The sequence below is a fragment of the Camellia sinensis genome, chromosome 6 (assembly GCF_055761805.1).
Source record: "Camellia sinensis isolate YWXY chromosome 6, ASM5576180v1, whole genome shotgun sequence".
Classification (NCBI taxonomy): domain Eukaryota; kingdom Viridiplantae; phylum Streptophyta; class Magnoliopsida; order Ericales; family Theaceae; genus Camellia; species Camellia sinensis.
This window is the reverse complement of record NC_138966.1, coordinates 78,772,319-78,916,497: the sequence shown is the minus strand read 5'-3', so window position 1 is coordinate 78,916,497 and position 144,179 is coordinate 78,772,319. Positions and strand designations below refer to the sequence as shown.

Here is a 144,179-nt window from a genome sequence, read left to right as displayed (position 1 = left end):
ACGAGTAAGGACTACAGAGTGTGATCAGTTCTGACGGAGGAGCATGAGGGATGTTGGCAAAGCGTTGGCACTTATCACATTTAAGCACGAATTTAGTGGCATCTTGATTGAGAGCAGGCCAGAAGTAACAGGTGCGAAGTATTTTGTGGGCTAATGACCTGGCACCCGAATGATTACCACATATACCCTCATGGACCTCCCTCATCACGTAGATCGCTTGAGCAGGATTGAGGCATTGCAGGTATGGGCGTGAAAAGCCACGTTTGTACAAGAGGCCGCTGATGAGAATGTAGTTGGACGATCGGGCCCTGACTTTGGCGGCCAGCTGTTTGTCGTCTAGCAGTTCCTCCTTTGTCAAAAATAGAAAGATGTCGACCGCCCATGGAATGGGTTCGTTTTGGAGGAAGTGGACTTGCTGCTGGTTTAGGGAAATGGCAGGATGGGCCAAATACTCGAGGCGGACACCATGGTTGAGGTCGGACTGGTCTGCATAAGCCAATTGAGCCATCTCATCTGCCTTGGAGTTTTTCGCCCGAGGGATGTGCTTGATGTGAAAAGTATTACAGAGGCGGGTAAGGGGGAGTGCAATATCCCTGTAAGCCCGCATTGTGTCTTCCTTGGCCTCGAATTCCCCCGTAATTTGTCCGATAATAAGCTGGGAATCGCTGAACACCCAGATATGGCTGACACCAATGTCTCTAGCTAGGCGGATACCTACTATCAATGCCTCATATTCGGCCTCATTATTGCTTGCGTCGAACAAGAAGCGGAGAGCACACTTAAAATAACCACCCTTGAGGGCGGTGAGGATGAGACCAGCCCCACTGCCTTCTTTGCGGGAGGATCTATCGACGTTGAAGGTCCAAGAATAGGGGTCTTCTGCCTCAGTGTGGGGTTGCGGAGCTGGCGGGGCTGTGGTTGGAGTGGGATTAGTGAATTCCAAGATGAAATTGGCAACAGCCTAACCTTTGATCGTCGTTCGAGGTCGGTAGGAGATATCAAATTGGCTGAGTTCGACCGACCATTGCATGAGTCTGCCAGACAGCTCGAGCTGTTGCATTATCTTCTTCAAAGGTTGGTCAGTGAGGACCACTATGGAGTGGGCTTGGAAGTAAGGACGGAGTCGTCTTGAGGCGGTGACCAAGGCCAAGGACATTTTTTCTAGCAATGGGTAGTTTTGTTCGGCGCCTCTGAGAGCCCGGGTAATGTAATAAACCGGGCGTTGTACTGAACCGTCCTCCCTAATGAGGGCTGCACTGACTGCGGTGCTCAAGATGGCTAGATAAAGGAAAAGAGGCTCGCCCGTGAGTGCCTGGGAGAGTAAGGGGGGTTGGCCATGCACTGCTTCAACTGTTGAAAAGCCTCTTCGGATTCGGTCGTCCACTTAAAAGTCTACCGAAGAACTTTGAAGAAAGAGAGGTACTTGTCCGTTGCATAGGAAATGAAACGGTTGAGGGCGGCGACTCTGTCAGTAAGCCTCTAAACTTCCTTAACTGTTCTGGGTGACTGCATTTCTATCAAGGCCTTGATCTCTTCGGGGTTAGCTTCGATGCCTCGCTGACTAACCATGAAACCCAAGAACTTTCCAGATCCTACACCGAAGGCGCATTTCTCCGGATTGAGCTTCATTTGATAGTTTCGTAGGGTGCCGAAGGTCTCTCGCAGGTCAGCCAAATGATCAGTAGAGAGTTTACTCTTGACTAGCATGTCATCGACATATACTTCCATGTTCCTGCCAATCTAATGATGAAAGATGGCGTTGACCAATCGTTGGTAAGTGGCTCCGGCATTTTTCAACCCAAATGGCATGACACGATAATGGTAGGTTCCCCGGTCGGTAATGAAGGAGGTGTATTCCTGGTTAAACGGGTGTATCAGAATTTGGTTGTACCCAGAGAAGGCATCCATAAAGCTGAGCATTTGATGTCCAGCCGTGGCATCGACAAGTAGATCTATGCGAGAAAGGAGATAGCTATCTTTAGGGCAAGCTCGGTTGAGATCGGAGTAGTCGACACAAAGTTGCCACTTACCATTGTTTTTACGGACTAGGACCACATTTGACAGCTATCTGGGGTAGTCCACATTTTTTATGAACTGTGCCTCAAGGAGTTTATCTACTTCAGAAGCAATTAGGGTATTGCGTTCCGGGTGGAAGATGCACTGCTTTTGGCGAAAGGGTCGAAAATAGGGCTCAATGTTGAGATAATGAGTGATGAAGAAGGGATTAATGCCCGGCATGTCGAAGTGGGTCCAGGCAAACACATCTCTGTGTTCAGTCAGGAGGCTTGTAAGGTCAGCCTTGGCTTGTAGGGATAGTTGGCTGCCGATCTTATCTATTTTTGTCGGGTTGGTGGGATCGATGGGGACCTCGATAAGCTCTTCCACCGGTTCTCCTCTGACCAGCTCGTCTTCGTCTTTGACGTCGAGTCCTTCAATGATCATAGCCTCTTTTAGCTTGACCTCTTTAAGTGAAGCCACGTAACATTCTCTGGTCATGATCTGCTCCCCCCTCACTGTGCCGACCCCAAGGTTGGTGGGAAATTTGACGGAAAGATGAAAAGTGGATGTCACAGCTCGAAAGACATTCAGGGCGGTGCGGTCGAGGATAATGTTGTAAGCAGAAGGACAGTCGACGATGAGGAAGGTGAGCAACTTTGTGGTCTGCCGCGAGTATTCACCGATTGTGATGGGAAGATCGATGGAGCCGATGGAGGTCACCCGATCTCCAGTAAAGCCTACAAGTGGGGTTTGGAGAGGGGACAGGCTTTCTTCCCCAACCTTGAGCTGGCGAAAGGCGTTACTGCCGTTGTCGACGAGAACTCGTCTGACTTTGTAATTAGAGAGGAGAGCAGAGATAACGAGGGGGTTGTCATGGGGGTAACGGATGCCTGTGTAGTCGGCTTCCATAAAGGTAATGGGCTCCATCCATTGCTTGGGCTGTTTGAAAGGGCGGTCTAGTGTGGCAACTTCTTTATCTGAGCCCTGCCTTATTTTTCTAAGTTCTGCCCGCTGGGCCGAGCGACATGGTCCTCCACAAGCGAGCCCGCCAGCAATAACTCTAATCTCTCCAATAGGGGAGGCAGGATTGCCTTGTGCTCGAGGTTGCTGCGGAGGCCTATCATGACCTTGGTTTGGTTGGGCAGGTTGTCGAGGAGGGGTGCGCCGGCGATCGTTTCTGATAGGTTTAGTTCTTTGCCTTTGCTGAGGGCGGGCTGCCGTGAACCGACTGAGACGTCCCTAACGTATCAAACCCTCGACCTGGTCTTTGAGGTTAACACACTCCTCCATATTATGGCCGTGGTCTTGATGAAATAGCAGTATTTGGACTGGTCTCGCCGGTTGGAAGGAGACCGTCACGGTTGGGGCCATTTTAGAGGATAGTCTCGTTGGATCTGATTCAGGACTTGTTCCATGGGGGAATTGAGGGGTGTGTATCGTTCGAACCGGCCGGGCGGTTGGGCTGGCGCCGACCGGTTGGCTCGTGGTGGTCGGTTTGTATACTGAGGTGTTTGGTGAGTGTACTGGGTGTTTCTGGTTTCAGAGTCTTCATCTTCTCTCTGGGGGTCGGGTTTTTGGCTGTAGGACCTTGTCGGACAGCTAAGGAATCTTTGGCGTTCATGTATTTCTGGGCTTTGGAAAGTAAGGTTGCCATGGAGGTCGGGGCATTTTTAGAGAGAGAGAGAAAAAGAAGTCAGATGATCATAGACCAGCCATGAAAGCCGTGAGGATGACCTTGTCATCGTTTTCCGCTGCCTATAGGGCTTCGGTATTGAAGCGGGTGACGAAACTGCGCAGCGACTCCCCCTCGGTCTGACGGATACTGAGGAGTTGGGTTGCCGGACGTCGCTGGCGCTGGGCACCAATGAAATGGCTGAGAAATGAGTCATGTAGGTGCTGGAAAGTAGAGACAGAGTCTGCTGGCAGTTGACTAAACCAAAGTCGCGCTGACCCCTTAAGAGTTATGGAAAAGGCGCGACACATAATCTTGTCAGGGAATGCACGGAGGATCATGAGGGTCCTGTAAGTTTCCAAATGGTCGACCGGGTTTGTTGTGCCGTCGAAAGAGTCAAACGAAGGCATTTTGAATTTAGGAGGTAAGGGTTTGTCCCTGATGGAAGCAATGAACGGTGAGTTGGCTGTGGTAGATGGTTTATTCTGCATGTTCTACATGACTCCTTGGAGCTGGAGCTTCACGGCTCAGAGTTCTGCATCCCAGAGAGGAACGTTGTCACTACCAGAATGTAGCGGAAGCTGGACGCTACTGGCCTCTCCCTCGGAGGTGGGTGCCTGGACTGACAGATATGGGACCCGGGAAGGTGGGTTCATATCAAGGAGAGGGGGTTGCAAGCCTTCCAAGTTGGGTGGGTAGGGCTGTTGGATAGGATGACTCGGGGCTCGTTTTTGGTTAGGTGGTATATCTGGAGGTGGTGGAGGAGGCATAGGAAGGTTTCTTTAGAGTAGAGCATTAATCAAGGCTTGGTTTTGCTCCGCAAGGCGGTTAATGCTGTTGGTGAGCTCGATGAAATACTGCAGTGGGTTGTTTAGATTAGGAGGGTCGGCTTGGTGGTTGGCAACATTGTGGTGAGAAGCCATGGATCTAATCGTGACCATCCACCTTGGTGGGTGGCAGGAAGGGGTTATTGGGAAAAGGTCTCTGGCGGCAATGAGCAGAACTGGCACGCGGAACAAAAGGAGTTCCCACAGACGGCGTCAACTGATGATACAGCAGGTTCTAGATGGAACAGGTCAAACTAATCCACGCCTCTCAAACCGGTGCCCGATATACCAAGCCCACGAATAGACCTGCACAAGAGTCCAATGGGGAATGGGGAGTCCCCCAGCGAACCCTCTGACGAGCAAGTCAGAAAGAGTGATGGAATATAGAGATAGATTAGAGATAGAAAAGCTTAACCTTCTTCTTGTCTTTGACGTCTGTTTATATCCTCTGGTAATCATTTCGTTGTCTCTTCCAACCTGTTGCCATGGCCGAAAGTCTATGCTCTAGCTTGCCTTGTTCATGGTGAGGCCGTTCTGTCTCGACGGGGAGGGATTATCGCAATAAATGCTGTAATGGCCTTCATTAATGGCTGATGTGCAGTGCAATAACTTTGCAGGATCTTTGTCTGTTTATGTGGCTTGTCCTTCTCTTGCCACGTGTTTAAATGTTATTGGTTCTTAATGCCATGTTGAGCTCCAGCAACGTTGGGTTTTAATATTTAAATTATGTATTGGGCCCTAAACGGTGAGTTATATTCTTTATGGGTTTACCCGTGTCATGAACAAAAAATAAGAATGGTAATAAATAAGAATAAATAGAAGAATATAAGTAACTCTAAATAATATAGAAATATAACAAATAATACAGATAACAAATATAATAGATCAATATTTCATAAAACTCGATTTAGAAATTATTTTTAAAATTTTTTAATGTAAATAATTTGCGGGTACAAATCTTCACAATTTTGAGGGTGCAAACTACAAAAACATTTTAAAGGTGCAAAGTATTCTATTTTAAAATTATCTTACTAATTACCCTAGATCCATTCATGCATATAAATATCTTGTTAAAAAAAGAAAAGAAAAAAATAGAAGACAATAATTAGGTGACTCACTACTATTAAAAATGCACACCACATATACTGTAAATCGAACTTATTAAATAATTTCTCCCAACATAGAGTCAGAGCAAGGAATATATAATATGAAAAACGAGAAGCTAAAGTGAAAGTAAACATTGGGCTGTATTTTGGGAACATATGCCAACTATCGATTCAAATCTCAAATCTCAAATGTGTGTTTTTTTGTTTTTTTAAAAAAAAAATTTTAAAATTGAATACGTTCTCTTGAAAACAGGAAGATTGCTTGAAGAATAAAAATTGATTGTGTAAGTAAGAATGGATGCATGATTCTAACATGGAAGGAGCGAACATATATTTTAATAAAAATTTTAAAATTAAAATTAAAATTATAGCATCAATTTTTACGTACATAAAATGTAAAAAATATCATAAAATAGACAAAATTCATTTTTGTGGTTTGAGATTTGAGCACTTTGTCTTGTGTGCTTTAAATATGAATTTTGTTAACGTGTGCTCTTAGAACACATGTTACGATATTTTGTCTATTTACACATTATACATGGAAGTGACTTTAATAAAGAATATACAATACTTTTAAACTTTCCTTAACGTTAATAATACCCTTTAAATATAGACAGATTGATACCTTATGATTTTGGATTGATTTGCAGCTGTAAAGTTTTCCATCCAAATAGACCAGAAGTGTATCACACATGCCTGTTTGTGCAATTGTGACTCCATTTCATTAGTTTCCCTCCATAAATGATTGGACAAAAAGACATAAATGTGCCCATTAGCCATTCTGTTGGGTCTTTGTGACCCACCATGGAGCCTGTATCAATAATCCAAACTGTCAATTTATAGGGCTTGTCGAGTATTTTATCCTTATAAAAAATCACATTAATTTGATATTAATAACCGCTTGATAATATTACATTTGTATAAACAAATTATTTTAAAAGTCATACTTACCGTTGATACAAATGTTGTCGGATCAAGTAGATATCAATATCCGATCAACATAATTTTTTGCATGGATGAATAATGTGACGTGTCCTACACATTGGACGGTTCGAATTATCGGGCTCCGTGATAAGTCCACAGAGGCCCAACAAACCCCTCTAATCCAATTTGAACTGGGGGAGAAGCCTTGCACATCCTAAAAACAATCTATCTGACCCATTTATCGATTCCATCCTCTAGAACTAGAGCCTTATAGATCTGGATCTTTAGAGAGTTTGCTACGGAGCAACAATTAAATCTCTGAATCATTTAATTCCAGCATCCATTTCATCTTGCAAAAAATTGTGAGTAGTAAATTTCGGACTGTGCATATATATGGAGATCTATTGGATACATCATACATGTGTACACACAAATGTTCACCAACAAAGCAATTATCCATAGCAGCTCATTCTGAAAGTAAAGAACCAACCATTTGCCGTACAAATGGGTTTGGATTGTTGATTAATGGGTTATGAAATGTTGTTACTTTCTTGTCATTTATAATAATTTGAATTTCAAATTTTGGGGCAGTGTTAATTCAATGGCATTGGCCAACAAACTCCCTTTTTTTTCAACAAAAATATTCTATTTTTGTTTTTATTTTTGTTCTTACAAAACTACATTTCAATCTTCAAAGGAACCTCTGTGTTGTGCATGGAACTTACTATTATGCACAGGTTACCAATTTTTTTTTTTTTTTTTTTTTTCTTTTCTTGTGGAGGTGCTCTTTGAAACAAAATTATAGCAAGAGGTTGTTTGGGATGAACAATATAAGTGCACTTTTTGACATTTTTACCAAAAAAGTAAAGGAAAAAAATATGTATGTTTGAGATAATTTTTTGACTTTTTACGAAAAAATGTGTATTAAAATATTGTATCAATTAGCAAAATTACCGAAGTACCCTTTTGAGCACTGACATACACTGTGCTGTGTCTGTGCACTGTTCAGTGCTATTTTTATTTTATTTTTAAATTTCTGTGCATGTCAACAAGGGCTTTTTAGTCTTTTTTGTCCTTTGTATATGCTAACTTTTTGACTAAACAATTGATTAGTGAATATTGTTAATTTTTTTACTTTTTTAGTAACTTTTTAACTTTTTATCTATTTTAGATGATCCCAAACAAGCACTAAAAGGAAGCGAGGAGATGGAGTAATTGAAAGAGAAGGCGTCGCATACCCACGACAAGGATAAGTGACTCCATGCAAGGGGTAAAACATTGAGTTTAGTAGAGTCAGATTACAAATCAATTCAAAATTATAAGGAAGTAATCTGCCTATATTTGAACTACAAGGGAGTGAAGTGCTCCAGTCTCAAATCTCAAGAGGGTAAACTAAACCTTATCCTAAAAAATAAACATGTTCTCTTATACTCATATTGAGTCATGAAAGGTCAATTGTAACAATCTATCGATACTAATTGTGAGAAATCAAAATTTATTATTATATTTTGTTGAAATTGTTAAATTTTATATTTTAAATACCACCTTTCATGTATAAAAAGATGTAAATGGTGCAACCACTTCTTTTCAACCCTAGAGGGGGTGAATATGTATAATTTAAGATAGTGAATAATTAATACAAATATATAAAAGGTTTTTGAAATTGTAGGAGGGCAATCGCCCCCTCTTGTCTCTCTTATTGTCCCTTCTTATCTCCTTCTATGTATAATTTAAGATAATTAATAGTTAATACGTATATAAAAAAAAAAAAAAAATTGAAGTCGTAGGAAGGATGATCGCCCCCTCTAGGTCCATACAAGAGTCATGTTGTATTTAAAAAATTAAAATTGAGTAATTAATCATATAAACACATTATGTTTTAACTAATACTACTTTGACGCATAACACATGGCAGCTTAAGAATAATGGGACAGAGGATTGAGACACGGAGGTGGGACAGAACATCTCAACCTCAAGAATCCTACTAAAAAACATCTCTTTTGTCTTATATTCTTGTACAATTTTTTTCTTCACCTATAATAATTAACTCTCTAATATTTTTAATTTTTCCTAATTAAAAATTCATATCCATCCAAATGAACTTTAAAATTTATGATTAATATTATTTAAATTAAAATAATAATAATAATTATGGAACTAAAATAAAATTAGAGTGATCAAAACTGAAATTCACCTTTTTAAAGGTAATGCCCATAAAAACTGGGTCAATATTGTTGTGGGGATGCCCCATGGTTCCGTAAGTACTACTTTTCTTAGTTGCAATGTGCAAATGAATGATTACTCATATATAATTTATTTATTTATTTTTATTTTTTATTTAAGAGCTTTGAATAATTATGTGATTTTTTTGATTTAGAAATTCCCTGTAATAATGAGACCCTCTCATATGTTTAAATCCCCTCGTTATATATGTGTTTATATGTTTAATATGAAGTTTCATATATTAGTGTGTGAATTACATGTTTATCAATTTGTGTCAGTTATAAGAAAACCTGTTGAAATTGCGATCTTTAAACTGAAAATTGAAAGCCTTAGAGGCGCGATAACCAGAAATTGACTTTATAGTTATGATTAACATGATTTTTAGGACATAATATGAAATTTTGTAAAAATTTGATTCGTAGTGATTTAATTGGCTTTATTTGGCTAGTTGCTTAATTAAGCCCACTTTGGACTTAAGAAGCTTAAGTCTTAGTTATAAGAGGTATATGCACTTGAGGGATTGTTTGGGATGATCTAAATAAGTGCACTTTTTAACTTTTTATGAAATATGAGTTGGGTATGGATTGAGTTTGAAGTGATGTGGTAGAGAGGTGATGTGATTTAAATAGGATAATAACTTTTTAACTTTTTTAAGTTATGACAAACAAGGCAAGGCCTTAAGTAGGAGACTTTAGGCAAAACATAAAGTATTTCCTGGGAAGAGCTCTAGAGAAGGAAAAAAGAGAAAAGAGAGAGATGGAAAGAGAAGTCAACCTAGGATTTGGAGATTGAAGAATTGAAGAGGGGATTCAAGGAATTTAGCTTAAGGTACGTCTAACTCACCAAAAATACTCTATATCTTGCCTCAATTGATTAGAATCAAGGCTTAAAATGAAGCTTTGACACCTATGGAAGTTAGGGTTTATGAGATATGGTTTTGTTTGATCAAATATCATGAAATAAGCATAGATATTCTACATTTATTTGATTTAAGAGTTCATTCTTGTATGTTTAGTTTGATTTGAGTTAGGTTATGAAGAATTGTTCCTACTCTTGCCTCCATGCATGCTTTGAGCTCATGTATATATGTATATATATAAAAAGATAAAGAAAATGAAAGATTCATGGAAAATTTAAGTTTTATATGTTCAATTAAAGAAGTTTGATTTTGTTGAGCTTGCGCTTCACGCTTAATATATTCCTGCATCATGTTTTTGAAGAGAAATTGTTTGATTTGGAGCCTTGGAAATGTAATTGGAAAGCTTAATTTTGTTGCATTTTTGGACTGCACAAACAGGGCCTAGGACCGCACGTGTGGGGCTCATGGCCGTACGTGTGGGATGCACAGCCGCACGTGTAGGGCTCACAGCCACACGTGCGGAAAACAGAGGAGGCAGATGTTGGCATCCTGAAATAAAAATACGTGCGGGTTTCTGCATGTGCGGTAATGGACCTTCACACGTGCGAGAAGTGGGGAAAAATTATGTTGCTTTCTGATACCCTTTTCGACGTTCTGAATCTGTTAATATGTATATTTTATCCCTCCAACATACTTAAAAATGAATAGAAAGTGAATGAAACGAAAGAATGAGGAAAGACAAGAAACGCAGAAAATAATGCATTACTTATCAATTTCTGTGTGTGATGTGTAGGTCACTCGTCGGAAGAAATCATTGCACGACCGGATCACGGTGAGTAATAGTAGTGTAACAACATGTTGAATGTTATGATTTATATATTTTCCTTCACAAATGAGATGTTTTATACAACCTGTGCTTTGGTTAAAATGGTTGAGCATTTGACAGCAATAATATATGAAATGGGCCTGAGGCCATTCTATTATTATTGGGCCTAAGGCCATTCTGCTATTATTGGGCTTGAGGCCGTTTTGTTATTATTGGGCCCAAGGCCGTTCTATTTCTATTGGGCTCAATGTCACGACCCAAACCCGGCCCTATGGGTTTAGCACCGTAACCGGCCAGTAATCCGAGATTACCGAAGGCCTGCTGAACAGTAATACAGTGAAACAGAGTACAGGGCCTGGCGGAAGCCAATACAGTAAATAAATAGTGTCCATTGAGCTGTGACAGTCTGTATGCAAAAAGGCTTTTCATACATTATACATAACAGTACAGAACAGTATGCACGATATTTACAAGCATTCAGATTAGGGACTCGACCCTATATAACGGTACAGTAACATACAGTCTATACAGAACGGTAAAACAGTACAGAAGGGGGAATTCTTAAAACACCCCTAAGCCTTAACAGTAGGCTCGGAACCTCGCAGTGAGGCACAAAGGCTGGCTTGACAAAACTGGAGTAACCCTGACGCCTCTAGCTGCGGTCTGGTGCCTGCACACCTACATATATATATGAGCAGTGAGCTAAAGCCCAGTGAATAACATATAGCGTAAAGGGGTTTAGAATGAATGTCCTTACAGTAATGAAAACAGTTCATTTCAATCAGTAATTCAGTTGCTCAGTACAGTAAACAGTCATATGTGGTACATCCATTAGCATAACAGTAACAGTAGGTCTTAAAAGACCGAACAGTAATGATGGCCATCAGTCAGTAAACAGTAGCGGTTCCACAATGAAACCGACAGAGATCTCTGTGACAGTAACAGTAACAGTAAACCGTAGATACTAAGGATGCCACAGTACAGTTCAGAAATAAAGGACATACATTCATTCAGTAAATAATACCAGTTCAGTAAACAGTTCAGTTCAGTATTCAGAAGATAATCAGTTGAACATATCTTTACACAATTGTTACTCACAGAGTTCTGGGCTACAGTATGCTAGAGCGTGTCTCCCCAGTTGCCAACCCTACACAGTTCACAGGTTGAACACACTAAGCTACACAGTTGGGAAATCTCATAACTTAATCCCTAATTTGCCTTGGTGTGTTCTACAATGATATCCTCATCAAGGTGCCTTAAACTAGGCCTAAGAATGCCTAGGATGGGATGAGGATGCAAAAATACACTTAGAAAACATTTCGTAAAGTTTGCTGAAAATAGGAGCCTCGCTCGAGCGAGACTTTCTACGCTCGAGCGTAAGTCCAAAATCAAAGGCTTCGCTCGAGCGAGTAATCCTTCGCTCGAGCGGTCTGCAAAACAGTAAAAGTACTGGATGCTGAAATTTTACGCGCGATGGTCGCTCGATGGTCGCTCGAGCGGAGCCCTGGACAAAGGTGCTCGCTCGAGCGGGGAATCCTTCGCTCGAGCGAGAAAGCCAAATCTGGAATTTCCAGATCTGCCTCCCAAGCTCAAACCAAGCATTCAACCACTCCAAACTCGACCTCTTGGGCCCAAATTCTGGAAAACATCATTAAATTCAATGTATAACAAGTTTCAAAGCTCAATTTTTGAATTCAAGCCCCAAAGGTGAGTCAATTATAACCATATTCAAACTCATTTTCAAGAATATGAAGAACATGCAAACATGCAAGGATTTAAACCAAATCAAAGCTTCAAAGCTTGTTCAAATGAGCTCATTCTTTTCAAAACAAGATGAAAACATGGTCTACTCTTACAACATGGACATGCATGTAACCATTTATCATGAATTCAACTCAAAACTCAATAATTCAACCATGCATGCAAGAAATGAGCTTCAATTCACCATTAATGACCCAAATCATGACTTAGTTCTACAATGAAGCATGAACCATGCAAGAACTAGTTCAATAGCATCAATAAGAAGATAAGATCCTTACCTAGAGTTTGAATTAGAAGACTAGGAGCTCAAATATGCAATCTATACTTCAATTCCTTCAATTCTCCAAGCAAAACCCAAGGTAGAATTCAATTCCTCTCACTCTCTCTCCTCTCTTCCCTCTTGGTCGGCAATGAGAAGGAAAATGGCTGAGGAAATGTTGTTCTTGGCTCAAGTATGTGTGTGAGATAGTGGCCCACTCAATGGCAAAACGGTAATTAAGTCCAACTCTTCAATTGGCTTATTTTAATCTAATTTAATCATACCTAATCAATTTTCAGATACTTATACCATAAAATCACATTAAATATGAGGGTCACGTAACATCAATCGGTTTCAGATTCGGCCGCCGATAAGGCCTTCAAATAGCAGTTTAAACATATAAACATGAACAGATAATCAGACAATCAAACAGATAGAATGCAATTAACTAACATATACTCAGTCAATTCAGTTTCAACTTCAGTCAGTCGGTTCAGTATTTCATTCAGTTCGATTATCAGTTAGTTATCAGTCATTATCAGCTTCGTTTAACAGTAATTGGTGATTAACGGTAATCAATCGGTCATAAATCAGTAAATAGTACGAGGGTTGTTACAGTCTCCCCTCCTTATAAAGAGTTTAGTCCTCTAAACTCGAGTTACCTTCATTCTGGAAGAAAACAGGATTCAGTGGAAACAGTTCAGGATATCGTTTGGCCATGTCATCTTCCCTTTCCCAAGTGGCATTCACGCCACCGTGGTTTTGCCAGTCAACTTTCACTAACGGGATCTCTTTGTTCCTCAGTTTCTTGATCCGTCTGTTTACAATCTGTATAGGCCGTTCCTCGTATGTGTAGTCATCACTCAACACTACGTGGGTAGGCTCTATTACATGGAAGGGATCCCGAAGATAGTCTCTTAACATAGAAATGTGGAAAACATTATGCATGTGTTCCATTTCAGGAGGGAGCGCAACTTGATACGCCACCGGATTAATTTTCTCAATAATCTCATAAGGTCCGACGTATCTCGGTGCTAACTTGCCTTTGACTCCAAAACGAGTCTGGCCTTTCATTGGTGTCACTTTCACAAAAACGTGATCACCCACTTCATACTCTCTGTCCCGTCTTCTGACATCTGCATAACTTTTCTGTCTACTCTGTGCAGTTTTCAATCTTTGCTGTATCAGTTTCACTTTTTCAGTTGTTTCATATACAATCTCGGGCCCAAGCAAAGGCCCATCTCCAACTTCTGCCCAGCAAATTGGAGATCTACATTTTCTGCCATACAATGCCTCAAAAGGAGCCATACCAATACTCGAATGGTAGCTGTTGTTGTAGGCGAATTCAGCTAAGGGCAAATGGCTTTCCCAGTCCCCCTGAAAATCAAGGACACACATTCTCAGTAGATCCTCCAGAGTTTGGATGGTCCTTTCTGACTGTCCATCTGTCTGAGGATGATAGGCACTACTCAGCCTTAATTCAGTACCCAATGCAGTCTGTAGACTTTGCCAAAACCTCGATGTAAACTTCGAATCCCTGTCAGAAACAATAGACACAGGCACTCCATGCAGTCTTACAATCTCATCAATATAGATAACAGCCAATTTGTCCGCATTATAGATTGTCTTGACAGGTAAGAAGTGAGCAGATTTGGTTAGTCTATCAACAATAACCCAAATTGAATCCATACCTTTTCTGGAGCGAGGTAACCCAACGATAAAATCCATCGTGATGTGCTCCCATTTCCATTCCGGTATGGGTAAGGGTTGCAGTAATCCGACGGGTCGTTGATGTTCAGCTTTGACCTGTTGGCAATGAAGACATTTGGATACAAAATCAGCAATTTCTTTCTTCATTCCCGGCCACCAGAAATTCTGTTTCAGATCTTGGTACATTTTCGTATTCCCCGGATGGATAGACAATTTCGAATTGTGGCCTTCTTGCAGAACTCTTCTTTTCAGTTCAGTATCATTCGGTACACACAGTCTTTCTTGGAATTTCAGTACATTATTCTCAAATTTGAATCCCGGTCTCGGTTTAGATTCTCTTTCCTCGATGATCTTCTTCAAGAAGTCATCCAGTTGTTGTTTCTCTTTAATCTCTTCAATCAGTGCTGGTTGGGCAGAAATAGCAGCTAAGGTTCCACCTTGTTCTCCCAAAATAATTTCAATTTTAGACTTTTCAAGGTCACAAGGCAACTCTTTCTGTCCTGTAAGCAAACATGCTAAGTTTCCAATCGATTTCCGGCTCAATGCATCGGCAACGGTATTGGCTTTTCCTGGGTGGTACAAGATCTGTAGGTCGTAATCCTTTATCAGTTCTAGCCATCTCCGCTGTCTCATATTCAGTTCTTTCTGTGTGAAGAAATACTTCAAGCTCTTGTGGTCGGTATATACTTCACATGTTACCCCGTACAGGTAGTGACGCCAAATTTTCAGTGCAAATACTACTGCAGCAAGTTCCAGATCATGGGTCGGGTAATTCTTTTCATGTGGTCTCAGTTGTCGGGAAGCATAAGCTATAACCTTCCCATTCTGCATTAAAACACATCCCAAACCCTTATGAGAAGCATCACTAAACACAGTATAACCATCCGTACCTGAAGATAAGGTCAGAACAGGTGCAGTCACTAATCGAGTTTTCAACTCCTGGAAAGCAGATTCTCTTTAGTCAGTCCAGTCAAATGATGTCCCCTTCTGAGTTAACTGAGTCAATGGTAGAGCAATTTTGGAGAAATCTTTGACAAATCTTCTGTAATATCCAGCCAATCCCAAAAAGCTTCGGACTTCAGTCACATTTGTTGGTCTAGGCCAGTTCACTATAGCTTCAATTTTCTGCGGATCAACAGAAATTCCATTTTTGCTAACAACATGCCCCAAAAACATAACATGGTCAAGCCAAAATTCACATTTAGACAGTTTAGCATACAGTTTCTGTTCTCTTAAGGTTTGTAGGGCAAGTCTCAGATGATGTTCATGCTGTTCTATACTTTTGGAGTAAATCAATATGTCATCGATAAATACAACAATAAAGTCATCAAGGTATGGTTTAAAAATTCTGTTCATGAGGTCCATAAAAGCAGCTGGTGCATTCGTGACTCCAAAAGGCATAACCAAAAATTCATAATGTCCATACCTCGTTCTAAAAGCAGTTTTATCGATGTCTTCCGGTTTAACCTTCAGTTGATGATACCCCGATCTGAGATCAATCTTAGAAAACACTTGTGCACCCTGTAACTGATCAAATAAATCATCAATGCGTGGCAAAGGGTATTTGTTCTTTACAGTTACCTTATTCAGTTCACGGTAGTCAATGCACAGTCTCAGTGAGCCATCTTTCTTCTTGACAAACAAAACAGGAGCACCCCATGGCGAAGTGCTAGGTCTGATGAACTTTTTATCTAACAGTTCTTGCAATTGCACTTTCAGTTCCTTCAGTTCAGTTGGAGCCATTCTGTAAGGAGCTTTAGAAACTGGTTGTGTTCCGGGAATCACATCAACGGTAAATTCAATCTCCCTATCAGTCAAATCTCCTGGAAGATTATCTGGAAAAACATCTGGAAATTCCCTGACTATAGGAATACAATTCACATCAGTTTTAACACTATCATCAGTAGACACAGTCAGTACAGAACACAGATATCCTTTACACCCCTTTCTAATTAATTTAACAGCTTTCACTGACGAAATCAAATACGGAGGAGGTACTACTCCACTCCCATTAAACACAAATTCAGGCAAATCAGGTGGACGGAAAACAACTTGCTTGGTCACACAGTCAATAGTGGCATGATATTTTTGTAACCAATCCATCCCCAATATTACGTCAAAATGATCAATGTTCAATGGCAGTAAATCAATAAACAGATGCATATCCCCAACAATAATTTCACATGCGGGGTACATATAAGCACATGTCATGGATCCCCCTACGGGTGATGATACGGCTAGCAGATAGTTCATGGGTTCTAAGGGTCTGTCCAATTTCCGTGAAAAAGCATATGATACATAAGAATGCGTAGACCCCGAATCAATCAGTACATATGCATTTTGAGTACAGATAGAGAGAATACCTGACACAACGGTCTCGGTATTCTGCACATCTCCCGGTACTAGTGCGAACACTCGGCCTTGCCTCATAGGCTCTTTCCCGGTAGCTTTAGGGTTAGGCTTTGGTGGAGCATTTGACACTGCTGCGCTTGGTGCAGCTTTACCACTGGCTTGTGGAGCAGAGGGGCAGTCTTTAACCATGTGGCCCACCTTGCCACACCTGTAACAGGCTCCAGATATTCTGTAGCAAACCCCTTTGTGCTTCTTGCCACATTCAGAACAGGGTGGTATGAAACCACTCCCTTGGCTGGGGCTAGTTGTCAACCCCGTATTCTGTTTCTTGTTGGCTGGGTTGTGCTTGCCTTTCTTAAATTTGAAACTCTGCCTTTTTCCATGCCATTCAGTCGTTGGTGTTTCAGATTGTTTCACTGCTGCAATGTTCGACTCGGCCATCAATGCCCGGTCGAGAACACCCACAAAAGTCGGTAATTTCAAAACATTTATCCGGTCAAGTATTGCCACATTAAGGCCACCTTCAAATTTTCTGGCCTTCTTATATTCAGTATCCACCATGTGCGGTGCATAACGGGCAAGTTCAGTAAATTTGGTTTCATATTCTGCAACCGACGTGGTGCCCTGTTTCAGTTGCTCAAATTCAGTCACTTTCCTATCCCTGACACACTGTGGGAAGTACTTTTCAAAAAAGGACTCCTTGAACTGAGCCCAAGTCATAACAGCATTTGTATCACGAATCAACATCCACCACCTTCTAGCTTCTTCTTGAAGGGTGAAGGTAGCTAACAATACCTTGTTCGCTTCCGAGCACGGAAACACTTCAAATAATTTCTCTGTTTCCAGAACCCAAGCTTCAGCTTTTAACGGTTCAAGGCCTCCCTGAAAGGATGGCGGTTTCATTTTGCTGAACTTCTGGGTCAAAGCAATTATGTCCCCATCATTCACATTAACATTAGGTTCCGGCTGTACCGGAGGAGGAGGAGGTGGGGGCGGTTGGTTCTGTTGTTGTTCAAGTCTAGCAGTTATCAGTTCTATCATTCTTTCCATTCTTTCCATTCTTGCCTCGGTAGACGAGGATTCAGGTTCATTTGCATTATCCATTTCACTATAAGCAGTTATAACAGTTTTAAACATAAGCAGTCATTTGTTTCATAGTTTAAGACATTAACAGATATTCAGTCATAACATAGCCACACACTTTTCAAGTTCATGAGATGTCCTAATTACTTTTTCTAGGACCCCCTATAGCTCATTTGGACACGTGTGTGCGGTATAACTCGTGGTAAGTATCGCTCTGATACCACTCTGTCACGACCCAAACCCGGCCCTATGGGTTTAGCACCGTAACCGGCCAGTAATCCGAGATTACCGAAGGCCTGCTGAACAGTAATACAGTAAAACAGAGTACAGGGCCTGGCGGAAGCCAATACAGTAAATAAATAGTGTCCATTGAGCTGTGACAGTCTGTATGCAAAAAGGCTTTTCATACATTATACATAACAGTACAGAACAGTATGCACGATATTTACAAGCATTCAGATTAGGGACTCGACCCTATATAACGGTACAGTAACATACAGTCTATACAGAACGGTAAAACAGTACAGAAGGGGGAATTCTTAAAACACCCCTAAGCCTTAACAGTAGGCTCGGAACCTCGCAGTGAGGCACAAAGGCTGGCTTGACAAAACTGGAGTAACCCTGACGCCTCTAGCTGCGGTCTGGTGCCTGCACACCTACATATATATATGAGCAGTGAGCTAAAGCCCAGTGAATAACATATAGCGTAAAGGGGTTTAGAATGAATGTCCTTACAGTAATGAAAACAGTTCATTTCAATCAGTAATTCAGTTGCTCAGTACAGTAAACAGTCATATGTGGTACATCCATTAGCATAACAGTAACAGTAGGTCTTAAAAGACCGAACAGTAATGATGGCCATCAGTCAGTAAACAGTAGCGGTTCCACAATGAAACCGACAGAGATCTCTGTGACAGTAACAGTAACAGTAAACCGTAGATACTAAGGATGCCACAGTACAGTTCAGAAATAAAGGACATACATTCATTCAGTAAATAATACCAGTTCAGTAAACAGTTCAGTTCAGTATTCAGAAGATAATCAGTTGAACATATCTTTACACAATTGTTACTCACAGAGTTCTGGGCTACAGTATGCTAGAGCGTGTCTCCCCAGTTGCCAACCCTACACAGTTCACAGGTTGAACACACTAAGCTACACAGTTGGGAAATCTCATAACTTAATCCCTAATTTGCCTTGGTGTGTTCTACAATGATATCCTCATCAAGGTGCCTTAAACTAGGCCTAAGAATGCCTAGGATGGGATGAGGATGCAAAAATACACTTAGAAAACATTTCGTAAAGTTTGCTGAAAATAGGAGCCTCGCTCGAGCGAGACTTTCTACGCTCGAGCGTAAGTCCAAAATCAAAGGCTTCGCTCGAGCGAGTAATCCTTCGCTCGAGCGGTCTGCAAAACAGTAAAAGTACTGGATGCTGAAATTTTACGCGCGATGGTCGCTCGATGGTCGCTCGAGCGGAGCCCTGGACAAAGGTGCTCGCTCGAGCGGGGAATCCTTCGCTCGAGCGAGAAAGCCAAATCTGGAATTTCCAGATCTGCCTCCCAAGCTCAAACCAAGCATTCAACCACTCCAAACTCGACCTCTTGGGCCCAAATTCTGGAAAACATCATTAAATTCAATGTATAACAAGTTTCAAAGCTCAATTTTTGAATTCAAGCCCCAAAGGTGAGTCAATTATAACCATATTCAAACTCATTTTCAAGAATATGAAGAACATGCAAACATGCAAGGATTTAAACCAAATCAAAGCTTCAAAGCTTGTTCAAATGAGCTCATTCTTTTCAAAACAAGATGAAAACATGGTCTACTCTTACAACATGGACATGCATGTAACCATTTATCATGAATTCAACTCAAAACTCAATAATTCAACCATGCATGCAAGAAATGAGCTTCAATTCACCATTAATGACCCAAATCATGACTTAGTTCTACAATGAAGCATGAACCATGCAAGAACTAGTTCAATAGCATCAATAAGAAGATAAGATCCTTACCTAGAGTTTGAATTAGAAGACTAGGAGCTCAAATATGCAATCTATACTTCAATTCCTTCAATTCTCCAAGCAAAACCCAAGGTAGAATTCAATTCCTCTCACTCTCTCTCCTCTCTTCCCTCTTGGTCGGCAATGAGAAGGAAAATGGCTGAGGAAATGTTGTTCTTGGCTCAAGTATGTGTGTGAGATAGTGGCCCACTCAATGGCAAAACGGTAATTAAGTCCAACTCTTCAATTGGCTTATTTTAATCTAATTTAATCATACCTAATCAATTTTCAGATACTTATACCATAAAATCACATTAAATATGAGGGTCACGTAACATCAATCGGTTTCAGATTCGGCCGCCGATAAGGCCTTCAAATAGCAGTTTAAACATATAAACATGAACAGATAATCAGACAATCAAACAGATAGAATGCAATTAACTAACATATACTCAGTCAATTCAGTTTCAACTTCAGTCAGTCGGTTCAGTATTTCATTCAGTTCGATTATCAGTTAGTTATCAGTCATTATCAGCTTCGTTTAACAGTAATCGGTGATTAACGGTAATCAATCGGTCATAAATCAGTAAACAGTACGAGGGTTGTTACACTCAAGGTTGTTCTGGAATGTGTTGGTGAAAAGGACATGCATTTGCTATGTACATATTCTTCAAGACACATGCTCATTTATATGCCTCCATACATTATTATTATTCACTGTGTTTGGCTCATTCCGTATTCATGTATGTTTTGTAGGTGGTCAGCTCAGAGGCCAGCCCTACGTCAGCTTCAAGCATCTTGTTTGGTAAACAATCATCCAATTACATGATCATCATTCAAACACATATTAAAAATTAGTTTGGTAAAAAACTAAAAAACTAAAAATATAAAAAATTTATCATTCTTATATAATTTTATCTTTGGTAAGTAAGAATAATTTTTAAAAATTCAAAAATGATTTTTTAATATTTATTTTTATCAAATTAATGTATATTTTATTAAATTAACAATTTTACTCTTAAAATAAAACAACAATATTTTCAATTATTATTATTTAAAATGAGATTTAAAATTTATAAATGAATCAAAATCACACAAGTCCAAGCTGTAATTCAGCCTAAAATATATGTTGCGAAAAATATTTAATTCCACAAATAATGAGTTTAGATAGGGATAAGCAAGGAATAGGAATAAGGATAGGAATAGGTGAAGCAAGCAGGAGCAATTGGGGTGGTTTAGTGTGGATTATTATAAGTTAAAAGTTAATAATTAGAAAATTATAAATAGAAGCACCCGTTCTCTACTTTCTAAATAATCAACTTTTTTTTTCTAGTTATTTAACTTTATTTTTATCCAAAAAATTATAGACAAAAACTACATCAAATAATATAACACAAATTCCCAAATTAAAATAATTTCCAAATTAAAATAAGTTATAATCAACTTCTAATTGACACCAACCACCCATATTGTCCGATGCAAAAGTGGTAAGAAGAAAAAAATGCAGATGCGGATAACGATGGTAACGCTGAGCCAAGCTCCGACGACAAGCAAATGTTCTGTGACATCTCGTTCCCAATTGAGTCACCCAAATCACTCCTCTCTCTTCTCTCACCGCAGTCGCAGACCTAAATTCTTCTCCTCCAGTACAGACAACAATCCTCCTATCCCCAAGCGACTTCCCTATCCACTCACCGTCTCTAACTCCTACGATGGCGGCCCCGCCACCAAGTCCAGTCCTCCTCCGCCTCCTTCTCTCAGCTCCGACGGTGACTCCAAGAGCGTCCCTCTTGAGGGGGTTATTCAATTCGAAAAACCCAATTCTTCTTCGCTTTTCAACAAATGGGGGTACTCTCTACCCTACTCTACTCTACTATTCCCTAACAATTCACTTTCCTTATGCCCATGTTTGTTTGGAAAAATGCTTGGTGGGCCAAATTTGTGTGGCCCTGAATTTTCGGCTCACCAAGCATTTGGGTGGTAGGATTAATATTACTAGGACTGTTATCATTTGTGGCTAATTTTTTGCCCTTCAATAAAAAAGAACATTCACATTTTTTTGTACAAGTCAATCTTGCTTTTTTTGTCTTAGGCCTGTTATTTTTTCGAGTGTCCCTATAAGATCCACTCCTCTCACAAGCTAAGCTAAGTCTTGGCTTCCTACCTCGAATACCACCCCCATCTGATTTCTGCACGACAATAACGAATCCATTTCTTCTTCCAACTTGACGTGCCCATCGAATTAACTCATCTTGACTCTTGAATATCTGAAATAAATAAATTAAACTAACCAATTATTGCACATAAAAAATGTACATTATTTGTAAAACAATCAAAGGCTCACCTCATGAGTAACAAATTCATTACTATAATCCATTACAAGTTCTGAATCAACCTTACTGCCTGTAGTCGAAGCATCACCCTAAAAACAAGTGTGAATGTAATTCCAAAATTGAAAAAATGATGTTCATTTCAACAATCCCGAAACTAATGGTTTTGTTCAGTTTAGCAGTGATGAAAATAAAGATGATATTCGGTTCAACAGTACTGACTATCTGCATTAATGTTCGGAACCTATGTATTGAACGAAAGGATTATGTTCAATACTGTATTTCCGAACATAATTCTAATAGTCAGCAAACTAGTACCGAACAACTCGAACGAAACAAGAACGACCGAAAACGACCGAAAACGACCGAGAATGTTAATACAAGACAGATAAACTTACCAATGGAATATCGGTCTCACTAGAATTGTTGTCATCGTCTTCCATTGCTTTACACAGTGAAATAAGTGATGAAGTATACGTTATACTTGAAGCAAAACTTTCAAGTTCAATAGTGTTGATGATGGTGATAAAGATAACACATTCAGGATTTAAGATGATTATGAAAAATAATAGATTTAGGGTTTATGCTGGTTGGTTATGAAAAGTAATAGGTTTAGGGTTTACAAACATGGAATACGTATAGTTGGAGTTGGATGTGGGGGTGGGGGTGGGAGTGGGGGTGGGTGTCCAATAGTATAGAGTATTAGTTCTTATTGATAGGTGTGTATTCCATTTAATAATGTCTTTTAATGTAATTTTATTTTATGGTATAATTGTAATAAAAAAAATTATAAAATGGGAGATCTAAATAATTTTGGCAGGTGCTAATAGTAGCACTCTTATTTAACATTGTTGTAAAATATAGGGTGAATTACACTACCAGTTTATGTAGTTTAGGACTTGTGTGACTTTAATTCCTGACTTTTCAATTGTCATACATTTGATCATGAATTTCGAATCTTACTTCAAATAAGAACAATCAAAGATGTTTTCTTTACAAACGATCCATTTCAAGGGTAAAGTCGTTATACAACTAATTTTGCGTTGGTTAACTTGTAGTATGTTGTTTGAAATATAATAGTCTTTTTTTAAAGAATAATTTTGGAACTTTCTTAGTTATAAAGGTATGTTTGATTTGGTTTTCAAAATCTATTTCCAAAAAAAATTTCTAAGAAACTAAAAATTAAATTAGTGAAACAAAAAAGAGTAATCAAACTAAACAAATTTTGGGCTTGTTTGGTTTGTTTTTCAAAAAAAAAAAATTGGGAAAAATTCTCTACAAACAAATTTTCAAGAGTAATCAAACCAAACAAATTTTTTCAAAAAAAATCTCAAAATTTTGTTTGGTTACCTATTTTCCAAAATCACTCTATTTCTCTCATACATATCAAATCAATCACTTTTTTTAAAACTCTCTCCCTAAAATAATTTTTCAAAATCATTTCTAAAAAAAGGCAAACCAAACAAGTTTTCGTATTTTTTATCTCAAAAACTATTTTACAAATACAAACCAAACCCACCCATCATTTTTATATAATTTTATTTTTGGGGAGGGTAGAAATAATTTTTTTAATTAACTTTTTGATATTTATTTTCATAAAATTAGCTTCTATTTTTTCTAAAGTCAAACATGGTTATAACCTTGATATTATTATTAAATCAAAAACTTTAAAACTAAAAACATTTCATATATTAAATATATCAATTACACATTAAAATATGATAACCATCTAAAAATATCAACAAGAACAATGACCCCATTACATGATCATCATCCAAACACATTAAAAATTAATTCGGTAAAAAACTAAAAAACTAAAATATTTATTATTTTTATATAATTTTAACTTTGATAAGTAAGAATAATTTTAAAAAATTCAAAAATAATTTTTTAATATTTATTTTTACCCAATTAATGTATATTTTATTAAATTAACAATTTTACTTTTAAAATAAAACAACAATATTTTTAATTATTATTATTTAAAATGAGATTTAAAATTTATAAATAAATCAAAATCACACAAGTCACAAGCTGTAATTCATCTTAAAATATATGTCGTGAAAAATATTTAATTCCACAAATAATGAGTTTAGATGGGGATAAGCAAGGAATAGGTGAAGCCGAAGCAGTAGCAATTGTCCGATGCAAAAGTGGTAAGAAGAAAAAATGCAGATGCGGATGACGATGGTAACGCCGAGCCAAGCTCCGACGACGAGCAGATGTTCTGTGACATCTCGTCCCCAATTGAGTCACCCAAATCACTCCTCTCTCTTCTCTCACCGCAGTCGCAGACCTAAATTCTTCTCCTCCACTGCAGACAACAATCCTCCTATCCCCAAGCGACTTCCCTATCCACTCACCGTCTCTAACTCCTCCGATGGCGGCCCCGCCACCAAGTCCAGTCCTCCTCCGCCTCCTTCTCTCAGCTCCGGCGGCGACTCCAAGAGCGTCCCTCTTGAGGGGGTTATTCAATTTGAAAAACCCAATTCTTCGTCGCTTTTCAACAAATGGGGGTACTCTCTACTCTACTCTACTCTACTATTCCCTCACAATTCACTTTCCTTATGCCCATGTTTGTTTGAAAAAATGCTTGGTGGGCCGAATTTGTGTGGCCGATTCGAGTCATGAATTTTCGAGGCACCAAGCATTACTGCTTTGTTTGGGTAGTAGGATTAATATTACTAGGACTGTTAGTCTGGTATTATCAATCCATTGCATTGCATTGTGTATTCTATCTTGTGCAAATTTTTAATTTAATTAATTAGTTCGACCCTCTTCTTACTCCTCCATTCGTTTATGTATTCTCCAATCCAAATGCCATATTGGTCCATACAAACATGGCCCTATATGTGTATAATGCTAATTGGTTATTATTGTTGTGTTTCAGTCGCGTAGCTCTTCTTGCTGGTGGAGATGTGTTGGCTTTACTTCTCTTCTCTGCAATTGGAAGGTTCAGTCATGGGTTCTCTGTTTTCGACACCGAAACCCTTCGCACGGCTGATCCTTTTATTGCTGGTATTTTTTTTTTTCTTTATCCTTTTCTTGCTTGCATGAATGTGAGACAAAAATTCAGTAGAAACAGATCTGAATATGTGGGGATGTTTGAATCTTTGCAGGGTGGTTTTTGAGTGCTTACTTCCTTGGGGGTTATGGGGAGGATGGCCGAGGAATGAATGGCTGGTCAAAGGCTGTTATTGCTGCTGCCAAATCATGGTCTTTGGGTATCCCAGTAAGTTTGTATATATTTTACTTGGTATATGTTCATCAGTTTTGCATAATTTGCAGCATATAATTATGTAATTGCTACTTTGAATTTAGTTAGTCGAAGAAAATATAGATCCATGTCGCCAACCATAAGTAATTGGGATTGGGGAGTTGAGTTGATCAGCATTCAGTAATAGCATGATATGCTCAATTCCACTGTAATGCATTTTGTTGTTTAATTTTGAGTTAGTTAGTTGGATGATAGTTCTCACACAATTTAGTAGAGAACAACCTATTATGGTCTTGTTTGATTAACAAGATTAATAGTGAAAGGATTAATTATCCCATGAATTAGTATAACATTAGTTATCCAATTAGATTAGTGAGATAACCATTTGTTATGTATTTATTTTGTTTGTTTAAAAATTCGCCAATTTTGTCAAATTGAATGTCCGCTGTACATATAATCCGGTTAATAAAATTTGCAATAAAAAATGGGATTGTGAGTCAATGGACTAACCATCCAATCTTATGCTATAATCTTACTAATCAAACATGCCCTAAACTTAGTTAAATGGATTTTATATGCTCTTAGAGCTTGCATTTTGAGGGTTGTTCTTTCTTTTAATTGCACTATTGGTCAAAAATGCTAACCTTCTTTTTTACTGCAAAGTTGATGATATGTAATGATTCATTTTGTCAAGGTTAGTTATCATCATTGGTGGATACAAACAGGGCTTTTAAAGAGGAAGCAAAAGCTTTGAATGAAGTTTAGTATCACTCCTCACAGGACCTCTACATATATTTATGAAGTATCAGACTAGTCATCATATAGGTTTTGCCAATTTTGAAGTATCCAGAGTCGCTTTCCCATTTCATGTGCTGAATTTGATTTTATGAGTATCCAGAGTTGCTTTCCCATTTCATCTTTCTTTACGATGATATTCTTGTGTAACAATTGGCTCTGTGGCTGATCTCTTATACTATATAGTGATTGGATTTGCTTAGCATTGTTCCTTTATCAAGGAACCTCATTATTTGGTGCAGTTTCTGAACATTTATAATGCTCAAAAGGGAGAACACTACTTTATGTTCCATCTTTTTGAAGCTGTCCCAATTTTGTGGTATCTGGGAAAAACCAGCCCTCAAAGTAGATAGGTAGATAAGTTAGTACAGTGGTGATTTAACTACTGGAAACATTTAAATTTGAAGTGTCCTACTTTGTGTGGGATTCAAAAGAAAATATTTTAACCTGGGAGGGAGGAAAGAAATGGCTGACGGCGAGACAGAACAATTATGATAAAGTGAAACAGTGTATATCTTTGTTTTTTTGGTAATAAATTGCTTACTTATCCCAAAAATAAAAAATAAATAAAAAATAAGAAGGGACTATTAACAAATAAAAGTAGTGATAGGGTGAGGTAAGGATCAAGTGCGTCACATGAGATGTATGTCTACTGTTGATGAAATGTGATGGAGCTTATAACATGTACATCCTTCTGGTGGCACTGGGACCTCCACCTCAAATGATTTTTTCAATTTTTTTGATGATTCCATAAGAGATCTCATAAGGGGATTTGTGCACGTGCAGTTTAGTTATATAAATTAGGATTGAAACTCCCATTGAAAAGTTGCCTGCAATAGATGTGTGAACTGCATGGGGTTTAGCCAGATTGTTGTTTCAATAAGCTGGAAGTTACCCTGGGCAGTGTCTTCACAAATCTTGGAAGGTGGATTCTTGACATGATTACCTTTTTGTAAGTTCAACTCGTGGATAACAGAAAAATGAAATGAGAAGAGAATGGAAGGACATGAAATAGTGGATGATAGTGGGTGAGTACTAGATGTTGAGTGATTTACCCACACTTCCAACGAGGGTTTACGGTCATGGGATGGGTTCAAAGGAACCTGCCTACGACACGGTTCCTAGTTATAAAAAAAAAAAAAAAAGAATATAGTGAGGATGCTCCTAGTTTCTTTTCCTGTGTTTGATAGCCATGAGGGCACATCACCTTCTAAATGAGAGAGAGAGATCACAGTTTTGTTCATTTATGAATGCTGCTTTCTTATATTTCCTTCTCTTTTTTTTTTTTTTTTTGGCAGGTAGGATTGATAATAAGGGCAACAGCAGTAGGTCGTATTCCACAACCCAATTTTATTTTAGTAACCATGGGAAGTACTGCTGTATTACTTATAGGATGGAGAGCACTATTGTTCAGCATTTTCCTTAAAGATGACAAAAGCAAGAAAAGTGATATATATAGGCGTGGCAGCCCGTTTGAATTCTTTGAGGTATGAAAATTTTCTTGTTGATCCAGTGATTTGAAATTTGACATGGATGGATGGCTTTTTGTCTTAACCTTTTGTCTTAACCTTTACGAGTCATTCTCTGAGATCTAATTTTCCTGATATGACAAATAAACTTGAGAAACTATCCTTCAGTACTAGAGTTCATCTGGTGAGGATATTGTGCATGCCTAAAATGTTTTTATTAACCCTCTAGTTGTGTACCATGTGAGTAAGTCATTGCGATAAAAGGACACTGTTATGAAGATTTAACTTCATCTTCTGTTAATCACTGAGAAGGCAGAGTATGTGTAAGTCAACCTGTGGTGTAATGATCATTCCAATTGCTACTAGTTTGTCAATTTAAAATTCTATTTTTTTTCTCTTACCAACTTGCAAATAGTCTGACAGTCTTTTTCTCTATCACATACCACGCTTTTCTCTTCTTTTTTTTGTTTATGTTCAGTGCTTGCAAATGGTTTGTAAATCCATTTTCCTTTTAATCTTTTGTGGTGCAGTTGCTCACGTCATTAGTACGAAGGTGGTGATTATAATCTTTTCCTGTTCCTTGTACCATGATGTTATTCTGTCTCCCACATTTTTTTTTTGGCTCTCTATACCTGAATACTCCTTGTATTTATCAGCAAGAAATGTAACAGCACAACCGGTGAGGAGACCTTTTTTTAATTTTTTTTATAATGTATTTATTCTTTCCTTTCATGTACTAAATTTTGTTGTATTCAAATGTCAACAACCATCTTAGTTGCTTGAACTCCTCTGGAGATTCCTTTTTCCTTTGCCTTTGTATTCTTTTTTTCATCTAAAATCTTCTTTGATGAATTTGTTTTAGGTCTGACTTCCTAGCACCTAATTTCCTGAACTCATCTAGCAATTTGAGGCCTATGTGTGAGATTCTTTGTCGTGAAACAGTGGAGAAAAATAACCCTTTTTTTTGGTCATCTGTGTGGGGAAAACACGAACAACCCGGCTTGAGCACCTGAAAAGCACAAAAATGGGACACTTCGGCTGGGTTGGTCAGCCAAGGAGCTATCCAATGTCTATGTCAGTGAATGCCCAAGAATTCTCAATAGAATAGAGTAGTGTGTAAGTTGTTGATTGTGTACCTGGCTTATTGAGCTTGAGTATATTCATAATCATGCCATAACGACCGTTAGGGTTGGTTGAGAAATTCCTAGCACCTCCCCTTACTGCTCCACTATATGTGGGTTCGTGTCCCACGTTTGCAATGCTCCAGGAACAGATAAGCACATTTGCACCTGAGATGGGCTTTCTATTGACCTGGTCCACCCTGTGCTTGGACCTAGCCACCCGATCTATGATAGAGCTCGACTGTTGCACAGCATGGTAGATCGGAATTTACCTCCCACGGTATCAAATGCAGTTAGTTATCAAGTTAGCTTTAGGAAAGTTTGCTGTAATTGAGAACTGTAGCAGAGAAGTGTGTAATTTTGTTCTGAATTTGTAGTATGTAAAGTTACTTATCCAAATTTTGTGCAACAAAGTTTAGAAAAAAAAAAATATCAAACCAGCTTTATTGCTCAATTTTGGGAAGGCAGTTTCTGTCTTTATTGGGGTAGATAATGTTGATGAAAAGTGTCCTTCAGGCCCAGGAGTGAATCTCTTTATGGGCTTGGTTATGAAAGGGAAGTGTGTCAATATTAGGGAATGACTTGTCGATTGATTTCTTTCCTACCGTATGAGATCAACTTTTAGTATGTTATATTTTCTTATGCTATTTTTGGATCTTAAATTTGGGTAAGAATTTAAAGTAAGAAATGGGAAAGGTGGAGGCAATGCAAATTAAATATAAATTAATTTTTGTTTTCCATTTTCCTTTATGTTGTGTTTGGTTAGGGGATTTGGAGAGGGATTTAGAAAGGGAATGGGAAAAGATGTGTGAAATTAGGTGAAATATAGGTATATTTTATTCACATTTCACCTAACTTTTCCCTTTCTCTTTCCAAATCCCTCCTCAAATCCTCCAACCAAACACAGCGTTAGGAGAGTACAATCACGAAGTCCAAGTCGAACAATTGCTAGTTACATGTAACTCTTATAACGGGAGAAAAATAAACACCATCATAATGGATATTAAACTTCTCTCCATAAGAGTGTTGCCATTTCCACTGGAATTATCCCTTTATTTTCAACAAATGCCTGCCTTCTTTTTTGCTATAGGATCTTAATGGAACTTTGATGGTTCTTACTCTATTCACACGTGCTTTCTTTTGTTGGGCCTGGTTTTGTCCTTGTAGGAGGGTGTGAGGTGAATAAAGAGAGTGATTAGAGAGATAAAATTATGTTAATAGTCCAACAAAGTCGGAATGGTTGGAGAAATGAGTGAACAAAGATCTGGGAAAGTTGAAGAATGAGTAGTTGGGTAAGGGTGGAGCAAGTGTTTCAAGAAGAAAAGAATGGCAATGCACAAATAGGCGTACCAAGTGGCCAAATAAAGTGAGAACATACGTCCCTAAGAATCATATGGAATATTCTGTCTTGGACCACCAAGCTGAATGTGCCACATATCCCTCTGCATGTAATATATCTATTTGTTTGGCACAGATGTCTTAGCAAGTGAACTTACAACGGGAGTGTTTGCTCCTTAGCTTGGATCTCAGCAAGTACACTTGCGACGGTAATGTTTGTCGCTGCACTTGCCTTCTCAGTTCAGTTTAGTCAAGACATGCATTCTCAGGACTTTATAGCCTGCCATCAGCCATTTTTCGTGTTCACCTTAGCGAAGCCTCCACCCTTAGCCACCTAACTGCAAACTCCCAACTTTTTAAGGCGAAGGCCACAGCTAAACCTACTATCAACCATGTTGTGCCTTAGTACTAAGCCCAAGGGGGCTTCTTTGGTCATGCCTGTGCAACCAAGGCAGTTCTATGACTTGGGTAATAGAAATGGAGTTCTTTACTCTCGGACTACCCTGCTCCCATCTTCGCGGGGTCACCGTGGTATACTAGTATTTTTGATCGTGTTATCAACCAATAAGCTTTGGGGCTTGCTATCAGTATCAAGTTGGTGAGCATCAGGACTTGCTATTAGTGCCGAGCTAATGATGATTTTGGGGGTCTGCTATCAGCCTTAAGATAATAATGCATTGGGGCTTGCTATCAGTAGGGCTGAGTAAAGAATCCGTGAATTCCGTAATCCGATCCAATCCAGTCCAATCCGGTAGGTTTGGATTGATTTTTTGAATCCGTGGTTCGGTTCCGGATTGAAGAATTAAAAATTCATAGTCCACGGATTGGTTCTGGATTGAAACCCATGGTTTCGGATTAAAACTGATCCGGACTGTATACAAATAGTCTATATTTTTATTTTACATCCTCTCCCATAGTATCTTTTCTTATTCTATATAAAACCTAAACTCAAACTTAAACCCGCATAATATCTTCTTTTATCACTTTTGTTTGTTAGTTTTTAGTTTTAATTTGTAATGGTCTATATACTTATGGTGAAACCAGTTTTCTTATAGTTGTTTAAATTCTAGAACAGTATGTTGCTATTATAGAAAGATATGTTACTATTGTGGAACTAATATAGCGCTATATTTATGGTTTTATGAAATTAAAGTGTTATATATATATATATTTTTTTTTTGTTATTTAATTATGTGAATCCGTGGTTCTAAACCGATCCAATCCGTATTTAAATGAATTGGTTCGGATTGGTTCCATGATTTAAACGGATTGGATTGGTTCCAATTTTTCAGGAACCATAGATAATGGATTGGTCTTGGTTTTACCCCAATCCGATCCAATCCAGACTATGCTCACCCCTAGCTATCAGCGCCAAACATTAGTCTCTACTTGTGAAGGGGAAATTTCTCCCAAAGGTTGTTATCACCTAGGTGGGATCTTCCCTCCGCAAGTTAGTTGCGGCGGTTGTAGTTGCTGCAGCGGCTGTTTCCTGTGGCAAGTTTAGATGGCGTCGCTGACAATACTAGATATGGCGGCGTCGACAAAGTACCTCCACAACTTGGCTGTTGCAAGTGCTGCTTAGTTTCTCTGGTTTTCTCTTTCTCTCAGCAACTTCAAATGATGGCACCGACAATACTTGAGATGGCGGCGTCGACATAGCTGAAACGAAATACCTAAGCAACTTGACTGCTACAAGTGTTGCCTCCGCAACTTGACTTAGACATTTTTCTTCATGAAGTCTGTTCGGACCCTTAGCGAGTCAGACCTGCTTCGGCCTACTGTTGGCCTATGGCCTCCGCACTTAGGTCCATTCTTAATTTCGACCTTAATTTTTGACCCTCTATAGTTCTCTTGTTTTTTACCTTATTAGTTTACCAAAATTATCTTCTGTTTGTTTTATGCAATAAGATTGACACTCACAATTCAAGTATTATAATTTTAATCACAATAACATAACAGATTATGTGACATCCTTCAATTTGTCAAAAATTTGACCATGTTAGACTTAACACTTTTGTCATATCATTGAAACCGAATTATCCGACTTAAATTGTGAGCCTTTTAACATTCCTATTATTTTAGGAAAAATATTAAGTCAGTGTAGTTTTAGAAAAAATATTTACAAATTAATGAAAAACTTTATATATATTAATAATTAAAATTATAACTTTTTCATGATTGTGTAGTTTTTTTTTTTTTCTGTGACAGCATTGGGGTTTGATTATCCCATTATTTTATATCTGTTTGCTATAATGTACCATAATTGTTGGCTATTTTAATTTTTTTTTTAATTCTTTTTTTATGTAATATCACTGTTACATTTGAAGTTTCACTCAATAGAAAAGGGTAAATTATATTGACACCCCTTGACATTTGCTCCAATTACTACCCACTCTCAGACATTTTGGAAATTACATTCCCACCTCTGTAGTTAATAGTCTCATTTCACAAACTCTCTGCTTATATAAAATGTAATAATTCCTAGTAGAAAAATAGAAGAAATTACATTAAAAAAAAACAAAAAAAGGTAAAGGAAGGGAAAAAAAAAAAAAAAAAAAGAGAAAGTAAAGCAAAGCAAAAAAGAAGAGAGTATGAGTTTAATATCTTCATTCCATTTAAATAATTACAATGACGGGGGTTTAGTATAATTTTTCAAACGTTAAGGTCAAATATATTAAATTCAAACTTCAAAGGATGTAAGTGTAATTTACCCTATATATAATAAACACACTAAGTAATTCCCTTCTCCAGCTATGATCGAATTGATTAATAAAAGAGATAAGGTAAATGAAGAAAAGAAATAACCCACTCCTCACTTTTGTAGAGGATTGTCCAGATTCATAATCCAGTTGTCCACAAAGAGATTTATAAGACTACCATACCCTACCATTCACTTACTCCCAGCTTTGATAAGATCTCGACCCCATAAGATGCTTCTCCATCCCTAGCTGATTCAATGTTATAGGTAAGTTGACAAAAATACCCTCATTTATTCATTGTAGACGGAAATAAAAGTGGGAGCCATTTAGGGATAAAATCAATAGATTAAAATTAAATTCGCACATATAAAATATTAAGAATCAAAATGAGACATGATGTATATTTCAAGGAGCATTTTGTATTTGACCTTTCTTTTTTCTGTTTTACAAATTACTTTTGGAGATGTCAATGAACAGTGAACAATGGAGTAGGTGAAAATGCTTACCTCTTTTCTAAGACTGAGTAAGGAATTTGTGAAATTCGTTATTCGATTTGGTTCAGTCTAATTTAATAGGTTTGGATTGATTTTTTGAATTTGTAGTTCGGTTTCAGATTGAAAAACGAAAAATCCGTAGTCTACGGATTGGTTCTGAATTAGAACCGATTCGGACTGTATATAAATAACCTATATTTATATTATACAGCTTCCCGCATAGTACCTTCTCTTATTCCATATAAAACCTAAACTCAAACTTAAACCCGCATAGTATATTCTTTTATTCCTTTTGTTTATTGGTTTTAGTTTTAATTTGTAATGGTCTAAATACTTATGGTAGAACTAGTTTTCTTATGATTGTTTAAATTCTATAACTGTGTGTCGCTATTATAGAATGACATGTTACTATTATGAAATTAATATAATACTATATTTATATTTTTATGAAATTAATTTTTTTTTTTGTTATTTAATTATGTAATTCCGTGGTCTTAAACCGATCCAATCATGTTTAAATAGATCGGTTCGGATTGATTCTATAATTTAAATGGATTGAATTAGTTCCAATTTTTCAAGAACCGTAAATAACGAATTGGTTCTGATTTTATCCCAATCCGGACCATGCTCACCCCACTCTTCTCCTCTCTTCCTCCCCGTAAACCATAGATATATGCCATTTTCGTAACTACTGTTGCTCTTCTCTCTGTCTCTCTGTGTGCGGAGCAGTTCATTTCAAAGTCTATCCACAACTCTTCCATAGATATTTAGGTCATGTTTGATTCACAAGATTACTAGTGAAGTATTAATAATCCTATTAAATTAGTGTAGTATTCACTATTCAATTGGATTAATATCCATTGGATTAATAATCTCACCCCTACCCCATTACTAATAATCCTACAAATTTGTTGGATTAATAATCCTAAACCAAAATATTAAAACAAACATAGAATAATTAGGCTCACGGATTAATAATCTCAATCTCATACTCTAATCCACCCAATCAAACATGCCCTTAGAGTACTGGCTCTCGGCTCTTCGATAATCTAAACCCAACCCCCAAATATTCAAAGCTTCATCGGAGAAATTGAGGGGAAAATCATATATTATAATGATGAGTTATCTGTATTTATAAATTTTAAGTTGCAGTTTCCGAAAATGGGTTTGCAAGATTCTTATCTCTTCTTGGTGATGGTGATTTCGAAGACAAAGCTTCGGTGTCATGCTCGATTTGCTCAAACTGTGATTGATAATAGGGGTTGATTCTGGGCATCCCTTGCTTCTTTAACTCTAACTGTAATCAATCACCCATTGTAGCATTCAATTTTCAATTGAGATTACAGGATTTACAAATATATTATCAGAATGTTCTATAATTGTAGATTCTACATAGAGAATGATGACGAGGGAGACAAATAGTGGAAGCGAAAATCAGATAGAGGTGTATAAAATTTTGATAGGTCCCAAAAGTAACTGATGTGTTGCTCGATCATTGGCTGCCTGTTCACTTCTTTACGTGACATCCGCGGACAACTTAAGTGCCATATTAAATTATAAGATAATATAATAAATACTCATTTTAATATTAAAAATAGTTAAATTAGAAAAGAAATTAGTAATATAAAATTAAAAGTGATTTTAATTATTTTAATTATTTTATTTTTATATTTATTTAGAAAATAAAAATATGTAGAAATAAAATCATACAAAATTTATTTAAAAGATTAAATATAAATATGTTACGATTGGATTAAGAAGAAAATACATAAATTAATTAGGAAAATTGACCAATAAGTCTTATATTTTAGATTATAATTCATATAGTCTCATATTTTTTCTTGTAATCTATTTAGTCATTTTAGATATGTAATGACTCATTGCTTACCACTTAGAGTGTCACATTTGAAAAATGTACATTAAAGAGTTATTTAGTGTCACATCATACCCGCCACGTTAGAGTGTTACATTTGGGAAAAATAAACTAAAGAATTTTTAAATTTTTTAGAGTGTCATATCATACCCACCACATTAGAGTGTCACATGTCTATTTGGAAAAAAAATATTGTAGTGACCCTAATTTTCTTAGGTCATTATTTATTATTGTTATTATTACTTTATATTTTTTTAGCTTTACTAATTGTGTGGATATATGAGAATTTAATGTGGTATTTAATTATATATAATTAATTTGAATATTTATATGTATTTATATTTATATATATATAAGGTATTATATATATATATATATTTAATCTTATATTTATATTTATATATGGTGTATTTATAATAGTGATTAGGTTATAATATCAAGAGGTAAAAAAAAAAAAAAAGAGAAAAATAAAATAAAATAAAAAAATAATAATTTAGAACATTTTTAGTTAGATATATATATATATATATATATATATATATGAATACTACCATTTAAAGTAGCAGTAGCCACGGGAAGAGAAATAGTGAAGGGAAAAAAAAAACCCGAGAGAGAGATCTCAAAGGAGTTGAGAGAGAATAAAGAGACGGAAGAAAGAAGAGAGGAGGAACCAAAAAAAAAAAAAAATTAGGGTTTTATTTTGATTGTTTTATTGATTTTTTAAATATTTCTTAGATCTTTAAAAAATAATTGTGAGTGCAAAACTCACTTCTCTTTATTCATATTTAGTACGTTGCTTTTATTTATTTATTTATTTTATTTATTTGATATTAGTTTGATTTTGTATTTGCATGTTGACAATAGATTAATTTCAATTAATTTGGTTAGTTGTGTATGTAATGTTTAGAGTTTTTATATATATTTATTTTGTGGATGTAATCACACTCATGAATATATGAAATTAAAATAAATTAGAAACTCATAGATAAATTCTGAAAACTCTACCATGATTCCATAGATTGTTGTTCTATTTGAGTGTTAGTGAGAAAGAGTGTACAAAAAAAAAAAAGGTGAAGATTATGAGATTTATTTGAATATCTTAAGCTTAGTATTATTATGTTTATTTTCATGAGTAGATAAGAGGTTGTGTATATATATATATATATATATATATTGTTGTCTCGTTATGAAGGGTAGACGAGTGTTTTGATTTACGCACGTACGTATATGCTAATCATCCGGAGAGTGTGGATCAACTCGGGACGAAATTTCCGTGCAAGACTGGCTTTGGAGCGGTGTTAAGTATACAGGAGGCACATGGGATATATGTATAACCCGGAAGTGAAGGGCCGAAGTGTGTTGTTAAGGTACAAAGAATTAAATATGAGTTTATTATTATTGTGTGAATTGTATTAATTTGTGCATCTTAAAAAATAGTAAATGACCTCGATAAATTATGAAATTTAGGCAGAGGCATGTATACGTAATTCTAGACAATTTTTGTGTTTTAACTTTTTACTAAAAAGATCGATTAGAACTTGTAATCAGATGATCTTGGTTACAATAGTTTTATTCATTTTAGCAATATAGATTTTAGATACTATTTTAACCCACAAAACAAGTTCATTTTTATTGGTTTCTCGTAAATTGAAGTAAAACATTATTCTAAACACTTTTCGTGTTTTGAACTTTTTTGAAAAAAATCATCTTAGGGTAGTTTCTTTTCGTTTTTAGCTTCAGATTTTTCGATTGAATTTCGTGTAGGTTCTTCTATCAAGTTTTTTTTCTCAATCTATTTAGTTTTTACTAAATTTGTTCGCAATGCCTTTTATAAAATTTGATTTTGTACAACTTTTGTTCTTTGAGTTTTGGTCAATTAGAATTATTTAAGCATGAAACGGTGTGTTTTTTTTTATACTTCTTCAGCAATTCACTTATAATTAAATTATATTTACTTTATTTTTTTTCCAGAATTGTGAGTTTTACTAATTTTTTTATATAGGGTTGACTCACCATATTTTTATGTTTATTTTGTTTATTTTATATTCAATTTATATTTAGTTGTGTACGGGTAAGAAACTAAATATCACTGTATCTTGGGAAACTACTCATTTGTTTCGGTGTGGGTGGAACTACTTGTCATGTTCTGTAACAAGAATTAAATATACTTTTGTTTGTGTCTGATGGATACGTGGGTGTTAAATCTTGTACTCATACAAGTATACTTGTATACTGACCCATTTTGTCTCTTAGCAACTCAGGTGCGTTCTGTTTGAGTGCAGCCGAGCTTCCTTTGCAGGATTAGTTAGGACTACAGTGGTGACGAGAAATAACTATAGTTGTTGGATATGTCGGTTGGGCTTCTTTTGTTTTCTTGAACTTAGGGTTAATATGATGTTAGTATTTTGATAATTTGGCATGGTTTGTAACTTGACATTATTTAAGTTGTTTTGACTATTTATTATTACTTTAATGTCAGAGGTATTGGATAGTTATGAAATTATGGTGAATGATTTGGTTGGCGTTTTGTTAGTTTTTTTTTATCACTTGTATTTTTTTTTTAGCATTGAAATTTACTTAAACCTTATGGAGACGAGAACGTTTAAATTTTGTTTCACCTTTAGGATTTGGATGATGGAATATTGATTGGGGTTCAGTCCTAATTTAATATTTAATTGTCCAAATTTTGGGACGTGACAAATATACTAAAGAATTTTTATTTTTTTTAGAGTGTCACATCATACTTGCCACATTGTCACATTTGAAAAAGGTACATTAAGGAGTTTTTATTTTTTTTTAGAGAGTCATATCATACCTGACACGTTATCACATTTGAAAAAAAAAAAAAATACACTAATAAGTTTTTAGTTTTTTTTGAGTAAAAGTCTTGGAGTGTCACACCCTATCCGCCACTTTATCACATTTTGAAAAAGTACACTAAAGAGTTTTTAGTTTTTTGGAATGTCACATTAATACCTGCCATATTAGAGCATCACATCATACCTGTCACATTAATAGAACGATATAGTTGTCTACCAAAACACTACCAAAATAAAAAATAGGACTATATGAAAAGAAACTCTCCACTAATAGGACTTAATAGGTCAATAGAAAAAAATTTGAGACTAATTGTAATACTTGTTTGTGTGATAATATTTATTGGTAAATATCCCAATTAATTATGTAGAGTAATAATTTTTTTAATGTCCATTTTGAATTATACATATATATTATACATAGGTATATAAAATTTAAATTAAATATAAATATTTTGTAATAAATAATTTCATGTTAAATAAAAAATAAATATTAATTAATATTAAGACATCAATAAGACATAAAAAAATTAAAAAAAATAAAAGAAAACTAATTTGATCTATGCGATGCACATAATTAAGCACATTCTGTCTTATTAATTTATATCGAGATAAATTTTTTTTTTCAAATATCATAATAATTAAATTATAATTATATATATGGAAAGTAAGTATTACCAAATAGAATCCGTATAAAATTGGTTGTTATAATTGAAAATGAGTTTGTGGAGAACTTTATATGTAAAGGTATGTTGATGTGACTTTTTTTTTATAAAAAAAATAAGCTCTTAGAATGTGCCACATAAGGAAATGAAAAATACTACTTTTATATGTCTATATATATGATAGCTATGTAAGCTTCATGGTAAAGTTAAGTTTTATGCAATATAATTCAGTTTCTTCAAAATTTTCTCTTCCTTGTGGATTCAATGTTTTATTTTCTCATGGATTCAAGAGCCATTTTCGTCTACTAGAACAATATCTAGTCCCCCATATATTCTGCCGTGTATTCCACTGCGTCAAGTGGTATCAAAGTAAGGATTCATTGGCTCGATGGCATTCATCGATGTAGGAAGCACAAGCCCTATTGGCGATTAATAGGATGGAAGCCATATGTGATGCGATTGAGGAACATCGATCGGCTAGAGGTACAAAAAATTCCAATGAGATTTGTAATCTATTTGTCGAATTGGGACTAGTCATCAAACTGTGTCAACCAATAACTAACAGCGTTCTCACCGAAGGATTTTCCCATGGTCAACCTGTTTGCTTACGTGTTTTTGTAGAAATTGCATAATTCAACAATTTAAGTAAGTTTCAAAAAGAAGATTTTCTTGATTGGTTGCTTGATCTTAAAATTTTCTTTGAATACGTGAAGATTCCTCATGAAAAGAATTTTTGTTTGCATCCTACAAACTTGATAAAATTGTATTGAAGTGGTGGAATGGATAACAAGATTATCGAGTTTGCGAAGGTAAAGACAAAATTCATTCATGGTTAATAATGAAAAAAATTTAAGCAAGAAAATTTCACTTTCATGATCATTAAGATATATTGTCATATAGGAATCAAGATACTCCCATGGAGTTGATAAAAGTTTGCAATGAAATTGTAGTTGCAAGAGAGAATATTTGACATCCTAATATTGTTTGTGGTGAGAGTACTTGTAAAACTAATGAAGAAGATTTAAATACTTGAGAAGAAGTTCTACAAGGAGATCTTGATAAAATTGGAGAAGAAATTTCAACCGTATATCATGAAGAAAATCAAGACAAATCAGAGATTGTTAAAATGATTAAAACTTATGCCTCCAAATTGGAAATTACTTCAAAAGAGAAAACTACTCAAGTTGAAAATTTTGCCATAAAAAGTGAAGATTAATCAAAGGAGAAGATTTTAAAGATCAAATATCCAATAAAATTACACAATTCAGTTTATTCACTGATGGATGTTAAGGAATGAAGAATTGATTTTATTGGTGTCGAAAGTTTTGATGTGATTTTCAACCTACATGTGATTGATCTTGTTAATCAATTGAACATTAACTTTAAAGGAATTTTCGCACAATATAGACATCCAATTTTTTACTAGCCTTAAGACTTGGGCGCTTTCTTTTGACTTCCTAATGATGAAGATGAGATGTGTTAATCTTACAAAGGCCTTAGCAAGAAGCTTAAGAATCAAGCTTTAAACCCTCCAAATGCCTGTTTTGGACAAAATGTTCTTCGACCAAAAACCACTTTCAAAACGAGTTTTAGCAGTGCAATTCTAGACATTAGCACAATGTTTTGAGGCTCAGAGCATCTCCAATGGATGGCTAAATCAGTTGCCAAAGCCATAATATAGCAGCTTGGGAAATCTTGGCTTCTCCAATGGCATGCTATAACAGGTGCCAAATTTGGCAACTGCCAAATCAAGTGCCAAATTTGGCAGCTACTTGGCAGCTGCCAAATCTGCCAAGTCACCCAAAATTAAACTGTTTTCTTTCTTCCCTCCTTCCCTCCTTCCCTTTCAGTTGGGATTTTCCAAAATGCATGAAGTTTTATGTAAAAATATTGAACAAGAATTCATCAATATTCATTAATATTCCAGAATTCATCAATATTCAGTAAATTAATCAAATTCATACCAAATTTAGCAAATTCATCAGAATGAACAAGAATTTCAGCAAATTCATCAATATTCATACCGAATTCATCAAGAATTTTAGCAAATTCATACCAAATTCATTTTCAAAAATTTCAACAATATGAACAAGAATATCAACATATTTCAGAAATACCAACAGGAATATCAAATTAATTTCAGCAATATTAGCAAATCAACAGATTTCAGAAATAACAGATTTAAAAAATTTCATGAATACCAACATAAATAATCTCAAATTAATTTCTCAAATAATCCATTATGAGTTTTGGAAGAAAAATACCTGGATTTGATGGGGGCTACGGCTTCGATCTGAAGAGGGTTGAAGATGAGGGTTGAAGAGGGTTGGAAAAGAGGGTTGAAGAGAGAGAGAAAGAGAGAGAGAGAGAGAGAGCTTCAGATGAGAGAAGATGGGGGATGATCATTGATCCGAAGATGAAGTCGATGATCATTGATCCGAAGATGAAGTGGAAGAGGAGGAGATGCTGATCCGAAGCTGATCTGAAGAGGATGATCATTGATCATGAATTCGGCTCTCATCTTCACTGATCTGAAGCTGATCCGAAGTTCATCTGAACCTCTCTCCCTCTGATCTTCACTCATCTGAAGTTTATCTGAAGTGTGCTCTCTCTCTCTCTCTCTCTCTCTCTCTCTGAAGTTTCGAAGCTCTCAAATTGTTCAGAGTAGATCTGGAAACTTTCCTAACTTTATTGAACTTCGAAGACCAAATTTTTCCACATGATTGATCTCAGCCATTGATTAATAACAATCCAACGGCTGAGATCCAAGTGTGATACTTTATTCATTAAAAATAAATAAAAATTAAATAAAAACATATCTACAACGGCTCTTTTTTATGTTAAAACGGCTATAAAAAAACGGCTCTTTTTTTCTATAAATACAAACCTTCTCTCCTCTCTTTTTACTCAATTTTATTTCACAACAAACTTTCTAAATTACATTTTTATTTATATTTTTTTTACACAATCTGTATGGAAGGTTCATCAAAAATAAAGAGAGGAAAATCATTGACCATTCCTGAAGATATGGCACTTTGTAAAGCTTGGTGTCACATTTCTGAAGACCCAATTGTTGGCAATTCACAATCTTATACTCACTTTTGGGGGAGAATTTATGAAAAATATTGCTCCCTTCAGAATGATCAGTCAAGAACACAAGTTTCTATCCAATCTCGATGGGGTACAATCATGAAATGTTCTAACAAATTTCGTGAATGTTTAGCGCAAGTCGAAAATCTACACCCAAGTGGGATGTCTCAAGTTGATCTCGTAAGATTTCATCTTCATTTATTACGTTAGTTTTTTATTTTATTTTATTTCGTCTCATATAAAAATTAAATAATTATTTAATTTAATATTTTATTGATACAGATGCTTCAAGCAAAACTTTTATACCATCAAGATGAAAAGAAACATTTTGCTTTTGAACATTGTTGGTCAATCTTGCAAAACAATATCAGGTGGCAAGATGTAACTCTTACAAATACAATGAAGTCAAGGATACATACACCATTTTCCCCTGATTCAGCTCCGATTCCCCTATGGATAATTGCATTTCTCTTGAGATGACACAAGTCCAAGTGTTGGTAACAATCCAACTATTGGTGAGGGCAGTGTCTCTGCAAGGGGTAAAAAGCCGATGGGTAGGAAATCTGCAAAAGAATTATTTCGGAGAAATCAAGTCATTGAAACTGAAGTCCAAAAAATGAGTACACAATTAGACACATTTAACCAACACCTTGTTGAAAAAGAAAAGAAAAAAGAGGAAAGAGAAGAAAAAAGGATTTAAGCACTACAACAGATGATAGAACTTGAGATGAAAAAACATGAGTTTGAGATGAGAAAGGAAGAACACCAAATAATGACTACGGACATTTCTCATTTGGACCCTCAAATGAAAGCGTATTATACAATGCAAAAAAATGAGATTTTCGCCAAGTGGTCTTCAAATGTGAGCAGCCCAAATTTTTATTTCCCCATACCTCCTGATGAATAATTACGGGATAATGTATTTTTTAAATTTACAATATAATTTATTTTTTAATGTAATTGTTAGTCTTTATTTGCAATGTAATTTTTATTTTGTAATGAAATTTCATGTTGTTTTTTTTTTTTTTTGAGTATTTTGTACTTCACAATGTAATATTATTTTTTCAATGTATAATGTTCACTAATTTTTATTATAATTTAATATTTTCAATAAAGTATAATGCAAAAAAATAAATATATTTTTTCAAATGAAGGCAATAAAAAGATAAAATACATTAGCTGATATTAAATGAAGATAATTTTATTATAATAAAAAAATATTATAATATAAATATATAATTTTTTTCAATTTTTCCAATTTTTCATTTTTTTTTATATTTGTCTAATTGGGAATAATATAAATATATAATTTTTTTAACAAACAAGTAAAAAAATGTCACAAAAGACAAAAAAATAAACAAAAATAAAATAAAAAAAAAACCTATATCTAAACAACACCTACAAACTTGGAGGGAAAGTTGGTTGAGATTTGCCAAAAATAGCAAATGACCATTGGAGCACCATTGCTATAATTTGGCAAAATAACACTATTCATTGCCAAATTATAGCAACAGCAATATAGCAACCACCATTGGAGATGCTCTCATATTTTCGAAGTGAAAGAGTTGTATTCTTTCAAACAAACTGAGCAAAGAATATAGTAGGAATGAATAGAAGGGATGAAATCCTATGAAATACCTGTTTCTCCTCTCAATTCAAGCTAGCATTCTCTTGTTGATCTAACAGTGTGCATGTTGACTAGCTGGACATCACATACTGGTTGGCTAAATGTACTCTAGGCTGATCACCAAGAAGAACGGTCGGCTGAATGTTCCGGGTGTAAGCATTTTCAAGAATTTCAGCTTATCCAACACACCTTCCACAAATATTTCAGATATTGACACTCTAAGGGTTATAAATTTTGCCCAAAGCTCATAAGAGCCTATTGACCCTTCTCTCTCTTGAGCACATTTCTTACCTACTACCCTTTAGTTTTGGACATCCAAGCTCCATTAAAGCTTGATCCTAAGCACCTTGCTAAGACTCTTAGACATTAAACAATACATCTAAAGTGGCTTGAGGGAATTAAAATGGAGTTTGTGAATCCAAAGGACTTATCCTCTTAAGAGGTGATTTTCTTACACTTTTAATGATTTTTCTCTATTAATTCCTCTCTTCATTTCAAGCTTTGTTTTCACTATGTAACGGTTGTAGGGATGGAACAAGTCCTTATGGATGTGGAGGGAGTAGCTTTAGCCACCCATCTATTGAGTTGATAGCTTTTTTTTCTTTGCTTTCTTGTTTTCCTTGGCTTTAATTCTTAGTTCTTATGCACCTTGGGCCCCTATGGATGTGTTTGGGAGTAGCTATTAGCCATCCATTCACAAGTTCAACAAGTAGAGTACTTTTTCTAGCTGTTGCACTCCTCACCTTCACTTATCCTCTCTCTTAAGTGCATCAATCCATGTGTTTCAACTTCTTAGTCAATGTCAATGAGTGCTATGGGTTATTTCATAGGATTGCTTGGGTGATCCATGGGGTTTGATGTTGGAAAAGTTGTGTCCTACCCTTTTTCATTGAGCATTTCGGAAGTAAAACAAGAGATTTTGGGTCAAACGAAGTTGAAACCTCCTTTCTCAATCATTTATGAACATAGAAAAGGGTGTAACCATCCTTGTTCTATGACTAGACGAGGAGTTTTCAATAAATTTGATGAATCCCTTGTTTTAAAAAGCAAAACTTCTACCAAGAAATTATTTGCATTAATCTACACTCTCCACTTAATAGCATGGATTTGGGTATTGATTTACCCTTATTTACAAAGAGAAGATGTAGGTTCCTATCCATTTTTTGGGTTTGAATTTGTTCTTGTCTTTGATTCATTTAACTGTTGATTTATTGCAAAATATATGTTGTATATATATCTGTTTATATCATTGTTGAGGATTATAGCCCATCTATCTCTTCCCCAAATGGTCCATTTGAGCAGATAAGTTAGAAGGGATGAGTACCCCTCAAAAAATGTCTTTTGGCCTCTGTTCTGGAATTTCTACACTGACCTAAATCCCAGTCAGAAGAAGAATTCGGCCGGCCACTTCCTTGTTTGGCCGGCCCATTTTGTGATATGCAGGACACCTCCTCTCAAGAATAGAGCAAACAGTTTCTGGGGAGTGCTCTCCTGGATGGTTCTGGAGCTTCTGGATGGTTTATTTTCTTTACTTAGCATGATTTATTAGATTTAGCAGTAATTTGTCTTAATCAATTCTTTTTTGTAATAATTTCTCCATCCCCCATCTCTTTTTATTATTATTTGCTCAATATTGTAATAATATCTCTCTCTCCCCTCTTTTCTTATTCGAATTGTTGTACTAACTTCCAACCCCAAGTCTTTCTAACCCTTTTATTTACATGCTTTCAGTACTACATCATGTTTTATTTATCATAACTTGTATATTGCATCCATTTTTCAGGCATTCAGGTCTGACTCATCCACATTTGTGGAATTTATTATTTTCAAAGCTGAATACATGCGTTGTTCCATGTCTCGAGATAATATTCATGTGTATATTGTGTATGTATAACATTAGCCAATTGTATATAGGATCATACATATAGGTGTATATATCTAAACATTTCTTGGGACCTATCTTGAAGTACTATATGAAAATTTTTGGCTTTACCATGTTGGGTGTGCATGTTCCTTATCACATCTGTTGTAATATCATGAGGCTAAGTACTTAGGTAAGATATCTGTCTGAGTGCTAGTGGATGAAGGTTATGTTGTTTGTATTGGAATGTAGTTGATTCTTATGATTTTGAGTTTGCACAAAAAGACTTTTCAAAAAATACATGAAATCAAAGTGTAACCAAAATCAGTGACACTATCTATATTTAATTGCCTCAAATAGTAATGACAGCATTAATAAATAATCGTAATATGAATATATGTTGATTATAAAACCACATCATGATAGCATTAATAAATAATCATAATATGAATATATGTTGATTATAAAACCACATCATGACTTAGTAGAGGCCGATCTTTTGATTAGGTGAGAGGGGGTACTCAATTAATGACCTTCCCCTCTCATACCTAAGTTCTCGAGCCGAGACACTTTGGCTATGCCGGACGTGGCCTTTGCCACGAGTCACGGATTTCCTAATTTCTCCAAAAGATTAGGTGGCGACTCTGAAATCTGGTGATGTAGTCCATTTCTGGAAAATGTTTTGCAATAAAATGGATTTTCTATCAAAGTTGCCAGATCTTGACTCTCATTTTCTATTTCACATTGCAGTAGTGATATCAGATCATAAATCAGGAGTCTGAACTATTAGGCACACTTGGTAACCCAAAAGCATCCCACAGTTTTTAGCGACTCTACTGGAGAAATAAGAGAACCTGACTCAAACTTCATGAGGTGAATTTTTTATTGTCATATATATATATATATATATATATTCATTACATTTTGTGCAATGTGCACTTAAGCACTGTAATTACCATCTAACATCTCAGATGGCTTGCCGGATGTGGACTCTGTTATGGTGGGAATACAAGCCTCGGACCTAGATCACCAATGTATTTCTTGATCCTCCCTTCACTTATAGGTGTTGGGTAGGGTAGGTATATCGATGTCTTGCTAAGGTACCATTTTTGACCAGATTGACCTAGTTCATATATTGAGCTCTAGCAACTTCCATAATTAGGACATGATGCTTTCTCGTGTCTAAGATGTAGTGATGTCGCTTGATTGAATAGTGAAGCCTTAGTTTGTCCCCAAAACTAGGACAGGGTACGCCAAGCTCGCATAGGGGCGTTTTGTTCGCCTTACTTGCTATATTACTTACTTGCATGGAAATTGTTTGGTTTTGCCAAATCGTTCAAAATTGTATTAATCATGTTTGATTCAAGCTCTCAACCCAACTAGAAAACTTTTTTATGAATTTCGGAATGGTAAGCCATTGGACAGTTTCCTAAGTAACAAATGAACATGAGAGGTTGGGGGTTTAACTCTCTCAAAGTGTTAATTTAATAACTAACAATTCATTTTTATCTAATAAAAATAATACTACTAATTATACTCTATAAAATAAAATAAAAAAGCAACAACATGAATCGAGCAAGTTCCTGTAAACTTAGGTTTTAGGTCTTCGTGTTGGTGACTTTCCTTGTCTAGATTCCATCCTTTTCTCTTTTTTTCTTTTTTTTTTTTTTTTTTTTTGTTGTTGTTGTTGTTGTTGTTGAAGTTATTAGTTTTATACCAAAAAAGAGGGCTTTGAGACAAATGTTAACAACTGGTGTTGTGTAATTTCGAGTTAAACAAGACATGAGTAAGGTTTTAATTTAAATGATTTGGGGACGTTACACATTCACACAGCACCAAACTTAACCCTTACCTATCTTTACTCCCTTTTCATTTAATTAAACCCTTGATAACAAAATTAGGGCTCTTTACCACTATCATCATAACCGTGATTAACTACCTCCTAACCTACCAAAACAACTAAAAACATACAATTTCAACTCTCAAAACTCAAACCCTAAGCCCCCTTTCATGCTTTTGGAAAATCTTTTAACAAACATGCTTTTAATGCAGTAAAACTATCATATGTCTATCTAAAGGTATTGAGAAAGAGCAAAGAAATCCTTACCTCTCAAAACGAAGAGGAGACAACCCAAATATCACCGGCAACAAAAAGACGATACGTTCAGATTAAATGCAAGCTATCATTGAGCTCTACGTTTTGGTATAACTAGAGGTAGAAAATGGATTAAAATAGATAAAACCAAAGCTTAAAAGCTTAAAGGGGTTGAAAAATGGCATCCAGGAGAGAGAGAGAGAGAGAGAGAGAGAGAGAGGCAACGAAAAGACGATACACTTAGATTAAATGCAAGCTATCACTAAGCTCTACGTTTTGGTATAACTAGGGGTAGAAAATGGATTAAAATAGATGAAACCAAAGCTTAAAAGCTTAAAGGGGTCGAAAAATGACATCCAGGAGAGAGAGAGAGAGAGAGAGAGAGAGAAGATTGAATCAAAAGATAGATATTTTCAGCTTTTGGTGACTTATAAAGACGAAAGGACTGCGGGCGCGAAGAACACACCTCGGTTGCGACTAAGACGACAAACCTACTCGTGGGTGTGACCAAGGACACCGCGGGCATGACTATTATGAAGGTCACGAGCCCCCATCGCAGGCCACGCACCTCCTCCCCTAACCAACGACCAAGCAAAGATAGGAATTCTGGGTTGCTGTTCTAAAGCCAACTCAAGGCATTCTAAGGGTCCAAACCACCCAAACATGGTCAAAGTCACTCGAGACAATCACGTGTCCCAACCAAAATTAAAATGGGTTGGGTTTTCTGACTCGGACCACTACAAAAATTATTTTTTGTAAAATATTTTTTTTTATATTTTGTAGCATTTGGTATAACAAAAAACAAAAGTTAATAGAAAATATTTTTCATGATTAAAAGAAAACAAATTTATTTAGTCAGACAATGTTTTCCACTTTTGAAAGTAAAAAATGTTTCCAAACTAAAATCTTACTAACACCACCACACTAGCACTGCGCCGCCACCACTCCAACTAACCACCGCCACCTTTGCTACTGGCGAACTCCACCGCACCACCACCACCACCACCACCTCCTCCACCCCACAATCACGAATACAACTACTAATATTTTAGTTTCAATGACTCGATCAAATATTAGAAAATATTTTTTACGAAAAATTAAAATTAAAATTTTTCTTGAAAAATATTTTTCACCAAAACAAAAGCAAGTATACAACCTTCTACGATTTTAAAAGTCAAAACTATATTTTAAAAGTAATTATTCAGTAATCTCGGAATATGGACATGTGGTATTCCATAGTATTATGATTAGTGGAGAAGGTATTGTGTTGGGTGATTGGAAAATATGAGGGAACATATTGAATAATGATTGGTTAAAGAGTACAGACGCGTGGTACTCCAGGAATTATTGAATAATTTCCCATATTTCAAACATATCTCTGGGGCAAGTGATGCTTAGTTCAGATTCCAGAGGTCGTTGAAACCTGTGTTTGAGGTTTAAATGCCATGAAATACCTTATTTTTGTCAGATTACTTGTGTTTAAGCATTGCTTGGACAATAGCGTCTTTCACTCGAATGAAAATGATCGGTTGTCCTATGTGTATCTATCTAAGATATTCTTTTTCTTATTGGAAAGATCACAAACTTACAAAAAAACAAAAAGTTATTAGAAAACGAAATATAGGATATAAATTTAAATTTTATGTGATAAAGATACATTCAAATAAATCTGGTCAATACATTTTATTTTCTAAATACTTATCTAAACAGTTTTTCAAAGAGTACAACATTGTTGTTTTCTTAGTGGTGGTTAAAACATCAACATCTACCAATTCATCCTCTAGTTTTGCCTTCAACATACCCCACTAGAAACTTGCTACAATTCAATTCAACATTTTGTTGGTTCGGATTTGATTGTATCATAGCTCAATAATTTGGATTAGGTTTGTGTTAGTTGAACAGAATTTTTTATAGTGGCTCCAGAAGAAGAAGAAAAAATAAAATAAAATAGAGTCTAATATCATCGAGCTGCCTAAAATGATCGACTAATTCATCCAGTTGTTCCGAAGGATCAAAAAGGCCAGACATCAAAACAAAACAAAAAAAAACTTTATGCATGTTGAGTTTCATATGTTCAAGAATATATATGTATATATATACAGATAAAATTGTACAAGACCTCTGCAGTAAAAGTCCTATGTTGGATATTCCTTATGTGTTGCTCTAAGCAAAGAACTAAGTCCTAGTAGACTTTGATCTGGAAATCCAGTGAACATGCTGAGGTAAAAGAGAAGAAAAAACTGCTTGTCTAGTTCAGGAATACCCGAGTATAGAATGCAACTTCCCTAAAAAATAAAAAATAAAAAGAAATTTAAAAATAATAAATAAATAGAAACTTCAGGTGGTATCTCTGTCTCCATTCATGTCCAAGCAGAGAGATGCAGTGCCTGTGGCTGTGTATTGGAAGAGAGAGACAAAGGAATTAACTGAACCTTTTTTAAGTAGGTTGACATAAATGAGGTGCCACAAGTTCCATCATGTCTGCAACAATCTCCTTGCTGATATCATTTAAAATGGCATCTCCAATCTCCGCACCGATTTCCCTAATCCGCGGCTCAAAATCACTCCATTCTGCTACTGAAGCTGTAAAATCCAAATTCATCAGTTGGGTTGTGTTACTCCATGTCCTCACATCCGTGGACTCTGAGAGAAGCTGTTTTGGTTCCTGCAAAACCCTTTCGGCTTCAAAACTTGGCTCATTAAACCAGGTGATGAAATTACTGAAGGGAACTGCAATTATGGAGTATTTGTTGGCATTTCTTTGTCCTGTTTGATCCATAACAAACAAGTTGAGCAGAGTTAGAATCAGAAAAAGCTGGATCATATTGGTGTACTTTCATTAAGTTTTTAGCAAAAAAAAAAAATTCACCCTTGCTGTGAAGTAGTGAGCCTTCATTGTAATGTATTTCTTCTAGTACTGACACAGGACTGAGTTGCTTTTTGTCTTCTCCACATCCCCATTGAAGCTTTCCATCTGTAAAAACCTGTGAACTTTGTAAGTTGAATTATGCTACTACATAGAAAATTTCAGTGACCAAATAATAATAATAATAAATAATAAATAAATGAAAAAAAGAGAATTAAATAACAATAATTTTACCTCTTTTTCTTGCAAAACATCACCAAGTTTGAAGGATCGGCAAGTGTCTGCAGTGACTGATACACTATCTCTCGGTAAAGAATTCAACCCGTCTTCTATATTACTCTCGAAGAACGAATTAATGTTTAATTCTTGATCCGAGAGTGATATAGGAGATCGCCAAGTTTGAAGGCTTGCGGAGGAAAGCCCATCGGATTCTGGTTTTTCTTGTTCAGCACTAGATTCTCCATCTCCATCCACAGAATTCTTCATTGTCTGTTTGTTAATAATTGATACAAGCTTTTTTAATACAGCTCTTACAATTTTAGGACAAGTTGGAACAACTTTTCTTCTCATATTCGAACCCCGGGTAGTAAGCTTGTTCAAGAATCTGCTGTTTGAATTGCAAAAACCGCTCTGCAAATTCAACTTGTTTTTCATATACCCTTTCTCAAGGAGGTAGATTTCTAATATAAAAGGCTCTTGTTGCTCTTGGAGAAGCTCTCCAAGCTGTTTGGCTGAAGATTGTTTGGGTGTGGTTGAAGCCATTGAATGTGCAAGTGAAGAAGAAGAAATGGGGTTTTGAGTTAGTATAGGAAGGTGTTAGGAGAAGAGATGAAAAGCTTCTGACTCTGTTGCAGGTGTGTTAATTGGGATAAACGAAGTGTCTCTGCCATTTTGGGACAGAGCAGAGTAGAAGAATGTGGACTTAAAAGGCTGAGCAGTTGAAGAAAGGTAAGGACCAATGATTGTTGGCACATTTCCATAATATATTTATATATATTTAAGTATATAATATAGTTATATGAATGATTAAAGAGATGATTTTTGGGTTTAAATCAAAAAGTGTAACTATTGAGTTTAAACAACTTTTGGATTTAAACCAAGAGTGTAACTATTGGATTTAAACCAAAAGACATGAATCTTAGATTTAAGGGGTGTCATTTTTTAATTTAAAGGACACGACCTTTGGTCTAAGGGACACAAACCCATACCTATATAAAGGCAGAATAGGTCGGAAATTGGATAGAAATCACCCATATGAAATCCATAAAATTTCCTTCTAACATTCATATTATTATTTTCCTCTATACTTGGTGGATTAGAAAATTCAAAAGTATTCGAGATCTGATTTCGTTCGTGCATAATGTAGTCAGACATCAGTCTTTAGACTGGGTTTCATTGTATCCTGAAGGTGGATTCGCGGGTAACCCGGTGCACACCATATTCGACAGAATTGATGAGGGCAAATATCTTCTTAAGGAAAGCGACGTTATAACGTACCTTGATATAATACTAATTATTTTCTATTTTATCTCTTTTGATCTCATTAACTAAATTTGCACCAACAATGATGATTCAGAAAAGTTCTACACAGCAAAGTAGGGGTGACCGGGATTTGTTCGAGTAAATTAAGTACTGAACCAACCAATAATTATGTGGTTTCATTAAATTTGAAATTAGATTAAACTATGAAAATTTTGAAACCAACTTAGACACAACTAGTAAAATGCAGTTCAGTTCAATTTAGAATCACAATTTTTAAAAATCTTATCATTATTCACAATCAAAGACACCACCATTAGGGGGAGATGGGGTTTCCATTCATCCATCATCCTACCAAAAATCCTTGAAATTTTTTTTTTATGGTAAAAATTTTATTTGATAATTAATTGATCTCAATATTAAAAAGAAGCACTACAAGAAATCAAGGTTTTAAAGACAAAATTTTAGGAACAACATTTTTTTGTCTATAAAACCTATATTTTTAAGGACAAAATAAAGGACTTTAAAAAAAGAAATACTTAATCATATTATTTTATTTTTAAAACGAAGCTATTTGGTTGCAAAAGAGTTAATGACTTTTTGCAGACCTCTTTAGTTGGTTGCCAATAAACCTAACTCATACATTTTGTTATTATATTTTCACTCTTTGCACAATTATAATCGGGATTTCATTTCCTCTTCAGACCCCTCTCTCTCTCTCTCTCTCTCTCTCTCATCCCTAATTTCATTGTTGATTTCATCCCTGCTCTTAGAGACTCTGATCGGTGGTTTGTGGATTTCGTCCGCGACATTTTCGATCCCTAATCTGATCTCTCTCAACAGCTATTTCAGCTATTTCAATCACAGGTTTGATCGATTAATCGATTATTATTTTGAGCTAAAATTTATACAAAATTGATGATGTTTTTATGTCTTCGATTCATTCATTTTTAGACGAACAATCGTCGTTTTTTGATGCTTTTTCTGCTTCTCACAGTTCAGATTTCTTTTTGTTTGTTTCGGCATGAAATTGATTCAAGAGATTGTGTTTCTTCAGTTTGTTTGCTAGGAACTTGTATTGTTTGGTTTCAATTTATACTTGAATTTGGTTTTCCGAACATTAGGATCTATTATTGTAACATTGATCTGTGGTTTTTTTTTTCTAATTATTTTAGAGAACAAATTATTTTAGTTCTAAGTGACATGGTTCTATTTTTGGATCAACTTTTACTCAAATTTATCTGGCAATCAACTCTGACATAGTTCAGATTGTAGGAAGAGGTGAAGATTGGGTTCCATCTTTTGATCTTGAGCTGTTCCACTTACACAATTTTATTTATATAAAAAATGAAATATATATTGATAGGTTTCTATAGTTTGTTTCTCTTAACTTCTGTACTACTCTACATGTCAAACAAAACATGAACTGTTCCACACCATTATAATTTGAATGGATTATGTAAAGTTGTTTTGGGAATTGATTATTTTAATTAGCTTTTTAGCATTTTACAAAAAGACCTACAGAAAAGGAAAGAGAATAGGTGATTTTTTTGTAGTGACTTTTTGGTTATTTTGTATGTTGCAAAATTAAAGTATGAAGCCTACTACATAACAGGGGAACTCAAAGAAAATAGCAAACAAAAATTTAACATTAATAGGATAGAAAATTGATGTCATTAAAACTCAAACATACAATAAAATAGAAAGAAGAAACAGTTTTGAACTCACTAATATGAATTTTAAGCAGGTATGCTATTAAGCATTAAATAACAAACAAGACGAGACTGACAACCATCTTAACACAAGCAACCACACAAAGCTTGTTTGGGAGTTGGCTTTTATAGTGGTTTTTTAATCATTTTTTTTAGTGGTATTGTTTCTTTTGAGAGTAAGGATGTTTCTAAAATATTAAGATTGTCCATTATCCTCCTTAAAATTTGAAGATACTAATAGCATGTAGATGTTTTATACAGTTACACTTGACTTGAGAAAGTAACTATAAACTTTTTTTTTTTTTTTTAAATGAAAATATCACTTTGGATGGGTTGGAATTGAAACAAAGCAAAAACTCGACAAAGGCTTATTTCAACTACCTGTGTTAATATAGTAATATAGTAATATTACTATATTGCTTATTTCAACTACCTGTGTTAATTCCCCTTATGCACACAAAGGCTTTTAATTTGGCTCTTTTTATTGCGTTATGAAATTTTATGGTAGTCACAGCTTTGGTTAAAAGGAACCAGGAAATTGAGCTTGTAATTTATTCTTCTTTGTATTACTATTTATATGCTCTTTACATATTGTTGATTTATACATGTATCTTCTTGGATTTAGCTCTCATAAAACGATAGTAATCACTTTGCTTGGTTAGAGTTTTTCAAAAACAAGGGTTTGGGACTACCAATGATCTATCTACCTAAATATCTAAAATCAAGATTTATCCATTTAGAATTTTTTGAGGGGGTGATTGTGTGGTGATGAAGAATTCGTAGAATCCCTATATTAATGCTTAATTTGATGTTTCTTTTGCTTTGATGATATGGTCTGATCTAATCCTGATTTGTTTGATTTTATTATATTTGTGTTATTTGGAAATGTAGATGCCAATTCGATTGATTGCATTGTTAAATTTATTTTGATTCGCTTGTGTTATGAGAGTCGAAAATTGTAGCATTATGTTTCCTATTTTTTAAGCTTTTACCTTCTTCTTTTTCTTTTTCTTTTTTTTTTTTTTCTCTTTCTTCTTTAGTTCTTTTGCACCATGGATAGGAGTTGGATGCAACTTCGTAATAGAAGGTCACCTCAGTACATTGATGGGGTGAGGGAATTTATCTTGACTCGACAGTATTTGGGAAGATAGATGAACGTGGGAAGAAGCGAAAACGTTCTCCTCAATATTTAAATTGGACAAGGAGAAGCATCTTCTTTGAGTTGCCTTATTGGAAAACCCTCAAAGTTCGCCACAACCTCGATGTTATGCACATTGAAAAGAATGTATGCGATAGTGTGATGGGAACATTGATGAACGTTGATGGAAAAACCAAGGACTCATACAAGGCTCGTCTTGATCTAGTGGCTATGGGTATAAGGCCTGAATTACACCCAAGGCAAGTAGATGGAAAAACCTACCTACCCACTCCTTGCTTCATGCTCTCTCCAACTGAAAAAAGGAGTTTTTGTGAATTCTTGAGTACAATTAAGTTGCCAGATGGCTATGCATCAAACATATCACATTGTGTGAGCACTAGTGATTGTCGAATTACAGGGTTGAAAAGCCATGATTGCCATGTTATCTTGCAAAGATTGCTTCCTGTTGCCCTACGTGGATGTTTGAAAAAGGATGTGAGCAAGGCTTTAATTGAGCTTTGCTTGTTCTTTAAGGAGTTATCGGCAAAAACATTGAGAGTTGATGTCTTAGAACAACTTGAGAAAGATATTGTTTTAATTTTGTGCAAGCTTGAGAAGATATTTCCACCATCTTTTTTTGATATTATGATCCATTTATGCGTACACTTATCACGTGAAGCAATCCTTGCTGGACCGGTGCAATACCGGTGGATGTATGCATTTGAGAGGTACATGCATATTCTTAAGGGCTATGTGCGTAACAAAGCCCGTCCAGAAGGCTCTATTGCTGAAGGTTACATTGATAATGAGGCTCTTACATTTTGCTCTATGTACTTCAACGAAGGTGAGACAAAATTTAATAGACCAGAGCGGAATTATGATGGGCCTATTAAAGCTACACAAGATGGAAATATTTCTGTATTTAAGCAAAAAGTACGTGGAATAGGAGCTGCAGTTAATGATGTGTTGAATTTAAAAGATTTGAAGAAAGCTCGATGGTATGTGTTGAATAATTGTGATGAAGTTCAACCGTATGTGAGGTAAGAAACCACCATATGATTATATTCACTGCAAAAATTTTCATTGTGAATTCTACTACTTTCACAACTATTTGTGTCAAATAATGTTGTGTAATAATTTATAGGCAATACATGGATGAACTTGAGAGACATGGTTTGAGAAATGTTCAAGAGAGGCTGGAATCAGAGTTTCATACATGGTTTCTAAAATACGTAAGAGCTATAAATTTTTAACCTTATTTGTGCATTTAAATAATGTAGCTAAGTATATGCTAATACATTTCACATCATAAATGGAATTAGGTCACAAAGCAACAACTTGAAGGGACCATGGACGCTTCCAATCAACTTATGAACCTAGCCCGAGGTCCTGATAGTCGAGTGACACGATACAGTGGTTGCATTATCAATGGGACCAGATTTCACACTCAAGATCGTGACATGAACCGAAAAACTCAAAATAGTGGTGTGGTTGTTAAGGGTGACCATAAAGGAGAAGCTATTGATTTTTATGGAGTTGTTAGAGATATAGTCGAGTTGAAATATCTAGGGAGAAATCGGGTGTTCCTCTTTAAGTGTGATTGGTGGGATGTTGGCAATGAAAAAAATGGAATGAAATTTGATGATTATAAATATGTTAGTGTGAATGTTACAAGAACTTGGTACAAGGATGAACCGTTTGTGCTAGCATGCCAAGCTATTCAAGTGTTTTATATGAAAGACATGAAATTTGGCAACAATTATCGAGTTGTACAAAGAATAATACCTCGGGCAATATATGACATTCTAGTGAAAAGGGATGAAGAGGAAGAGAAAGAGGAAGAGGAAGAAAAGGACAATGATGAACCATACCAAGAATTTGAATCATTTGGTCTTGGAAATGCAGTGCACATGGATGATCAACCCATAGAATTATGCAAAGAAGACATGGAAATGATATGTGTTGATATTGATGGCGAATTCCATGAGGAGAATCTTGAAGATGATGAAGTTAATGATGATATGATTGATTATGATAGTGATGATAGTCAATGAAATTTGCTGCTATTTAATTTTCTAAGGCTTTTGAAATTCTGTATATAAACTTATTTGGCCTGTGGAAAACTGAATGGTTTTCTGAGTAGTGTAACAAGGCCAGAGAGATCGTAACAGGCATTCCTTTGGATCGAAAAACTTCAAATGGAGTTGTGATGGGTGTTTACTGGTTCCTGAGGAGTGAAGGATGCTTTAAAGTCTTACCTATCTGAAGGAACTTTTCATGGAATCTCAATCTGCTGTTTGATTTTGCATTGTGGAGCTTTCATATTAGCCTGTTGATTAATTTCTTTGTCACATAATGCTGTACTTGGTATAATTGTAACTGATTTCTGTTATCTATATTACATTCTTCTGATTAATTTAGATCTTGTGTGATTGTTTCTCTTCTGATTTCTTTATTGAACTGTTTTGGGCACATGTGTTCTATGAAGAGTTCTTGGTTTTGAGTTGGGTTCATTTGAGGACTTTGAATGCACTCCCTCTTGGACTCTTGAGTGGAATATTTGACTTACAAGAAAGGATCAAGTAAGATCTTATGAATTTTGACTGGAGCAATTTAGTGGTATTCTGAATTTTTTCTTAACCTTTGTGCACAGTTTGTTTGTTACTTTTGTTTCTCCATAAGATAGGAATTGGCAATTAAAATATTGGGATGCTTTGACATTGTGTATATATTATTCATTTTGACATGAGTTTCCACCCTTCAATATCTGTTTTTTTTCTCCCTTTAATTTTTTAGGGATCTCAGGTAGTGTCATGACTGATATATTGTTCTATTATTTTTTGTTGTAACAACATTCTTTGTGATCAATCTCTCATATAACAGATATAATTTTTGTTGCTGGAAGTACAAATAATTTTGTGCTAGAAAACATTTATGAGTAACTGACATAATAAAATATTTACAGTATTATGTGTCAGTGTCACTAATCTTGACTCCATTCTTGATGTGGATATCAATCTTGTTAGGCAAGGTCCTTTTGAGGAGTATTGTCTATCTTGTGCCTTTTTGCTTTTCATACAGTAGTGGTGTAAGTTTAACCTGTTCTGCTGATGCTTTTCAGGTTCAAGATCTGCACTTAATAACTCCTGACTACTTCTTGGAAGTAAGTGGTGCTGTGATACACCCCCTTTCGTATCAACAGGTTAGTTGGAACAATGATATCTTGTTAGGCAAGGTCCTTTTGAGGAGTATTACTGTTGTTCTTTTTCTATGTGTTGAAGAAATGTGCATCTGGTAACTTGCATTGTGCATAATCCACTATATGATTTGTCCATTTGATGACACTTCTGATTGGCAGTGAAACTTGGACCAGATCTGTTGGAATGTTATCAAATGTAATTATTTTTCTTTCTTAATGGCAGGACTATCTTGCAGCACTGGCAACAACTGACTTGGCTTATAGTGTCATCTTAGACCATACTTCTTAACAGGTATGTCCACAAGAGGCAGAGGACGAGCAGGGTATGTACCTAGACCCCATGCACCTACACCCCATGCATCCACTAAATCAGTTCGCTCATCCACTCAATCAACACCTGGACCCCATGCATCCATTAAATCAGTTCGATCATCTACACTGCACCCATTTACATCAGAATCGGTACATGAAGTTACGTCACAAGTTTCACACTCGGATACTTCTAGCACACATTGCAACACTGATGGTTTGTAAATATTTTAAGTTTATGTTTTGTTTTGGTTGGTGGTTCTCGTCTTTTCAATCTATATATTAACATGATACTTTTTCATTGTTTCTAGTAGGCACATCCAAGGGTAAGAGAGGACGTGGGAAGTCACGAAGCCTCAAATTGGCCAAGCTAAAAAATCAAGGGGTGCGATTGCCTATTCAGATTTGTAAGGTTAGTGGACGACCATATGGTGAAGCATCTGAAAAATTTACCAGTGAATTAGGGATTGTCACTAGGCAATTTGCCCCACAAAATGTGCCATCGTGGACTGATATTAGTGAAGAGGATAAAGAAACATTGGTTGCATACCTTCAGGTAAGTGGTACAATTGCTGAGATTTAGATTTCCTCTTTGCAAATTATTTTCTGGATAATTATTTTCCCAGTAAATTTCCTCTTCCCACATTATTTCATCAAGCATTTTGATAGCACTATTTGTACCATTTATTTGTTTCTGGCACAATAATTAACACGCACCATAAACAACTTTGAGGGAAGATTTTAATGTGTTTTAATTTTTTCTTGTTTGGTATGACAGGAAGGTTTTAAGTTTACCAATGAACCCTATGCTATCGAATCTATCCTCAATTTGATGCACGACCGGTATAAGAGCTATCGCCATGACCTACGACAACGCTTTAGAAGTTTCCCTACAATGGAATCTGCCCTTGCGGATCCACCCGAAAACATGGAAAAAGAGACGTGGAAGTTTTTGTGCGAAAAGTGGTCTGACAAGGACTATAAGGTAACGTTGTCAATCTTGTCTCATTTTCTGTCAAACATGATGGTTTAAATATGAAGTGCCCTAAGCTCCGTGTCATAATATGCTATGGTATGAACAGTAATTGTGTTCCTATTAGAAGTTAAATGCCGAGTTTGATGTAAAATACACATTAACTTGCAGAATGCTTGTGAATTTGTTGAATCTTTAAACAAGGAATTTTTGAAAGACTACTTTACGCATTAAAAAAAATATGCATATTTTATTTTTGTGACTATATGATTTATTATGATTGGCATGCAAAAGTTTGATTGTTGATTTTTAACTTGTGAGAGAGAGAATTAGATTTTTGTATTTTTTTTTATTCATTTTAACTTGAAATCAGGAGATAAGCATGATCATCTTAGACTTAAATGGGAATATAGCGTAATAGAGCACCGGAGAAAATTGATCCATAAAACAGACCCATTTCTACAATTTACTAACCCATTTCAACCTGCTATCTCCAATTCTATATTTCTTGTAGATGAGAAATGTTTAATAATAAAAGAAACACTTTGTACTCTGACTTATGCATTTAATAATAGGTGAGATGTGGCAAGAATAAGTTGAATTGGGAGAAGTTGAAAGTCCTCCACACTGCTGGCTCAAAGGCCTTCAGAAAAGTGCAATATGATGAGGTATTAATTATAGAATCTATAATTTATGTTTTGTAATTGTAATTGAACAACGTAATCTATATTGAGGTTTAATGTGTGCTATAAATGGCACAGCGAGACCGTGCCACTGGAGAGGAACTTGGACTTGTTGAGTTGTACAAAAAGACGCATTTTAGTGAGAAAAAAGAGGCATGGGTGCATGCTGATGCTGAGATTAGACATGTAAGACATCAATCTTTATGTACTTTCATTCCTTATATCCTTAATAAAATGTGGATGGATACTTAATTTTATCTCAACTAATGAATATTGTAGTACAAGCTTGAAAAGCGGCAAGAGAAAGCTATTGAAGAAGGATCTTGCCCGATATCTGATGAGCAACTTTCTATTGAGGTATTTGGACAAAAAGTTGGCTACATACGCGGCTTAGGGCGTGGTCGAAAGCCAAGTACAACATTATCTGGAAAACTTACCCGTGCCCAACTCGAGAGGGATAATGAGGCTGCTACAAGGGAGGCTGAAGAGCAACGAAGAATCAATGAGGAGCTGGTGGGAAGAATTCAAATCTTGGAGTCTGATCGCACGGAATACAATGCCAAAGTCGACTTCTTGATGCAGCAGATCAGTCAAAGAGTACCCTCTACTGATTCTTCTTCTTAGTAAGTCATCTTTTCAGAATGTTTAAGTAATTGATATTTGTTTCATTCAATAAATCTGATGAATCTTAGGATATTAATATGATTGGATTGCATGTATATGCTAGTACAAGTTATACATCACTGTGCTTTTAGTATCTTCTGAATTGTTTTCTTCAAGGCAGCAGCACCTGATCTGGGTCCCTTTTGATTGTTTGTGTTAAATCTGAACTGGGTTTTTGATCTTTTGTTCTGGGGATTCAGCTCTAGGTGCGTACAGGGTTAGGGTTTGATTAAGCTGACTCACGTGGGTTTTGATTTCTTTAGGTGTTTTGTGGTTTTTCAAAAATGTGGAGGGATGCTGGAACTCCTGCTGATTCTTTCTGAGGTTTGGCCCGAATGCACCGATGTTCCCAAAACCAAATTCCAAATCAAGGTTTGTTATTCTTCAAATGCTAATTGTTTTCTTTGACATACCCATGATTCAGATTTTGTTTGCAACCTTTAGGTGTTTTAATCTTTAAAAATAATTTAAGATTTTCCAAATATTCAAACATAGGGAATAAGAAAACAAGATGAGGTGTTGGTTTGCATAAGAAAATCTGTTATTTTGCATAAGCAGGGGAGTGGTGAATTATCAATTTGTGGTCTATTCCTGGCAAAACTCTATGCTAAAAGGAAAAGAACATGACACCATATTCTTCATATATTAGATGGCTATACTGATAGCATTAGCCATCATGGCAGCTGTTGCTAATTGATCATAGTTGTTGCCCCTTATCATTGAATTGTTGCGATTGATTCATACAAAAGAGTTCTATTTACCTTCTTTCAAGGGTTTTCTTTGTTCTTGGAAAGTAATTACAGAGCGAAGGCTTGTGAGATGATTGACTCAACAAATCATAGATAAGCGACATTATATTAGTTTCTCCTGGAAATTAGAAGAACACAAGGCTAAACAGAGCTTGCATAGATACTGAGTAAGCACAAACACAAAACATAAAGTAATTGTCTATATATATATTTGCATAATTACACTTTTCATAGGAGTTATTCTTTTTACTTACTGTTCTACAAGGAATTGTTTTCACTGGAGTAATGTTTGTAATTGAACTTCAGATACTACAATTGGCACATTAAATTGTAATTTATTAAATTAATCTATTATTGGATAATTTTTAATTGGTAATCTATTTGAGAATTTGGCCTATTCTGTGCAGGTCCTGCAAGCTTGCGTTGATTTAAAGCTTGGGAGCTCTCTGCTAGATTTTGAATGCCATTTTAACGAAACCATTGAGAAGAAGATGCGATGAGTTGAGTTGTTTTGTTATGTAGGTAGATATAATTCTAATAACAATCTGTTCATTGAACAGTTGAATGCTATAAACAATGCTTATAACACTAGCCTTATAAGTTGGAAATGATACTTTTGAAATCTCTGTCATATATACAATCAAGATATTACGTACTAATGAATTAGAGCATGGCATTTGTTTGTTATTGAATGCGATGAGCATTTTTTTTTTTTTTTTTTGTGTAGTTGAATTTTAATTTGGAGATGAGTGGATGGTTTGGTGATATATATTTTCTGTTTGGTTGTTGAGAAATCAAGAAAGGAATATAAGTTGATGTTCAAATTAGTATTTTTAGAATAATTGTTACAAAATCAAAAAAAAAAATTATCAAACTTTTAGAGACCAATTTTAGTTGTCTCAAAAAATATTTAATAAGCTTTTAGCCACTACTTTTATTTGTCCCAAAAATTAAAACTTTTAACCACCATTTCCCTTTGTCCTAAAAAACTAAAACTTTTACACACCCCTACCATTTGTTCCAAAAATTAAAACTTTTAGACACCAATTTGTGTTGTCGCAAAAATTAGTTTCTTTGTCTCCATAACTACCACCGTTGCCTTGGACTATAAATAGACTTTTAGAGACAAATTTTGGTTGTCTCAAAATCAAAACTTTTTGCAACCACCTATTTTTGTCTCTAAAAGTCTATTTATAGTGACAAATGCAAAATTTTGTCTCTAAAAGTCATTTTTTGACTTTTCCGGACGGGCCATTTGGGACAAACTTCGCGACGGAGGAAATTTGTTGGCTAAAGTTTTTTCCAACAAATATTACACTTTTAGGAACGGAATAAATTTGTCCCTAAAAAGCTGATTTCTTGTAGTGAAGGGATCTCCTCCATTAGAATCAAAACACATTAGGAATATAATCCTTCTATATTACAATTTTTTTTCTCAACAATGAAATTAAATGAGAGATCAATGTTGAATGGTTGATTGATCGTGTACATTAAAATGAAGTATTTGATACTAATGAAATTATCATGCAGTAATATCAAAAAATGATACCTTGTTGAATACGATTGCATATTGCAGAAGTGTGCAATTTTTTTTTTTTCTTGTTATGTTGATAATATTATATTAAAATTTTATTTTACTTGAAGGTAGAGAAGTTCAAATTTTAATTAGTGTAAAAGTTATTATTATTATTATTTTGTAGAATTTGTGCAGTTCAAATTGTTTGAGTGAGGATCTACAAAAAAAAAAATTAGAATTGCCACTGTTCACATTCACTTCATATTGTTCACAATTTAATATTTGTCTAAATAATTATTTATAAGTAGTTCTATCACTAGACAACAGCACATTTGTAAGAATAAATAATTACAATTTATAAATATAAATATATATTATTTATCATAACTATTCAAATATCTTATTTATCATATATATATATATAGGATTGACCCACTCTCATATCAAAATTTGAACTTCGCTGTCATATTAGGGCCGATGGGACTCACCACAAGTCCCCATTTAATGATCTAAACTGTTCATTTTGTAAAACATTTCGTATGGATTATTTATGAAAAAAATTAGGTCTATCCAATAATTGTAATTTTTCATTTCATCACATTTGTCTAAAAAAAAAAAAACAATAAATATGCTTTTAAAAAAAGACTATCCATTTTTATTTTCATTTTTTTGAGATAAATGCGATATAATGAAAATGTTAGGACTATTGAATAGATATAATTTATTTTATGAATGATATACACAAAAGACTCTACAAAATGAATTATTTAAATTATCGAAATAGAACTCATGGTGACCCCACGGGCCCTAACATTATGGTCAATTTCAAATTTTAAACTTGAGATAGTTATCCTATATATATTCAGTTCCAAATTGGACTCATAATTGTAAAACTACAGACCAAATCGTGAAATACAATTCACCTATTTTGAAGAACCAAGATGAAACAATTCATTAAGGAAATCAAATCAAACTATGCGTTTTGGTCTGGATTGTACTAGTTTGTGAATTTTTTTATTATTTTTTTATTTTTTCCTCAGCCCTATAGCAAAGTGTAAAAGTAAAACAACAATTCTACATACCTACTACATTTATGGATCACAATTATTTTAGGTGTGACTCACATTCCATCAACTTTTAATTTATATCATTCACCTCATTTACAAGATAAACTTTCATAGTACTCAAACATTTTTCAAAGAAAGGTAGTCTAAATTCATTCAATGTATGATCTCCGCCATTGTAATACCCCAACCCGTACTATGCTTAATTATGCACGTAATTATGTGTTTGATATGAATTTGCAAGTTTGAATGTGTGAATTATGTGAATTTGAAATAATATTTGTTGAAAGTAGGAATATCTATTACAATTGAAATTTTGAACTAAAATTGAAGGACTTAGAGACGCGATAAATGAAAACCAACTTCATAGCAATGATTAGCATGATTTTTAGAGCCATTGGTAAGATTTTGAAAAATTGCGATTCGTAATGAATAAATTAAGATTTTTGAGTTAAATATATATAACTAGCCTTTTGTTCTTCATTTGGGGGGGAAAAAGCTCAAAGTGTTAGTTAGAGAAAGATGAAGAGGAGAAAGCTAGGGATTTGAAGGGAATCAAGGGGAAAACCATAGATTAGAGTTAAGGTATGAAAATTTATATACAATTTTTGTCTCTAACTCATCCTTGTCAAGAAATCATGAAGAAATTAGGAATTTTGAGCTAGGGTTTGGAGTTGTGTAGTGACTAGGGCTAAGGCATGAAATTGGACCTTGATCTCTACACCATTGTTTGATCTGAGTTCATTTTTATGATTGATCCATGAAACAAACACTAGATGGTGCACATAAACAAGATTTGTGAGAAAATCATTCATGGATATATGTATTTTTGAATTTGTGTATGTAAACCATGAAATTGTGAAAAGATGAGACAATGAAATTGTTGTTGATGTAAGATTGATAAGTTCAATGTGGAATTACACTTGTATCATGCTTACGTATCATGATTTTAAGTGAGTTTTGCTTTGATTTGAGCTTGGAAATGAGTTTGGAGTGTTTTGCATTTTTAGCCATTTTCGGATTGTTTGAGTTTGCCCAGATCGCACGAGCGACCACGGGCTCCGCACGAGCGGAACATGAGAAAAAAAATGAGATTGCATTCTGCTTGACCCAACGCTCGAGCGGCCTAGTCACTGCACGAGTGGTCAAGGTCGGTGCACGTGTGGCCAGCTATGTTTCAGCTTATATCTAGTGACTTCAAATAAGTATATCTCCTTCATCCGGACTCTATTTTAAGTAATTCTTGAGTCTAAACTCAAGCCCTCAAAGTCTAGTTTCTAATGGTGGTGTCTTACATCCAAATTCTAAGTACACAATTAGATATGCTCAAATTAGTGAGTGTTATTGATTTCCTCTTTAACCGTTTCATGCCATTTCTTGCTATTTCCTTAAACACATGAGAGAAATTAAAGAGTGATTAGGAACGATTGAACGGTTACATAACGAATAAAATCGATTGAGTGAATTGAAGGCAATGTGTTTTGAAATGTTATGCTTGGCTATGTTTCTGCAGGTTGAGCCGTTAAAGTGGATCATCCGACCATGCACTGTGAGTAATTTCTTTGTAGCGGTATTTTCATATGAAATACTTTGCAATTGTGAAACTTATGCTTTATATAAATTATGTGTCTTGATGAGTGCTTCCGAAAGGATAAAATGTGCTTGAAATCTTCGGAGCAATTATGCTAGGGCAAGTTTTTGAAAGAATGATTTGATAAAAATGAATGAGTTTCCTTTTGAGCAATGATTATGATAAATCGGGAAAATGTACTTTGACCCTCAGTAACTTTTATTTGTCTATGATCCGTCTTAGACGTTTTGTATAAGCCAATGATCCGTCTTGGAAGTTTGTATAGATATGCTCTCATGTATATATTTTGATATACGATTGGGCCTAAGACTGTTTTGATAAATGTTGGGCACGAGGCCGTTTTGACAAATGTTGAGCCCCAAGGCCATTTTGATAAATGTTGGGCCCGAGGCTGTTTTGATATATGTTGGACCCGAGGCCGTTTTGATATATGTTGGGCCCGAGGCCATTGTGATATATGTTGGTTCCGAGGCCATTTTGATATATGATTGGGCTCGAGGTTATTTTGATAAATGTTGGGCCCAAGGCCGTTTTGTTATATGGTTGGGCCTAAGGCTGTTTGTTTATATGATTATGGATATTATGAGAACCTTATGATCATTTATTTACACTACTTTACTGTATTATTACTCATTAAGCTTCGCCCACCAAATTTTATGTATGCACATGTAGGTAATCCGCAGCATGGAGCAAACCCCTAGAGTCAGCTTCAGAAGCCATTTTGTAACCCCATCGAGTCATGCCTCCGAGATGGAGTTGTCTTTAACTCACATCACACCTTGACCTCATTTTGTTTTGCTATTATGGTCTTGAGTTTGTGAATATTATATACAAATTTTCTATGGTACTTATATTTTACTTGGGCATGTAGATGTGTGATTGTATTATGAGGTTAAATTTATAATTTTACTCATGATTGACACAACTTAATGGACTTTTCATTATTATATGCTTCCGTTTATGGCCCCATTAGTCGTAATATTTTGTATGATCGTTTGAGGCTTTCGGTAATTTAGGGACTACTAGCCGATTATGACCCAAACTTTTAGGGCAGGTTTGGGTCATGACAGCCATATATTTATAAGAGTAATATTAATGATCATGAAAAAAGTATCATAAAATGTTTCATGAAGATTTTCTATCTCTTGATTAGTGTGTAGTGTTTTATTAGACATGTAATCCAAGAGTAAAGTATTTTCATGAAACATTTCATCTTACTTTTTTCATAATCCCTAACATTACTCTACTAATAAATAAAAAACTTTGAGTAGCATATTAATTTTTGAGTAAAAAAATCTTTGGCACCTCCTAACATTGAAAATTTACGTTTGAAAATTGTATCGATTGCGTCCCAAATCCTCATTGATGTTACTAAATGTAATAATTAAATTTTATCCTCTTATGGTTTGAGCCCAAAGCACTTATGGTTCAAATATAACCAGAAAATTTTCATGTAATTTTTGAGGTAATAATTTTCAAATATAATCAAATATAATCAAAAAATTTCAAATATAATCAAATATATAGTAATTTTCTTGTAGTTATTCGGGAGATTAGGGTAGGGACATATGTTGCTTTAAAATTTGAATCTCATATTGAGATTACAAAGGGTATATTGAAATATTCAAGTTTATTTTGAATGTAGATCTTACTATAATTGAATTTAATATCAGTCATTTAATAATTTTTTTTGTAAATCATTTTATGATTGATTCTTTATTCTTAACATTTTTGTTATTTTTTAGGGCATTACTATTCAAATCTAAAAATTAGAACCAATTTTTGTAAAGTTAGATATATAAAATTAGATTAAGGATCATCTCTTGTTAAATTTTTGTGTGCTTCTGTTTCATACCATTTACACCGTTGAATTATGTAAAAATTTAGGCATAGTCTAAAGATTGTGAGTGTTTTAAGACACAATGATAGAAGAATTTGAGACTGAAAATCTCATGTCACAAAATAAAATCGCAAAAAAAATATATATTAATAACATACATATCAATATGATAGTGTCCAACTTTAGTAAATATAATTAATTAGGATATCACTAAATAAGAATACTTTTGGTCGGATGACCCCATAAAAATATTAATGAAAATTTTAAATATATAAAAAATTTATACCAAAATTTTAACTAAAATGATGTAGCAATAAAATTTGTTTATATTGTGAACCATATAATGTTTTTGTTTTTTTTTTAGTTAGCCAAGTGTTCAATAAGTGACTAGGATAAGAACAGGCACTTGAGGCACAGTTCACTGCAACATTTTCCCAGTAGAGGCCAACTTCAAGGGCTTCCCCAGTACAAGTGACCCTGCTAATATAGAAGTTTACAAGAGTTACAACTGTGAATGAATGGAAAAATAATGCGTTGTTTTTTTTTTTTTTTTATGTTGTTTTTTCTATTTGTTGAGTTTAGAGGGTTTTTGAGTAGTAGCATTTGTTTGGTTGCTAAGAAAGTGAAGAAATTGGGGAATGTTGTTGAGGTAATAATGTTTGGTTGGCATTTTGGAATTACTTGTCTTGTTTATTTATGCATGTTCTTGGCAACAAAGAGGAAGGAAAAAGAAAAAAAGAGAGTAGAAAATACTACCAGTTTAGTCCCATTGGAAGTAGTTGGGGGAAGAAAAAAAATCACAACACTAGAATATAAGAATATAAGAATCTGGATTTGGCATTAGAAATGAATAGAGGTCTGAAAAAAGCTCAGGCTCAAGACAACAAGACTTGTTTCCCTAGTTGATGAACCAAGCATGAGCCTGATTTGCATGGTCATTTAGCAAACAAGCTCTCAGCTCAGCATGCTCATGAAAAGTACTAGTAAGTAGGTAGTGAAATGAGGTTCTATATGTGTACATATACATGTAGTGAATTTTTATTTACATGTATGTTTCGATAATGAAGTTTCTATATATGTTATTCACTTGTTTGTCTATCCACGTTCATCCAGAGAGAAGGGGATAAAAAATAGTATCTAGTCAATCCATGTCTGTCTACTACAATTGCTTTGCTCTCTTTCTATGTTTAGTCTTTTTTATCCTTCTAGTTGAATGCGTATTGATTCAAACATGGCAATTCAGCTGAGCTTGAACACGCCTCCATAGATTCACCCCGAACTTGTGCTAAGCTAAAACACAACTCCAAACTAGGTTGAATTACTAAATGCTCTATTCAACTCAGTTCATCTATAAAGCCTTGTCGGAATGCCATGTAAACCAAAAAAACACTAGTTCTATCACACCAGCCATAACAAATTTATTGATTAAATCAAAAGAACATATTTATTTCAGTATGATTAAAATAATCTTGAATTCCTAACCCAGTAAGAGATAGAAACAGAAAAAATATTTACAAAAAAAAAAAATTGTCAATTCCCTTTGTTACTGTGCACACACACAAAGTTTCTGCTACCTCTAAGTTCTTTTCATATAGGGAATTGTTAATCCTTGGAATGCATATTGATAATGATGCATTGTGAGAGTAGACACTGATTTTAGTACTTGCATTCAATTATGTGATACTACAAATCTTTGTTTTTGCACTCTAATTTTATGTTACCAACTTCTAGTTTGGATTGGCCTAATAGCAAATGAATGATGACACATCTAATACCTAGAAATCAATTTATAGAACCATATTGGCCTTTTCTTAGCCATTTAGAAGAATCACATGTTCAAGATATTGGAATTTAAGGATAATGTCTTTGTTCTGGCATATATTTTGACAGATTTTTGACTCTTTTTTTTTTTTTTTTTTGATAAAGAGGCCTTGGTTTGAGAGAAGTCCCTGGTGTTTGTTTTCTTCAGATGGGTTTTTGGTGCTTGCTTCAAATTTCTATTCAATTTATGTCTTTTTATATGTTTGACAAAATGTCAAAACTAAACACTTCATTTGTAGTGTATACATGTTCCTCTTGACCCTACAATCAACAAAGATAATAGCTGGATGTTACTTGTAACCCAATTTGTGAAAGTAATGATACAATATTATTTTGGGGGGGCTTTCCATTTTCTAAAAGGGTGATGTGCTCCATGTAACAGGTGATTCTTACAATTGTGGAGAAAGAATAGACACTTCTAAGTTTGGGGCTAATCCTAGAGGAATGGAGGAATAGTTTCTAGTCCTGCATATCGTTGCAAGAAATGCCCGAGAGTTGTTGCATTGCAAGAGAATAGTTTCTAGTCTTACATATAGTTCCAAGGATTTTCTCTCCAACACATTGAAATAGCTTCCAAACTAGTAGGTTTTAATGCTAACAACGAGGAATTCCTTGATGAAAAGTATAAGAAGCTTCGCTGTGACATTGCTCTGCTTTCTCATGATAGCGACGATTATCGGTTGATTGACATTGTAACTTGATATGTCAATTTTTGGAAACTTTGAATTTGGAAACTTCTTAAAAGCATTTTGGAAACTTTGAGTTTGGAAACTTTGAACATACTCTGAGCTATATACTCAGTAGAGCATCCACACCAGCTTCTTCAAAATTGTAGTCAAATTATAGCTAAAAAAGCTATTTTACTATTTGAGCTAGTCACCTCTTTAGTACTTACTGCATCAAACTCTTTATTTTAACTTAATGTTATTAAAATATTATTTTCTTATTGTTTTTGTTATTCTTTCTTTTTTTATTAAATTGATGAGTTGCCAGCCAAACAATTCTTAAAAAATGCAAAAAAAAAAAGATTGGCCGTTGACCGGCCAGACGTCCAGGCGAACATCCAGTAACACTAATCTTCATGTTGTAGTGATGAATAGTACCTCTCTTGTTGCAGCGAGATATTGTAGCACTCGTTAATTAGCGACATAGTGTAGCGAGACTGATGAAGGTCCATTTTTGATGAACAGTATCACTAATTTAGCTGAAAAACAATTTTAGCTAATTTGATACAGATGCTCTTATGATTTGGGAATAGAGTGTCTTTGATGTGTGGATGCCAATTTTTTATTTTTTTATTTTTTATAATTGGATGACATTTAATTTTTGTGCATTTTTAGCTATCCTAACTTTGATTTTTAGCCACGAAAAGGTGTTGTAGAGAGTTATTTGTCTTTTAAAAATGTCATTGTCGTTAAAAATGCCATTATTTTGTTTTTCGTAACAAAATTGAGACATTTTGTGACGAAGTATTAGCAACCAAATGTTCAGTCTTGTAAAATCAAACATTTTGTGACAACATAAAATTGGTCGCTAATTGTCATTTTCAGCGATACTTTCAAAAATTTGTCGCTAAAGACTTTTATGGACGCACTTATAGTGACTTTTTTAGTGACGAATTTAACTTTGTCACAAAAATCATTTAGAGACCAAAATAATGGTTTTAGGGACCAAAATAATTAGTCACTAAAAGTCTTATATGTTGTAGTGATTTATTGTATTTTAATCTAATTTTAATTTAATTGTATTTTAGTTCGCAATTAATCCTAAATTCTTAATTATTTATTGTAATTCTTAACATGTTAATTTAATTATATTTTAGATCAATTCTTAATTATTATTTATTTTATATTTTTATTTAAATATATCTTTAATCAATATTTCATTATATTTTATATTTTAGATCAATCATTAATTATATTTTATTTTATTTTATTTTAATTAACATATTAATATAATTTTAGGTTTGAAAAGAATGGAGGTAAAATTTTATTTTTATTGTATTAATTTTACTTTATTTTTTCAGAAAATGAAACTAATGGGTTGTGTGATACACAACCCACTAGTTTGGATAGAAAAACTAACAGTGATACTTTAGTCCAACATTAAATGGAAGCTTTCTCACTATATTTGAACCATACGAGATAAAGTACTTTCAGCCCCAAATTACAAAGGGGTAAAATGAATTTAATCCAATTTTTTTTGTCTGCCAAAATTATGCTTGATATATCTGTATTGCCCTTCCTGAGTTTACAAATTATAGATATTCTTTGAAATTTAACAAAACCATACGAACATTCCTAATACTTAGAATATGAGGTGGTACCCATGATTTTTATCCCTAATTTTGTATGCAGCTATGGCATATTTTTCCGCACCGACTAAATTAGATCGAATTAGCATTTGATATCATGGGATTCTCTTTTCTTAGAACTGCTAATATCATGGGATTCTCTTTTCGTGGTGTATAATAGTTCATATTTTAATTGGCCTGGGATTATGAAAGCTATTGAAAAGGTCCTATCATTTTGTGATTTAGTTAAGGATTGTTGTCTGGCTATGAACTTTTTGAGTTGGGATTTTTTTAGTTTGCGATTAAAAAGTTCTTTTGGGTGGACTTTTGTAAGAAAAAAAAAAAGTGAAATGATTATAATTTAAATATAATATTTTATCATATTGACTTATTTAGCCTATTTTGTCTTTTGTGCTTTTTTTAGTTCAAAAAGCAAATGCCAAATGACCTCCCCGAGATTTGGTGAACTTGCATAAACCTCCCTTTAAGTTTCTTAAATGACTTAAACCTCCCTTGAGATTTAGTTTGCAATTGCACTAACGTCCCCTAAGGTTTAATAAAAGGTTTAGAAATCTCCCTTTAAGATTTAGTTTTCAAGTATATTGACCTCCCTTGAAGTTTAATGAAATTACAGAAACCTCCCTAAAGTTTCTAGAGTGACAGAAACCTCCTCCTATGAGGTTTAGTTTTTTTATTATAGATTCTTTTTTTTTTTTTTGGTTACATTATCATAAAAAAATAAAAAAATAAATAAAATAAAAAACAAAAAAATGCTGACATTATTAAATAATTTAATTATATTTTTAACATTGTAATTTTTTATCATGAGGTTTAATTTTTATTATAGATTCCTATTGGTGTTTAGTTTTTTAATATTGTATTTTTGTTAAATCACCAAACTTCCCCAATAAAACATATATAAATAAATTATTAAAAAATACATACATATATATATATATATATAATAAAATACAATAATTTAACAGAAATTATGCATATATAATTAAACCCAATAGGAATTATATATGTATGCATCTTTTTAACATAAATGATATATATTTAATTAAACCCCAATAATAATTATATATATATATATATATATATGTGTGTGTGTGTGTGTGTGCAATTTTTAATATTGTATTTTTTTTAATTTTATATATATATATATATATATACACAGTTCTTATTGGGGTTTTTGGATAAAAGATGCATACATAATCAACAATAATTATAAGCATACTAAATAATTAGACACTATTTTAAAGGGTAAAATTATAAATTTAATTAAATTATTTAATGACATCAAAATATTCTGTTACTTTTTTTTCGATGCTAGGGAGTTTTTGATAAAAGAGGCACCCTCAATCAACAGTAATTGAAGGCATAATAATATAATTAAATTATTCTTAAATTAATATGATCAAACATGGGTTGTTATATCTTTGAATTAAATTCATATTACAAAAAATGAATGGTTATTTTTAAAATTATATTTTTCATTCATTTTTTCTTAAATAAATATGACTCAAATATATATCTATCGATATCTAATCATCTTGATTTTTGCATAAATATCTTACTCAATGAGTCCAAAAAAGTGACCTCTTTGGATAATCGTTCGATTTCAAAATGGATCTACCCAGCCTAAACGCTCTCTCAAGTTGAGATGACAATTTGAGAGAAGTCAGACCCAAAATTGAAACATATATAAAAATAAATAAATAAATAAATTTAGAATCATCTAAATTAATATATTTTTTAATTTTTTACAAAAAAAATAAAAAATACGAAATGTAATAGAAAAATGATATGACCCAAATAAAATTAAAAAAAATGTGTTATTCTAACACATTCCAAACAACGCCTATGGAAGTCACTAATGAGGAAAACCTTTTTAGTCCATACATTCTTTTTGTATTTCATAAGATACCTCCAACAACACTATAAGCTAAGAAACTTAGAGATTGCTTGGACCATGTCCCTCACCCTTTCTCTTTTTTATTTCTTGTCTTACTCTCCCATAATTAATTTTATACTTACATGGTCCCAAAAAAGATTTTGTCTTGTTATCAAGTAAAGAGATGATGTAACATAAAATAAGTTAAAAGTTGACTTTTAATTTTTAGTCATCTTCCCGACCACTATCTGACCAATGGACCACTATGCTATATACGTTGGTTTCATCAATTTTTATTTATTTATTTATTTTTATTTTTTTGGTAGACAATCAATTTGTGTATATTGGACGCTTACTAGAGTAATATTCATATATGAAAATAATTGAATATATCCACGGAATTTTTTATTTTTTTTTTTAAATGAAGAAGTAACCTAACCAGTCCAACTTCATACATAAACTCATGGAGCTCCCAATTTCAGGAGAAAATTATCCCATCATGGAGCTCTTACTTTCAACCTCTTTCTCACCAAAACATGGACCCCAACTTCTGCTCCTATGTCGTCCTGTCTTTTTCTCCTTCATTTTTTTATGGGTTACGCTAATAAGGAGGAAATAAATGTAGTTTAATTATTTATTTATAGAGTGGTACCCTATTTGGAATGTGATTGCATGGCTAATCACAACATGGGTGTGAGTTGTGAGTTCGGTACAGTACGTGCAAGCACAGTAAATTAGGAACATCACTCCTAATTTTTTATGCTTTATTTGGTGAATTGGAATGAGATAGAATAAAATTATCATTTCCTTATAAAATAAGGATTGAGCTTGGGTGTGCATTGAATATGGTATGCAACTTTATTATTTATTTATTTATTTATTTATTTTAGTTACACATTTCTCTAATTTTAATTACACATTTTTGTGATTTTAGTTACACATTTTTGTGATTATTGTTATACATTGATGACCTGTTGTTTGCACCCATTTTTATAAAATTCCTATCGACAGGTGGATTAATCCGATGATGACATGTGGCAGTAAAGTCAAAATGAAGTCTTTCAGCAGTCAAGGGGCTACATGGTGTGAAGGAATTGATCATGTGCATCAATTGGCTGAGAGGGTCATGAGCTAGTTATGCATTGGTTCATTGGCTTGGTGGACTGATTTATAGGGAACCATATTTGTGAATTGGAAAGCTTTCCTTTGTCGATCATCCTTATTAATTGAAGGGAAATTGTGTGATGATGTGGTTGGAGGTTTAAAAGCGGTGTTGGGTCAAAGATAAAGGGTTAAAGAAGCAAAGGGTGTTGCAAGCAGTTATGGGCCTTAGTAAAATGTTTTCCTTTGTCAAAGATAGTGCTAAAGGTCATGGGAGATATGTGGCAGCATTGAAGAAGTTGGTTTTGCTTCAAAAAGAGGAACCAAAGAAGGTTTGAAGGTTCAAAAAGGCCAAAGCAGTTTTGAGCAGTTAAATGAAAGTGGCCTGTTGATTTGAAGGATCATGGGACAGTGGCTAAAAAGAAGGAAGGCATGGCTAAGATTTGGGCATTATAAAGGCAGTAAAGAAGCAAGAGAGAAGGACAATCAACAACACAGAATTAGTTTAGACTTAGCATAATCTAGGAGTAGCTTTCTTAGTTTAGGAGTAGTTTTTTCTATAATTCGTATCATTGTAAACTTCTGTGAACTTTCGTAGTTTCATCTTGGAATTGCTTTTTGTTTACTTTGTTTGCTTTGTAACTGATTAATTGTTCTAGAAAAATCCTCATTCCTTTGAGGCATTTGAATCAATTACACAATTGCCTGGTTATCCTTGTTTAATTGTTTGGTTTAAATTGTTGTTTAATCCCTGTCGATTGAGAATAACTATAATTTTTACTAACAATTTTTGGCAAGCTCGATAGGACCACATCCTAATTTGGAACAATGGAAAAGACAAGGCACCAAAGCCAAACAAGTGGCCCTTCTATACTGCCTAGTAGCAGTTTGGTTTTACAATTGAAGGAGGCTCTTACATCTCTTTCAGTTGAGAAAAAATAAGTACTGGTTGGTGAGTTAAGAAGTGTTATTGATGATTTTTCTAGAGGGCAATGTCACACAAGGGTGGAGGTCCACAAGACACCTTCAAATGTTGGTGTTGCTACACCAATTGTCACGAATGCAAAAAAAACAAAGGCCATGAGAATCAAAATTTCATGGCAAGGGGGCAATTTCACAAGGAAGAAATATTTTTTGGATTTTTAAAAAATATCTCTGATCCATTAAAAAATCAGCCCTTTGTTGCAACTCTTAATTCAAAGAGTAATGCAAACAATTTGGTTAAAAAATGTGATCTTAAGCCAACCATGGCTGAAAATTATGAATAATCAAATGTTCATGACCTTGAAATCTTTGACATTGTTCAAGATGTGAAGTGTGAGTTTTTAATGCCACCTTATGCTATGGCTTTTATTATTCAAGGTATTTTTTGGATTTGTAGATCACATCAAAGTTTGTTCTTTATGAAATGGCTAACTAGAGAACAAAGTTCAGAAAGTTATAGAAATATATTACCAATTGTAATTTCTTGATTAACCAATTTCGAAGTACCAATTACTAAAACAATCTAATGTCCCAAATATTTGCTTTATGGTTTAGATTGTCTGTCGACATTGGAAGGTTATTGTGCTCCAACTAATAGGCCAATTCTTGCTGAAGTATTTCTATGGTTTAAACACTTGGTTCATGCATTGCTCTTTCGATTGTGTAAATACACTTTCAATTGAAGTAATCTAGTACCAATTTAAAAACTCATACATGGTCTACATGGACTACATTTGTGAAGGATGCACAGCATATTTATAATACGGCCTTTGGTGGCTATCTTATTAACATGTGCTTATAATAATCATTTTTTGTTGGTTAGTAAAAAAAAATGTATTTTGGTGATGCTTTTTTGACAAATCAATTTTATATACAACTCTTCAAGAATTCGAGTCTTCTCATTCTTAAAGAGTTGGGAGGGGTATTGTTTGCACCCATTTTCATAAAATTCCTATCGACAGGTGGATTAATCGGATGATGACACATGGCAATGAAGTCTTTCAATAGTCAAGGGGCTACGTGGTGTGAAGGAATTGATCATGTGCATCAATTGGTTGAGAGGGTCATGAGCTACTTATCAATTGGTTAATTGGCTTGGTGGACTAATTTACAGGGGACCATATTTGTGAATTGGAAAGTTTTCCTCTGTCAATCATCCTCATTAATTAAAGGGAAATTGTGCGATGATGTGGTTGGAGGTAAAAGCAGAGTTGGGTCAAAGATAAAGGTTTAAAGAAGCAAAGGACGTTGCAAGCAGCTATGGACCTTAGTAAAATGTTTTCTTTTGTCGAAGATAATGCTAGAGATCATGGAGGACATGTGGCAGCATTGAAGAAGTTGGTTTTGCTTCAGAAAGAGGAACCAAAGAAGGTTTGAAGGTTCTAAAAGGCCAAGGCAATTTTGATTAGTTGAATGAAAGTGGCCTGCTGATTTGAAAGATCATGGGACAATGGCTAAAAAGAAGGAAGGCATGGTTGAGATTTGGGCAGTATAAATGCAGTAAAGGAGCAAGAGAGGAGGATGATCAACGACACAAAGAACTAGTTTTAGACTTAGCATAATCTATGAGTAGCTTTCTTAGTTTAGGAGTAGTTTCTTCTATAATTCGTATCCTTGTGAACTTTTGTGAACTTTAGTAGTTTTATCTTGGAATTACTTTTTGTTTACTTTGTTTGCTTTATAACTGATTAATTGTTTCAAAGAAATCTTCATACCTTTGAGGCATTTGAATCAATTACACAGTTTCCTGGTTATCCTTGTTTAATTATTTGGTTTAAATTATTGTTTAATCCCTGTCGATTGGGAATAAACATAATTTTTACTAACACCTGTTAAATAGGTCAATTTATAGGTAAACCATATTAAAATAATAGATTATATTATATAGTCACAAACATACATAAGTCTTCTCACAAAAATATGTAAGTTCATACAAATTCGTGTGAGTGTACACATAAAATCTTTCACGTAAGGCACTCACAAAAACACATAAGTTCAATACAAATTCACGTAAATAATCTCATAAAAGTTTTAAAAATCACAATAAATTTTCATGAACTCACATAAGTCATACACGTATAAGTTAACATAAATTCGCTATAAGTGAACTCATAAAAGTTTTGAAAATCACAAAATGACGTAAGTTGGCATGAACTGGCATAAGGTATCTCACAAAAACATGTAAGTCAACAAAAATTCGCCATAAGTGAAGGCATACAAAATCATGTAATTAAGTTTCCACGAACTCACATAAGTCATCTCACAAAAATGCGTAAATTTAACACAAATTCGCATAAGTAATCTAATAAAAAATTTTAAAATCACAATATCACATAAGTTTTCACTAGCACACGTAAGTCATCTCACAAAAAAAACGTAAGTTAACACAAATTCACATAAGTTATCTAATAAAAGTTTTAAAAATCACAATGACCTAAGTTTCACGAATTCATGTAAATCATCTCACAAAAACACATGAGTTAACACAAATTCGCCGTAAGTAAACTCATAAAAGTTTTGAAAATCATAAAATCACATAAGTTTTTACGAACTTACGCTAGTCATTACACAAAAACGCATAAGTTTAACATAAATTCATATAAATCAACTCATAAAATTACATAAGTTTTTACGAATTGATATAAAATATTTAATTACGTAATGTAAAATGGTTAATTATTAAATATTTTTGAATAATGTAAAAATAACCATTATCTTGGCATTATCTTTAGATTCTACGACTGTTGGATCAGTTTTCCAGATTAGAAGATCAAACACATAACTAGGAGAATATGGTGGATTCAGCTACTGGTGAAAGCCATTGGTCTACTTTAGTAGGCTCTCTCACACCAACAACATTGGGTTGTATGGCTTCTCGAAAATCACTAGAAATCACAAGGATAGAGATACACTGATTAATGGTCAAGTCACACATTATTTGTGAAAAAAAATTACATTAACCTCCTTTTAAGATTAGGAGAAATACAAATCCATCACAAGATAATACAATGTTGGTAAATTATATTGACCTCTAAGATATGAAGAAAATAGAACAAGCCTTATAATATATATATTTCAATATAAAAAATATAACATTATTTTTCAATTAATATGACTAACGAATTATTAATAAAAAGCGGATTAACTGTTATGTAAATTAAAATCTTAATAAAACTCAATGTCTGTCATCTTAAACAAACAAAAAAATCACTTGTCACATATAATACATTGTTGGTAAATTACATTGACCTTTTTCTAAAAGTCTTACAGTATACATTTTAGTATACAAAAGATAACATTATCAATATGACTAACGAATTATTGATAAAAATAAAATTTAAATGTAATACAAATTAAAATTTTAAGAAAGTTTAATATTTAAAATCTTAATCTCAATATAATTATAATAAAAATATAAGAATTACTTATTTTTCTCAAATTGTAATTTACCTTATATTGCTCAAAGGATGTGCATCCCTGCACAACAACCACCCCAAATCGTGTTAACTAAAGCACCCATTACGTCCACACATACAAGAAACAGTTCTCACCAAGTTACTTGTTTATTGTGATTTTCTATAATTTGAAAATTAATAATAAAAAATATAAATTAAAAGAAGAGTAAATTATTGAAAAATCCAACCTAAGGATGGTATAAGGCATTAGGTCCAATGAATATTTTTTCATTAGTGAGAGGTTCACCATTTGTGAAATAGTTTAGTGAGAAGTCCTATTGTTTGTTTTACATGACATTTTATTTCTAATTTTATCTCTTAATTTATATATATGTTCAAATTATTTTTTATTTGTTCAAATTTATATCTATATGTTCAAATTATTTTTTACCTGTTTAAATTTATATCTATATGTTCAAAATTTTTGAATATATGTTGAATTTTTTCCCCTTATCTGTTCAAATTCTATTTTTGGTACAATTTTTTTTTTCTATCTATTGAAATACCAAGACAAACAAACAAAGAGACGAACCAAATTCTATTTGCTGAAATACCAACCCAAACCAAACCCTATATATTCAAATTTTTTATCTATCTGTTCATTATTCTCTCTATCTCTCTCTTTCTCGCTCCTCATCTGTTCAACACAAGAACAAAAAAAAAAAATTATAATCTGTTGCACTCGGTTTCATCATCATCATCATCATCAACAACCACCGGAAAAAAACAAAAAAAAAACCCTATATATGAAGTGACACAAATTTGAACCTAAACATCATTAATTTCTCGGAACTGATCAACATCAACAACTTGCTCATGAGATTGTGGATCTCTGATACTTACGTTAGTCGAAGAAAGTAGCCGGCAAAAGTGTAATTTGACGAGCATCGCCGCCGCCATCACTGCCAATCTCGACTAGGGGATTCCATTGAGATCAGTGGTGAGGGAGTCCCAGAGAATGTTCGAAAATGAGGGAGAACTACACACAAGGAGAGAGTCACCATGGAGATGACGGAGCAACTTCCGCCCTCGAAGATGAAGAATTGAGCGACATTGACGCAATAGTGGGTGGCAACCTGGCGACCGGTGGCGTGCCAGACGACAAGGAGCTTGGAGGAGATAGTGGTGGTCGCTGCGGAGCTTGACGGACAGGAAGACGAGGATGATTATGTGTGAGAGAGAGAGAGAGAGAGAGAGAGAGATATGAACGATTTGGTTTGGTTTGGTTAGGTTAGGGTTTGGTTTAGGAAAATATATATATATATATATATATATATGAAGAGTTTGATCATTCTTTAAAAACTTATCGTTGTGAATAAAATATTTTAGAATGTAAATCTTTAGACAAATAAAATTCAAAATTAAATTTATAGACCGAGTGCTCTTTCCAACTTTTTAATAATTGTTTTTTATTTTAACTTATTTAAATTATTTATATCTCACGAGTTAAAAGCAAAAATATATAAAACAATAACATGAATTCCAAAAAATAAAAAATCATAAATAGTCAAATGTGTTGATGCAAAAAAACATGACTCATTTGGAAAGCAAAAACTATTAAGACATCCTGCAACGTTTCTATGCCTTTCAGTTTTCAGTCTTCTTCAACCAACACTTGGAACAGAACCACACTCAAAATACCACATGAATCGGAGAATGTTTTCATCAAAAATATTAAGGCTGAATAGTGAAAATAGTAAGAGATGCAAGAAAGTTAAATTTTACATACAATCCATATCAGTATTGTAACTTTGTTCAGTTTATTACGAAAAAAAATACATATAAAAAATAAAATAAAAAATTATCTTCCATGAAAGTAGTTTACTGTTTTCTTTTTTTCTTTGTCATGCTAACTGTTAACTTCCTCAAAAAATTCATATTAACCAAATGCATCTTCCTTGTCTTTCACTTCACTTTCCATTATATTTTAATGTGGCTTGCAAAAGACCAAGGGTTGGCATAGTAGAGATGATATGCTCCCTCGCTGAGTGTGATATTCAAATTCAAGTCTTACTGGCAACTTCTCTTTCCCCTATTCCCCTACTAGCAATTGTAAAAACAAATGTAGATTGAGACATAATAACACTACATTTTGGTTGATTTGATTCATCTACATGATTGAAAGCACAAATCATGTGCCAACTCTGAACAATGATTCAATTGAAAATGCACAACACCCCCAATTTACAAAGCCAGTCTTTAAAACTCAAAAATGAAACAAGGCCAACTGCTGATGGGACCTAAGTTTCTCCATTCAGAATACAGTATAAACAAATCAAGGCAGAGTCAAACTTGAAAACTTTCAATAGCTTTATGTTTTTCCCCCATTACTATTACAACAAATGCCATATCAAAGTGTTTACTTGCCACTCTGGTATGATCTTCAATAAGAATGACTAACTTTCCCTCCAAAACTTGGAAAGCCAAATTCCCTTGTGAAGTCCTTGTGTATGCGGTGTACCTAAAAGATCTTTCACAACTAAACGAATATAATCTGAATAACATTGAGGCGTCAAGAAATAATGTCTGGATTGGTTATATAAGTAGATCAGTCCATATAAATACACAACAATCGGGATTAACAAAGCCATAATATTTGGGTTACATAAGGGAAACGGGAGGGCAAAAAAAAGGCATGTTAAATAAGTTCCTGGATTTCAATACATAGAATACAGCCATCCTAATTAATACCCAAGAGATTTAGGTATTGAAACTGGATTTTGTGCCTTGAAGTTCTCAAGTTTAGATCTGAGGTCACTGTGGAAAGAAATCAGTGATTTCTGTCGACTTGCAAAGGTAATGCCAAACTGTTTGATCTCTTCTTCAAGATCTTTCCTTCTCTGTACTTCAGTGTTCAAATCCTGCCAAACCTTTTCCTTTTCATTCGTAACTTGTTCAAGTGTTTGAGATGAACTGGAAACTGTTTGGAGCAGAGAGTCTCGTTCTTCTTTCAAGAGATGGAACTCCCTCTCCAAGCTATGATATCTTTCCTTAGAATCCTCAAGAAGATGAGTATTGGTATTCAACTCTTTTGTCAAGCTCTGGTATTTTTCCTTGATTGTATTGAGATCATTACCCAGCTTCATCTTCAAACAAGCAATCTCGCCTCCCAAAGTGCAGTCCTTTACCAAAATCAAAAACTAAATCTTAAAAATAGGACAGATATATACCTGCAACTCTTCCAGAAATTTCAGCTGAAAAGTAGTTCTTATCATCTAGGTTCTAGAATGTAAATTTCAAGCAGTCAAACTAGCTCAAATACAAGTTTGTTCACTTGAAAATGTCCATGTTGGGAACCAACCTAAGATGGGTAATTAACTGCCTTCATCAAAAATCTGTAACTAACACATGCACTTCCATCTAATTACATTTTTAATGCAATTGAGGCTCTAAGGTGATCGCCTTTTTTTGAGACACGAGGTGATCTCTTAGTTCACTATATGATGTTTGGTAGTTTACATCTTGATTAAGCATTTTATTTTATTTTAACAAATTAACATCATCCATTGATTTCACTAATATGATATGGTTTTCTTTACAAGCTACTACATCGGATTACAACTCCACTAATAGATTAGCCACAATTTTTTACATCAAAAAAAAAAAAAAAAAATCACTAAGAAGAGTCACAATGATGATGATGGAGATTATGTTTTTGGTGATGATGACACTTATTACTAAGCTCTTAAAACAATGCATCCATGAGACTAGATGTTTAGCTGTTTGCACTGTGGTTCATATTACAACTCAAAACATTAGTTTTTGTTAGATGTGAAAGTGATGTTTTATGACTTTTGTTAGATGTTATGTTTGTGGTTTTTAGGAGTTTTTAATGTTGCGTTTAAAATTTTTCTCTATATGTTGAAGAGAGAAGAGCATTTGATAACCTTTAAAAGTGAGTCAAATAGGAGCCAAATAGATTACTATTGAGTAAGAAAAGTGGACCGTCTAAAATGCAACGACTGTAAGGTAATTCTTGGAGAGAGCCTAATGTCTTAACATAGGATTTTGGAATTAGATTTATATTTTAAAGGGCAATACCAAGCTAAGAAGGATAGTGGGCGTCGTAGGACGAGATGGTGAGACCTAAAAGGGGACAAACTAAAAAAATTTAAGAATAGCATGGATAAAGAAGGTACTTGGGACTTGGAAGATGATGCTAACACTATGTGGAACTTGATAGCCACTTGTATGAAGAGAATCTCAAGGCAAGTCCTTGGAGAGTCGAAAGGAAAGGGACCCAACTCTAAGGAAATTGGATGGTGGAAAGAGGAGGTTCAAGCGGTAATAAAGAAGAAAAAAGAGTGCTTTAAAAAGTGGCAGAAGAATAGAACTGAGAAAAACCTTAAAAGCTACAGATTGACTAATAAGGTCAAAAAAGTAGTGAGAGAAGCTAAGTTGAAAACTTATGATGACCTATACACTAGACTAGATAGTAAAAGAGGGAGAGGGGAGAATATACAAACTTGCTAAGATAAGAGAGAAGAAAACAAGAGATTTTAATCAGGTCAAGTGCATCAAGAGTGAGGATTCTAAGGTGTTAGTGAAGGATGAAGAGATTAAGGAGAGGTAGAAGAACTATTTTGAAAAGTTGTTTAATGAGCAACATGGAGGAAGGTCAAAAGGGGAGGAAGTAGTCAGTAATAAAGAAAACCAAGACTACAGGTTCTATTACAGGATTAGGAACTTTGAAATGGAGATTGCACTTAAAAATATAAAATCGAATAAGGCTTTAGGACCTAATGATGCCCCTATTGAAGCTTGGAAATGTTTAGGTAAAAAGGAAGGTAATGGTTGATTAGGTTATTTAGTAAGATTTTGTTAACTAAGAAAATGTCCAAAATTGCAACAGCTATAGAGGAATCAAACTGATGTGTCATATAATGAAAGTTTTGGAGAGAGTGATAAAACATCAATTGTGAAATATAGTAGAGGTGTCAGAGAATCAATTTAGATTTATGCCTAGTAGGTCAACAATGAAAACGATCTATCTTTTGAGGAGAGTAATAGAAAAATATAGAGAAAAAAGAAGAGATAGTCATATGGTTTTTATCGATCTTGAGAAAGCATATCATAGAGTGCCTCGAGATATAATCTGGTGGGTGTTAGAAAAGATAGGGGTGACAAAAGGTTACATTGATGTGATTAGGAACATGTATGAAGGTGTGGTGACCACTATTAGATCGTCTGCTGAAGAGACAAGTGAATTTTCAATTATTGTGAGGTTACACACCAAGGACCAATCTTAAGTCCTTATCTTTTTGCTTTAGTTATGGATGAGTTGACGAAAAATATTCAAGATGATGTGTTATGGTGTACGCTTTTTGCAAATGATATCATGTTAGTAGATGAGACTAGAGGAGTTAACACTAAGTTGGAGACTTGGAGAAAACACTTGAATCTAAAGGATTTAGGATAAACAAAACTAAGACAGAATATATTGAGTATAATTTTAATAAAAGTAACAATAGAAATAGAGGAAAAGTCAAGATTGTGAACCAAGAATGTGGTCCATGAACTAAGGCGGGGTGGCTTAAGTGGAGAAGTGCGTCTAAGGTACTGTGTGATAAACGAGTACCCCCTAGACTAGAAGAAAAGTTCTAGAGCACAGCTATTAGACCAACAATATTGTATGGAACGGAATGTTGGGCAACTAAGAAATATATAAATAAGATGAATATTGATGAGATAAGGATGTTAAGATAGACGTGTGGCAAAACTAGAAAAGACAGATTTAGAAATAAGTATATTCATGAATGGATAGAAGTAGTACCGATAGAAGATCAGTTGAGAGAGAATAGATTAAGATGGTTTGGTCATATACAACGGAGACCAACAGAGGCAGTAGTGAAGAGATGCGATACAATGACGGTAGCTGGAAGTGTTAGGGAAAAGAACAGATCTAGATTGATGTGGGCTAGTGTAGTCAATAGAGATATGAATCTCCTTAATTTAACTAATCATATGGCCGTTGAGAGAATCAAGTGGAGTAAAATGATTCATGAAGCCGACCCCATTTGATGGGACTTAAGACTTGGTTTGATTTGGTTTGGTTTGGCTTATGTTGAATATTACTTTTATGGCTTGTCCCTTTGTGAAATGTTGAATGTTGTTTTATGATTTTAGAATTTTAAAAATAGAATTTTATGGTGAAAACTTTGCCTATATTAAAATTTTGCTTATCTTCTACAATTTGCCACTCGATTTGGTGAGGCACGAGCCTTGCCTTACGCCTTGCACTTAGGCTCCAGGCACCTCAAATGCTTCTAGAGAGGGGTTCGTATAGACAAGCACATCTATATCTATCACGAAAAGAACAGGTGGAAGATGAGCTAACATCCTAAGCCTACCACAACTTTTGAGGTTCAATGGCGGATGCACTACACCTCTAAATTCATGGCTTTTAACAAACAAGCAAACATTGTTTGTAACGAATGCTTGAGATCCCCTTCTTTGTCAGCTCATTTGAGATGGCTTTCAAAGATATCTACAAATGTATAAGCTTTGTTTCCATCATCCAATGTGTTGTCCTACTATATGTACCCAAAATGGCACCACTAATGGAAGGCCGCCATGTGGCACTATTTTCCATCACGGAGAGAAGACATAAATCCCAAGCCACTTTGTTTTAAAACCCAAACCATTGGGTGTAATGACTACAAGGTGAGTTTGAATCAAACTAACGACAGCTCACATAATAGTTCGCAAAAAGGAAAAAACAGTTACAACTCAGTCCCTACTTTCTATCCAGCTGCCACTGTCAGGCAGCAATAGAGGAAAAGTGCTCCAGCCGTGATGCACACCTCATGACAAGATATCAGGATTTCTGATGATTACTCCCATTATCCTAGGTAATGTTGTGCCCCACTTAAGGTAATGTTGTGCCCCACTTTGGTTAGTGGGGCAAGTGGCTAGAAATGGAGAATGTTAGGGAGCATAAATAGGATTTATAGAAGGTGGTGGAGTTGTAGAGATGATTCAACAGAAAACTCGGGAACTGAAGTTGATAGTGGCAAGAGAGCACAAGACACGTGACATTGTCTCATCAGGCAAGCAGGAGTGTATTCGGGAACTAAATATACAAGAAATGAAGGCACGGTCCAGCACCACAAACATCGAATTCAACATTCAATCAACTCAATTTGGCCCATCACCTCTATCGTTACATTGTCATAGCTCCAACAGCTTATTTGTCATTAACTTAGCTTCTATTGCTTTGTTTATCCTTTAGCTAACCCACAGCTTTTACACTATCCAAATCTGCAAACCATTACTATTCATCAATGGTAACATTTATTGCATTTGCTTAGTATTATCATCCTTTATTCTAGCGATATCAAGGCAAGTTCTACACTCCCACACATAGGACATTGTGAAGCCCTCACCATTGAGGCAAGAAAGAACCTTCAAGGTGTTTAATTTTGTCAATTTAAACCATAATCTTTTGATTTGTTTTCAATCTAAACCATCTGTCTATTTTTATTAGGTAAAATTGACAGAAAATGATATTTCAACAATTAAACTCAATGAAAAATAATATTTTTAGAAATTTTTCGTATACCTACATTGAATATAATGACTAAAATACAATTTTTTCTTCAGTTTTAGTTAACGAAAATAGGCAAATGGTTTACATTGAAAACAAATCAAAATATTAGGGTTTGAATTGACAAAATTAGAAACTTAGGATTTATTTTGTTAGAAGACTCAAACTCGCCCGCCGGGGGAGGGGCGGGGGTGTGGTGTTGGGGCTGGACGATATTGTTTTTTTTTTTTTTTTCGAAATCGATAAGCTAAATTACTGCTTATTAACATCCAATTTCACATCATAATAACATGAGAGGGGTAATGATTTAAAGTAGAGACCCAATATCATTTATTGTCCAGTGAAATGAAATATAACACTATATTGTAAGAGGGAACATGTTTTGCTGATATTATTAAATTATTAAACTTGTCAAATGAAGAGGCATAATATATAGCACAACCAATTAGAATACCGTAAGCCCGAAAATTGAGGAAAGATATACTAACATCAAAATGGAGAATAATATCAAAATTGACAAGTGACTTCTTGATAGTGGTGACCAGGCAGCTACCTTATATTCCCAGTTGCGTAGTAGATTGCTTGACAGATTATTGTCATTCATTGGTGCTTCTGATAGTACCAAGGATGTAATTGTGCTGCTCAACCTCTCACAAAGCAGTTTGCTTTGTTCTTGAATGACAGTATTGTTCTCACTGGATCTTCTTTGGCCATCTATAACCATTGAGAAATGGCTTTCCAAAGTTGAGAAAAGACTTGTACCAATCTCGCTTGTGCTAGAGAGTAACTTTGAGGTTGAAGAATTCTCATTGGTTACAAAACTCTGTTCAGGTTACAAAAGAACAAATAGTTAACATTGTCTTATTGAGCTCTTTTGGTAAATAAGGTTGAAAGAGGCAAAAATGAGGTATAGGTTTCACCTGCAAACTTGACAAAACGTCCTTATATATATCTTTACAATTCGCCACAGACTCAAGCAGTTGTCGAGGAATTTCTTGGATTAGTAGTGCCTCTTGTTGCAGTTCTGAAATCTCCCCCATTAACCGTTTATTCAATAGTATTTGTTCCATGTGATTTCTCTGTAATAAATATTATCAATACATAAAATGTCATGTATGCATGAGAAATATAATCGTGGCTGAATACAATGGTAACAGGAGATTGAAACAAACCAAAATCTGGTTATTCAATTTCATCAATAAAATTACTTTAGTCATGATAGCATTATGGAAAAATATGTATAACTGACAGAAACGAAGAAGAATTACTAAATGAACAAAGTTGGTAATAGAAGAGAAGGAATATTTGTAAGTGTGGTAGGTAGAGTTGAGTGTGTTAGGTGAGAGTTGAGTGTGGTAGGTAGATGTAAGTGTGTTAGGTGAGAGTTGAGTGTGGTAGGTGAATATGTTTTTCTCTTCTATATATAGGAGAGTCATTGTAGACAACAAATATCAATCAATAATATACATAGGAGAGTCATTCTATATATAGGAGAGTCATTGTAGACAACAAATATCAATCAATAATATACATCAATTTATTTTACATGGTATCAGAGCAAGTTTAGAATCTAATAATTCTGCTTCACCGGCGGGCGGCAGCCTCGCCTTGGCCTCCCGCCGGACCTCTACACATACCTTCACTTTCCTGCATCTTCCAACTCTCTTCCCTCGTGCTTGAGCAGATTTTGCTGTGCGTCTAAGAAGCAACCGGACTCTCAGACCACTCCTCCAGTTCGCCTTTTCTCTTTCACCCTCTGAACCGCCGGCTGTTGGTGGCGGCGATGATTCTTGTAATTTAAACGGAGTACAGTTGTCTGGTCTGGCTGGTTCGAAGAAGACTGCCGATTTTTTGAGCTTCGATGGGAGTGTCGCTGTTCATGCTGGTGAAAGATTAGGTCGTGGCATCGTTACTGATGCAATCACCACCCCTGTTGTTAACACCTCTGCCTACTTCAAGAAAACTTCCAAGCTTATTGATTTCAAGGAGGGACGACATGCAAGTTTTGAGTATGGGCGTTATGGAAATCCAACCACTGTTGTTGCAGAAGAGAAGATAAGTGCACTTGAAGGTGCTGAATCAACACTGTTAATGGCATCGGGAATGTGTGCCAGCATTGTAATGTTTATGGCACTGGTTCCAGCTGGTGGGCATGTTGTGACAACCACAGATTGCTACAGGAAGACAAGGATTTTCATTGAAACTGTTCTCCCTTTAAACCCTCTCTTTTCCTTTCTTTTTCTTTTAATATTTACCTCCACTACCTTTTGTCTTTCACATACAGTCACCACCTTTTTTTTACTGCACTGCTCTTTCCTAAAAACAACTCGTTTTGTTGCATGTCTTTGATGTGATGATGACTTTGGCAGAGTTATTATCCTCTTTCGTACAAACACCTATTCTCTCTCTCACTTTACTTTTTCCATCACCCATGTGACCCATTCTACAAAACTATATCTTTATCTCTTTTATATGCCACTCTCACCAGCGCATATGCTTTCTACCTTAATATATTATTATTATTATTAAAAAAAAAAAAAATTTCCAAACACCATTGCTGTTTTTCACAAATCCGTGTAATAAAGATTTGCACACCAAACCTTACCTTCTTTTCTTCATCTCAGGGATCAACCCCGATCACCATTACATTAAAAAAAAAAAAAAAAAAAAAAAAAAAACACAACCCACACAAACACCCACCCACAGGTGGGATTTTTTCCTTATCCCTTCCCTACTCTGTCGCCGGTCTCTTCTTTTTGCCTCCGTCCTGGACAGTCCTTGACGGTGCTGCCTCCATGTTTCCCACACCGCCGAGCACGTTCACACCTCCCTGCTCCTCCACTGCAGTATATGGCAGACCTCCAAATCGGAACATCACGGTGGCCTTCCGCTTCAGCTCCTTGTTTTCCGCCTTTAGCACACTTATCTCTGCTCGCGCATCCTTATACATGCGTTGGAGCAGAGCCAGTTGGGCGTTTAACTGTTACACCTCATTTGTCCTACTCTGCAGCCGGTGCGACATCATGGTTTCCACACATGACTTCAAAGTATACTGATTGGCCTTAATATCAGTTTGCACCGCCATTTTTTGCTCCACCGACCGCATCGGAAAGTTCAACGGAGCAAAACCAGAGGCGCTTGGTTGAGGTTCACTGGCCACCACACCAGTTATCTCTCTTGTTGACTCGTTGAGGTCGGGATAGAGAGTGAGCAGACCACGGGACGAAGAGGCCATATTCTGGGTAGCTGAACGGGAAAACGAGGCCATGTTATGGGTTGCTAAGTGTTTCAGAGAAGGGTTGGTTACAGAGTGTTACAGAGTATCTCTCTCAAGACAACGAAGAGTTTCTCAGAGGTTTTTAGCCAGTTTTTTGTCTTAGCCTCTGCCTCAGCCTCAGCCTCAGCATCCGTCTTGGTTAAATAGCCAAGGCAGACACGCGCATCGCGCGCCACTTGACGCCAGACGACAAAACGGACGCGCAAGCCAATGTGGTGACGCGTCTCGCCATCATGTCCGGCACATCTTTTTATGACTTGGGCTCGCCTTTTGATGGCACGCCTTTTTATGGATTGGGCACGCCTTTTTATGGATTGGGCACGCCTTTTGAAAGATTAGGCACACCTTTTGAGGGTGCGACTTTTTAAGGGTCCGACAAGACTCTGTAAACTGTCCCGACATTGATTCCGGTTAGCTCCTTCATGGGTCCGACAAGACTCTGTAAACTGTCCCGACATTGATTCCGGTTAGTTTCTACAAGGGTCCAGCAAGACTCCGTAAACTGTCACAACAACTGTCACAACAGTGTCTGCTACATCGGTCCGGCATGACCTCGTAAACTGTACTTCTACATCGGTCCGGCATGACCTCGTAAACTGTCCAGACATTATCTTCTCCAACGGTCTGACACGACCATACCGTGTCTCCTATCCTGTTTTATTTTATTTATCAGTTTACTTTCCTGTTTTGTTACTCTCTCCAAACTCAAGTTGGTTAGTATCTATCCTCCTTGAGTTTGAGGGGGGCTGTAAGTGTGGTACGTAGAGTTGAGTGTGTTAGGTGAGAGTTGAGTGTGGTAGGTGAATATGTTTTTCTCTTCTATATATAGGAGAGTCATTGTAGACAACAAATATCAATCAATAATATACATAGGAGAGTCATTCTATATATAGGAGAGTCATTGTAGACAACAAATATCAATCAATAATATACATAGGAGAGTCATTCTATATATAGGAGTGTCATTGTAGACAACAAATATCAATCAATAATATACATAGGTAGAGTTGAGTGTGTTAGGTGAGAGTTGAGTGTGGTAGGTAGATGTAAGTGTGTTAGGTGAGAGTTGAGTGTGGTAGGTGAATATGTTTTTCTCTTCTATATATAGGAGAGTCATTGTAGACAACAAATATCAATCAATAATATACATAGGAGAGTCATTCTATATATAGGAGAGTCATTGTAGACAACAAATATCAATCAATAATATACATCAATTTATTTTACAATATTTAATATTGAAAGGAAAATTCGGCAATGAAATTTTGAGTGCCTGTGTGGACCAGGAATCTGTCACATATGTAAGGCGGGGGGATTTACAAGACATATCATTTTATCACTCAAACATGGAAGCAACAGGCGATGCACCATTGTCTATTCTAGACAGCATCCACAATTATTAATGAACTACAGGGGTGGCACTCACTACGTGAGTGCAAGTGACGCATGTACATCGGAAAGTAAAAGAAATGGGAGAAAAATAAACAACATAACTATTTTACTGGAATGTAAGAAAGAAATACCCCAATGATCATTTTTTTTCAAAATGAATAACTAGCAGTTTGTTTCCAATTATATAATTAATACTGAGTTTCCAATATAACTGATTTCAAAGTATATATGTAATTATTGCTCTTCTTTGGTGACTGAAGATTGGTTGAACAGGTTCTGACTTTTTAGCATCCATTCCTAATATCCATTTGAGTCAATCCCACTAAATGACTTAATCTGAACCTACAAATACATATGGGACAAAGATGCTTTTGGATAATTTACCCTTAGAGATACTTTAGACTTATCTCTAAGTGCCAGTTTCCATATTTACCCTTAAATTCAACGACTTAACTAAAATATTCTTAAGAAACTTGTTTTGGATAATTTTGGTATGTGAAAAATCTACAAAACATCAAAACCAAGAATTCTCCCTTTATAAATAAATAATTCATGCATAAACCTCATGACTGAAATTATATGATTTGATGATTGAAGCAGGTTACCACTAAATATTAAAAGAAAAACACGAAAACTAATGTGAAACAACAGAACCAAAGGAAAGTTTGGCTGGTAAGTTCAGTTAGAGTATCTCCATTATTTTTGGGTCTTAAAGAAGAATCATGGTGTGCCACATTTTTATTGCAACGAACAGGTTTACTTCCCTTCTTTCTCTGAAAACTTGTGCCTTCTTTCTTTTGTCTTTTTGGTACATGGGACAGGAAAGAAAGAAAACAGGCCTCCCAAGGACATCCTAATCTCTTGATAAAGTCCAACAAAATAGCTCAAAGAGGATTGCTGGAGATATCTTGTTTGAGGATGTGTGTAACTGTATTAATGGAGTGAGTACACTGGGCATGAGGGAGGTTGTGAAGTACCTCCCTCAATAGCTCAACTAATTCTTAGTAAACAAGCATGAACACTCAAAAGCTCGGCTCAGCTCGGCACATTTACAGCTCTAGCCAAGGACACACACCCTACCCATCCCTAAGTACTCTAGCTTTGATACCATGTTATACGGTCTTGGATAGAACTAAACCCCAAAAGCTAGCTATTGAGGTGAAGGTACCCTCACGCTTATATGCTTAACATTACTTTAGTACTCGGGTGATGTGGGACTTCACTTCACAAGGTAAATGAGACAAACTCTTAAGTATGTGATTACTATTTTGTACTAGGAGCAGCATTCTTAAAACAAAAAAGTGGGCAATGGTAACCATAACTTTTGGAAAGAGAATCCCTCTATTTCCTATAGCAGTAATGTATTACTCTTCATCATCAATAAACACATTTAAGAAAATTGTAAGAGCCCTAAAACATTGACCAACTTTATGTTGCTTCTAGCAACACTGATCAAATTTAGGCATTTTAAGGTAATTAACAAGAGTAAATAAACATAATTGCAATAGACTAACCGTGAGTTCATCTTTTTCTTTTGTAGCAAGTTCCAATTGTCTTTTGAGATGTTGGATCTCTTGCTCGGAATTTTTCATTAAGCAACCCTGATAGAGATAATAACGAGTCCAAACTATTATACATAGGTATTCATGTCCAACAAATTATCCATTTACATAGACATGGAAAAAAACTATTGCTACAAACATCTATTATCATGCACTGAGTCTATATCAATTTTAATAACCAGCATTGAAAAGAGGCAGCCTTATGTCACTATGAGGATGAACTGCATTGCTTTTATTGACCCCACAAAAAGAGTAAGTAACAGCTAGTAGACTCTCATTCAGGCTACTGAAATAAACCAAAGGCTGCTGACTCCAAAACCAACGTTATATATGTACTTATATTTATATGAGCAAAATAAAATGTTAAAATTACATTAAACACAGCTTTTTTTTCTAAAAACGAATACAATCCCAAACATTGGAACTCAATGCTGGAAACAAGATAAAATCACCAAAATATTCACAATTGTTTATTTGATCATCAGTTAGATAGATATTGCAATAGAAAAATGAAAATGCCAACCCAAGTTCAAGTTGACAACTAAAATGTACTGCAAGATTGAAAGAATAGTTAGTATTTAGTACTCACTAAGAAGCAAAAGATTATTCTTTAAAATTTGTATAGAGACCAATTCTTGGTTCATGGTGTAAGAGGAAACAGTTTCAGCATCATTATCATTAAATTTAAACATTCTGTTTCAAAAATGTTTTCTATTATTCTCCAAGTCACTCGTGTCAAAATAGTCATATTAAGTTGTATGAGGAACAACAAATTTTTTATAGTTATGAATAAAATAAAAAATGAAAAAAAATCAAGTATGAAAATTAAAAACGGACCATGAAATCAATGAGTAGGATGGATGCTTAAAAATGAACTCACAGAAGTGATGTCACCGGATGGAAAAGACTGAACTTTTCTTGCAGGAGTCAGAAGTGAATCAAAGTCTGCTTTGTAGCCATTGTTCATTTTTAACCATGTGTCTTCATCAGCAACATTACTTAATGTATCTGGAAGAGGACTATACTCAGGTTGCGTACAATAATTTGATCGTTTCACAACAAAGGCATTGGGAACTGCCTTAAAACAAGGGGTTCTAAAAGCATCTTCCTGGCATATGCTATGACTATCACTGGTTTCTTCCTTGAGGTTTGCGAATTCCTGGACAACCACCAGTGATATAATTCAATTAACTATCCCAGGAACACAGAAAGGAAAATTTGTAATACCTCAATAAAAGAATAAAACAGACATTTTTTTTTGTTTCATGGAAAATAAACACCAGTGTCGCAATTTCCATACCACCCAGAGCAAAACAAAATAAAGGCGAAGGTTTATATAAAATATCCATCAGACCTCACCAGTCTCAGTTTTGTAGCAAGGATAGACTTTGTATTAATCAATGAGATCTTTTCAGGAAATTTCTTCTAAAAACAAGCCGTCAATTGTGGACATGTTATTAGCAACCTGATTTCAGGCAAAAACCATGTCTGAAAACTTAAATTTGTTGATAGCAACAACCTGATCCAAAGCAAGTAAAGTAGGCAAAGAATTTTAACTAAATTCCGTAGTACAGGGTAAAGTTATGGAATATACTTCAAAGACTTCCCATGGTAAAGATATAGGATATATTTCAAAGACTTCCTGTTAATTCAAAAATATATCTTTCACAGAAACATATCTTTCCAACCAATGGGAAATATTTCTCCTGTTACATGAATCCAATTTTCATTTTATCCAAGAAATCTTTTTCTCAACAAAGTCTATGCCATTTGATCAAACAGCCTCACGTTAGATAGGAAGAGATTTGATAACTACTGATAAATCTTGGATAGAGTAGTAAAACAGAAAGATATTTATGTACAGAAAGTGGAAAAATGACTGCTTTTGCCCAGGTAAGTAGTTAGGATAAATAAAGCCTAATTGATTAAAAGTGAACTGATATCTATGAACTTTTTCTTAGTATATTACATACTCATCTATTCTGATGAAAGTGAACAGGATAAGAGGATAAAGATGGTTTATTAAACAGCATCAATAAACATTTTAAAGACATTGCACTGTAAAAGTTTACCTGGCTAGACTTTTTATCGGAATCCGAAATGGTGACAAGACTATTGAGATTGTCAATTTTCATTTGTTGTTCCCTAATGCATTGATCTCGTGCTTTGTGTGATTTCCTCTCCTCCTCCAGTTCCATAGCAAGTTTCTCACGCTCTAGCTCATACTGATGAATGGACAACAGACAAATAAATGCATGCAATGAACAAATTACAGTAATAGAGCTTACTGTACAATAAAATAGACATAACTCTACAAAATATAAAAGTAAAAATAACGATAAAAAACTGCCTTGAGCATGTCATTCCGCAATTTCAAGATCTCTTGCTCCAGCACTTCAGCTCGAGATCCCTGAAAAAGATGTTTACAGCATTAAATTTGTTCTTTGCTTGCCTTAGCACGAAGAAAAAACAGAAATACGATCATTCACCTGAAGTTTGTTACGTAGATCCTCTATCTCTAGTTTTTGTCGCTTCAGTAAGGCAGCATCTGTCAAAATCTACAAAAAAAAAAGAAACAAAAAAAAAATCAACTCCAATTAGCCATACCATTAGATTTGAAAGAAGCAAGGAATCAACTTTAAAATAATAATTATTACTTTAGATAATATGCTTAATCATTATTTAAAAACTATTTGCAAACAAAATGATGTCAAACCCAGAGGGACCAGTTAAGTTAAAACACGATAATTTACACAATCAAGGCAAGCTCTCAATGAACAAATCCAGAAATGTTTAACTTTTTGGCTTTCAAAAATCTATGTGACCAACTTGGTGATTAAACTGCAAATACACAAGGAAGTGGTGCTATAATGCAATATATGTTATAAGTAAGATCCTTCAATTTATAAACATTGGAAAATGTTCCATACTTAATATTTTCAAAATCATTTTAGTTTGATGCCACCCACGTTAACATTTTTAACATTCTAGTTTAGCCCATTTCAACTAGTTCAAGTGTAAAGTTCCTAGATTTTTTTTTTTTTTTTTTAACAAATCATTATTTTACAATGACCAAAACCAAAAATGAAGTCAATATTGAAACTGGAAACTTAAGAAAGAGGTAACCATCCAACCAACTGTAAGCTACTTTTCAATTGGATACAGCATGAATCATGTAAACCATCACATTTAGGTTTTCTCTTTGGCTCAACTCATTTAAAATTTATGAACTTCCGCATGATAAATTACAAACCATAGGAAAGAAATCAATATACAAAAAAATTTAAGAATATTCAACATACCCTCATCTCAAAAATAAAAAATTCTAGGAACACTTCAGACACTAACTTCTATTAAATCCATATTATATATTACCTTTTACAGCTAGATTCTACTAAAAAGTATGTCAGCAACAAACAATATGGCAGCTACAGTAACAAAAGTATATGTTGAAGTAAAATGTTGTAATCTTACTAAGTTGGAAAAGAATTAAGTGTTATTAAACCAAATAACTAACAAACCTCATTCACTTGAACACAATTTGTTATTCTCTTGGCTCTGCTAGCAAACTGGAGGGTTCCTTTCGTTTCCTCTATGTGAATCTGGATGAAGTAGCCATATTAAAACTGTAAGAAATAATGTATAGAGAAAGAGAGAGAATAAATTGTATGTATTATTATTGATTGATATTTTTATTTCTATTACAATGATTCATGATTCCTATATATAGAAGAGGGTGAGTGTGTAGTAGGTAAGGAGTAGGTGAAGCGGAGGTGGTAGTGGTGTAGTGGGTTAGGTTTAGTGGAGTAGGTGAGGTGGTAGTGGTGTAGTGGGTTAGGTTTAGTGGAGTAGGTGAGGTGGTAGTGGTGTAGTGGGTTAGGTTTAGTGGAATAGGTTTAAGTGGGTGAAGTAGGTGGAGAGTAGGTGGATTTTAACAGCCCCCCGCAAACTCAAGGGGGATAGGAACTAACCAACTTGAGTTTGGAGAGAGTAACAAAACAAAAAAAATACATAAAAATAAAAGAGGATAGGTGACACTGTATGGTCGTGTCAGACCATTGGTGAAGACACTGTATGGTGGTGTCATAACGTTGTAGAGGACACTGTATGGTGGTGTCAGACCGATGTAGAAGACAGTTTATGGGGTCATGTCGGACCGTTGTAGAAGACAGTTTATGGGGTCATGTCGGACCGTTGTAGCAGACAATGTGGTGACAGTTTACGGAGTCTTGCTGGACCCTTGTAGAAACTAACCGGAATCAATGTCGGGACAGTTTACAGAGTCTTGTCGGACCCATAAAGGAGCTAACCGGAATCAATGTCGGGACAGTTTACAGAGTCTTGTCGGACCCTTGTAGAAACGAACCGGAATCAATGTCGGGACAGTTTACAGAGTCTTGTCGGACCCTTGTAGAAACTAACCGGAATCTATGTCGGGACAGTTTACAGAGTCTTGTCGGACCCTTGAAAAGTCGCACCCTCAAAAGGCGTGCCAAATCTTTCAAAAGGCGTGCCATCAAAAGGCGTGCCCAATCCATAAAAAGGCGTGCCATCAAAAGGCGTGCCCAATTCATCAAAAGGTGTGCCGGACATGATGGCGAGGCACGTGAGTGCCTTGGTTGGCGCGCCCGTTTGTCGTCTGTCGGCAAGTGGCGCGCGAGGCGCGGATCGGCCCTGGCTATTTAAACCAAGGTTGAGGCTGAGGCTGAGGCAGACAAAAAACTTCTGAAAATCCTCTGAAAAAACTCTTCGTTGTGCTGAGAGAGAGAGTCTGTAACACTCTGTTGCGAGAGATATTCTGTAACACTCTGTTGCCCAGAAAATGGCCTCGTCTTCCCGGAGTCTGCTCACTCTCTTTCCAGACCTCAACGAGTCAACAAGAGAGAAAACTGGTGCGGTGGCACTGGAACCTCAACCAAGCGCCCCGGAGTTTGCTCCGTTGAACTTTCCGATGCGGTCGGTGGAGCAAAAAATGGCAGTGCAAACGGATGTGGAGGCTAATCAGTATACTTTGAAGGCATGTGTGGAGTCCATGACGGCGGTCACAAACTTGTCGCACCGGCTGCAGAGTAGGACAAATGAGGTGCAGCAATTAAACTCCCAGCTGGCTCTGCTCCAACGCATGTATAAGGATGCGCGAGCAGAGATAAGTGTGCTAAAGGCGGAAAACAAGGAGCTGAAGCGGAAGGCCAGTTTTATGTTCCGATTTGGAGGGCCGCCATATGCTGCAGTGGAGGAGCAGGGAGTAGTGATCATGCCCAGTGGAGTGGGAAACACGGAGGCAACACCGGCAAGGGCCGCCCAAGACGGTGGCAAGAAGAAAAGACCGGCGGCATAGGCGAGAAGAAAAATCCCACTGTTCCGATTTGTGTTGGTTGTGTTTTGTTTTGTTTTGTGTTTTTTTATTTTTATTTTTTTTTATTTTTTTTTTATTTTTATGGTGTAAAATGCTGATCGGGGTTGATCCCCGGCATGAAGAAATGACGGGGTTGATCCCCGGCATGAAGAAATGACAAGTTTGTAAAATGTTGTTTTTTTTTTTTTTTTTTTTTTTTTTGTTTTTTTGTTTTTGTTTTGGGAGTGTTTTGTTGAAAAAATAAAAATAAAATGAAAGAAAACAAGGGAGAAAGAAAATAGATAAAAAATATTTATAGATGGATTATATGAAAAACATCAGTGCGATTGTTTCAAAATAAAGTGGGGTATTTAAAAAAGAGGAAAAGTGACTTGGAAAAAATAAATAAAAATAAGTGATTTTTGAAATCAAATGGAGGAAAGAGAGGGACAAACCCATGTGATAAAGTGGAGAGAGAGTCGGTGAGTGGGGTGCAAAAGGTGAAGGAGAAATAATGGATTGAAAATGGTTTGGGTCAAAAGTGGACACTGTTAGTGGGGAACATGAGTGCATTGATTATTTGATATAATAATAATAATAATAATAAAAATAAAAAGTTAGAACAGTTGGAGAGAATGAGTGGAGTATGGTAAGGGTTTCATCCAAAACCAAAATTCCTGCAGCGAATCACTTCGCAAATCCTAGTATGAGCTTTTTCTCTTTCCAGGCTTATTCATGAATTTCCTGGTGATTTCAAGAGCCTCTGGTGGCATTGTGGCAGAGAACACCCCAACCTGGATTTTGGGTGACAGCAACTGAGAACACCCCAACCTGGATTTTGGGTGGCAGCAACTGGAAAATATCATAGATCTGATTTTTAAAAACCTCGTGACAGCATTTCATCAGCTTCATCCAAGACAAACATTTTGATGTAAACAGGGCGAAGTGATTGTCTCCGCAACATGTCAAACACACGACCAGGAGTACCAACAACAACATGAACCCCACTGGAGAGAATGCGCTGATCTTCGCGCACACTAGTCCCTCCAACACAAGCATGAACCTTCACACTTTGCTGGGCAAGTTCAAGAGTGGGTGGAAGAACCAAAGCTTGGCACTCAACCAAGCTATAATCTAGCTGCTGCAGAATTCCAGAGCAGAATGTTGCAGTGTTTCCAGTTCCAGACTGTCTCGTCATATGAGGTGAAGAATTCTTCTCCATCAGCCTCACACATGACTACAGTTGCACAAATCTTTGTTGATTTTATCAGCGGAATAGGTTGAGGTCCGGCGGGCGGCTAAGGTGAGGTTGCCGCCCGCCGGGGAAGCGAAAATACTAGGTTTTAAACCAGCTCTGATACCATGTAAGAAATAATGTATAGAGAAAGAGAGAGAATAAATTGTATGTATTATTATTGATTGATATTTTTATTTCTATTACAATGATTCATGATTCCTATATATAGAAGAGGGTGAGTGTGTAGTAGGTAAGGAGTAGGTGAAGTGGAGGTGGTAGTGGTGTAGTGGGTTAGGTTTAGTGGAGTAGGTGAGGTGGTAGTGGTGTAGTGGGTTAGGTTTAGTGGAGTAGGTGAGGTGGTAGTGGTGTAGTGGGTTAGGTTTAGTGGAATAGGTTTAAGTGGGTGAAGTAGGTGGAGAGTAGGTGGATTTTAACAAAAACCATACTATAATGTTAAACTTGATGTAAGATATATATATATATATATACACACATATAACTCGATAACATATTAATAACCTACCTCTTCTGGTGCTAAAGTGCAAATTATAGAAGTTTTGGCATTGCCACCAAGAGCAGGTTGAAGTATGCGAGTGAGCTTACTATCCCGATAAGGAATGTGTCCCCTGCATTTATATTTTGATTCATTTAGACAGTTGTTTTATGAGATGGATTATTAACTTAAGGAGGCCAATACCTTTGCTTTGCACCATCACTTAGTTTGTTAATCACATTGCCAAGAATCATTAAGCTCTTATTGATGTGTTTTCCTTCCTTCAGACGTACTCCACCAGCTCCAGTTTTAGCAATCCGTTCAGACCCAGCTAAATCTACCAAATTCTAGTTCAAAAAAAAAAAAAAAAAAAAAAAAAAAAAAAAAAAAAAACCAACAATAAATTTAAATAGAATATGAAGTTAAGATATTTAAAAAAAAGGATAACAATTAAAACAAGAAACAAATATTATAATATATGTGAAATGGTATGCAACAATTAGCTAATCAATTTCTGAACAAGGCAAGACTTGGAAAAATACAAACCAATACAGCAACACGAATTGCGTCATCAGAACATGAATCCTTTCCCTTACTTTCAATTACCTGGCACAAATTAATAAATAAATAAAATCAATGTTCTGAGTAAATGCCACAAAGAAACAGCTTTCAACATAGCAACATTTCCATGAAACATCAAGGACATACCATCCTAAATATTGTGTGAGATCTACTACTACGAACATTCATGTTTGTCTCACCAAAATGGCGATTAACTGTGAGAAGAAATTTTAAAAGTAAATGTTAGCATTCAAATAGGGAGAATGATGCAAGTATAACCAGCCGAAAAGGACCTATTCCAGTTGAGGGTCAAACCTTCTCCAGATTCGATGAGCTTAAGCACTTGTTCAGCACTATTCACAATTTCCTCCCTTAGACCTGCAACAAATATTCCACGCTAGAAAAGAAAAATATGTGATGTTATTACACGGTTGACAGTTCTAAAAAAAAACTTGCAAAAGTGTCATTTTCTGTCCACAACACACCTCCAAACTCTCATGAATTTGCAATTTCTGGTTCTCTATAGCAAAAAGATCATTAATTTCCTCATTATAAATTTCCATGTAAGAAACTCGAATGAGAAACTCCCGGTCAGTCGTCTGAGAACATTAAAACAAAATTATATAAATAAATAAATAGTATATGAAAATTCCTAGATTTCTCAGCACATTACATCAAGAAAAACAGCATAGTGAATGCCATAAGAATGGTGATAGTGGTGTTGATGATATTAGTTGCTAAAATAGCCAAGATATTAGCAATAATTAATTTAAAATAATAAAAATACCATTTGAATTTTTGTAAATATATCTTTTACAGCCCGGTGAATAATTCCCGGGTCATTTGCAGAACCATTCATTGTGAAAGTCTTGCCACTGCTGGTCTGCCCATATGCAAACGCAGTTCCTGCACACATCATAATGATTAACTTCAAATCAATGAAAATGACGAATGTTATTAATAATAATATGGCATGATTCTTTACCGGCAGTTGGTTAAGAAGAAAAATAAATAAATAAAACTAAAAAATATAATTTTCTCAATAGCTTAACACACAACTAAAACATGAAAATGTTTGTTTCTTAATTGAAGCAAATCTTTTGTTTGTCAAAAAAAAACAAATGAAAGTAAGAAAAAATATTCAAAATTATATTTTCTACTCATTCAATGAAATTTTACGCAATTAAAATCAGACCAAAAAAAAAAAAAAGTACATCAAATAAAGGGGAAAAAAAAAAACTTTGGCAGACATCTAACTATTCTCAGCTCAAACCATTAGTCGAATTAGCTAAGGCTTTGTTTAAAAATCATCGATTGGAAAAAGAAAGGAAAAAATGAGCTTGTATTTCAATTGCTTATTATTTTCCCTTTTTGTAAATTTATACTAAAATCCATGATGGAAGCTAAAACACAATTGGGAAAATAAGAGGGAAAAAGGGAAGCATATACCATTGAAACCCTCGACAGCAGCGTGAATGATGTCCTTGGTAAGAAGCTTGTAAACCCTTTCATTTGTGCAATCTTGATCAAATACATAATCTGAAATCCATTCATTACAACAAATGATTCCTTAAACATATCTATATATATAAGTACAGAGAGAGAGAGAGAGAAGTGGATAGTATATTACATACCAAAAGCGTAAGAAACTCCAGAGATAGGAGTGCCGAGGGATTTGTGAAGAGATATACGATTGTCTTCGACCTTCCAGAAAGTTCCATTGGAGGTCTCCTCCATCACAGGAGGTCTCACTCTCACTGCTACACATATCTTCTCCATTTCTCTCTCTCTCCCTCTCTCTCTCTCTCTCTCTCTCCCCTCCTCTCCTCTCCTCTCCTCTCCTCTCCTCTCCTTTGTTACAAGGAGACGACTGTTGGATCTGATTCTGTGGTTTGAGTTTCAAATCGGGCGGGCGCTTTCTGTTGTAATTTTGAAAATATTTTGGGTAAATTACAATCACCTCCCCTCAGGTTTTTAACAAATACAGGGACTTTTTCGGTGATTTGAATAATTACAAAAATCTCTCTTATTTTAACTGACATTATCAAGATTTTTCCATTTCATCAAATTGATACAAACGACGTTACTTGTATATACTAAATGACCTTATTACCATTGCTTTGGAGCACGAAAAAACGATAGTACCCTTTGGGTGTGTTTGATTGGGGGGATTAGGAGGGGGGACTATCCACTATTTGGATTGTAATCCAAATAGTGCACCTTATCCGTCGTTTGATTTTTTTTTAGTCCGGCGGACTCCATGTCCGGCCGGACTCCATGTCCCCCATATGGGGGACTATCCTGTCCTGGGGGGGGGGGTGGGACAGAAAGTGGGGGACTAATCACTGTTTGGATTATGTGCGAAAATGACCATTTTGACCCTCTACTATTTAATTATGTATTATATTTAATAAAATTCAATAAAATTTAAATGTCTCAATTTAAAAATAAAATAATTTTATTTAACTTTTTATTAATGTTTTATTTATTTAATTTTTTAAAATAATTTTTTATAGATATTTTATTGATGTTTTATTTTAAAATTTTGTTTATGTTTTATTTAATTTCATTGTTTAAATTTAATAGATGTTTTAATAGATGTTTTATTTAAACAATTAAATGTTTAATTTCAACAATAAATAATTTCATTTATTTAAATTATGTTTTATTTAAACATTTAAACATTTGTACATCAACATGTTTATTAAATTATTTCAACATCTGTACATCAACATGTATATTTATTTAACATCTATTAAATTATGTTTTAATACGTCAACATTTGATTACATCTACATTTGTTAATTGTTAATTACATCAACATTTGTTAATTGTTTAAACATAATCTATACATCAACATTTATTTAATTGTTAATTGTTAATTATTTAAACATAATCTGTACATCAAAATAATTTCAATGTTAATTGTTTAAATAAAAATTTAAACATTTAACCATTAGTATGTTTAATTTCAACAATAAATTTTTATTTGTTTAAATAAAAATAATCTATACCAGTCAAATTTTTTTATCAATATTAGTATGTTTAAATATCTTTAAACAAAATTTAACCATTAGTATGTTTAATGTTTAATTGTGTAAATAAACAAATTTTATTGATATTTTATTTATTTATTTATTTAATTTAAAAAAAACGAATTTATTTAATTAAAAATAATTAAAATATTAAAGATATGTTTAATATTGCTATTACTTAGTAAACAATTGAAAAGGGTAAAATAGTCTTTTGTTCATTTATCCTATCCAGTCCGTCCAACCAAACATTGGATTCACTGAAAATAGTCCTATCCAGACATCTAATCCCATGAAAAAACAAACACAGGATACATATCCAATCCGACCAAATAGTCCGGGGGATTCATAGTCCCAGGACTCAAGTCCGATGGATTCTAATCCCCCATTTTCCAGTCCGTCCAATCAAACACACCCTTTATACCCTAAATCTCTAATTCACTACATATTCTGATTGACAATCGAATTTGTAGGAGAGAGAGAGAGAGACGAAATCTTTGGAGAAGACCGATCGGTGTGAAGAAACGACGAAAAAACGTGAGATTTTGGTTTGATCATTGTTGCCAATGCAAAATATGAAAGAGATTGATTAGTGAAAAGTTGTTTTTAAGGCATACAAGTAAGATTTTACACCTTTTATATTTCGAATATGAGAAATTTGAATCTAGGGTTTACAATTTTTTTTTTTTCTTTTTATATGGATTTTTGAATTTTTTTTTTCTTTTTATATAAAATTTCTAACTATATGGGTTTGATTGATGATATGTATGTGAAAAAGGTTTCTTTCGAAAATATACATTTAGGACTTTTATGTTTTTTGCAAAATTTATCACTGGAAAATAGGGATTTTGTTAATTGTGTGTTAAAAATATTGATGTAGGGTTTTTTTTTTTTTGGTCTTCTTTTTGTTATGATTTTTGATTTTATGGTTATTTTCGTTTTTTCCTTGTGAAATTATGATTGAATGGGTTTGGTTTATTTGCAAAATTTGGGGATTTTTATTAATTTACTTGTAAGAAATAGTTTTGTTTTTATTTTTCTTAGAAAAATTGATAGAGGGATTTTTAATTCTTTTCCTTATGAAATTATGATTGTATGGGCTTGTTTTATTTGTAAAATTTGGGGTTTTGTTAATTTCATGTCAGAAATAGGTTTCTTCATTTATTGTTGTTGCTGTTATGAAATTATGATTGTATGGATTTGGTTGATTTGTAACATTTGGGGTTTTGTTAATTTACTGTCAAAAATAGTTTTCTACTTATTTTTCTTAAAAATAATGATTTAGGATTTTTTTTTTATTCTTTTTGCTATGCAATTATGATTGTATTGTATGAGCTTTTATTTATGTTTGTTATGAATTTGGGGATTTGGTTTTATTAATTTACTGTCAAAAACAATTTTCTTCTTAATTTTATTAGAAATAATGATTTAGGGATTTTTTTTTTTTATTCTTTTTGTTATGCAATTATGATTGTATAAGCTTTTATTTATGTTTGTTATGAATTTGGAGATTTGTTATTTTTTGTATGTATTCTACTTATGAATTACATTTGGCTAAGTAATTGTTGAATGGAGTTGTTTTTTTGTAATTAATTGTTACTCATTATGATCACAGTATGGTTGCATTCCCTTATTTTGATTTAATCATCAACTATAAAGGCAAAGTGGGTAGAGTATATGATGTGGATCCAAATATGTATTGCTACATTGATGCTTTGAAAGATGTGACTGCAACAGTCATCTCTCACATTACTTGTAGTAAAGCAATAGCTATGACATTGCATTGTGATATACCTAGTTTTGAGAATAGGAGATTAATAGAAAATGATCTTGATGTATTGGACATGTTTTATGTGCAAGGTAGAAATAAAACAATTAACTTATATGTAGATATTGCATATTCTATTGGCATGGAAGATGGTAAAGATAGAAATGATGTTGGAGATGGAAATGGTGGAGGTGATTGAGTACATACTGTAGATGTATATGAAGAGCACCATGAGGACAATGTCCATGGGTTTAGTGATGAGGATATGGATTGGAATGAAACTGTTGATGATGAACATGAATCAGATGGCACTGAGAGTTTGAGTGGTGAGGGTAATGAGGAGTCAAATGAAAATGATGATGATATACTTAGTGATTACCATTCTGGTGATGATGAAGTAAAATATTCGAGCAGTGATGATGTATTTGATGGTGAAATCAGATGATGAGGAGAGTTCTTCGTTAGTATGTAAATCGTTGATATAATTTTTGTGTATTCCTAATCTAATCCAGTCGTTTTCACCGCAAACAGAGAGAGAACAATTTTGACATTACTCGTATTTTACGAAATTTTGACTTACAAACAAAATATTATTTTCTGCCCAATTTTTTACTTCTTCATTTAAAAAAAGAAATGAATTAAAGGGGCTAGTATATGGGGGCCACTTTTTGTTTGTAATGATCCCTCGAAAATGTTTTTAATTGGGGATATTTTGTGACATAATCGGTGGGACATCTTTCATTGCAGAGTGCAAAGAATTTTTTCCCCATTTCTACTTCTGCAAGTATTCCCCCCAGAGTTTGTCTCTGTTTTTCGAAGGAGTTTTCCTCTTAGATGAAAATTCTCTACATTCTATGAAATGGCCCCCTTTTCTATATATAATGTCGACTTGCTGTTAGAGAATGGAGTTTTGCTATATTTGGATGATAGATTCTCCTGTTGGTTCTAGTGAGATCAAAAAATCTGTGGTTGGAGGTTTGGATTTTCTTTGTACATTGAACCATGGCATAAAGGTGAGGGTTTCCATCTTCATAGAGCTCCCTTGCGACAAGTATGCAGTATGAAAGATAGACTAGTTGGAGAAGGGATTGGAGGAGCTCTAGGAGTTGTTTTTTTGGCAAGGGCATTGTGGGTAGGTAAGGAAAACATTCTTGGCATAGAAACAGAAAGAGGCTTGGCGAGGCATTTTGTAGTGGTAAATAGTAAACTTACACTAGCCGTACAAGGGCTCCCTATTAGTTAAAAAACTTGGTGTGAGTTGGTGTTGTTGGGGGTGCACTGTCACGACCCAAACCCGCCCCTATAGATTTAGCGTCGTAACCGGCCAGTAATCCTAGGATTACCAAAGGCCTCTAACCTGAAAATCATATAAGAGAGGGGCTGCGAAAACAAATATATAAAATACATCGTCCATTGAGCTGTGTAGACATACATAAGACAAATAATTTCAAACTTTATAGATATATATTTATATAGTCTCATCCACATAAATCATACAACACTGTACAGGTATTATAAAAAGGGACTTAACCTAGTGTATAAACGAACAAAAACAAAACAAAAGCATCCTTAACATGATTCACAAAACTTGACTTCTTCAAACAGGAACCTCCCTAGGAGGCATGGTGGCTAACCCAAACTCTCCAGGCAGCAGCTTAGGCCTGGTCACGCGCCTGCTCACCTACATACATAATATACGTAATGAGCGAAAGTCCAATGAATAATAACAAAGTAAAATGTTAAATGAATGATGTCACATATCAAATTCAGAAAAACATAAACAGATTCATATTCTTATTTAGAGTTCAGAGACATATACTTATTCAGTTTCACAGAGGATCATACATGGTACACCCATTAGCGCTAACAGATCAAATACAGAGCATGAAAGGTCATACTTGACCAGTTCCATTTAGGAACCTCCAGTATCGGGAACAGATAACATACTTATGCCACAATATTGTTACCTCCGGACGAGGGCCATGAGACCATGGTATTATTACCCTCAGGCAAGGGCCATGAGACCATAGTATTATTACCCCCGGGCAAGGGCCTTGTGCTCATAGGCCTCGGTATTGTTACCCCCAGGCTAGGGCCTTGTGTTAAGGATGCCACGAGTACTTGTTAGAAAATTGGACAATCATTCATTGTACAAAATATAACATTTCATAAAATACATCTTATTTCATCATACAGAAAATAAATAAAGTTGAACATAGCTTTATTAAGTTATTACTCACAGGTGGAACCAGAAGCAGACAGATAGAGTAAACAAATCAAATGGCTTATGGTGCGTGACCTACACAAACATAACAGATACACATATTGAAACACATACCCGGATAGTACTTAACTTATTTCATTTAGTTCTTAGTGTGTTTCTAGTCCTTATCCTCATTATTATGTCTTAATCATGGCCTAGGAATGCCTAGTGTGTTTCTAGTCCTTATCCTCATTATTATGTCTTAATCATGGCCTAGGAATGCCTAGGATGCAATGAGGGTGCCAAAACATGCTGTTCAACACTTGGTCAAATTTACTAAAAATAGGGTCCCTGTTCAAGCGTATCTTCCTTTGCTCGAGCGGAGGGTCAAAAACAAGGGTGGTCGCTTGAGCGCAACTTTCATTGCTCGAGCGGTCTATAAATTCTGCAAAAGTATTGGTTCCTTGATTTTTCTACTTGACGCACGCTCGAGGGTCGCTCGAGCATGAGACTAAGGTCTTCACTCGAGTGTAACTCTGGTTGCTCGAGCGGTCTACAAAACTTGTAAACTTCTGGGAGCATGCATTTTATGCTCGAGCCAACTTTTGGTCGCTCGAGCGGAAGTACAAAACAAATAGTGGTTGCTCGAGCTCAGGATCTGTCGCTCGAGCGGAGAAGCAGAATTTTGGAATTTCCAGATTTGCTTCTTAGCTTCAAAACTCGAATTCAAACCAACAAATCATGTTCTTTTGGGCCCAAAGCTTAAGGAAACATGTGTAAACTTGGAAAAACATTGGGAATTCAAATCATTTCGCAAAATCAAAGCTCAAAAGCATGCCAATTGTTCAAAATCAAATTTGAAACTTTGAAACCACAACATGTACGCAATGGTATGGACTCCAACGTTCTAAAACATGATCAAATGAGGTGTTTAACTCAAAGACATGTTGAATTCTTAGAACAAGACCAAAAAGAGGACATTTAAAAGCGAAATTCTTTGAAATCAACTTCTCAATGCCATGAACTATGCATGCATGCATGGTTTGAGTTAATTCTAGCTTAATTCTCTTGTCAATCCACCTCTTTCACTTGAATTCTTACATGAATTAACTCAATTACACACTAAGGGTTGGATTTCTTACCTTAAGTGCTCAATTATGGTTTATGCAAAGATGGTTTGAGCTCACAAGTCAATTATTTAATTTCCCTTTCAAGTCTCTCCAATTCTCGAGCTTAGATGTGAAGTTCTTGGTCTCCTCTTCTCTCTCACGTCTAGTTGGCTCAAAAGGTTGAAGATGAGATGAGTCTAAGTGGTGTATAGGCCTTATATAGGCTTGATTAGGGTGTTTAATTAATTAGGCTTCCCACTAATCAAATGAACATGAATTATTCTAATTATTTCGTTCCAAATCAAATTTCAATAAACTTACCATAAAATTCTAAAAATTCTAAATAACACAAAAACCAAGTCAATTTCGTGATCATATGTCGATAAGGCCTTCAATTCACAGAACAGAATACAAAAGCAAACAAATATTTCTACGATAGATAGATACAAATGCAAACAACATATAACACATGCAATTAACACAAAACTTCATCTTAATTACTTATTCGACATTCTTAATCATGGTTTAACAGTTAATCACAGGTCGAGATTGTTACAAGCGCTGTATTAATATTACCAGCGCCCCCCCAGCCCTAATCTGAGTCGTCCATTCATCGATGATGGACACGTGTATGATGTAGTTAAAAGAAAGTCACACCCGGCCCCAAGTGTGAATGGTGTGAGTATTTTTGATTCCTTTGTCGGGTAATGCTTTACACGTGTTGCGTTTACAGCAGTTTGTGTGATTGTAAAGTAAATATATTTTCAGATTGAAGCCTCGTTTGGGAACAGGCTAATTTAGTAACTTTTTGGCTATTTGGCTAAAATATGAGCTAAAAAAAACTAGTATGTTTGGGATGACTTTTTAGTTTTTTACGAAAAGATGTGCAAAAAGTAGAGAGAAAAGAGAATCTTTGACTTTTTGGTATGGGTTGTTGGCTTTTTGGCTAATTTAGTAACTTTTTGACTTTTTGGCTAAATAGGAGGGTTCCCAAACGAGACCTGAGTGACATAAAGCAAATGCGGGAAAATGATTGCGCTTTTGAATTCTTTTGAATTGGGAATCTTCGTCCTTACTCATGGGCCAATTTTACTATTTATTTGGTACCAGAAAACATTTTCCTGTGGAAAGGAATATGCTTTTGCAGTGGAATTGCTATTGTGGTGACGTTTTCTGATACCTTGTTGCATCCCTCTTTTTCTGTCTTTTTTTATTGTTGATTGTATTGGTATACAATGTTGTACTGCTTAGAAGAGTATCTCGAGAATTACGGGCAGTTTACTCAAATGCGTGTAGATCATTTTTTGACGTGGCAAATAGGACTGTGGGAAAAGAGCCGGCAGTCAGTTTCAGCGAAGTTTGTTCGTGGCTTTCTCATTTTTGTCCCTCACTATCTTCAAACCAGTCTGCATTGTATACTCTCTCAATTATGAAAGAGAAGTAGCATTAGAAAAGGGAAAGATTTTTCCAAATGTACATAGGTTCAGAGCTACATTGAGAGACTATACAGTGCAGACTAGTTTCAAGATAGTGAGGGACAAAAATGAGAAAGGCAGAGTGACAGCCCATTGTGTTGCTGAGGGATGCCCTTGGAGGATTCATGCATCTTTTGTTCCAGATGGGATCACTTACAAGATCAAAGCCTTGGTACCTAATCACAGATGTAGTAGGATGAACCAAAATAATGAAGCAATATTAACTTGGATTGCCAAGAAATTGGTTGACATTTTTAAGGATAATCCACACATGGGGTTAGATACTATGCAAGTGAAGCTTAACAAGCTGTGTTTGGAATTGAGGCTTCAAGAATGCAATTATATAGAGTCAAAAGGAGGTGTAAGGAGGAGCTAGAGGAGTTGGAAGGTGATCATGGGAGCCAGTATGTGTTGCTACCAACATATGTTAAGGAAATTAAGAAAACCAACCCTAGTAGCTTAGTTGTCATAAATTATGACCTGCCTCCTACCCCAGTCGCAGAAGATAGAGAAGAACCAGACCCTATTCCTCAGTATCCATTGTTCCAAAGGATCTTCATATCATTTGAGGCAATGAAAAAAGGGTTTATTGATGGATGTAAGCCCTTCATAGGGGTGGATGGTTGTCACTGGAAGGGTCCTTATGGTGGAGTGTTAATTTCAACAGTTGCCTTATATGGAAATAATGGTTTGTTTCCATTGGCATTGGCAGTAGTAGAGGGTGAATGTAAGGATAGTTGTTCTTTCTTTTTGAAGAATTTGAGAACAATCACTACAAAAAATTAAGGCTCTGTTTGCTTGTTAATTCAAATCAATTTTCAACACGTGAGATCGCGCATGACGTTTGGATACGACGTTCAAAAGTTGATTCCGCGTGTTAATTCAAATTACATTTTGAAAATCTATTTGGCAGCTTGTATCTCCCTTTCAACGTTTTCTGCCTTCTTCATCGTCTCTGCAACTTTCACGTGAACCTCATTTACATCAGTCCTTCAGATTCATCACTGGTGGCTTCTCTGTATCAAACATCCGTACTTCAGATTTATCACGGGTGGGTTTCAGAAGTCAAACTCATTTTATAAATAATGAATCCACCCAACCCGCTTTGTACTGGTATCATATTTCACAAATCGACTGAGTTACGATTTGTGCATTGTGGACGATTCTTATTACGGGCAACTAAACAACGACGACTGCGAAGTGAAATTACTCACAAATTTATTTACATATTTTGTTATAGGGAAATTATTTGAGAAATTCATCTTAATTTATTTTTATTTTTTTTTAGGTCAAATTTATCAAATTTATTGTCGAATCCGACGAGCAAACAGTGGTACATTCAATCAGTATACACATTCCATCGCCGGTGATAACTATTCAACTCCCACTAATCTGGTAAATAAATCCTTCATCCTTCATCTGTTATCTAAAAATGATTTCAGACGAGTCGATAAATGATTTCATTCTTCATCCTTCATCCTGAACTGTTTCAACTTTTTTGTTCTTCAAGAATAGTCAGTAAATCAATCTTCATCTGTTATGCATAAATGATTTCGAAGAAGTTGAAATCAGTTCCTAAATGGTTTATAAGAATTTGTAGAGGCGTATTTTCCATTTCAGATCGGTTGTTATTTTAAATTATGAACTGTTTGAACCTTTCATCGATCAAAACCTGAAACGGCAGTGCCTGGGACACCCGGCCGGTCGTCCCCCGGCTCATCCGACTAGTCGATCGGCCAGTCAACCAGCCGGTCCTCCCACCTCTTCTGGTTTTGTCTTCCGGTTTTCCATTTCTTCCTTAATGGTTTGAACTTACCGGTCCTCCCCTCAACTGTTTGAACCTACCGGGCTTTTTTACTAATTTTTTTTCCTTAATTTTTTTTTTACTGATTTGTTTCTTACTATTTAAACACAATGTTAACTGATTTTTTTTTATTATTTGTGGTTATATTTCTGCTATCTGAATGTTTTTTTTTGTGGTTATATTTCTGCTATTTAAATTCAATTAATCTGCTACGTACTTTTTTCCTCGAAATAAAATCATCTGTTCTTTTTCCTTTATTTGTGTTCTCCTTCAAACCATTTGGCGCTGTTATTCTTGTATATCCATCGCAGACTACTTTAAAATACTTTGTTATGCTTGTATATCCATCCCAAACTAGTTTAAATATAATTTGTATATTTATAGATGGATGGAAATAATTCCGATGACAATGAGAACACTAAAATGTGGACGCCCAGAATTGAAACAAAATTAATAAAAATGTTGAGAGATGAGGTTAGAAACAATCAAACAACGGGCCGTACTACTTCGTGGATAATTAGGCATTGGAATCATTATGCAAATCAGTTGCACAACATATATGGATTTTGGTATACAGGTGTCAAGGTGCACCAAAAATATCAGTGATTGAAAGCTGATTACCAGACATTTAAGCGACTACAGGCACAGACTGGTATGGGATGGGATCCTATTATAGGCACTGTTGTTGCACCCGATGAATTTTGGGATAAGGTTTTCCATTAATCTGTACTATTTTCTAATTTTATTTTAAACATTTCATGATATATACAGTGCTTAATTCTTGTTTTTTAATTGTTGTAGGCTAGTAGAAATGTGAAGAAGTTTAGGACAAAAGGGTTTGAATATTTTCAAGAAATGGCAGAAATTGTTGAAAATTGTTGTGCCACAGGGGCCCAGTCTCATGCATCCACACAAGGACTCCTTGACTCAGAAGAAGAATATGACATGTTAAATAAATTTTGGAACGCTGATGCTGGTGAGAGTAACGCTGGTGGGAGTAATGCTGCTGAGGCCATTCCTGTTGACTTATTCGGGGATGAGTATATGGATCCAGCAAAGGGAAAAAGTCGCAAGAGGGGCCCTGCAACCAGCCAGACTGACAGTGGTCATTCCAAAAAGTCACGGTCAAGTGGGTTTGATGATGTGTGCGCAACTTTCACATCCCATGTACAAGCCAAAACAGGACATTCACGTGCACGAGAAAATGAGACTGAGGTTGTAAGTGCAGGTGGTGATGATTATTCCCTTGATGCATGTCAAGATGCATTGCTTGAGCTTGAGGACATACCACCGTTGCAGTACGTTAGGGCATTGACACTGTTCAAGGATAAGGAATGGCGAAGGTTTTTTATGCGCACTCCTACCCATTTGCGCCTAGCCATGATCCTCACTTTGTAGTGAACTGAGAAGTTCTGTTTTGCTTGTGTTAGCAAATCTTCTTGGCTGAACTGTTTGATGATTTCATTATTACTGATTTGGGTTTTATTATTATTTTTTTCATTCCATCATATCGTCTTTCCTTTTCTATATTCGTATGTTTTTGTTTTTTTTTTTTGAACTTTTAAGTGTTTTTTGTTATATTATAACTATGTTCTGTTATTATAATATGACCATGTGTTAAATAAATTTTGTTTTCCTCTGAATTTTACTGTTTCACCAATAACGCTAATTGTTACAGCATCAATAACATATTTTATAATTATGCTTTTACTGTGATGTAGACAAAGGCATATGTCATCCGACAGAGAAAACAATACAATGGAGCTCTCATCAGAGGAGGATGAGGTTGTTGATGATTTTATGGATTTTTTGATGATTGCTTTAATGCATGACCATATCAACGCGTCAAGTAATTGCCGACCGCAGCGAACGTGTCCATTCAGAGGTGATGATTACATCTTCGGCCTATTAAATGGCCATCCAGAAACAATGATGAACGTTATGCGAATGGATGCACAAACATTCATTTTATTGAAAGACACTTTACTCCATAATGGCTTTATCGATACTGAACATATGCATATCAGTGTGGAGGAATCGCTTGAATTTTTTTATACACTTTTGCACAAAATGATCGCCATCGAATAATGACAGATAGATTTCAACACTCCATGGAAGCAATTTATCGACACATAAAAAATTTTATGCAGGCATTGTGCAAGCTTTCATCATCGGTTATCAAACCACGTAACCTAGAGGACATACCGAGAAAAATTTTAAATGACAGGAGGTTTTTTCCCTGGTTCAAGGTACGAACAGTATGACTGTCCTGTAAGTTTGTTCATATCAATAAGTGTTAATAAATACTATTTTTTTTAATTATGAAAGTAATATCGAAGTTTGTTTCGCTTTTAATATCAAACAAATATCTGTCAATTAGGATTGTGTCGGTGCTATCGATGGCACATTGGTGGATGCATGGGTCCCTGCTTCAAGACAAAATACATTCCACGGTCGGAAAACAACGGTATCGCAAAATGTACTCGCAGCTTGCGACTTCACTATGTTGTTCACATTTATTAATTCTGGATGGGAAGGTAGCGCTCACGACAACGCTATTCTGGTTGACTCTATTACACGAGCTGATCTACAGTTCCCACACCCACCCAATGGTGATTGTCCCTGAATAACATACGGTACATTTTTTTCCTTGTCTATTTTTGTACATATCAATTGACAGAACTGTGTATTCATTATTTACATGTAGGCAAGTACTATTTAGTTGATGCTGGTTTCACGAACATGCCTGGATTTCTTGCCCCATTTCGGTCTCAACGGTATCACTTGCAAGAGTTTCGTGGCCATCGTTATGCAGGACCTAAGGAATTGTTTAACCATCGACATTCGTCATTACGCAATGTCATAGAAAGAACATTTGGTGTTTTAAAGAAGCGCTTCCCAATATTGCGGTCCATGCCAAATTACAAGTCTACACGACATGGGCCTTTCGTGATTGCATGTTGTGTAGTGCACAATTGGATTCGTTTGCATGCAACTATGGATCCAATCTTTATGGAAGCTGATAATGAAATGGTCGCAGAAGCAGAAGCAGACGGGCTTGTTAGAGACCAAGCTGACTACGTTGACATGTCACAACATGGGTTAACGTCCCAATCGAACGTTAGGGATGCAATTGCTACTGCTATGTGGAAAAACCATGTTCACCATGCATAGAAAAGGGATGTGAACAAGGGAAGTGAATATCGTACTGACTACTAGTTATAAATGCGTAATTATTTTACTAATTTCAGTCATTATGACACTGTTACTACATAACTTCACCCAACCATCATTTCTGTGATTTACTTACTTCTTTTATCTTCTTATAGGATAACTAATACTGAGGACAACGATTGGGCTAAATGGCAATGAAACGAAATAAAACACAAACATCATCGCATGGGCAATGAAGATAATGGCTTTCTTAGTACATGTGTACTTAAATATGTTGTTCATGCAATGTGTAATATGCAATTTTATGTATAGTCTAGCAAAGACAATTAAATATGTTGTTATTAATATGCAATGTGTTTCTTAGTAACTTTCATAAATAAATATGTTGTCATTAAATTAAATGTGGTAGTGGCAGATGGGTGGTGGGTGGCAGAAGTTTATATTAACTTCTTTTTTTTCCTTCTCATTAAAAAAAAGAATGTTTATTATTAAATATTATTAAATTGTAACTTGTTTTATTTAATTTCAGAACATTAATTTAATTTTATAAATTAATTGATGCAGACAAATTATTTAATAATTGTGTAATTTTTATTCATTTTATTCAAATGAAGGATTTCGTAGACATTTATGAAGTACTATTTATTAATTTTTGTACAAATAATTTTTTCAATGCATAATCTTTTACACAGATTGTTATAACATTATAACTATGTAATTAAATGATTCAAAAAAAAAACCCCTCGTTGTTATTCATTACGTGAATAGAAAAGTTTATAACAAAATAACAAAAGTAAAACAATCACAACAAAACTCACCAAATAAATAACCAAAACAAAAAAAGGGGAAAAAATATAACCACCATATCTGTGAACCATTTTACTTGATTTTTAAACAAGTTAAGCATCCTTGTCAGGTGGTGTTGGAGGTGGAGGGAAATGCTGATGGTACAACTGAGTGACTCAATGGTCAATCAAATCAATGGGGTTCCTTGCCAGTTCAGCACATCTCTCTGAGTCTACACGAAACTCACCAAATTGATGAATTAGTGAGTTCTGAGCAGTGGCAATTTCATCAAACCGAGTACCAAATTCATCGAACCGAGTAACCAATGTATTGAGCTGATTAGCCATTTGTTGTTCCCATTGTAGGCCCTGATTGTACCGTTCTTGTTCCAAGGCTAAATAATCAGTCCAGTAATGGGGTTGTTCATTTGGTGGCATGGCATTGTCATTGGGTTATTCCTCATCAGGTATTGGTTCATTTTCAAGATTAATAGAGCCTATCAAGGTGTTAGCACCACCAGCTCGGGTCAGTGTATACTCAGAAATTGGTGAAGTGATTCTGATCCATCCTTCACCTTCAAGGTTCACATTATGGGCTTTGGAAATTATGGTTAACAAAGCTCCAAAAGGTAGTGACCGGCCACTCAGAGTATCCAATTTTGCAAGCATCATTTCTTTTAGTAATATAAAGCATAAATCTAATTTTTGTCCAATTTCAAAACAATATAACAAGTAAACTTGAAAACATGAAACACTATTATAATGTCCTTTTTTGGGAGTGATATTTTCAACTATCCATCGATGGAGAATACGAAGGTGAGGTTTTAAATGGCTGACTTGTAAATTAGTGCCGCTAAATCGATTGTCACAAATTGTGGTATAAACCTGAGTGACATCATCAACAATTTTTTCTAATGCGGCCTCATTTTGAAAATAATATTGTAAATCTCCTGTTTCGACTCCAATAATTTGTGCAAAACGACGGAGAGAGAGTGTGATTCTTTTCCCCTTAACATAAGAGATAAGACTGAACCGTTCATTTTGTTGGTCACCCGGTGTCAAGTGAACATAAAATAATCGTAGAAGACGGGGATATATCTTATTTGGTAAATTATTTAATGGTAACCATCCCATTGTATCTAATTTGCCAAGTAAGAGTGAATCATATTGAGAAGGTAGTTTTACGTTTCTCCTCGTAACAATTGGTCGAGTAACGAAATGTTCATAGGCTTGTTCATGATGATATGTTGCAAAATCATTAGTTGGATAGCCATTATGTTGTTGCTGTGGTGGTGGTACAGGGTTTGAGGATTCACCAAGTTCGGGCCTGGTTCGTTTTGTTCTTGGCATGATGACTGTAAAAGTGAAAGAAAATTGTATATTAAAATATGTGAGAGGTAAGAAAAATGTATGAAAAATATATCAACCATTAGTACATTTTTGTGCATACAAACTTATTTTTATGTAAAAAATAAATATAAAAAAATTTGGTGAAAAAATTTAATTAGGCAGATGCCATAGAAACAGATTTTTATACAAAAAAAAAAAAAATCATAGGGAATGATATTTCTCATTTATATTAGGTTTGTTTCATACAATTTATTATAACTTAGAAACTGATAATCAGAAAAATAAATGATAGTGTGACAAAATTAGAACAGAAATCAGAAAATATAACAGATGAAAATGGAAAAGATATGAAACAAAGCCAACAGATACGGAGGTGAAATGGTGACTGGGCCGGGATGATCGGCCGGATGTCTCGTGGAATGACCGGCCAGTAGATCGGTGGAATGATCGCCCAGTTGTCCTCCTCTTTCCCTCCCTCACTCCCTCTGAAGCTAATGCCTGAAGCTAATATGAAGATGAACTGGCATCAAAACTAACCTGTAAATTATGGAAGTGGAGAAGGAGGACCTAATGAGATGGTGGATATGCTCTATTTCTCTAATTTTTGTTTTCTGATGTAACTGGAGAAGGTGTTTCTGAGATGGTGAAGTTGGTGTGGTAAACGGAATGAGATTCAGATTTAATAGAAAGGGTGAGGTTCAAAAGGTTCATGTTGTATATTTTTTTTTATTTACTTTTTATTTGTCAAATATTATTTGTTTTTAATATTATTACTTTTTTAATGATATCACATCCGTGTACTGAGTACACAACTACAGCCTCTCCTTTTTCTTTACCTCAGCGTTGAACACACAGCTATGAAACAATAGGGGGTAGGTAGTAAGTAAGTGAAATTACTATCTTACCCTTTATATTTTGTTCTATGTAACCACTTTCCATTTAAGTCAAGAGGGGCATAATAGTCATTTGGTATGTCAATCCCCACAATTATATGAGCTCAACGGGTGCAATACTGCATTGCATTTCTGTTACCACATCTGGACGAAATTCATAACATGTAATAAATAGAAAAAAAATTGATAATGTTTTGTAAGATTTACGTTATGATTTGTATTTTAAAATATTAAATTTAGTGTATTTATTCCTTCTTTATTAATATGTATTTTCAAAAGTTGTTGACTTTAACAAAATGTTAGAAAAAAATTAAAAACGTATTTTACAAATGAATTGATAGGAAAATTAATTGGCAGAAAATAATTGACATAGGTTTATTTTAAAATGAAAAAATTATTTTGAAAAAACAATTATTCAAAAAAATTACAAAAAAAAAAAATAATTGACAAAAAAAATCAATTTTTAATTTCAGTATTTTAAAAATAGTTTGATTATTATTGTTGATAAAAAATATGGATATCGATATATGAGTTGTGTGTTTGATGATTAATTATTGGTTGAATTAAGTTTTGAAAACTATTTTCAAAACACATCACCAAACAAATTTTCACCTTTCACATATCACATCAAACTTTCAAAACTTAATTCAAAATACGTCTTCAAAACACAATTCAACACTCTATTTAAAAACCATAACCAAACAAATTTTCTACACTCAAATCATAATTCTACAACCCACAAACTCAAAATACAACTCATACTCTCAAATCACATTTACAAAACACAACCAAACGCAGGCTAAGGTTTTAGAAACCAAAATTTAAGGACAAAATTATTTTTTAGGGACCAAGTAGTTTTGTTGCGAAAAGTGTCATTTCATATTTTTAGCAACAAAAATTGGACATTAGTGATGAATTATTATCCTTTTGGGACCAAATTTTTTGTCTCAAAAAATAAACTATTTTGAGACCAAATTATTGTGTCCCTAAAAGTCTATTTATTAGTGACATTTTCTAAATTTTGTTGCTAAAAGCCTTATTTTGATTTTTCGAGACGACCTTTTAGCGACTATCCTCATGACGATAGAAATTGGTCCCTAAATGCCTTTTGTAACAAAATTTTCACTTTTAGAGACCAAAACATTTGGTCTCTAAAACTCTTATATGTTGTAGTGGATCATAGAAGATGCACTGCCTTCTAAGCCATGGACCGTCATGTCTAATCAACAAAAGGTAATTTACTTACATATTTAACAATTGCTTTACTTACATAATGCATTATCCTCTATTTGAATACTTTTAATGCTTACTAATATTTCGTTGTTTGTGTGTATAGGGCTTTGACAAGATTATGAGTGACATTATACCAGAGGCTACTCATAGAAGATGTTGCATGCACTTGTTCAACAATTTTAGAGCCAAATTTCCTGGATTAATATTGAGGAAGCAATTCTGGAAGGCTATAAGGGCATACAATCAGAGGGAGTATGATCAGGTTGTGCAGGCCATGAAGGACATATCAAATGATGCTTTCATATGGTTGCAAAAAGGTTACAGTTGAAGGAAGGTCTAGGCATGCATTTGATGGTAGGGTAAGGAGTGATCACATCACCAATAACATGACAGAGTCCTTCAACAATTGGTTGGGAAATATGAGATGTCAGCCAATTCTAACCATGTTGATGAACATAAGGTGCAAGTTGATAGGTAAGTTTCAGATGAGATATCAGAAGGCTCTATAATGGAAGTCTAATGTCACTTTGAACATCAAGAAACAGCTTGAGGTCACACTGAAATGGTCAAGTTATTACAAAGTAGAGTATGCTGGAGGTCATGAGTACGAGGTAAAGGATAATGAAGAGATAAATCAAATTGTCCATCTTGGCATGATGACTTATGTATGTAGAGAGTGGGAATTATCTGGCTCCCATGCAAACATGTTATGGTTGCAATTTGTCATAGTAGATTGACCTTAGAAGATTTTGTTCACTAATACTACTCTAAGGAAACTTATTTGAGAGTCAATGGTGGGATAATACATCCCATATTAGACCATACCATGTGGACCCTTATACTTGGGGACCCTTTGCAATCCTCACTTCTGAAAAGATTGCCAAGAAGGCCAAGGAATGCTAGAAAAAGGGCTACTCATGAGCCTCCAACTGGAACAAGCCAAAGTAAAAGGTCTAGTTTATTGAGATGTAAATGGTGCATGCAATTTGGACACAATAAGAGAACTTACCAAATAGGTCTAGTAAGGGTAGGGGTGTAAAAATGGCCCGAGGCCCTAGGTGGGCCCGACCGTGGCCAGAGCCCAGCCCAGTACCTTGGGCCTGGGCCTGGGCCTTTCATTTGTAGCCTGGCCTGGCCCGTTGGCCTTGCCTATTAGTGTCAAGACCCAAACCCGCCCCTATAGGTTTAGTGTCATGATCGGCCAGTAATCCGAGATTTCCAAAGGCTTGCTTATCAGTAATACAATAATAGGGGCTAGCGAAAGCTTGTAAATAATAAAATATAACGTCCAATGAGTTGTGAGGATTTAAATATAACCAAATAACTTTCATATATGTATATACACATCAGTCCAAGCATCAAGCTTATGTACAAAAACACAACATAATTAGGGATTAAATCCCATTAACAAAACCAGTCTTAACTTCAGATATGATAACATTCAGAACTAGTCTCAGTAACGTTCAAAACAAAAGCGTGAACTCTAAACCACCCATGAAGCGTTGAAGCTTGTCTTAGTAGGAACCTCAAAGTGAGGCACAGAAGTTGGCTTGACAAAACAAAGTTTAGGTTGATGCCACTAAGTCCGCTCTTGCACTTGATCACTTACGTATAAATATAAAACAATGAGTTAGAGCCCAGTGAATAACAACTGTGTAAAGGGGTTATGAATGATGTCCTTGCAGTAATTGAAACAGTCAATTTTTAATAGAACGTTTTCAATTAATATTTTTTTATCAATCAATCGTTCAATTGTTCACTTCAATCAATCATATTCATAGAGGTCATAGGTGGTACATCCAATAGCAGCAATATAATAGGTCTTAAAGGCCGTACAATCAATTGATGGCCATCAAACAATAGACAATAGTTCCAAGAATTGGAATTGACAGAGATCTCTGTATCAATAACAATAACAATAACAATATCAATAACAATAACAATAACAATATGCTATGGATGCCACGAATACAGTTAAGAAATTAGGATCATCATTCAATCGATAAAAAAGTATCATTTCAGAAAACAATATAATTTATCAATCAGAAAATAAATACAATTGAACATATCTTTACAACAGTGTTACTCACAGTTGGCTTCTTGAAACACGTGATCACAGTGTGGCGTCTAACCTACACAAACACATTCAAGCACAATATCTCAAAACTTGTTCAATTCATTCAGTTGGTTCTTAAACCTATTCAGTTCATTCGGTACTTGTTCGTTCGGTTATTTCTATTCGTTCTTTAATTTCCAAATCTTAATGCAAAAACCTCCTTAATTTGTCAAGATTAAAGCTATAACTTCATGAATATAATGATTCAAAACTTTTCTTCTTTTTTCTTACAAAATATGAAATTCAAATTAAAATCAAACTAATTCTTGATTGTCAATTCAAATTATAATTTATTTCTTAATTTGTCCAATTTTAGATTTAATTCATTTTCTTCATATCAAACCAATTTCAATCTCATAAATTATAAAACATAAATTAAGCTTTTAAAACCCAATTTCATGTTCAAAACTCATGCAAAATTTCATCAAACACATGAAAATAATTATGAGCCATGATCAATCTTCAATAAATCTTTGTTGCATGTAATTTATGGAGCTTAATTTAACAATAACTTTCCAAATTAAACACAAAATAATTAATTTCTAATTAAAATTTATAAACTTGATCTTAGCTCCAATTCTTCATTTTCTTGTCAATTTTCCTCCCAAATATTGCATATATGTAATTCGAATAAAACTAACAAAATATATTCCAAAACATGTTCAAATTGAATAAAACTCTTGAATTACATTACATGCATGGGTTAGAGATTAAAATCAAACCAATTTTTAGGTTTCAAAACAAAAATCAAAACCTCATTTAACTTCATGATTAAACCCTTTTCATGAATTCAATGTTTTCAAAACTTTTTCTTCAAAATCAAATGCATAATAAACTTGCATGGCTCAAATTCTTTCAAAACTCATGGTGCATGCAAGTATACATCTCATATATATCAAGGTTTCCAAACCCAAGCTCAATTTGAAGAATTCTTACAATTATTTCCATAACCATAAACATGCATGTAGCCCATTTCATGTTTAGAACCCAATTTCCTTCTAATTCCATGAATTGAATCTCAAATCCTTCTTAATCTCAAGTATTATAAGAAAATACTACAAAATCAAACCAAAAACAATTAATTTTTTTCAAATTAATTTCCACAACCATGAACCTAACTTAATTTCTTACTCAAAATCCAATTTCTTACAAAATTCATGAGAATGATTCCATAACTTTCTTAATTTCAGCTTGTAACTAAATTATCTAAAAGAATTAAGATAAATATTTACCTAATGTTGTTGAATTCTTGAGCCTTCTTCCTAATTTTTCACTTTCTCTTGCTTTCTCTCTGAAAAATCTAGAAATCCCCTAGATGTTGATTTGTGATTATGTATCAATTTTAAGCAGTATATAACAATCCCAATCAAACAATCAAAACAAATCGACACAACGATTTTACGTGGAATAACCACAATTAGACACCTCCAATTGTGATAAAAAAACCATGGGCAATAGCCACAAAACAATTCACTAAGAAGATATAAAGGAATTATACAGGTATACTCTCAATTACCTAGCGAATCCATGCCTGAATTGAACCAACCTCTATGTGTCTCTTCCAACCCCGTCTTCACCTCGGAATTGTCTTGACGATGAGCCACTTCAAAACCCACCAAAGCTTCAGGCTCAAATTCTTTAGAATCCACCGAAGAACAACTTTCTTTTTTGTGTAGAACAAACAAATAATCCTTTGATGTATACTCTTTAAACCATGAGTTGAATACTCAATCAAAACATCAAAGAAAACTAGCAAAATATCCCCAGATATAAACCTTAGAACCCAAGAAGAAGATCTGGAGAAGTAATCCTAGATTTGGAGCAACTTGCGAATTTATAGAATCTGAAATCGCGAGGTCCGCTCAAGCATGAGAATTGACGCTCGAGCGGGGACACTATATGAAATGCTCCAAACAGGATGTACGCTCGAGCGGGAATTTCGACGCTCGAGCGTGAAAACACGAATCACAGTATTTTTACAGACTCACCAAACTTCTGGAACTCAGTATTCTCCGCTCGAGCGGGGATGCAACTTTGAATGCATTTTTGCATTTTGCTTCGGGGGCGTTGTCCCTCGACCCCATCGTGGCGCTGCCCCGGACCCGTCAAGGGGCGCTGCCCCCTCGACCCCCGCGAGCTGACCGGGCAGCTCGATTCCCGTCATAATCAGCGAAGTGGCAATCTTGAAAGAATTAACATCACAAACTTCTCTGCAAGGCATAATTCGGGTTGGATTCGCATCTAAAAACTCATAGCCTCACTAAAATAAAAAGTGCGAAAAAAAATACAAATGAAAAGAGTTTTGTCAAACGGGGTTGCCAAGAATAAAAACCTAACACTCTCTTTTTCCTTTAGTTCATCTCTTGAGCTCGCTTCAAAATTCCAACAACATGGGTTCTTGTTCACAAAGAGTTGAGAGCTCTCTCTCTCTCTCTCTCTCTCTCTCTCTCTCTCTCTTTCCCTCCCTCTAGAGTTCTCTTAGCATATATCAAATAAATGCTAACCCAAACATTCTTGAACTCATTAGTTATACACACACATGCACCTTTTTGGCAATAGAACACGTATACACACTTGCACTTTCTAGACAATTCTATAATTGAATCATAAATAGAATGAACTAAATACATGATTACTCATTAGCTGAATTAAACACAACTTAGTTTTGATTAATCATAATTAGCACATAACTTAATTAATCACAAATCTCACATAATTTAATTAGTCTAATTTGACTTCTATTAGAGCTCAATTAATTATATTTAAATTTATCATTCTGAATCAGATTTTTAATCGAACTCCCAAAAGGCTCTAAATAGTAAATTAAACTTATTTCCAACCTCAATTTTGGTTTCTTAAATTATTAAGGCTTTCAATTTCAAATTAAACTTCAAAATCTTCGTCAATAAATTACATATTCAAATTAGGCACCTCATAAATGAATTTAATTCATAATAATGTTAATTCCTAAGTCGTAAAACTTAATTAACTCCAATTCGAACCCAATTAATCGAATATCAATTTTATAAATCTGAATCGAATATTTAATTAAACTCCCATATGGTCTAACATTAGAAATTAAAATAATTCAGTTCACCATTTATACTCTCTTGAGCCATTTAGACTTTCAATTTCTAATTCCCAAATAAATCCTCAATAGAATCATATACGAATCAGCCTCCACAACTTTCATAAATCCTAAATTAAATAAGAATAACGGGCAATTAAAATTCAAATCTCCTTAATTAATTAGATGCTAAGTATTATACGTGGTGAGGTTGTCACAATTAGCCCGGCCCATTGGCCCGGTCTGGCCCAAAAAATTTCGGCCCCTGCGGGCAGCCTGGCCCAGCCCACCCATCCTGTCCTCTCCCTACTAATGGTCAAATTTTGAAAAATAAAAATAAAAAAACAACTTGCAATGGTTAAATAATTTAAAAAAATAAAAAGATTGATCTTGTAAAAATAAAAAAAATAAAAACAAAATAACATAATAGTTAATAGTTAATAATTTGTACAATTATCTGTAATTGAATTACAAGAGCTGAAATAAAAATTTATATAATTAAATAAATAACATTAATAATTTAAAAATATATATATTTTTATAATAGTTTACCATTATAATAATTTACCCACCGCTTTGTTTATAATAGTTTGATAGTTTACCCACCACCACTAGACTAGCGTAGCCACAGAAACAATAGAGTGGAGAGAGAGAGAGAGAGAGAGAGAGAGAGAGAAATGGAGTGTGGGAGTGGAGTGGGTAGCGTGCATTGTGGCTACCAGTGGCAGTGCTATAGCAGCCAAAAAGAGATGAGAGAGAGAGAGAAATGGAGTGTAATAAGAAACCAACGGTCAGAATTCAAACCAACAAACCAACAGATACAAACCAACGGTCATAATTTAAACGGTAATATGTATATATATTTATAAATTTATTTTACTTTTTAAAACTACTATAAATATTCTTCATTTTTCAAAATAAATCTCACAACAAATAATTATCTCTCTCTCTCTTTTAAACTCTGTCAATCACTCTTAAACTCTCAATCTCTCTCAACTCTTAATTAATTTTAAAGTGTCATCCCTAAGTGACAATTGCAATTGTGCAACAAGAAACTTTTATTAGAAGAAGCTAATTTTTGTATCGCATTTGCCAGTCGATATTAATTAGTTTAATTAAATTTATTAGCTACTTATTTTTTTATTAATTATTTGTGCACATATATTAATTATTATTTTTTATTAATTGTATTTACACATTATTTAAATTAATTGTTAATTCTTATATATTGTTTTACTTACATTGCTATGAATCCTAATATTCTTAATGCTTATGTCGATGTTGATACATATATTACACAACATGAATCTATTGATTCTCCTTTTAATATCCCTCTTCCAACAGTTGGATCATCATCTAAGAGGAGAAATAGTAGCGTTTGGGAACATTTTGAAAAAATATCTATAAATAATCCTGATGGTACAATTACATTTAAAGTAAAGTATAAATGTTGTGCACATTTACTTAGTGCTATATCTGCAGGGGCACTAGTCATCTAAAAAGGCATGCTAACAAACATTTATAAAGTCAACAACCTGATATTCGAAGTCAAATGCAATTAGGGGCTTCATCAACTGGTAATTTGCAAACATTTTCATATAATCCTATACGTGCATAAAATTCTGTAGTTGATTATATTATTAAAAAAGAACAACCTTTTACTAGTAGAGAATATCTCGATTTTACCAAAATGATTCACGAAAGTTTTGCACCGCAATATCAAAGTTTTTCAAGAAATACTATTAGAAATAAGATTTTAAAGAAATTTGAGAATGTTAAAAGTGAATTATTTGATATCTTTAAAAATTTTATTGGAAGAGTTTGTTTAACATCTGATCTGTGGTCAAATAATGGTTTTGAATATCAATGTATCACTACACATTTTATTGATAATGATTGAAAATTAAATAAAAGAATTATTTCCTTTAAAGTAGTTGAACTTCCAAACACTGGTCATTCGCTTGGTGTAGAAATAAGAAATGTATTATATGAGTTGGCTTTACAAAATAAAATATTTGCGATTAGTTTAGATAATGCATTATATTATAATCAAACTGTAACCCATTTAAAATCAACTTTACAATTACTCGTTAATAGTGATTTATTTCATGTTCGTTGTTGTGCCCATATTTTAAATTTGATTATTAAAAAAGCTATGCATGTATATGAGACTTCTGTACTTGTAATAAAAAATGCAATTGTTACTAATATGTCTTTTGGTAATCGAATTTCAGAATATAGAAAAATTTGTCAATGAGAAAATATGCCATTTAAAAAATTAATTTTAGATGTAGATAGTAAGTGGAATTCAACATATAATAGGTTAACAATAACTTGTAAACAAAGAAGAGCAATAGATTTATTTTTTGCAACAACATTAATAGGAGGAGTACTGACTCCCACAGAACTTAATTGGCGCCAAGTAGCCTTGTATAAAGATTTTTTTTAAAGTTTTCGATACTTCAATAAAATTATTTTCTTATATATATATATATATATTCATACTTCACCATTTGTTTTTCATATGCCAGCAGAAATAATTAATGTTTTCGTGAAATATATGAGTAATGAATAATATGTAACCATTATTACTTTAATGAAAGAAAAAATTGATAAATATTTTGATCATTTGCCTTATCTTTTAGGTTTAGCCATAATAATTGATCCTAGGTGTAAATAATTTGGTTTACAAGAATTTTTAGAGCGTCTTTTTGCTGATCAAACACAGTTTGCCTCTATTATGCAAACATGCAACAGATTATTTGCAGAATACATGGCAGCTGCATCTATAAATACACCTACACACACTACACTAGCAGTCTCATCTAGAGGCGAGAGATTAAATGTTTTTTCATCAATAAAAAGTAGAAGAATATCTCAACATAAAAGTGTAAGTAGTTCTGAACTACAACGTTATTTGGAAAGCCCGTCAGTGGATGATTTCGATGATTTTGGCATTTTAGAATGGTGGAAACAAAATGAAACTATGTGGCCTGTGGTTTCACAGATGGCCCGTGATATACTAACCGTTTCTATTTCTATAGTTGCTTCGGAAACAACTTTTAGTGCAGGATGATGGGTGCTAAGCGATTACCAGAGCATGTTTTCACTTGAAATGGTTGAGGCACTGATGATATCCAGAGATCATATACATGCGCTTATAAGAAGACAAAATTATAGTGAAAATGAGTGAATTCAAAATGATTTGGATGATATATCCTCGTGCAAGCCAACTGAAATGTCTGTCTCCTCCGGTGATTAATCAACAATTTATTTTCTATTTTAATTTATTTCGTTTCGTTTTTTTTTAATTAGATTATTGAGGTGGAGTATAATGCAAATGATTGGTAGGCTAGTAGGTGCCAACCTAGTTGGGATGTACTTGACTTATAGTGATGCAATTGCTCTACCATCTTCAGTAATCTATACCTAATTTATTTAATAATATCAATTTTATTAATATTTTATTTCATTTTGAAATAAAAATTATTCATTCAATAAATGTTATATAAATAATTTAATATTGTAATATTGAAAGTTTCATTTTCATATATATAAAATTATTCATTTCGAAAGAAAAAAATTACATAATTGCATACTTTTTTAGTTATATTGGGCCCGGGCCCCACTTTTTGGCCCATGGGCTGGTCCGACCGGCTAAAAAGACGGGAGCCTGCGAGGCTCATTTGGGCCAACCGAGCCCAGGCTTGGCCGGGCCGGGCCGGGCCAGGCCATTATTACATCCCTAAGTAAGGGGTAGAGCTAGTGGCAGTGCCACAAGTGGTTGTAAGGGTAGTGGCACACCTGTGGATATAAGCAGAGGTTCTGTGAGAGGCACTTTAACTAGAAGACGTACTTCAACTAGAAGAGGCAATTCAATTGGGAGGGGCACTTCAATTGGGAGGGGACATTCAACTAAAACAAACACTTCAACAAGTGGGAGAGGAAGTTCAACTGGAAGAGGCAGGGGGAAGGTCAAGGCCAAGCATGCACATGTAAGTTTTTCTTATTTATTTAGTCTTTCCATTACCTTATTTTGGTTATTTTGCTTATTCATTTATGATACTCATGCATATTTATTACCTTACTTTGATTTGCAATTTATGATATTCCAAGAGGGACCCCCCCAATGCATACTCAGTGTGTAACACAGGTCGCACAAGATCATCTTAGTTGGTTAGTTAGTGTTGAAGTTACAATTTTTTTCCCTTATTTTTTTACATTACATGAATCCAAATGTGGTTTTTTTGTTTTTGTTTTTGTTTTTGTTTGTTTCATTGTTTATTGCAGATGACTTAGCTAAGATGATGATGTTTTTGGTACAAGTTCTTATCACAAGTTTAAGGTATATAACACATATTGTTGTAGTGCACAGTTAGTCTCAGATCATGTTCCACTTTTTGTATTTTTGTAGTGGAAATGAAATAGTAAACATAGCAACAAATAGTCTCAGATGATGTACCCACTTCTGTTTTTGTAGTGGGTATGAAGTCTATTCACTTGGTGTTTATATTTATATTTTGGGAATTTAGTGGAATGATGTAATTGAACAGAGTACATACGTGATGCTCCATGGTGTTTACATAATAGTTAACTAGCTACATCATATTGACATATTGATGATCACATAAGGTCCATTACAAAACATTACAAAAGCTTGAAACTCTTACAAATTCGCATTACATTTTTAGAGCAACCATTAAGGAAATGAAACATAACACAACATTTATGTTCATTACAATCTTCATAAACCCCATGCTTGCTTCAAGTACTTGCATAGTATCTTCATAGGGTAAAGTGTGTCTGTTAACAGTAGCTTAAGTGTCTTCCATCATCATTTCTTCTCCAATAGATGAGTTTACTGGTTTGCACCAAACCCAGAAAAAGCATTTCCTATGTGAGCATAAGTAATACAATTTGCCTATGTTTTTCTCTAATTCAATGACTTTAATTGTTGTTTTGCTACCATAATAACAGATCTTACTCCTATACTTCATTACCCTTCCTCCATTACTTGATGATAACATATCCATATGATCCTGCATTTCATGAAATAAGAGAGTTATAAGGCATTTTTAGAACATATATTGCATTATTTGTAACCAATTCTAGATTGTCATTGTGCTTTATTTGTGGATTATGGTTGGACCGTGGTTGTGCTTTATTCAGGACGTGGTTATGTTTTATTTGTGTTGGGCTTGGTTTTGATTTCATTTTTTTAATGGAAATGGTTGGTTGTACTTAATGTCATTTTTTTTTTATAAAAAAAATACTTGAAGTGAATAGTAACATACCTGTGTTGTTCTTGGTTGTGGAGCTCTGTCTTATGCTTCTTTCCTTTTACTTCTAGCTTCTTTTTTGGTTTTTCTCTTGGCTTGGAATTTTTGAGTTGTGTGCACTATGGAGCTATGTGTTGTGCTTGGTATATATAGCTCAGTTCAATGGCCCTAAGGGCATTATTGGTGTTTTTGGATTTATCTTTGATGACATTGGCAGGTTCTGTTATCTGTGTTAACAGAGGTTAAAAAATAAAAGAATCTTGACAATGTTAATTAAAGTATGGGAGATTTGTGTAATTATTCAAACCATAGGAAAAGTCCCTGTATTTATCAGAAACCTCAGGGAGGTGAGCATAATTTATCCAAATATTTTTGATTTACGAAAATATAATATCCCTCATTCTGGCCTATATTTCAAGCACCTTCGTAAACATAGGCCCACGCCTAGGATCTTGTTAATCAAAATATTCACATATTTATAAATATTTTTATACATTTAATATATTTTAAGAGTAATTAAAAAACAAAAGTAAAGAGTCGGTGTGTTTTTGGTTTTATTTTTTTAAAATTATTTTTAGACAAATTTTTATTTTGCACTTTTAGAGTGTAAATCTGAACTTTTTATATTTGAAATAAGAGTTTTGAGTGTCTTCTTCTGATTTCGTCATTAATTTTTGAATTTTTGACATCTACAATAGTTCCTTCTTTTCTCAATCATTCTCTCATATTGTTGTGAGTGTTGTTTTTCCTCTTCAACTCTAACTTTTGACAGTACAGTGGAGGCAAAGTTTGGTAGCAGTAATAGGGACGGTGTCGATGTCAACGTCGACGTTGACAACAACATCAGATTCAAGGCAGATCTTGCTTGGTTAATGCAAATCGTGCTTTTCCAAATGGCATCTGTGAGAAAATCGATGATTTCTTGTAAATTATTGTATTTTTGGCTGCTTCGTTTTTTTTTTTTGTTGTTGTTGTTGTTTGTAGTTCTTGTTTATGTTATTTACTTGGCCCCTTGATTCTTACTGTTTTTCCTTGATTTGTATGATGTTGGTTTGTTTTGTTTTGTTTTTGTTTTTATAACTACTTTAAATGTTCTAAAAAAACAAATAAAAAACAGAAGAAACCAAACATAAAATATATAAATGTAAAATAAAAAAATATTCACAAATTTATATCTATAATTACAAACATTTGTCAACCTGCACCAAAACTTTCTTTTTTTAAAGCAACAATGATTAAGACTCCCTTTTTCTGAAAACCTCCACAATCCCCTTTGGATCTCAACCATTGATGGTGTGGGCCCCACACATACATCAATGGTTGAGATCCAAAGGGAGTTGTAGAGGTCTCAAAAAAAAGAGGTCCCAAGCATTTTTCTTTCTAAAGTCATGGATTAGGTCAAGGAGGTGGCCCGCATCAAAATGGGTCCCTAACGAATTAGGCCTATGAACCCGGACCCCATAAAAAAAATTAAATGTACGTTCTTATTGAACCATGTTGAAACTAGAACAGCATATCAACAGGGTTATTTGAACTTGACTAGGTATGATTTGTTTGAATTTAAGTTTCAACTCATTAAAATTTTAATAAATAAATTTAAAGATATTAAAATTTGATTCGTTAGCTTAACTCATTTAATATTTATTTAAATGTTAAAATAAATATATCATTTATATATTAAATAATTTATAAATATGTTTAAAAATAAAATAAATTTGTTTTTTATATATTTAAATAATACAAATAATAGCTAAATTTAGTTATATGTAAATAATAGCTAATTATAGATAATGTATTTATATAATAGTTGTGGTAGATATTATTATTTTGATAAAATATTGATTTTTCTTTTAATATGTTTATATATTGTATATAATTATATAATTGAAATTTCAATTGTAACTTTAGTCTCATACGTTATTATGAATTTATAATTTCTTTAGCTCGTTAAGACTCGTGAACAGGTTCGAACTTGAGTCAAGCCTAAGTCAACTCAGCTCGAACTTGGTTCATTAAATTTTTATTGAGCTTGAGCTTGAGCTCAAACTCGAATTCGAACTCTAAAATCTTAATAAACAAGGCTAAATATAGTAAATCTCAATTCGGCTCAACTTGTTTGTAGATCAATTAGCAATTGGGTTTCTAAAACCATCTTTTATTGTAGTTCTTATTAATAATCTGAGTACATAGAGAATCAAATAAAGAATTGGATATGCATGTCTCACATTGGGTTGAGTCTACATGATATGGGATCCACTCTTTGTAAGATATTTGTGTCTCATTTTGTGTTTAGTCACTATATTCCTAACATTGTTTGAGATATTATGAACGGAAGAGTAGTTTTACAAATAGTTCTTTTACTTGCATATGAATTAATTACAAAATTAGATACAATCTTCTTATATATTGGGAGATTTATAAACGGGTGAATCAACCTTATGTAAGAGAGGATCGTATCCAGTTTGTGATTGATTTATGTATTCTTAAAAAGAAAAATCTACAAATACACTTGTGTTTCACATTTGAAACACACTTTGTGAAAGAGTCAGTAGATGAGATCCACCCTATGAAAGTTGTTTATTCATGTTGGAGTTCCAAAAATTTAAGAAAATATATTTCCAAAATTAAGTAAAATAATGGAAAATAACTTCCTATGATTTGATATAGATTTTAATTTGAAGATGAGTAATTTGGTGAGAGTTCCTTCAGTTTCAAATTTTGTTGCAAAAAATAAACAAATAAACAAACAAACAATGCGAAAAGTTTTGAAAATTATTATGCAGTGTGTTTTTAAAAATATATTTACATATGTTAGCTCCAGCCCACTATGGGAAGAGGTTGAGGGGGTGCTTTGTTGGATATCAACCCATGTGCGGGGTGATTCTCTTTACATGTGAAAACACAGCACACCAAGTCAGGAATAGACAGCTGCCAACCGACAAGCCGTAATGGATGGCCACCGAAAGTGAAGGAACAGCTAGCCATGTGCAAGGCCAGCCAAGCTCTCAACCATTCTCTTCAGTGTATAAATAGAGAAAGAGAGAGCAGTGCGTTATAGAGTGAGCTGTGAGGTGTGAGTTCTGTAATCTCCCTTCGAGATAATTCTATAGTGAATATCTCTCTCCGTAGACGTAGGCAATTACCAAGCCACGTAAATATCTGTGTGTGTGTGAGATTGATTTATGGTGTGTTGTAATCCTAACAAGTGGTATTAGAGCCGAGTTGGTCATTTTTTGGAAAAACAGAGTGCGATTTTTGAAACTGCCACAAATTAAGTTGCTAAAAATTCAATTTTGAGCACACTGGAAGGAAACTCTCGACGAGACACGTCACTACCATGTAGATACTCATCAGCACCACGTGTTTGCCACGTTAGCACCACATGTTTGCCATGTCGGTGACACGTGTTTGCCCCCTGTCGGGTTTACCCGACCCAGAGAGGGAGAAGGTATCCGATGCTACGTGGCTACAGTACGTCTGCAGATACAAACTGTTGAACATATTTTGGCTAGATTTGAGCCATTTGAAGTCTGATTTTGGTGATTCAATAGTGCTTTTCAACTATTTAGGGTATTCCGGAGCGATCTGTATCGTTAGATTTTTTAATCAGAGTTTTTGTAAAAAGTAAGAAGACGATAGAGGAATTCACATCAATTTCAAGATCCATGATCAAGTTGAATCCTTCCAATTATGCAATCTAGAAGCCGCGAATGGAAGATATCCTATTTTATAAAGACCTGTTTGACCCTATTGCTCTAAAAGGGGTTAAACCGGAAGAAGTGAAGGATGCAGACTGGATAAAGATGAACCGAAAGACTGTCGATTGTATCAGATAATGGATAGACCATAGTGTGTTCCACCATGTCGCCCAGGAGACAGATGCATATGTCCTTTGGACAATGTTAGAAGGAATGTACCAGTCAAAGACCACTCGGAACAAAGCCTTGGTGATGAGAACGCTTGTAAATTTGAAGTTGAAGAATAGTGTGTCTATCGCCGAGCATACCGGTGAATTCAAAAATTTGGTGAATCAGCTTGCAACCGTCAAGATGCCCTTGGACGATGAAATGCAAGCTGTACTACTGTTCAGTTCTTTACCGGACAGCTGGAAGACGTTGGTGGTTTCTCTCAGCAACTCTGCACCTGAAGGGAAGCTGACCATGAGCATGGTCACAGACGCCATGTATAAGGAAGAGACAAGGAGGAAAGACGTAGGAGGTAATCAGTCCCATGCTCTTGTCACAGAAGATAGAGGTAGAGACAGAGGTAGAGAATGGGGCAGAGGAAGAAGCAAGAGTAGATGCAGCTGGAACAAAAGAAGTAAATCCAAAGACAACAAAGGTCGAGGAAACTCCAGCTTTACTTGTTTCACTGTGGCCAAGAGGGTCACATAAAGAGAAACTGCCCAAGTTGGAAAGATAAGGGCCAAAGCAGTAAGTCAAAGGGACATGAGAACACGACAACTACAACAACTGATGAAATACTTCTTGCAATTGGTGAAGAGGAGGACTGCCTTCACGTGGCTGACCACAGCTACACAGAATGGGTGATAGACACAGCTGCATCCTATCATGCCATTTTCCATAGAGAACTCTTTAGCTCATACAACGCTGGAGATTTTGGCATTGTTCGAATAGGGAATTCTAGCTATTTGAAGATTGTAGGTATTAGAGAGATTAGCATTCAGACTAATGTCTTGGTTCTCAAAGATGTGAGGCATGTTCCAGATTTGCACCTCAATCTTATCTTCGGAAGTGCCCTGGACCGACAGGACTATACAAGTACATTCGGAAATGGCTGTTGGAATGTGACACGTGGAGCTTTCACAATCGCCAGAGGAGAGATGTCTTTAACACTGTACAAGATCAAATAAAGATTTGTCTGGGAAATCTTAATGCAGTAGAAGACAAGGAGTCACCGGACTTATAACACAAAAGACTGGCTCACATGAGTGAGAAGGGATTGCATCTGTTGACAAAGCAATCTAGGATACCCTTATCCAAAGAGAGTGCCTTGAAATTGTGTGATCATTGCCTTTATGGCAAGCAACATCGAGTATTATTCAGTTTAACAAGCAAGAGAAAAACAGAAGTGCTCAGTATGGTATACTCGGATGTTTGTGGCCCAATCGATGTGGAGTCACTTGGCGGCCGCAACCATTTTCTGACTTTTGTTGATGATGCATCAAGGAAGTTGTGGGTGTATTTCCTGAAAACGAAGAATGAGGTATTCCAGCACTTTCAGGAGTTTCATGCAATGGTGGAAAGAGAGACCGGGAAGAAGTTGAAGTGTCTTCACACAGACAATGGAGGCAAATACACTTCTAATGCTTTTGCAGCATATTGTGCCAGTAGAGGTATCCGGTACGAGACAATAGTTCCTAGTACCCCACAACACAATGGTGTGGCAAAGAGGATGAACCGCACTATTGTTGAAAGAGTCAGATGTATGTTCAGAATGGCAAAGTTGCCAAAGCCATTCTGGGCTGAAGCTGTCCGTACAGCCTGTTATCTCATCAACATGTCGCCTTCAGTCCCGTTGAATTTTGCGATACTTGAGGAAGTCTGGTCCAGAAGAAAGGTATCATATTCTCATTTGAGAGTCTTTGGGTGTAAAGGGTTTGCACACATCTCCAAGGAAAACAGACAGAAGCTTGATAAAAAGTCCACTCCATGCATATTTGTGGGCTATTCAGATGCAGCATTTGGGTACAAGTTGTGAGACCCAGTGAACAAAAAGATGTTCAGGAGCTGAGATGTTGTGTTCTAGGAAAACCAGATAGTAGTAGATTTTGAGAAGTCTGCAAAGTCTAGAGATGTTATCACTCCAGACTTGTTCCCATCTTCTGGGCCATCACAAAATGATAGATTTGATGACGTGTAACAAGAAGTGCCAGAGTTGTAGGATCCTATGCCAGAAATTGAAGATCAAGAGGAAATAGATGAAGACCCGGATGAAGAGGAGCAACCCCCTCAACCAGAGGCAACTGGGCCTCAATTGCGAAGATCTGGAAGAGCTGCCGTGCCATCAACCAGATATCCCGCTTCTCAGTATATTTTGATTACTGATAAAGGGGAGCCCGAGAGTTTTTTGGAAGCAAAGAGTCATACATAGAAAGACTGTTGAATGCAAGCCATGAAGGAGGAGATGAGTTATTTGCAGAAGAACCACACTTATGAGCTTGTTCCACTTCCAAGAGGCAGGAGAGCCTTGAAGAACAAATGGGTATATAAGTTGAAGAAAGATGGCAACGGTAAACTATTGCAGCATAAAGCTCGTTTGGTGGTCAAAGGCTTTGGACAGAAGAAAGGAATTGACTTTGATGAGATCTTCTCCTCAGTTGTGAAGATGACTTCCATTCGAGTAGCTCTAGGATTGGCAGCTTGCTTGAATCTAGAGGTAGAACAGATGGATGTTAAGATTGCATTTCTCCATGGTAATTTGGAGAAAGAGGAGTATGAAGTTTGATTCATACTAGAAGGATTTGAAGTTAAAGGAAAACAAAATCTAGTCTGCAAACTAAAGAAGAGTCTCTACAGCCTGAAACAGGCGCTGAGACAATGGTACAAGAAGTTTGATTCATTCACAGTGGATCACGAGTACACAAGAACGGTAGCAGACCAGTTTGTATATTTCCCCAGGTATTCAGATGGAAACTTCATCATCCTACTGTTGTATGTCGATGACATGTTGATCATCAGACATGATATTGCTGTGATCAACAAGTTGAAAAAGAACTTGTCGCAGTATTTTGACATGAAGAATTTAGGCCCATCACAGCAGATTTTGGGCATGAAGATTGTTCGTGATAGGAGAGACAAGAAGATATGGCTGTCACAGGAGAAATATGTTGAACGGGTGATTGAAAGATTCAACATAAAAGATGCCAAGCTAGTCAGCACACCACTGGCCAACCATTTCAATGTGACAAAGCGTTCATGTCCCACGACAAGCTCTAAAAGGAAAGAAATGGAGGCAATCCCTTATTCTTCCGCAGTATGAAGTTTGATGTATACAATGGTGTGTACTCGTCTAGATATAGCTCACGTAGTTGGCTTTGTGAGCAGATTCCTCGCAAATCCAGGAAAGGAGCATTGGGAGATGGTCAAATGGATTCTTCGGTACTTGAAGGGATTTTCAAAGATGTGTTTATGTTTTGAAGGAGCTGAACCAATTTTAGAGCGTTTTACAGATGCCGATATGGCATATGATCTTGATGGTAGAAAATCTACATCAGGATTTCTGTTCACTTTTGCAGGGAGAGCTGTTTTATGGCAGTCCAAACTACAAAAGTGTGTTGCTTTATCTACAACAGAGACAGAGTACATTGCTGCCGCTGATGCTAGAAAGAAAATGTTGTGGTTAAAGCAGTTTCTCCAAGAATTGGGTCTACAGCAGGAAGAATACAAGGTACATTGTGATAGTCAGAATGCAATTGATCTGAGCAAGAATTCTATGTACCATTCACATACAAAGCACATTGATGTTCGATATCATTGGATACGAGAAATGATGGAAAAGTAGCTAATGAAACTAGCGAAGATTCACCAGGACAAGAATCCTTCTGACATGATGACTAAGGGTGTCACTAGAGACAAACTGGAAGTTTGCAAGAATCTAACCGGGATGGACTTCAAGTGAGAAGTCAGTTATCCATATAGGCGTGGAGAGGGAGAATTGTTAGCTCCAGCCCACTATGGGAAGAGGTTGAGGGGCTGCTTTGTTGGATATCACCCTATGTGTGGGATGATTCTCTTCACATGTGAAAACATAGCACACCAAGTCAGGAATAGACAGCTGCCAACCGACAAGCCGTAATGGACGGCCACCAAAAATGAAGGAACAGCTAGTCATGTGCAAGGCTAGCCAAGCTCTCAATCATTCTCTTCAGTGTATAAATAGAGCAAGAGAGAGCAGAGAGTTACAGAGTGACTTGTGAGGTATGAGTTCTGTAATCTCCCTTCGGGATAATTCTATAGTGAATATCTCTCTCCGTGGACATAGGCAATTGCCGAACCACGTAAATATCTATGTGTGTGTGATTGATTTCTGGTGTGTCGTAATCCTAACAACATATTCATTGAAAATTTTATGACTTTAATTATTAATATTAATAAAATTGATCACTTATCTATAATTATTTTAAAAAAAATAAACTGTTGTGGAATTTTCTCGAAACCTGTCATGTTCATGGACACGGTTTCTTAAACCTTGTACTTCCTTAACAAAAAACAACAAAAAAGACAGGTTAAAATCTAGCGTCCGGATCCTTTAGAGTGAGTTCTGTAGAGTGTCATGGAGTGATTCAAAACGGGGTCGTTTTACACAAAACAACATCATTTTGCATAAGGCCAAAAAAAGAAAAGAAAAAGAAAAAAGGGCAAAGCAAATATGAGAGAAACCAACGAACGAGCGAGAGAGAGAACCGTCGGCGGTGGAAACAAAAGAGAGAGAGAGAGAATCGTCGGTGATGGCCACCCCTTCTTCCAACCTCACCATTGCTAGCTTTAACCCTCCACCTTGTCGACCACTGTCAGTCACTCCCCTTTTTCGCCGCCTCCCTTCTCTCCTCCTCCTCCTCATTTTCTTTTTCTTCCACCAAACCCTAAATCTACCGGAGCCATCTCCGATGCCTATCTCTTCCTCCTACTTCTCCTCTCCCTTTTTCAATCATCTGTCAACCTATCAATCTCATCTTCTTTCCCATTATTTCCATCTCCCCTCCCTTTCTGCACCATATACAAACCCTAATTGCAATGCCTCTACATTTTTTGCAATCATCGTCGTCGACCTCTACTACAAACCCTTCACTAAAAATGGCACATCAGAGATGGCTCCGTTACCTGAGTTGGTTTCTAGAATCTGGGTTTTCAAATCTAGGATCATAGAGTGGTGGTGAGCGATGATGGCAGTAGTAGTGGGTTTGCGATTTGTGTTTACAAAAATAGGGGTTAGGGTTTTGGAAAAAGAAGAAGAATAAAAGACGAGAAGGATGAGGAGGAGAAGATAAGGGGTGGTGGTGACGATGGACGACATGAGAAAGAAAGAAGAAAGAAGAAAGAAGAATTGGTCATCCGTGACAATTTTTGAATAATGACTGTTGACAACTTTTCAAAGATCATTTTCGATGACTCCTCCAACTCTCTTCTAGTGACCTACTTTAGCCACCATATCTAGCAACTCTTCTCACCATCACACTACCACCACCAAAAGAAGCCTCGCCGCCGCCACCACCACCACCCAACAAATCATAAAAAAATCTTTAAAAAACAAGCACAAACAAATTTTACTATCAAAGTTAAACGTTAGTGTAGTATAAATTCACCACGTTACTATTTAAATAATAAAATTTCAGCATCATTATCACACCACAATTATGAATTTTTCCATTATTAATAGGAATATTAAACTAGAAACTTATCAAAAAAATGAAATGATAGCATTATTTCACTGTGTTAACCTTAGCTTAAATAGTTTAATTTTACTGTCTACTGTTGAACAATTAAAAAATCAAAATTTATTATCCAAGTTAAAACACCAAAACAACTTCTTTGTTTGAGATCCTAATCTCAATATTCCAAATAATAATAATAATAATAATAATAATAATAATAATAATTTCTTTGAGGTTAAATGCACCATACATGCTTGTACATGCTCATCAAATCATTGTGTTAAATAGCCATTGGGACCAACACTTCCTTCATCTTGTTAGTTTTGAGTATGTTATCTAAGGATACCCATAAGAAAAGGAATAACGTAGAGTAGAATAAACAACTAAGGCCATGTTTGTTTAGGTAGACATAAGCGTGGGATTGGACTAATAGTCCGATAAAATTATTAATCCGAAATTTGGTTGAACAATTGAAACACGGACCAACAATCCATCCGGATATAGTATCCCACAATGGTTAGTGTTCTAAAGTAGGAGGCTGGGACTAGGGATGGCAATGGATAACCTACCCTATGGGTATCCATGGAGACCCAACCCAAATACATGGGTTTTCCCCTCTTTTTCTTATCCATTGGGTAGGGTAGGTGATATTCTTTAAATATCCACAGGGGATGGGTTGGGGATGGGTACCCACTAATTTCCTCATATGTTTTTTTTTTTTTTTTTTTTTTTTTTTTAAGATTCACAACTAAAACTAAATATACATTCAATCTTTTTTCTTTTTTTTATTTATTTATTTTTTCAGGTTCACAACCAATTTTTTTTTTTTTTTTTTTTTTTAAGATCCACAACGAAAGCTAAATATACCTCCAATCTTTTTTTATTTTATTTTTAAGGTTCACACAATTTTTTTTTTAATTTTTAAGATTCACAACAAAACCTAAATATACATTTAATTTTTTTCCTTTTTTTAATTTTTTTTAAGGTTCACAACCATTTTTTTTTTTTAAGATTCACAACCAAAGCTAAATATATATTTAATTTTTTTTTCTTTTTTTTTAATTTTTTTTTTAAGGTTCACAACCATTTTTTTTTTTTTAAGATTCACAACCAAAGCTATACATTCAATCTTATTTTATTTTATTTGGCTCAACAATAAAATCAAATACACATTAATTAACATTGTCACATTATTCTTGTCAAATTTTATGCATATCTAGAATTTTTTAAATTTATTTAAAAAAAATTAAGGACATTGTCTAGTGTAGGTTTCGGTTTGCTTTTCTATGTTATTTTATTTTGTTGTGTATTGTAATTTTCAAAATGGTTTGCTTGTTCTGAAATTTCAATTAATGAGTATGAATCTATTTGTTTTATGTTATCACACAATTTATACAACATATATATATATATATATATGAATGTATTTGAAAATAAGAAAATTGTAGAGAATCAAAACAAGCATGAGTTGTGATTGGTTAGAAATGATGGGTACATGATTTATTTGCTAGAAAAACAGAAAGGGGATACAAAGTCATACTAAATAATTTTTTTTAAATTAAAAGAATTTTTCTTAGTTATGAACAGATTTAACTGAAATCAGCTTGTTTCCCAATGTTATGCTTCATTTATTTAGATAGAAAATATTTTTTAATGAAAAATATTTTTTATAAAAAAAATTCAAAATATATTTTTTTATATTTGGTGGTGGTGGTGGTGATGGAACGAAGGTGAAAGTAGAAATTGTTACATAGTGGTGGGGTGATGGCGGCAGTGATGATGGTAGTGGCTATGGTGATGGTAGTGTGACAGTGAAAGTGAGAATAGTGGTGATGGTGTTGTGAAATTAGTAAAAATTTAATTGAAAAAATATTTTTTATTTTTTAAAAGTAACAAACAACAAAATTTGTGGGGGACTAAATGAGGAAGATGGAGGATGGATTGGGTGTGGTAATGCATAGATATCTTAAAATGAGTGGTTCAGATTTGTTAAGGTATAATTAGATTTTGGATAAATTAAAATGAATTGTTCAAATTTGCTAAGAGAAAGATAGTTTAATGTCTAAATTGTCCGTGGCTAACAATTCCTTGTTTATGCCCTGATGCAATTTAATATGAGTCTTATAACACTTTCTTCAATCAAACTTTTTGATTTTCTCAAAATTATATATTTGATTATTATAAAACAAACTTTTTAATTAATTAATTAATGTGTATTTGATTTTGTTGTTGAACCAAATAAAATAAAATAAGATTGAATGTATATTTAGCTTTTGTTGTGAACCTTAAAAAAATAAAAAATAAAATAAAAAAATAAGTTGTTAACATTAAATATATTTAAAAAGAAAGAAAAAAGATTGAAGGTATATTTAGCTAAAACCTTTATAAAAAAAAGACAAAAGAAAAACAAGAAGGTTGTTAACATTAAATATATTAAAAAAGAAAGAAAAAAGATTGAAGGTATATTTAACTTTTGTTGTGAACCTTAAATAAAAAAAAAATAAAAAAAAATTGTTAACATTAAATATATTAAAAAAGAAAGAAAAAAGATTGAAGGTATATTTAACTTTTGTTGTGAACCTTAAAAAAATAAATAAATAAATAAATAAAAATTGTTAACATTAAATATATTAAAAAAGAAAGAAAAAAGATTGAAGGTATATTTAACTTTTGTTGTGAACCTTAAAAAAAATAAAAAATAAAAAATAAAAAAAAATTGTTAACATTAAATATATTTAAAAAGAAAGAAAAAAGATTGAATGTATATTTAGTTTTTGTTGTGAACCTTAAAAAAAAAAAGAAAAAAAAAAGAAAAAAAGTGGTTGTTAACATTAAATATAAAAAATAAAAATAGGGATTAAAGTGGGTTGGGGAAAATCCATACCCATTAAAAAATGGGGAGGGTGGTACCCATGGAGAATGGGGAATGGGGAATGGGGAAAATTTATTATAGGGGAATGGAGATGGGGAATTAATATCCACCCCATTACCCCCCATTGCCATTCCTAGCTGGGACTCACAGTTGCTGGTATCAAAGCAACGGAGATGGGTCCTTATTGTGCACCCAGCACAACAGGCACTGTTATATAGTTAAATGGGCTCATTTCGGCGTCCGTTTTGATGATCCAAACCGTTCATATTTTAGAGTAAAAGTAGAACACACCTGTAAAAAATTAAATTGATCGGATATCGTTAACTATTTCATCGAATAACATTTGTATCTAAAATAAATAAATGATAATTATGATTTGAAGTATAAAAATCAATAAAAAATTTGAGTAGATGAAAGGGTAACAACATACAGTTAATTTGATTTTTTGTAAGTATGTTATACTCGATGTGTTCTAAAATATAAATGATTTAGATCATCAAAACGAGACCTAAAATGAGCCCATTTGGCTGCCCAACACATCAAAGACCCCAAAGGAAAGTACTTTAAAAAACATTGCAATGACTTGCAAGATAGGCTGCAATTTTGATAACCCCAAGACGATTTCTACACATTGGTGGACAGTAATGGCTCGAGCACTAAATATCAAAATGAGATTTTATCTTATTGAATTTTTAAAAATTAAAACTTTTATTAATCAGAACTTTTATAAAGAAAAAATTTCGTAAGTTAAACCACCTCTAATGATGATTTCATACTAATACCATGAAATATTTTCAAAAGACAATGTTGGCCTTAGCTGCCCCCGCACATTATGGCTAGGAAAGTGCTAGTGTGTAAGTTTCTATGTTCCTAGCATGGTCGTTTGTTGACTAAAAAGGAACAATAAACAAATAAAAGATTATACATGAGAGTACCCTTTAGATCATCACACTAGCAACAGTTTTGCACAATGCACAAAAATCACAAAAACAAAATGAGAAAAATGATATTCAAGTCGAATTTGCAAGTTGACGTATGAGACCAACTCATGTGAAGCCATTACAAATTTTGAAGTTAGCCTTTTGTTGGTTTTTTTGACTTTTGAAGGTTAATTATGTAATTTTAAGCGTGCCAGTAAGGATCAATAAATCTGTATAGAATTTATAATTGCCAATCAATTATCAGACAATTGTGTTGAAATTCTTTCAGTCTCAATGAACGAGACTTTTACTGGTGGCTTGTTTTAGAAGAAATTTATAAGCAATAACGAGTACATAAATATTTAGAAACTGAATTTCATTAAGTAAATATAAACTTACAATGTAAAGACTCAATCTTGAAAAGGTTTACAATAACGACTATTTGAAACTACTCTTATGAAATGAAGTGCAGTACAGGAATTGAAATGCTGAAAATGTAAAGAACTGGAATATAAAACTGGAAAGAAAATATGAAGCAAACGACTGGTTTCTAAATCTGAGTCTAGGTCCCCTTTGTTTAGCCTTCTTTGCTATTTATACTTTTTAGTGGTAACAGTTGAAGTAACCTTCTAACCGTTGAAATACTTCAACGATCTCTGATCATGGCTTCGCTCAACTAGCTCCCACTACGCCTCTTTTGCAGTTAGACTTCCCTTTTGAATTTGAATTGTAGGTAATTGTTAGGCTACAACATCTCGCACCTCTTGACTATTCCGATGCCACGCAGATCCAACATTAGCAATATGAACTGTCAGGTGTCTGTCTTTAATTGAAGACTTACATTAATTCTCCAAATTGCCCTTTAGGTGCCACGTGCTATTCTGCGATTAGCTTTTACAAATTATACAACCAACACCTTTCGTGAATAGATAGTTGCATCTTTTCATTTATTTATTTCATTTTCTCCTCTTCTCTATTTGTTTCTCAATTTGAACTTCCTCAACTTGCTGTTCTCTCCTGCTCTATTATCCCTTTGTCTTCATGAAACACACTCAAACAAAATGTCTTCACTGTAAAATAATTTCTGAGATAAGAGGGGCAAGATTATTACAATAACAAATAGTCTATACTTGGATTTTGAAACCCTACAATCTTGAGACATTGCAGAACTCACACAGAAGAGTTCCATTTGAAGATAGGTATGTTGGAAATCAGCAGGTCATTAATTGTAATTTTAGGGCCTAAATATTTCTTATCATAACAAATCAATCTGCAATGCTAGAAGCTTTATCAACACCAAATTAATGACCGCAGAGGAATTTAACAAATTTGTGTGATTGTAGTTGAAAGGGTGATTTGCGACGAGTCCAAACTGTTGTGGATGAAGGGAGAGAAAAACAGATAGGCAAGATGGAAATAGAACAGAGAGACAAAGGAAGACTCCTCTCAGCCACATCAATCAGTTTTATTTTTTAATAATATCTATTTTATGCCTAAATTATTTAATTTTAAATTAATTTTACCTCGTCGTTAGCTGCCGTTTATAATTAAACGGAAGTCGCTAACGCGGCATAAATATTTTGTTTGAAATTTTATTTTACCCCAAACTATTTCCAAAATATCAATTAAACCCCAAACTTCATTTTATTCAGATCTCTAATTGATATTTTGAAAATAATTTGGAGAGTAAAATAAAATTTTAATTGAAGTTTGGGTGCCACATCAACAATTCCTGTTTAATTATAGGCGGCAATTGACCGTGGGTGTAAAGTTGAAGCGACATCGAATAGTTTATGTATAAAATTAATATTATTATAAGAACATGGATTGAATTGATTTTTGAGTGACAGTCTAAGGGGCAAAATGATTTAAAA

At 34.7% G+C, this 144,179-nt stretch overlaps 7 protein-coding genes and 1 long non-coding RNA gene across 12 annotated transcripts in view; 5 read left to right on the top strand and 3 right to left on the bottom strand.

Annotated features, from left to right (window-relative positions):
* The window catches only part of LOC145793375 (uncharacterized), a 6,859-nt gene extending 3,934 nt beyond the window's left edge, over positions 1 to 2,925 (bottom strand). Inside the window, exon 1 of the mRNA XM_082876190.1 lies at positions 2,119 to 2,925. Coding sequence (XP_082732316.1) covers positions 2,119 to 2,925 — 807 coding nt within the window. The remainder of the gene's footprint in view (positions 1 to 2,118) is intronic.
* Positions 2,926 to 23,971: 21,046 nt separating this feature from the next.
* On the top strand, positions 23,972 to 28,936 carry LOC145792720 (uncharacterized). 2 transcript variants are annotated; one of them, XR_014332506.1, is made up of 6 exons: positions 23,972 to 24,451; positions 24,826 to 24,953; positions 25,055 to 25,167; positions 27,246 to 27,434; positions 27,947 to 28,095; positions 28,279 to 28,936. XR_014332506.1 is itself a non-coding variant. In XM_082874054.1 (5 exons), the coding sequence occupies exons 1-5, from the start codon at positions 24,105 to 24,107 to the stop codon at positions 27,974 to 27,976; spliced, it is 807 nt and encodes a 268-aa protein (XP_082730180.1). In that variant the 5' UTR covers positions 23,972 to 24,104; the 3' UTR covers positions 27,977 to 28,222. The 2 variants fall into 2 exon arrangements, 1 of the variants encoding a protein (XP_082730180.1); XM_082874054.1 differs by lacking the exon at positions 28,279 to 28,936 and having other exon boundaries at positions 27,947 to 28,222.
* Positions 28,937 to 49,125: 20,189 nt separating this feature from the next.
* Positions 49,126 to 50,867, bottom strand: LOC114318080 (uncharacterized). Its single transcript, XM_028264950.2, has 4 exons — positions 50,196 to 50,867; positions 49,965 to 50,079; positions 49,528 to 49,861; positions 49,126 to 49,380 (listed from the first exon to the last, which is right to left on the bottom strand). Exons 1-3 carry the CDS (start codon positions 50,721 to 50,723, stop codon positions 49,533 to 49,535), a joined length of 972 nt encoding a protein of 323 aa, XP_028120751.2. The 5' UTR covers positions 50,724 to 50,867; the 3' UTR covers positions 49,126 to 49,380; positions 49,528 to 49,532.
* A 3,531-nt stretch (positions 50,868 to 54,398) lies between these two features.
* LOC145792310 (uncharacterized) lies at positions 54,399 to 57,070 on the top strand. Its single transcript, XM_082873071.1, has 3 exons — positions 54,399 to 55,330; positions 55,435 to 55,522; positions 55,613 to 57,070. The coding sequence occupies exons 1-3, from the start codon at positions 54,420 to 54,422 to the stop codon at positions 56,342 to 56,344; spliced, it is 1,731 nt and encodes a 576-aa protein (XP_082729197.1). The 5' UTR covers positions 54,399 to 54,419; the 3' UTR covers positions 56,345 to 57,070.
* A 644-nt stretch (positions 57,071 to 57,714) lies between these two features.
* On the top strand, positions 57,715 to 61,558 carry LOC114284513 (uncharacterized). 3 transcript variants are annotated; one of them, XM_082874051.1, is made up of 8 exons: positions 57,715 to 58,015; positions 58,110 to 58,354; positions 58,577 to 58,783; positions 59,347 to 59,439; positions 59,533 to 59,640; positions 59,734 to 60,077; positions 60,381 to 60,489; positions 61,274 to 61,558. In XM_082874051.1, coding segments are annotated over exons 1-7 (1,230 nt in total). In that variant the 5' UTR covers positions 57,715 to 57,783; the 3' UTR covers positions 60,382 to 60,489; positions 61,274 to 61,558. The 3 variants fall into 3 exon arrangements, with proteins under 3 accessions (XP_082730177.1, XP_082730178.1, XP_082730179.1); XM_082874052.1 differs by having other exon boundaries at positions 60,381 to 61,033; XM_082874053.1 differs by having other exon boundaries at positions 57,716 to 58,015; positions 58,113 to 58,354.
* Positions 61,559 to 80,940: 19,382 nt separating this feature from the next.
* On the bottom strand, positions 80,941 to 101,726 carry LOC114318069 (kinesin-like protein KIN-7N). Of its 2 annotated transcripts, XM_082874049.1 has the most exons (18): positions 101,466 to 101,726; positions 101,281 to 101,370; positions 100,619 to 100,737; positions 100,317 to 100,430; positions 100,147 to 100,228; positions 99,979 to 100,046; positions 99,817 to 99,876; positions 99,475 to 99,617; positions 99,301 to 99,403; positions 95,727 to 95,807; positions 94,695 to 94,763; positions 94,556 to 94,615; positions 94,278 to 94,430; positions 93,086 to 93,364; positions 92,158 to 92,244; positions 86,895 to 87,053; positions 86,528 to 86,797; positions 80,941 to 81,550 (listed from the first exon to the last, which is right to left on the bottom strand). In XM_082874049.1, the coding sequence occupies exons 1-18, from the start codon at positions 101,608 to 101,610 to the stop codon at positions 81,113 to 81,115; spliced, it is 2,520 nt and encodes an 839-aa protein (XP_082730175.1). In that variant the 5' UTR covers positions 101,611 to 101,726; the 3' UTR covers positions 80,941 to 81,112. The 2 variants fall into 2 exon arrangements, with proteins under 2 accessions (XP_082730175.1, XP_082730176.1); XM_082874050.1 differs by lacking the exon at positions 92,158 to 92,244 and having other exon boundaries at positions 101,466 to 101,719.
* On the top strand, positions 87,752 to 88,187 carry LOC145792719 (uncharacterized). The gene is made up of 2 exons (XR_014332505.1): positions 87,752 to 87,859; positions 87,961 to 88,187. It is a non-coding gene; the product is annotated as an uncharacterized LOC145792719 (long non-coding RNA).
* Positions 101,727 to 109,751: 8,025 nt separating the features above from the next.
* Positions 109,752 to 114,396, top strand: LOC145793374 (uncharacterized). Its single transcript, XM_082876189.1, has 7 exons — positions 109,752 to 110,129; positions 110,332 to 110,469; positions 111,847 to 111,933; positions 112,024 to 112,565; positions 112,944 to 113,071; positions 113,760 to 113,834; positions 113,930 to 114,396. Exons 1-7 carry the CDS (start codon positions 109,752 to 109,754, stop codon positions 114,394 to 114,396), a joined length of 1,815 nt encoding a protein of 604 aa, XP_082732315.1.
* The last annotated feature ends 29,783 nt before the right edge of the window (positions 114,397 to 144,179 follow it).

Excerpts from the sequence above, each read along its gene's own strand:
- LOC145792720 (XM_082874054.1), top strand. The coding sequence starts at position 24,105 with ATGCAGATGCGGATGACGATGGTAACGCCGAGCCAAGCTCCGACGACG. Across the intron at positions 24,452-24,825 it reads TCGCTTTTCAACAAATGGGG|TCGCGTAGCTCTTCTTGCTG; the intron begins GTACTCTCTACT and ends GTTGTGTTTCAG. Across the intron at positions 25,168-27,245 it reads CATGGTCTTTGGGTATCCCA|GTAGGATTGATAATAAGGGC; the intron begins GTAAGTTTGTAT and ends TTTTTTTGGCAG.
- LOC114318080 (XM_028264950.2), bottom strand. The coding sequence starts at position 50,723 with ATGGCTTCAACCACACCCAAACAATCTTCAGCCAAACAGCTTGGAGAG. Across the intron at positions 50,080-50,195 it reads ATGTTTTGCAAGAAAAAGAG|GTTTTTACAGATGGAAAGCT; the intron begins GTAAAATTATTG and ends CAAAGTTCACAG. Across the intron at positions 49,862-49,964 it reads CTCACTACTTCACAGCAAGG|GACAAAGAAATGCCAACAAA; the intron begins GTGAATTTTTTT and ends TGGATCAAACAG.
- LOC145792310 (XM_082873071.1), top strand. The coding sequence starts at position 54,420 with ATGCACATTGAAAAGAATGTATGCGATAGTGTGATGGGAACATTGATG. Across the intron at positions 55,331-55,434 it reads GAAGTTCAACCGTATGTGAG|GCAATACATGGATGAACTTG; the intron begins GTAAGAAACCAC and ends AATAATTTATAG. Across the intron at positions 55,523-55,612 it reads ATACATGGTTTCTAAAATAC|GTCACAAAGCAACAACTTGA; the intron begins GTAAGAGCTATA and ends AAATGGAATTAG.
- LOC114284513 (XM_082874051.1), top strand. The coding sequence starts at position 57,784 with ATGTCCACAAGAGGCAGAGGACGAGCAGGGTATGTACCTAGACCCCAT. Across the intron at positions 58,355-58,576 it reads CATTGGTTGCATACCTTCAG|GAAGGTTTTAAGTTTACCAA; the intron begins GTAAGTGGTACA and ends TTGGTATGACAG. Across the intron at positions 59,440-59,532 it reads GAAAAGTGCAATATGATGAG|CGAGACCGTGCCACTGGAGA; the intron begins GTATTAATTATA and ends TAAATGGCACAG.
- LOC114318069 (XM_082874049.1), bottom strand. The coding sequence starts at position 101,610 with ATGGAGAAGATATGTGTAGCAGTGAGAGTGAGACCTCCTGTGATGGAG. Across the intron at positions 101,371-101,465 it reads TGGAGTTTCTTACGCTTTTG|ATTATGTATTTGATCAAGAT; the intron begins GTATGTAATATA and ends AATGGATTTCAG. Across the intron at positions 100,229-100,316 it reads AAATTCATGAGAGTTTGGAG|CGTGGAATATTTGTTGCAGG; the intron begins GTGTGTTGTGGA and ends TTTCTTTTCTAG.
- LOC145793374 (XM_082876189.1), top strand. The coding sequence starts at position 109,752 with ATGCAATTATATAGAGTCAAAAGGAGGTGTAAGGAGGAGCTAGAGGAG. Across the intron at positions 110,130-110,331 it reads TGTTTCCATTGGCATTGGCA|CTTGTATCTCCCTTTCAACG; the intron begins GTAGTAGAGGGT and ends TCTATTTGGCAG. Across the intron at positions 113,072-113,759 it reads TGACCATATCAACGCGTCAA|GTAGCGCTCACGACAACGCT; the intron begins GTAATTGCCGAC and ends CTGGATGGGAAG.